Below are 144,179 nucleotides of genomic sequence, written 5' to 3'. Positions count from 1 at the left end.
CTGTTTTTTTTATTTTTATTTTTCTTTAATGTTCACTTATTTAGAGGCAGAGTGTGAGCGGGGAAGGGGCAGAGAGAGAGAGGAAGACACAGAATCTGAAGCAGGCTTCAGGTTCTGAACTGTCAGCACAGAGCCTGACACGGGGCTTGAACTCACGAACCGCAAGATCATGACCTGAGCCGAAGCCGGATGCTTAATCAGCTGAGCCACCCAGGTGCCCCTCTGCCCCTCTTTTTTAACCAGGATAACAAAGGGTTTTTGTAGAGATATTACCCTAAGCATATATGCACTCAAAATAGGATTATAGGTGGCAAAAACCAAAGTAATAGCTCTTGGCTAGAATAACCTCCATGTTCAAAACACAAATTTTTTAAAAGCAATTTTTTTAATGTTTTTTTATTTTTGAGAGAGACAGACAGAATGTGAGTGGGGGAGGGGTAGAGAGAGGGGGAGACAGAATCTGAAGCAGGCTCCAGCCTCTGAGCTGTCAGCACAGAGGCCAACTCGGGTCTCAAGCTCATAAGCAGTGAGATCGTGACCTGAGTAGAAGTCGATCGCTTAACCGACTGAGCCACCTAGGCGCCAAACACAAATCTTAAAATTAAAAGCTTTCTTTTTGATTGCTTCTATATACTAAAATCAAGCTATTTGTTTTATAAATTTTCTACAAAATGGTTGCATGGAATTATGTTGGTTGGCATATTGTTCTTTCCTCATAAGTCAGGATAAAACTTGAAAAATGAGATGAGAACTTCTGCCTGATGTTATGTGACAATTTTATTCGATAAGAACTGCTTCATAATATATATAGCTCGAAATGAGTGGGTTAACTGCAAATAGTCTTTGATTCTCAAAACCTGTTAGTCTTATCAGCAATAATTTACTCTTGCTTTCTTTTGTTTCCCACACATAATTCTGGGCTCAGGTGCATTAGGTTCACCTTCCCACATCTTCTGGGACCCCCCAAAATGGATCATACAGAGGCCAGGAAAACCAACCCCGACTTAGTGTGCCCACCATCTTTCTGCTGACATGGTCCCTTGCTCTTTGCTCAGGCTGCAGATTTCTTCCATTCTCTTAGTTTCTTCGTTCATTCAATAAATATTTAAGGACTGTGTGTCAGGCTGTGCTCAATGCTGAAAAAACAATGAACAACGTAGGCTGGGTCACTGCTCCCTGGAGGCTATGGTCTTCAGTCTTGGCAGAGGCAGTGATGCAAGCATTTATGGTGCAATTTAGGAGATGCTGGGACAGGGCGAGCCCAACCCAAAGGCCTGGAGAGACTTCCTGGAGGGATGACACTTAAGCAGACACCTAAAGGACAAAAGGGAATTGGCCAGTGAAGGGGTGGAACATGTTCCTGGCAGTATAGCCAATTGCCCATACGTTAAGAGAATGTGAAGGAAATTCAAGATGGCTGGAATATCGCCCACTTGGGAGGGGATGGTGGAGATGGGAGTGAAGCTTCACACCTGGGCAGGGGCTAGGTTATGTGAGGCCTTATAAACCAGGCCAAGTTAAGACTTCAGCCTTAGAAGATGGAGAGGGGCATTGCAGGAACTTCTACTCGAGGCACCTATATGTTGTGTGCACCCCCCTTGTTATCAAGGGCAACAAAGGAGAAGGGACATAATTGCTTTCCTTGAAAAATACCATATTGTCCTTTTGATCTTACGCTCTTCCCTCTCCTCTCTGTCTCCTTCTCTCTCCTCTATCTCCCCCCCCCTTTTCTCTCTCCCCCTCTCTCTCTCTTCACTCCCCCTCCTTTCTCTCTCTCTCTCTCCCTCTCTTCTCTGTGTATGCACTGGAAGAAAAGAATTTTCCATCTTTTGGGGGATTCTCTCTCCTTGAAATGGACTTCCAAAGGTCTCTTTGTCTTCTGAGGTCCTCCAACTGTCATTTCTGAAGTGTGTCTTCACTGATTAAAAAAATAATTTAAAGCACCTACTGTTGTCACTCATTGTGCTAACTAGGGAGGACATAATGATGAGCAAAAATAGACACACTGCCGGCTCCATTAGAATTTACATCTTTGTTACCATTTCTTAAAGAAAATTCTAAACAGGTAAAAAAAAAATAGATATTTTCCCAGTGATAACAGAATAAAAAGTTCAGAAGCACTGAGCAACTTTTTCCCTCAAGAACACTTCAGAGAATACAGATCTGGATTGAAATGAATTATTGGCTCATGCTTAAGTGCTGTTGACATGATGACAAATATTTAGGCAAGTTATAAACTGATGTGTGAAGGCCACAGCAGTATCTTCACTTCCGCATCTCCTCTCCCCGCTTCACTCAGAAATGTTTTGTGAAAATGTTTCAAACTGCTGTAGTATACTGTCACACCAAAGGCAGGTTTCCAGAAAAAAAAAAAAAAAAAAAGAAAGAGAGAGAAAGTGGCAGCAGCTTCTCTGCCACCACAGAGATGAATGTTGGTCTGTTATTTATACCCTAGAGCACGTGACTCCATGGCATGCCTAGAGGCGTGAGAGAGCAGGAAGGAAGAGGAGGGCCTGTGAGAGGGAATGAATACACATGGCTGGAGAAAGCAGACCTGCAGGTGGGAGAAATAAAATGTATGCAGTTTGTCATAGGACTTGGGGGGAAGGCATATTCATTGAATCAACTTTGTTGGCTAGATTCGCATCCCATAGGCGTTATGTATTAAGGGCTGCTATGATGGGAGGCTGGCTCGAAGATGACAATAATTAATTCACGAGTATTTACTGACTGCCTTTGTAATAGCACAGAAAGATGTAGAAGAGCAGAAATCCAATCAGGATGTAGGGTTTTTCTTTCACCTGTGCACCATGTGTTCCATCTCCGGGTGGGAGGAGCTGCTGTTCCCTGTGTTGGGGGCACTGACATCTTGGAAAATGCTCAGGGTCAGTCCTGTTCCCTATGGTTTCTCTCATGCCATTCTGAGACTTCTTCTCACTGGCCAAACCTTTAGAGAGTTAAAACAGTCATTTTGGGAATCAGGCTGCAGATCCTGCAACGTCGACACTTTTTTTTTTTAATGTTTATTTTTTTTTTGAGAGAGAGAGAGAGACAGAGAAAGAGAGAGAGAGAGAGCATGAGCAAGGGTGGGGGGGCAGGGGGGCCACAGAGGATATGAAGCAGGCTCCAGGCTCTGAGCCATCAGCACAGAGCCCGATGTGGGGCTTGAACTCAGGAACCGTGAGATCATGACCTGAGTCAAAGTCAGATGCTTAACTGACTGAGCCACCCAGACACCCCAATATGGACATTCTTTAACCAGGAAACACTTAGGATCCAGTTCCCTTCTACTGGGGGCTCATCCTGCCAATGGAAGTACTGGGGAAATTTTGTATTGAATTCAAAGTGCATTTGAGGCAATGTTCTCCAACTTGGCTAGCCATCAGAATCCCTGCAAGAGCTTTTAAAAATATGTATTTGTGTTGGGGTGCCTGGGAGACTCACTCAGTTGAGCGGCTGACTTCAGCTCAGGTCATGATCTCACACTCCATGAGTTCGAGCCCCGTGTCGGGCTCTGTGCCGACAGCTCGGAGCCTGGAGCCTGTTTTGGATTCTGTGTCTCCCTCTCTCTCTCTGCCCCATCCCTGCTCATGCTCTGTCTCTTTCTGTCTCAAAAGTAAGTAAAAACATTAAAAAAAAAATGCATTTGTTGCCTTATACCACACCTTCTGATGAAGTCAGAATTTTCAGAGTACCAGAATCCTAAATTTTCAAAAACTTTCAGGGTGAGTCCTATACAACCTGCCCTTGAATGCGTTGGGGGAAAGCTAAATAGTGGCTCATACTAAGACTCTGTTGTTTGACTCCACGGTTGCCTCCTGAATTTTTATTCAATTCAACAACAATCATTTAAACATCTACCAAGTGTTGTATGGGAGTCACTAATAGACATGACTGGAAATTGTTTTTCTAGATGTAGATGAACTCTGTTCAGCCCTTCACAACTACAGTAGTACCATCTTATCCATGGTTTTAGTTACTTGAGATCAACAGCAGTCCAGAAGCAGATGTTCCTTTTGAGGTATTGGCAGAAGTTCAAGAGTAGCCTAACCCTAAGTCACAGTGTCTATGTCTTCTATAGATAGAAGATGCTATCTCGTCATGGAGGCAGTGTATTGTCTCACATCATCACAAGAAGAAGGGGAGTATAGTACAATAAGATATTTTGAGAGAGAGAGAGACCACATACACATAACTCTTATTACAATATATTGCTGCAATTGTTCTATTCTTACTATTAGCTATTGTTGTCAATCTCATGCTGTGCCTGATTTATGAATTAAACTTTATCATAGATATGTATGTATAGCAAAAAGCAAACTATAGATAGGGTTCCACACTGCCTGAAGTTTAGGGCATCCACTGGGGGTCTTGGAATGTGTCCCTATGGATAAAGGGGGGACTGCTGTGTTATCTTCTTTAATGATTACAACAGCCCTGAGAGGTAAATATTATCATCCCATTTTACAGATGGAAACACTAAGGGTTGTGGAGCTTAAGTATCTTGACTAAGTCACCTCAGGATTTGAATCCAGGTCAGTATAACCCAAGAGCCTGAGCTCCTAACTTCTAGGTTCCTGAATCTCTGTGCGTTTAGCAAAGATGAGATTAGAGGGAAATACTGTGCACCTCTGTACAGCACACCATTTAAACAACTGGAAAAAAATTATTAGCTTTCTGTGTAAAATGCTTTAAGTGAATAATGAACTACTTTCTTCAAGTTTTTGTTTAAAATTTTTTTTAATGTTTATTTATTTTTGAGAGAGAGAGAGAGACAGAGCATGAGTAGGGGAGGGGCAGAAAGAGAGGGAGACATACGCGGGGCTCAAACTCACCAACTATAAGATCATGACCTGAGCTGGTCAGACGCTCAACAAACTGAGCCACTCAGGTGTCTCAAATTTTTATTTTTTAAGTTAAATTGGTCAGTGAGCAATGTGTAAGTTCCATTCAAAGGTAAGAATGTGAAGATAAAATATTGCTGAATTCCTTATTTATGAATATGAATAGAAAGTCACATATTTACATAGGTAGATGTAAATATAGATGTCTGTGATTTTTTCCTCAATCAAACATTCCTAGAATTCCTACTTTGATATATTTTAAGTGATTTATATTTACACCAATGCCAGGGTGATTATGTACTTCAAGGTTTGCAGATTTTAAGGTATCTTCTAAATTTGCATGTGTCCAATAAAAGCAAATAACAAAATGACCTTGATGCAGATGACATATTTTATTGAGTTATGAGAAATAATATATATGACTACAGAGGAAGTTCCCTCGACTATTTGTGCTTTTAAAAATTACATGTTTTTAGTACATAGCTATAGAAAATCAACGTTTTCATATAAGATGGGGCTGTTTGCTACAGATTCTGTTTTTTGGCCAGAAAAGAGGGTGCCAAAGATAAAGAAGCATTTACAACAAACCTGTTGGCAATCAATAATATATGTCATGATCGGGGATGCTCCTTAAACTGTTTTTACTACTTGCATCACAGTGCAACTATGAGCAAGTTACTTAACCTCTTTGCACTTCAGCACCCTTATCAGTAAAATATGGTTGATGGTGGTACCCTGTTCTTGGGGGGGGTGGTGAGAGATGGAAAGATATAGTCAATGTAAAGCATTTCAACAGTACTTGGCATAGCGAGCACCCAATACCATTGGCTCTTGTTAATTCAAGTCAGCAAATACTGAACGCCACTCAGAAAAGACAAAAGCTGTCCATTTTGTGGATAATAATTGTGTCACGTACTAAGTCACACACTTTATATGTATTGTCTCATTTAATCTTTACAATATGTTTTTTACCCCATTTTATAGATGAGGAGACTGAGGTGTAGAGAGGCGGCACAGGTAGAAGATGCTAACACTGGTGTTCTAACCAGGGCTGGCTCTCCTGACCCACCAGGCTGCAACCTCATGCCGAGCACTGAGCTGAGCTAAAGTCCCACACTGAGCTAAAGTCCCAGGGTCCCTTGCCCTTGGGAAGGCTGCAGTCTAGAAGAGAAGACAACCATTAATCAAGGCATTGCAAAGATAATCACGGTCTGACGCTTCTCTGAGGAGCTGATGTGATCGGAGAGTCCAGAGGAGGTAGCCTGATGAAGGAAGGGTGGTGGTCACTGGGAGAGCATTCCAGGCCAGAAGTTGTGCCAGGTTTTCTCCATGAGGGCTCTTGCCCTTAGGGAGGCCCTGCAGGGATGTCATACCTCTCTCTATGGCACAGTGCCCCGACTCACTCAGCTCAGTCCTTTCTAACTAATCCACATTCACCTCTAACAATAGGCCCCACTACCTCTTGCTTCTGGTATCCTCTCACTCTGGACTTCAGCTTAGCCACCTTCTGTTATATTTGTTTGATCCATGGGGAAGTCGGCCATTTTTGCCACACCACATGGGGAAAGTCCAGTCACACGTCTTTGGTGTTCTCTCCTCACCATGCCCCCTCACTTGATACACCGGAGTATGACATTGCATAGTACATATTCAACCAGAGAGTGAGCAGCAGCCTCTTCTTACAAACTTTATCTCTACAAGTAATTCTCTGAAAGCCTTCCTCCTAATTTGGCCCAGGGGTTGAAGACTGGTAGGGAGGATGAAAGCTAAAGAAAACCACATGCAGCACTCCCCACTGAGTTGATGACTTCTGACTCCAGTGTCCCCTTTGAATTCCCATCCCTGTAGAACCAATTGGGCCAAATCTTCATAAGCTCTGAAGATAGTGTTTGTTTCTAATTGTTTTCTGCTTTCCTTACAAAATATGGAATCAATGAGTCATCTTTATGTCCGTCTTGGGTCCTAGATGCCAATCCAGCAGAATAAAAAAAAATTGGAATCAGTGTCTTGCTATAGCCTACACATTTCTTGCTCTTTGCAGGTTTATGCTACAACCTGATAATAAGGGAAGGGTGTATTTCCTCAAATCCTTGCTTCTGGAATACAGGTCTCCCTTGCAGTTCTGTAAGTCATCCATCATATACGTCTATATGTTCATTCTGTTGATATTTTTATGTGCTTACTAGTGTCATATGCTCTTTGGGGAGCAATTAACAAAACGGACAAATTGGCTGCCTCCTTGGAGCTTGCACTCTAATGATGGGGCAAATATTCTACATACAGGTAAGTTATCACAGACAAGAACCTGAAAGGAGTTAGGGCTCACCAAGTGGTTTGGACTATTCCAGATTCTAATTCTTTTACAATGAGACTTCTGCCATTCTCTCTCTCTCTCTCTCTCTCTCTCTCTCTGTGTGTGTGTGTGTATGTCTGTCTGTCTTTCTCTCTCTCTCATTGACTAATCCTTATTTGTTGAAGCTATATGTTTTTGGCCACCTATAAGACATCTTTCTTTCTAAAACTATTCATTGCCTTTTGACCCACTTCATGGAGTTTAATTTCTATCTCTTGTACCCTGATTCTAGAACCATTGGGCTTCTACTGGGTGATTCATACCTGTTCCTTATTTTTTAGAATATGTGTCTCCTGTCGCTTTGCTCCCACAGCCCTTAGCTCTGCGTCCATTAGAGCATTTCCACACATGAGGGCAGTGACGAGGTCATTCCTCTTTGTAACTCTCTTCCCCTCACAGACACACACACCACCAACTCCACCACCACCGCCCATGCCACGGCTTCCAACACTACCATCTTGGTGCCTTGTACAAAGTAGGGATTCAACAGAAGTGGCTTGAGTTGCATTGTTTATCCATTAGCAATTAACCTTTTACAATGCCAGTGCAGTCTTTTAACAACTCTGGTCGGCAACATAAGGGTTCCTCCACTCCCAAGCTGGCAACAGGGACAATTCATCACAGATGATTCTACAGGAAGTGACTGACCCTTGCTGCCCAGCTGTCCATTAGCTGTGGCTATTGTAAGAATAACCAGAGGTCTTCGAATTCCATGTCCTCTCATGATCCATGAACTCCCAGAAAGATAGATACATAAAGGAGAGGTCTGTTTCCCAAAGCTCTGCAGTGTTAGCCAGCCTTTAAAACCTTATTTATTGTGTTCATAATACGTCAATTTAGGACCCATGTTTGGTCAACTCTGCTGAAAAATGTTAGAACTGCGATCTGAGCTTTCTTTGTTGGTTTGAATTTTCCATAAAAGAATTTCTCCTATAATGAAAATAACCAAAAGGGCTTTCATTCATGAAAATATTTGAGGCATCCGAAAGCCTAGTACATGTAGGAGTACTTTTGTACTGGTCTTTTTGAAGAAAATTGCTTTTAACTCTTTTTAAACTGAATCAAAAATGTGATGACAAATCTCTCAGCAATTGCCTCTTCACAGACGACTGTAAAATAGACACTAATTTTTACAAAAGATATTTCACTGGGAGTGGACAAAAGTGGAGGGTACATCAAGGTTAGTCTCAGTAAAAGAAAATAAAGATCAAAAAGCCTCCTGGGGTAATGGGCTGAAAAAAAAATAAACAATGAATTTTCCAAGGTCAACTTAAGGCAAATTTTCTATGGCGATTTCTGATTAAACCAAAGAATAAATAGGGAAATTTACATGTCATTTTTTCTCCATGTGACTTAGAGAAATTGTGAATCGTGCTTTCCCTAATTTTATCCCATGTTATTTTGAAATTCAGCGGAAGGCGTGGTCATGGAGTTAGAGCATTAGAAGCACATTTCCTTGACTGTTTAGCCACTCAGTAGTTTCTAGAAAGATGGTCTTTCAGGAGATCGTGGCAAGAAAAGAAGTAGAATTTATCATAACAGAGAAGAATGTAAAGGAGGATTGCATTGGGGATAGAAATAGGTTGATTATAATCACTAATTTAAAATGGTTTTGAATAGATATGATTTGTTTCGGTTTAAAATGAGAACACAGTAGATGATTCCTCCATTATTCCATTCAATCATCTAGCAGATATTTATTTTGCATCTGCTATGTGCCATAATGAAGATTATGAATGGATAATTAAGGCGTATAGAAAAAAATATCCAGGTAGTAAAATTAAAATGACCTATTTTGAAAATTCTATTGCCATATTACCAGCATATCATTTATGTTGAAGCATCCCATAATCTTCTGTATTAAGGATTCCTAGAAGTTTTTCTAAGGCTAATTCAGACTTAAATTCCAGCTTCCTTAAAACCTATAAAAATTCCATGTTTCTGGGGTCTTCTAAGAATCATGAAAAATAAAGCAGTGAAATTGTGTTAGAAGCTGCAGGATTGGTGAATACATCAAGTGTTCTCTGCACGTGGTAAAGTGTATGTCATAAAACAAATGTCATATTGAAAAATTAAGATTTTAGTAATGAAGTGTTAATAATTATATGTTAAGAAGGATATTCTTTCTTTTCTATCCTTAAAGAATAAATCCAAACATAAACAGAATTCATTAATTTAGGAATTAAGAATACAAATTAAAATAGCAATGAGATACCTCTTTGCCTTCAGATCAACAAATACCATTTTATTTTTTAAAATATTTTTTATAGTTTATTTTTTTTTTCTGAGAGAGAGAGAGAGAGAGAGAGAGAGAGAGAGAGAGTGGGGAGGGGCATAGAGAGAGGCAGAGAGAGAATTCCAAGCAGGTTCCACGCTGTCAGGATGGAGCCTGATGTGGGGCTCGAACTCATGAACCATGAGATCACGACCTGAGCCGAAGTCAGACACTTAAGTGACTGAGCCACCCAGGGGCCCCAACAAGTACCATTTTACAATGATAGTGCCTACTGTTGGTGGGAGTTCTTGATAATAGGCAACCTCAGATAACTGTCAGTAGAAGTATAAATTAATACAGTCTTTCTGGAGGACATTTTAATGCATACATCAAAAACTTTTAAAATATTCATTCTTTTTGATCCAGCAGTTCTACTTTGAGGAATGAGAGCTATGTAAAAAGATAAATATCCAAGGGTATTCATTACAACATTATTTATAATAACCAAAAATTGAAGATCGTCAAAATGTCCAATAGGGATTATTAAAAATTTAGGTTGCACCCACGTTTTATCATATTTTAAAGCCATTAAAAATCACACTGTAGAATAGTAACGCACAGAGAAATGTTCATCATCTACTGCCAAATGAAAAACACAAATGATATAGCAGTGTATAATACACATGTTTTAGTCTGCTCAGGCTATTGTAACACAACACCATAGATGGGGGGTTCAACAGAAACTTATTTCCCACAGTAATGGAGGCTGGAAGGCCAATTTGGTACCTGGTGAAAACCATTGCTTTCTTACTCTGTCCTCACAAGGTTGATGGGGGAGGGAGGAGAGAGATTCTCTGGTGCGTCTTTTTATAAGGATACTCATCCTGTTGGATTGGGGACCCACCTTTATGACACCATTTAAGTTTTATTACTTCCTAGAGGCCCTATTGCCAAATACAGTCGCATTGGGAGTCAGGCTTCAACATAAGAGTGTAGAGAGGGGGAAAGTAACAAATATCTTCTCCATAACAGCACATATATTTCCAAATATACAACATGTATTATGTATACGTGGAAAGAGGCCTGATGGCTGTATATGATATGTATCAAAATATTAACAGTGCTTATATTTAGATAGTAAGATTGAAAGTAATTTATATTTTTTCTGTCAATTCAAAATGTTCTATTAAGAATGTGTAAATATCAGAATGCCTGAGTAACTCAGTTTGTTAAGCGTTTGACTGGATTTGGGGTCAGGTCCTGCTCTCACTTCCCTGGGATCAAGCCCTACGTCAGGGTGGAGCCTGCTTGGGATTCACTCTTTCCATCTCTCCCTCCCTGCCTCTTCCCTATGCAAGCTCTTTCCCAAAATAAATGAATAAATAAACTTAAAAAACAAAAAAGGGTATGTAAAAATCTTCTATTCAGGAGCTTGTCTTTTTGTTTTGTTGATGGTTTCTTTTGCTGCGCAAGAGCTTTTTATTTGGGGGCACCTGAGTGGCTCAGTTAACCATCTGACTTCAGTTCAGGTCATGATCTCCTGGTTCTTGGGTTTGAGCCCTGCATCTGGCTCTGTGCTGACAGCTTAGAGCCTGGAGCCTGCTTTGGATTCTGTGTCTCCCTTTCTCTCTGCCCCTCCCCCACTTTTGCTCTATCTGTCTTTCTCTCAAATAATAAACATTAAAGAAAAATTTTTAAAGCTTTTTATTTTGATGTAGTCCCAATAGTTTATTTTTGCTTTTGTGTCCCTTGCCTTAGGAGACTTATCTAGAAAAACACTGCTACAGGTGCTGTCAGAGAAATTACTGCCTATATTCTCTCGTAGGATTTTTATGGCTTTAGGCCTCACATTTAGGTCTTTAATCCATTTCGAGGGTTTTTTTCTGTGTGTATGGTATTAGAAGGTGGTTCAGTTTCATTCTTTTGCATGTCGCTGTCCAGTTTTCAGAACACCATTTGTTGAAGAGACTGTCTTTTCCCCATTGCATATTCTTGCCTTGTAGATTAATTGGCCATATAAGTGTGTGCTTATTTCTGGGCTCTCTATTCTCTTCTACTTATCTATGTGTCTATTTTTGTGCCGGTACCATACTGTTTTGATCACTACAACTTTGTGGTATATTTTGAAATCTGGGATGGTGCCATCTCCAGTTTTGGTCTTCTTTCTCAGGACTGGTGCTACTTGTCCAAGCACATTTCTTGCAGAACCCCTGGGATATGTTAAAGTTGCAGAAAAATAAATCAGTTGTAAAACTCCCAGTGCTATCTCAAAAGTAAATTGACCTTATATTCTTGATCCTGTTGCGGGACTGAGGACCGAACCCCCTCTGAGCCTTCGAAGACGGGACTAACTGGAGAGAGAGAACTGTTGGTAATAACCCTTGTTGGCCCTCCAGAGACTTCAATCAATTAGGACCTGAACTCTGCCAACTTAGGATGACTTTTGCCCCAATCCTATACTGAACGGTCCTTTGCCAAGCCCTGTCATGAATGTGTGCATCCTTCGCTTAAGGCTTCCCCAATTTTGTTGTTCGAGGGGACATTGCCTTAGGCAAGTATCCCTAAATATCTGGTATCAAATATTTTCCTTGCTGTTGCAAGTGAAACGCTTCCTTCCCCACCCCCCCACAATTACTTTTGTAATGAGAAAAACACAATAAATAGCGTATGTATTTTTCATGCCATCAGCACGGCGCCAATCCTCACCAGCTGACCGTGCGCATGCGCGGAGCAGGGTGCCCATTGTGGAATCGCTTTGGGCAATGTATGCACAGCACAGTAGGGAACAGCCAGACTTGCTGAACTTCCAAAGGAACCCGTAAGAGATAATACAAAGACAAAGCTTTCATGGGATTTCAAGAAACAGCTACTTCTCCAGGAGGGCCTTATTATAAATGGGGTTTCCGAAGAATATGAAAGCCAAATAAGAATAGCTAACGCTTGAGTGGCACTTTTAACTTTTGCAAAGCACTCTCCCATTTATTAATTCATTTGATCCTCATAACAACGATGCAGGCAGGGCAGCTATTAGTATTCCTATTTTAACAATGAAGACATAAAGGTAGGGAGCGATTAAGAGACAGACCCAAAGCACACAATTAGCAGAGAAGGCTTGCGCTTGGGACACAGGTCTCTGGCTTTCCCTCCAGAACCGGTGCACCCTCACTCACAGGGTTTTTCCACCACAGAGCCTGGTGGAAACCCTAGGATCTTAAAGAAGCATCCCTCTTAAAGAAGTCCCTTAGCTTTCTCCTGAAAAGAATGAAGCCAAGTAGGGCTGTAAAAAATAATATAATTCAAAAGGCAAAATACAGCCTGCTTTCACCAAGACTGAAGGCTCTGCACCTCTGGTGTAGTACACGGTTGTTCTGGGCTGAAGAAGGTGTCACCTTCCGTGGATTATACACTGTTGCTCATTTGCCCTGAGACCTAGAGGGGTAACAGCTCTTTCAAAGTTAAGTGTAGCAAATACTACCACGGTGAAGTGCTTAGGGACCATGCTTATTTAATCCTGGGTTGAGCGACTAGATGTGTAATGTAAAATTACATGGGCCTAACCTCCATCTTAATTAAGAAAGGATTTCCTAACTAAGGACATTATTTTGTATACTAGACAACTTCACAGTTCTACCCAAATGCAGTGTAAGAATATGATTTAATCATTTTGTTTTAAACACTCAAATATGGCAGTTTGAGAGATAGTTTACAACTCTATTTTTAATGAACTGATTTAACTATAGATATTATAACTGCAAATAAAACACATTTACAAAAAGCTGTTGTCTTTAGAATTGTAAATCTGGCAAGGTTTTTAGCAGTAGAGACTCAGATAAATAAAAAGTTGCATCTTTTTAAGCGGCGGGTGTTAATTGGGCTTTTCTTATCATCAAGAGGAGTAAAAGCAGATGTTGATCTGAAACAACCACTTATCATGTGTAGTGGTCCTAAGAGATGCCATTTTCTTTGATGCCCTTATTTGTTCTGATTTATTATCAGCCAGATTTACCTGCTGGTCACATACTTACTCTGACTTGGAAATACCGTCCCACGATAAGTAATTCAGGAGATAGCTATTACTAGAAAGGAAGTATCCAACAAGAATGTCACAAACGTGTTTTGTCAGTGGACTGTAGCTGTGTCAAGGTGAGATAAACTAATCGTTTCACCTTGACGTGCTAAATTAAGTAGTGTGAAGAAATCAGAAGACAATGGCGAATAAAATGAGCTGAGTGAATAACTTGCTATTTCCTTGCATAAATAAATTTTTTGTGATGATTAAAGCTTAGTGAATAAGTTCAGGGGTGGGGGTGGGAAAGGCAATTATTCCACGTAACAGGAGAAAGCATCTATAATTATTTCATGATAACTATTTAGAGTCAAATGGGAAAAGTTACTGGAACGGTTGTGGTCGTACATTTATCTAGTAAGTTAGGAAGGACAGAATCTGTCATTCCAACTCTGAAAACTTGGATTCATCCCTTTCAAAATGAATATATATATATGTATATATATATATATACACACACACACACATATATATATATATATATATATTCAACATGGTCATTTAAGAGAGGTTCAAGTCAAAAAGAGTGAATAAATGCAAACACTGGAGGCTTTTGGGTTTGAGGGAAGTAGTTGGGGAAGGAGCCAGAATCAGAAAGCTTCCTCTCTTGATTTTACTCTTTCTTTCTCTCTCACTCAGTTCATTCCACTTCAAGAACAATATTTATTGGGGACCTTGAGTTCCACGTCCTGTGCCCATGGGCACTGAGGGTGCCATGGAGAGAGTCCCTGCTCTCAGGGAGCTTCAGGGTAGGGAGCTAGTTGCAGTAGGTGAATTTCTTGATTTAGTTAAGTGCCACCCAATCAGAAGACTTTCCACATCAGATCAGATATGAAAAGCTGTCTCAAAGCAGCTAACAAATGTTGAACAGGAAAAATACACCTTATTCAGTACAGTGTTAATGAGTGACAGCGCCCTTCTGGGACTGTCCAGTTTACTTCTGCCTTAAATGCATGGGCGCGTGTATGTGTGCAGGTGTGTAGGTGGGAGCATGTGAGTGTGCATATGTGTGTATGTAGTAGACCAGCAGTCAGCACGGTGTGGCATTTTGCAAGTCTGAGGGCCTAAGTCCAGGACTTTAACAATCCCACTTTTACACCACTATTTATTCTAATTCTCAAGTTGGTAATTTTCCGTTGCATATGCGTTCTAACAACAGAACTTCCCCACATTTCTCTCTAACTTATATTGTTCCCACTTACGGGGTGACAGATGTCTTGCTTTACAAAACCCTTTGGTTGCAACTTTTCTTGCCCACCCTCTTTTTGCTTTATACTTTTTTGACCAGTCTTAAGAAAATGTTTCACCAAAGCTTGTAGAGGGCACATGTACCTGGAACTTTCTTGCTTTCCTTACAGAGATGCAAGTCAACCATGCCACTAAGATTTGTAACATAATGCACTTTTTCATTAAAATTGAGCAAGGGAAGGTCCTTGGCTGTTACTTACAAGAGTTAACTCAGGTTTACTGCTTAGGGCCAGGTGACAAGTGTTGGGATAGCTACTGAGCCCAAAGGAGGAACACTGGACCAGGGCAGCACAGTGAAGGAAGTCTTCCTGGAGGAGGTGTCACCTAAGCCAAGGACTGAAGGATGAGTAAGGGTTTGGCAGGCAGAAGATGGGGAGGAAATTCGGCTCAGGTGGAGTGCTCCATAAGGGCTATTTTAGAGATAAGAGAAAGTTATACATTCAAAGAGCTGGTGTTCATTTGTTAGAGCTGCCATACCAAAATATCAAAGACCGGGTGGCTTAAACAACAGAAGCCTATCTTCTCACAGTTCTGGAGGCTGGTAGTCCAAGATCAAGGTGCTGTCAGGGCTGGTTGCCTCTGAAGCCTCTCTGTTTGACTTGCAGATGGCTGTTGCTCCCTCTTCGAGTGGTCTTTTCTCTGTGTGAGTGCACCTCTGGTCTATTTTCATGTCCAAATTTCCTCTTCTTATAAAGACACCCGCCAGATTAGATTAGGGTCCATCCTAACCACCTCATTTTAACTTAATCACCTCTTTAAAGACCCTATGTCCAAATATGATCATATTCTGAGATACTGGGTATTAGCTTCAATGTATGCATTTTGGGGGGCACACAATTCAGCCTGTAACAGAGCTTAGAGGAAAAGTTAATATTATCAGTGCATTGATGAAGGAGAGAACACTTGCATAAATTCTACAACCAAACCACAATGTCAAGTACATCAGTAATTTGGGACAATCCAAGAGACTGCATTAATTGTTTCAAAAGGAATCATGGGGACTTCTCTTCTCCCCTCCAAACGGAGCTGAAAACAGTACTCTTCCCATGTGAGTTGAAGATCTGGGCTCAAATATCTCAAAGACGTGATAGCAGCAGCCCCTGGAATATTTTCTTAAACAAACAAGCAAACAAAAATCCCTGCCTTTAAAAAGAACAGACATAGTCCCTTACTCTAATGGCACAATACCAGACAACTTTCTTTCAGATCACTGGGGAAGAAATGACAAACATCACCACAAATGATTCTTGTCCCCGCGACTAGAGCAACATCATTACGAAAAGACACCTTGACCAAGAGTAGCACTATGTGGAATCGTTTTTATTAACATGAAAGAAACCTCATGTATGTATAAGGCATGTGACTGTGTCAGCTTGTAATGAGAGAGGTCCTCACAAGTAAGGTTTGAGCCTCAGGGGCTTATCACTGTGGCCTAACTCCGAGAATGACCTCTGCCTTCGCTGTCAAGAGACCTGGATTCAAGTACAAGTTCTGCAGTTTACTGTGATCTTGATGTCGCTCCTGGCGCTAACGTTCTGTGAGTCTATATCCCTCGTATATCAAGTCATGCCTCATATATCATGTCGTGTCACAGCTAAAGCGTTAACGCTGCACTTCTTTGTTGCCCACATCTCCAATCACAAACAATGAGTCGATGTCAGAGAGCTGTCCTCACATGCCCTCAGCCCTAAGATCATGAGGATGGCACTATTAATGGTAGGATGCCCACTTTTCTTTTCTGGGCCTCTGGGCACCAGGCAGTTGAAACCATGTAAAACTTGGAAGGCTCTTGCCTGCATGATTTATGGCTATAGCCGGTTCTTTATTCCCTCACTTTCATAAGCACCAAATTCCGTTAGAAAACTTAGGGGAAAATCTGCCAATCCTGGGCTATTTTGGGGTTTCTTCATCATCTCTTGACCTTTGATTTGACAAGCCAAATAACAAAATGAAAAATGGGCCCCGTGGTCTTGACCGTGATTACCAACTAGGGCAGGCAGCAAGAGGAATGGGAAACAAAAAAGCCACACCATTCCGCGTCGAAGGTTCTGAGCTAGCGGCAAAGGAGAAACTTGAGGATTTGGACACAAAGTCCCGATAAAGTAAAGTAAATTATTTTAAGTATGACAAATTATGTTTCTAGTTTGCATCTATCTTTGTGGGATAGAAATGGAAGCTTAAGGAATTGTATGCCATTTTAAGTGGCCGCCTATATCAAGCACATCTTCAGGGGTAATTTTGATATCTTTGACTTCTAGGAGATAGTGGCTTATAGAGTCTATAAAATCTACTTGGTATTATTAATATCCTTAAGCTATTCCTCAAAGTTAACACTTAAAAATTTTGCGTACCAATGATCACGATCTTCTTGCATCGTGTTGTAATTTTGTAGGAACATCAAGGTATTTCAGTATTGTTGACGGTTTTCCATTCTTGCTATATATAACATGTCTAAATTTGAAAGTGAAAGCAAAGTAATGAGGAAATTTGCAAAGCACAGAAATATATTCCATTCGTTCCCTCCCTGCATTTTTTCCTTGCAGGTAAGGAAGAAGGTGCAATGTGCAAGTTAATCTATTTAAATGAAACCATAGCTTTTTAAGCTTTGAGGGAAAATATTTTTCAGACATTTACATGCATAAACAATTGCACTATGAAAGCTAAACTTAGTCATACAATCTACCTAGATCTTTAGAACATGCGCATACATTAAACCAGCTCAAAATTAATAAAACTCTCTAAATTATGCATGGCGCAGAGGGTGAAAAAAGTTGATAACAGGAACTGTTGCCTGGCCTGGTGCTATGAATTTGGTAATGCAACCCTATGGCTATGCACTAGAGAAGATCGTAATAAGGTATAATTGTTGCTTGCTCATTTGTTTGAACTCCAAAACTATATCAAATAACACTTAATTATACACATAGAATACCATTACAGCGAAGAACTCGCACTTGAATAGCTTAGTATAAGTGAGGACATTTCATATTATTTGGCTCCAATAGGTGCAAAAAGATACAGAGTAGCAGCTGCTAATTAATCTGGAGTTCTAGGTTTGCAACCTCAAAAGAAAATCTAAAGAATATTTCCTGGAGTTTGAATATGTAAAGTTTTAACAGCTCCATCTGGTACATGCCCTCTGATTACCCAGAATGTTGGCTGGCAGTTTGAGGGACGCATTTGATAGCTCGCCAAGTTTAAAGGTCTATTGGAGGTAAAACAATGCCCACCCTTTAACAAGAGAGCCATTGTTCCTTAACAATGAAGCTCTCTGGCTTATTTGAATGTCAACAATTCAGAAAAGTTGATGTTTGGAGCCATCAAATAAAATGTTTTTGTGAAACAGTTTATTATTTCAGTGGTAATTATTTGAATCATTCATGGTAAAGGATGTTTGCTAATGAGAGCTTGGCTGCTGTAAATTCCAGAGAGACTGAATGCTCTTTGTGCTGACAAAAAGACCCAAATCACTGGAGAGCGACTGACTGGACAAATCATTCATCTATGCAAATGCCAGCCGAAATGGTCAGATGCATTTATTACCCTCCTCATTATAGTAAACAAGGCAGGAATCGTGACTGGCAGTTATCAACTTGCCCCGAAGTCTGATTTGGTCTCCTACCACTATTTAAATGAGAGGAAAAAAGGCATGCCGCTAGGGACTTTGTTGGTTTATAAAAGAGTAAATGTCACATAGCCCGGTGCTTAAAGACTTTTGATTGACAAATGTTTTATTTGACATATCAAACAATGATGGTTTTCATATCAAATAGTCCCTATTTGTTAGCAAAAATCTTAACCCCTTGAAGTTTGGCCAATGCTTTTAGCTCACTTCTGCCAATGCTGAGAAACTAGAACACAGATGGCAAGTTACATTAAAGGCAATACCAAATATCTCTACACATAATGTGCAAAGACCTAAAAATACTCTGCATTGGGTGACAGAAATGACACAGTGTTTTATCACAACACATATAGTGTAAAATGTTCTTCTGAACTGATAATGCAAATTAAAGTGATGTTGACCTACTTGCACTTACTAAGTATTCTTCTGCTGTTTAGTGCAAGATAAGCTAAACATTAAAGAATTTATACAGCATATGTCACAGTGAAATCTAAATTGTCTGGTGTAACTCTTCTTAAATGTCACAACAGTGTCACAACACGCTCAGGGTTTCAGGGCTCACAGTTAAAGCCACAGTACCCTCATATAACCTCTTGTTCTCATGTGCTCAAAACTTTTCCAGTCTTACTTCCTGGAGCTTAAGTTTTGTAGACTTCATTTCTGCCAGATTGCCATCTACAAGTGTACCTCCAAATACAGAAGTGTGCCAGGCAGATACGTGAGCTTGTGGAATTTGTAATCAAGGTATGACTTGCTAAATGCCACACAACAACTTGCCTTGGAGACGCTTAGGATGATGGGTTCCCACACGTGCTTTCCTTTTCCCATATTTTGGGCTGTCGGCACTGCTGCACTTTCAAGCCTCTTCTTTCTTAGGACCAAGGTGGAACTGTTTGTTGGGAAAAACTGGAAAAGTAATCGCTGGAAAAGGTTCTAAACAAACCCAAAGCTGTGGTATGTTTTCCTAGCACGGAATACAATGTGGAATTTTCATAACCCTCAACTAAGGGTTATCAGTCAATTGTGTTTCGTTCAGTTCAGCTGTCATACTTTTAGGCATGTATACTGTTACCCTCGACATAAAAATAAATGTAGTCAGGGCTGCTGGGTGGCTCAGTCGGTTAAGCATCTGACTCTTGGTCGGGGCTCAGGTCATGAGCTCACGGTTCATGAGATCGAGCCCTTCATCGGGCTCTGCACTGACAGCACGGAGCCTGCCTGGGATTCTCTCTCTCTCCTTCTCTCTGCTCCTTCCCTGCTCATGCTCTCTCAAAATAGATAAATAAACTTAAAAAAAATAAATGTAGTCTTTTTTTTAATAGAATTTGAACATCTGGAAGAGTGTGTTTATCAGAAGAAATAGTAGTATTCCTCCTTTAAGTGCATGATTGTGAAAGTGGTGGTTCTCAAGTAAAATCATATCATCTTGGATCTCAGCTTTCTCCACAGAAACATTTTCATTTTCACAAGCTGCAGTCACGGGAGAGAATGTGAGATTAGAGAACACTGATTGCCAGTACTGCTGTTTCATTCTATGTGGAGGGTCATCCGTTAGGGAGCTCTTAGCCTCTGTCACTCGGTGGCTTCTTTGGTGCGCTTGAGAAAAGGCTGAGCCCTTTCCTCTGCCTGTCACTTAGAGATGTGTCTTCCTGAGTGCCTGGAGTAAGTGTGGGCTCAGATCTGTCCCTGGAGTGGGAAGGTTAGATCTCCAGCACCCCCCCCCCGCCCCCCGCCCCGAGACTGAATGAGTAAATCTGCCTAACTCTGGGTACAGCATTGGAGAGCCTGTTGTTACACACGAATGTCATAGTATGATAGGAGAAGATAGGATTCAGTAAGCAGAGAGGGAAAGATTAGGGCCTGAGATCTCCTGGGTGGGGAAAACACCTCATTTTGCATCCACCTATTCATCCTTCAAAGCGGCAAGAACATGAATCCCGGATATTGCGGTAAAAAATCCTGCAATGATAGTCTTCATAGTTTTTTCAGAAGTTTGATCACTTTCCTCTTGACTCCTTTATTTGTCAGTTCGTTCAAAACTTGGGTGAGCAGGAGAAGTATATTAATATTAACATACAGTGAAATTTGTTTCATTGATAAGATTTTGGGAATACATTTCTTCTGAACAAAATAGCACAAACACGTGAAGAAAGCCTGGACTCTGACCTCAGCCGCAGCAATTTCTTACTTGACACATCCCCAAAGGCAAGGGAATTAAAAGCAAAAATGAACTATTGGGACCTCATGAAGATAAAAAGCTTCTGCCCGGCAAAGGAAACAATCAACAAAACTAAAAGGCAACCGACGGAATGGGAAAAGATATTTGCAAATGACATAGGGCTAGTATCCAAAATCTATAAAGAGCTCACCAAATTTCTCTAAAGACACTACTCTATAGACACTTCTCTAAAGAAGACATCCAGATGGCCAACAGGCACATGAAAAAATACTCAACGTCGCTCCTCATCAGGGAAATACAAATCAAAACCACACTCAGATATCACCTCACGCCAGTCAGAGTGGCCAAAATGAACAAATCAGGAGACTATAGATGCTGGCAAGGATGTGGAGAAACGGGAACCCTCTTGCACTGTTGGTGGGAATGCAAATTGGTGCAGCCACTCTGGAAAACAGTGTGGAGGTTCCTCAGAAAATTAAAAATAGACCTACCCTATGACCCAGCAATAGCACTGCTAAGAATTTACCCAAGGGATACAGGAGTACTGATGCATAGGGGCACTTGTACCCCAATGTTCATAGCAGCACTCTCAACAATAGCCAAATTATGGAAAGAGCCTCAATGTCCATCAACTGATGAATGGATAAAGAAATTGTGGTTTATATACACAAAGGAATACTACATGGCAATGAGAAAGAATGAAATATGGCCTTTTGTAGCCATGTGGATGGAACTGGAGAGTGTTATGCTAAGTGAAATAAGTCATAGAAAGACAGATACCATATGTTTTCACTCTTATGTGGATCCTAAGAAACTTAACGGAAGACTATGGGGGAGGGGAAGGGGAAAGAAAAAGTTACAGAGAGGGAAGGAAGCAAACCATAAGAGACTCTTAAAAACTGAGAATAAACTAAGGTTGATCGGGGGTGGCAGGGAGGGGAAAGTGGGTGATGGGCATTGAGGAGGGCACCTGTTGGGAGGAGCACTGGGTGTTGTATAGAAACCAATTTGACAATAAATTTCATATTAAAAGGAAAAAAAAAAAGAAAAAGGAAAGCCTGGACTCGGGGAAAAAAAAAGCAAAATTTAAAGAGGTGCCTGGGTCGTGCAGTTGGTCAAGTGCAGCGCCCGACTTTGGCTCAGGTCATGATCTCACTGTTAGTGGGTTCAAGCCACATGTCAAGGTCTGTGCTGACAGCTCGGAGCCTGGAGCCTGCTTCGGATTCTGTGTCTCCCTCTCTCCCCGCCCCTCCCCTGCTCACGCTGTCTCTCAAAAGTAAATAAATGTTAAAAAAATAAAAATAAAAAAAAAAGAAAGCCTGGACTGAACTGGCCCTGGTAAGTACAGAGATGCCAAGGTTTAACAAAGCAGAGACAAGACCACGGTAACATACAACAAGCTTTACTGGGGAGTGCTTGGATAGGGCTGCGGGATAGGGTAAGCCCTTCCCAGCAACAGACCTTCCAGAAACAGCAGCAGGAGGCCACCACCCAGGAAGGGAATAGGGCAGATGAAATCCTAGAGAAATAGGGGGAAATCAGAGTGAGGGCGATGTGCTTAGGTGACGTGGCTAAGCAGTAAGGTGGGGAGTTTCTGGGTCAGAGAGCTCTGAAGGGCAACAGGGGTTTGGCTTCGTTTATAGCTACAGGCTTTGTCTTATCTATGGTGAGCAGATATTGGGTGGCTTTCACGGGGTATGTAAAGTAGTTAGGCTCCAAATAGGCTAAAAATATGTTTATTTGGAGTCTATTTAAAGCAATTGGATGTGTGAAAATTTGAGTTTGGTGCTGACAGGCTTTGGGCTAAAGGTCTTAGCCTGCTGTGAAGAAGTAAATAGCACGGGGGCCATTTTAGGCTACCAGGGGCTGTCTCTGGCTCATTTACATAACTCTAGCTCTGTTGAATTTTGTTTCTTTTAGATGTAAGAAATGTCTCTTTAGGACTAATGCACCAAGGTTTGTTCTCTTCCAGCACAGAAAAGTCTCTGGGAGTAGAAGTTTTGCCTTGAGGAGTATGGCCTATAAAAGGCCTGCTGTGAAGGCACTTTTCTGATCAAATGAAGATTTCTTTCTGAAATCACTCTAAGCACATGGCTGCTCATTTCACTTCCCACAGGGGCTCTAAAGCCCCTTTTTTGATGGAAAGCTTCCTGAGGGCAGAGAAGCCTTACGGACATCTGGAACGGGTCTTTCCCCTTCAAAGCAATGACTTTTGCCTCCGCTTCAGCTTGTGGCATGGCAGTTTTTCTTTGGCGCTGAGATTTTATGTGTGAATTTGTCTAGTCAAACCTGGGGTGGACCAGCCGTGTTTCTAACGCTGTCTGTGGCCAAACCCTGCCTGTTGGTCGGCGGCCATAGCTGCTCCTTGCAAGAAATAACCGTCTTTGTCCCGGGGCTTTTGCTGAAAAAATTGTTCCTTCTTGCATAATTGCAGTCTACTACTGACAATAAATATATGTTGCTGTTGCAGGATTTTTTACCTCAATACCTGGGGTTCGTTGTCTCGCTGCTTCGAAGAATGAAGAGGTGGACACAAAATGAGCAGCAGGCAAAAGTTTATTAACGTATAAGATGGGAAAGGACGAATAGTATGAAAGCTCTCTTTACACAGAGGGGACATTAGAAAGTGAATGCCCTCACTATAGGCAAAGGGCTTTGTTTTATAAGGTTCTGGTCAGCATGCTCTTCCCTTCTCCCCCAGTTCTTTCTTGGGTCCTACCCTTAAAGGCTTGATAGCTCTAGGTGCTGGGTGGTCCATTCCTGATTGGCTTGCTTCCATTGTATGAGGGGTAGCCTATGGCCATGTCATTCCTTGTGAGTCATACCTTTTATGATCCAATACTTATCTTTAGTCAGTCTTTTGTCAAATTCCTGAGGGAAACCTGAGGGGGAGTGGGTGGTGTCTGTTACATTCTTAAGAGGAACCTTACACCTGAGGGGCTTTGCTGTGGTCAGACACTGCCAGCATTGTTCCAAAATATGTGTCCCCCCCCACCCTCCAGGTCATGAGATCAAGACCTGAGCCTAAGTCAGACACTCAATGGACTGAGCCACCCAGGCACCCTTAGGGTTACTTCTTTAGCTTGTTTATGTTATCTTTTTGCTCTCCTTGTTTATTTTAAAATTAGGAAAAGATTATAAAGTTATAATTAGGAAAATAGATTCAAACAGTATCATCAGTTGCTCTCTGGTTTCTCTCTCTTTACTGCTTTGGGGTAATAGAAATAGATATATTGGTCTCTGCTTCTGGTTCCTGACACAGAGCCCTTAAAACTCTTATAAATTCCTAAGTGATAAGAGCACTAAGAACATCTTTTCTCCTATTGAGATCACTGTGGGTGGGCTCCTGGATGAGGACAGGTTACTGGAAAGACAAAACCTTGATTAGAAGTTGGGAAAAGTAGTGATTTTCATCCTTGCTCCTCATTCCCTAGAGAGAAGAGAGAGTCAACGATTGATCATACCTACATGAGAAGATTCCACAAATCCCAGTGGTAGTGGGTTCGAGAACTTCCAGGCTGGCAAACACACTCGTATCCGAGAAGGTGATGCACCCCCATCTCCACAGGGATAGAAGCTCCTGTACTCAGGAGCCTCCCAGGCCTGACCTCACTCTATGTATATCTCCATCTGGCTGTTTATTTGTATCCTCTATCATTATCTTTCAATAAACTGGTAGATGTAAGTGCTTCGCTGAGATTTGTGAACTGCTCTAGCAAATTAATTGCCCCCAAGGAGAGGGTTGTTGGAATCTGCAATCTGTTACCAGTTGGTCAGAAGCACAGGTGACATATGGACTTGCAATCAGTGTGTGAAGTTGGGGCAGGGAGGGAAGAGACTACAGTGTTGTGGGACTAAACTTTAACCTGTGGAATCTGGGATCTGATACTATCTCCAGGTAGATAGTGTTAGCACCGAGTAAAATTGTAGGATACCTGCTGGTGTCACGGAGAGTTCCTTGCTGTTGTGGGGAAAAACCTCTACACCTTTGGTGACCAGAAGTGTCAGACGTGTTCTGAGTAGAAAAGGAGACTCACTAGGGAAGAAACTAGTAGTAGGGAGGAAGTAGATTTTTCCCCTACTTAAGGAGATGGAAACTGAGTTTTTTCTGTGCACTGCTGGACTGTGCTTTTTAACTCTGTTGATCTTATTCTTAGACTTGAACTCTTCTTGTGGTTGCAAGATGGCTGCCATTTGTCCTTGGGAAATAGCCTTCGTGGCTTATGCCCACCAGGGAAGCATGAGAATATTTTTTTCCAGTATTCTCATGAAAAGTCCTGACATTTAGTCTGATTGGACCAGGTGAAGTCATGAGCCCATCTTGGAACCAATCACTACAGTCATGAAATTTAACATATTGATTAGTGTAGGTCTGGGTTTACCCCCTTGGGCTAGCAGAGGTCTCATCTGACCTCTGATAATGAGAACTACTAGTGGAGGAGAGATGCATCACTAATCAAAAATTATCCAAGCAGTGTACAAATGTCTACTCTTTCTGGCTGTCTTCATTTGAAATGACCAAGAGAATATACACCAAAGCCACAATGTTGATAGTCTTATGACTCTTGCAACATATGCCTGAATTACCTTTCCTGTGTTGGCCATGATTTTTGCCATGGAGAGTTTAAAATGTGATTTTATTTTCTAGAAATTTCATATTGCTTAGTGTGCAGCATCTCGAGTCCCAGTTGTAGTGTTTTTTTCTTAATTTTTTCCCCTAAAAGCCTGTGAAGAGTATGAATATGTGTATGGTCAATCTAACTTTTTTTTGGAGGGCTAGTTAACAATGGTAATCAATGATGATAATAAACTCTTTACAATACAACTCATTACTTTTCTATCCTACATATATCTTCTAATAAATCATGATGGAAATTTGGTCACATCTAGAATATTTAGATAAAAATTTTGACAAAAGAAGAAAAGGACCAAATTATTAATATATCAAATTTAATGAGGTTAATGCTTAGGAAAGTTAGCACATGTCCTCTAGATGCTTCTAGAACTGCGTTTTAAAAAACAGCCACTCAGGGTACCTAGGTGACTCAGTCAGTTAAGCATCTGACTCTTGGTTTCAATTCAGGTCATGATCTCATGGTTCATGAGATGGAGGTCTGCGTCAGGCTCTGCACTGACAGCACAGAGCCTGCTTGGGATTCTCTCTCTCCTTCTCTCTCTGTTCCTCCACTGCTCTCATGCATGCTCTCTCTCTCTCTAAATACACATTAAAAAATATAAACAATAAAAAACAGCAATTCATTAAAGTACGCATAGAGTCCTGTAAAACATACAGGTCTGCTAACTCAACTTTCGATAGATCTACAGTGAGGGACTGAATGTGCAAACAGACAATGGCCAAGCCACAGATAAAAATAGAACTCTGATATGAATGCTAGAACGCTAGAAAATAGAACGCTAGAACTGGATATGCTCATAACTTTATATCTCCACTCAGGTATAAGCTTTATGAGTGAAACATCTTAGTTTTATTCACTGATGTATCCCAAATACCTGCGTATGTAGCGATCAGCCCAGGAAACAATACATTACCTACAGTAACTAGCCTAGGAAACCAAACTGCTATAAGTCAGACTTGTGGAAAGTCCAATCACTGTCTCTAGCAACTAATCCCGGAAGCCAAACAATAATATCTGTAACAAAATGGTCAGGACTTGATTGATAACTGACAGCTTCCCTAATTCTTGTCTCTGCTCCCAACTAAGGACCAACCAGAGAAAACCAAATATACACCCTTAACCCCTCAGGATGCCCCACTTCTCGCTAGTCTGTTGACAGCTTCCCCGTGCCAACAGCCTCCAATCAGAGCACCCGTAAAAGTCTCCTTTTTCTACTATAAAATGTTCCCACTCCTCTGCTTGCCTTTGGTCTCTGCTACAATGCAGGTGATGGTGGCTGACTCCCTTGCTACAGCAAGTTCTGAATAAATAGCCTCTGTTTGTTCTCATTTAGACTGTCTGCATTTTTTCCCACAACAGTTACTTGAGAAGTCACCTAATTGTCTAGTGCATGTATTCTCTGATGTTTTCTATGCATGCGATGAAAACTGCAATTTTGTTCACTTAGCTGGTATTTTCAGTTGTGTAATACCAGATGTTCTTAAAATATTAATTAACTCTGCCAGGGTCCTCATGTTGGTATCTCCATTTTATAAATGGAGCGACCTGAAACCGCTAAATTGAATAACCTGTAATAAATGAAAGGCAGAGTTAGAATTCAAACTTGACATTTTCGTTTCACAACTGATCTTTAAACAAACATATAATAGGAATTGTAAGAGAAAAATATAGCTAGAACTGGATTTCATGTTTTCTTTAAATCAAAGTCTGAGGAGAGACAAGATTGAAGTTTATAAAATAAAGAAAAGTATGTTTACCATGGGCATCCTCTGATATTTGAAAGGCAACATAAGGGCAAATGAAAGAAATCGCTATTTTATTTGACTGATTTAAAACATATTTCTTAGTTGCTGTGTTCTTTGGACTGGTAAACGATAATAGGCAAGTAGAAAAATTGTGTAGTTAAATGAAAATCAAAGGCCTAAATCCTGCCCCAGGACTGATCATACCTACCTGAGTAACCATGGTCAAGAAGCTCCACCTCTCTGGAGCTCAGTTTCCTCATCTTCTAAAGTGAAGTTTATAACCTCTATCTGCCGGACTCTTGTAGGAATTAAGCGAGATAACGTGTAGCATCTAACACATATTGGTTCTTCTTTTCTTTCTGTTTAGAGTGCTGTCATTCTCAGAATCCTAGCCGTGTATCCATCCTGGAGTATCACTGTTATTGATTTGCCAGTCATTTTCTCTCCAGGTTGAACTCCTCCAGGATAGGGAGAGAGTCTTATTTATCTCTGTATAACCAGTTATATTTAACTGTGAAGGCTAGTTAAATATAGATGAAGCAATTTCGGACTTTAGGAAGCATAAACTCTATAAGAAAAGAATTACATGTGTGATGTAATAAAGGAATGATACAAGACAGCAAATATTTGAGGGATAAAATGTGTGGCACTGAGTGAACGAAAAAAAAAAAATGGGTCAATACATGTAAGGAAAACATCACCAAGGATGGATGAACCATGAGGTAGACCTTAGCAAAGGAGAAGATTTTGCTACCCAGATAAAGGTACAAAATATGGTGCCATGAGGAATGTACAAAGGCATAGAGGTAGAAGTAGACGTGGATGGCTTGGAAGGGTGGTGAATACATGAGCTTAACAAGCAGAAAATTTGGGGAATGGAAGAATGAAGAAAAGGTTGCATAGTTATGGACAGATAAAAAGCCAGTTATGGCCTTGAGGTTGTCAACAGGCATGTCAGAGCACCTGTCCATGCTTATGCTTATGTCTATGCCATGCCTATGTCCTCTGCGGCCCCCCCTCCACCCCCCACCAAACCTCCCTACTTGCTGCTTCTGGAACATTCTATCTTTCTACTTCTATCTCACCTCCTCCACAAGGTCTACCTTGATCTCTATATTTAATATAGCAGTTTCTCCACCCCACCTCCTCTCCTAATTCCTCCCTAGCCTACTCTACAGTTTTCCTGTTCTCAGAGAACTAATCACCTCCTCATATACCACAGATAAACTTATTTATTATGCTCATAACTCTATATCTCCACTCAGGTATAAGCTTTATGAGTGAAACATCTTAGTTTTATTCACTGATGTATCCCAAATACCTGGTACACAGTATGCCTAAAAAGGAGTTATTGAATGAATAAATGGAAAAGAGGAAAATATTTGAAAACGAGACTGAGGTCTCAAATTTAAGTAAACCCTCTGCCAGCCGGTATTAGGATTATTGACATTTAAGACTCTGACCATTTTGGCAATACCTGCTAAAACCTAAACACAATCTGGACTTGTATTTATTCACCTGAAAGTCAGTTGAACTTTATAGAGGTCAGAGGAAAAAAGAGAAAGTAATGGATAAAGAGCGACAGATTTCACACTGACATTGGGTGAGGCTGAGGAGACAAATGGAGAACAGAAAGCTCTCAATCAATGAGTTTAGTTTCAAATGTGTATTAAGAAAGCCTGAAGTCTTAATTCCTTTTCTCAGAAATGTAGAAAGGTCAGGAACCTTTGTGACAGAACTGTGTTTGATCTCCCAGCTGAAGTTTCCAAATGTTTTGCAGATATTTAAATGTGGATAAAAGGTCAAACATCTCCAACCAGAAGTTACAATCAGGCTTTAAAATTTGGTGCATTAAATGGTTACACAAACTAAATCTCCATTCATCAGGGAGCAAGAGTAACTTAGAAACAAAAGCAAATGGCACTTAAACATCAGCACAAACAGGAATTTGGCAATCAGCTTAATTCTGGGCAAGAAAACTTCTTTCCCAATGGGGATAATGGTTGTAAATATAATGAGACTTTTGTGCCAAATGGAGAGAAATAATTTAGCCATACAGTCAAATTCAGATTGAAGTTTCTTATTAGAATGAATAATATTTATCCATGGGACTCCAGTCATGTGACTTTGGTACTTAGCCAGGAATTAAAAGTTTGAAATTTGACTCATTTTTCCCCTTTCATACATTGTATTCTATTAATCAATCATCAGAATCTATGGACTTTCCTTTTGAAAGTTCACGAGTGCTTAGGCCTTTCCTATTCTGTCACATCCTACTTAGAGTACGTTGGGTTTTGGTTTCCTCTCTATCCAGGGCCTGTGACTTATTGCTTCCAGAATAATTTTCCTAAAATTCCTCCTCCAACATTCAACTTAATAAAGATTTATTAACCCCTCCTATGTGTAGTCTACCATGCACGTGTTAGGTCTTCCTATGCATTCCCTACTGGAAACCCGGGGCTGATGCATTCTCTGCCTTTCTCTCATCTAACCCAGAATGTGGCCATCATGCCAGATCCTTTCCAGCATGTCAGTTTTACTCTCTGAATATCTCTTATCCAAATTCCTCTCCACTCCTACGGTTACTGTCTTTGTTCAGTAGTTAGTTTTTGCCTTAATTAATGCAGCAACCTCCCAAATTGGCATCCATTCTTGTTTCCCTCAGTCCTCATTGTGTTCAGAGCAATATTTTAAAAATATAAACCTTAGTCTGCAGTGGCCCATGTAAATTCCTTCAATAACTTCTCATTAACTCCAGGATAAATCCAACTTCTTTAAAATGTCATGCACTATTTTTCTTGGTCTGGCCTTGTCTAACCTGAAATGTTGAGAGTGGGCCTTTTGGTGTCATTAAGATTGGCATCATTTTCATCTCCACCCTTCGTGTCCCCAGACCAAAAATTCTGGTTATGAGGGAGATAGGGCATTGTCAATCCAGAGTACATGCTTTGCTTTGTAGGGTCAAAGCCCAGGCTTGCAAAAGATTATGTCTAAAGTAGTCTAGTTAAAGGGGCACCTGGGTGGCTCAGTCTGTCCAGTGTCTGTTGTTGTTTTTTTTATTATTTTTTTAATGTTTATTTATTTTTGAGACAGGGAGAGACAGCATGAATGGGGAGGGTCAGAGAGAGAGGGAGACACAGAATCCGAAACAGGCTCCAGGCTCTGAGCCGTCAGCACAGAGCCTGACGCGGGTCTCGAACTCACAGAGCGCGAGATCATGACATGAGCCGAAGTCGGATGCTTAACCGACTGAGCCACCCAGGCGCCCCCCAGTGTCTGAGTCTTGATCTCAGCTCAGGACATGATCTCAAGGGTCGTGGGATGAAGCCCTGTGTTGGGCTCTGTGCTGCCAGCTCAACGGGATTCTCTCTCTCCCTCTCTGCTCCTTCCCTTTGCACTCTTTCTCTCCCTCTCTTTCACTCTATCTCTCAAAATAAATTAATAAACTAAAAAATACTACCGTAGTCTAGTTAAAGATTAATTTCTGCTTAGTGCCAAAGAAGAAATTGAAAGCAGTTTCTTTTTTTCTAACCAAATGGATCTTTTCACGAGAAATCCAACTCACCAATTCCAAACCAAACCCAGGCAAGCTTCTTTCTAGCTTCCCCAGACCCTGTGAATGAGGAGGAGGGGCTGCGTTTCTAGCCCGGAGTACAGTAGAGGGCTTCACTTCTTATCTTTTTAGGCAGGCTACATTGCGAGCTAGAAGTAATGGTGACAAGAGGGAGTCAGAGTGGCGTCACCCCAGGAATGAAAATACCTAATCTGAGCAGAGAAGGGTCAGCCTTTCAGCCACTGGGTGTTTCCTGTTACTTCAGACTTCCTGGGAGAAAGTCGTGCTCTTCCTCTTCTCATACTAATTGGGTGTAGACCAGGTACTTACTGATTGCAGCTGGGTTCTCAAGACTTGGGCTATAGGGGCAGAAAAGGGTTAACTCAGCAGACCACCCTAGCTCCAACTCAGTACATTCCGAAGACTTGTCTTCAGCCTGGCCCTTAGCTAACTGCTAGCAGAGAACTTCTGAAGCCTTGGAATATTCTGCCTAATCAGTGTTTTTGTGTGCCTCAGGCCTCGGGCCATGTCACACCTGTTTGACCAAGTAAGCTTGCACTAAAGGTGTGATTTATAGGTGGAGGTACAGGAACTCTCATTCATTGCTGGTGGGAATACAAAATAAAACAGCCATTTTGGAAGACAGGCAGTTTCTTATAAAACTAAACATATTCTTACTGTGTTCTTACCAGCAACTGGGCTCCTTGGTATTTACGCAAAGGAGTGAAACACATTTCCACAGAAAAACCTATATGTGGCTGTTCATAATTGCTTTATTCATTATTGGCAAAACTTTGATAGTTTTTTAATGTTTATTTATTTGGGGGTGGGGAGGGGCAGAGAGAGGGAGAGAGAGAATCCGAAGCAGGCTCTGTGCTGTCAGCACAGAGCCCAATGTGGGGCTTGAACTCATAAACCATGAGATCATGACCTAAGCTGAAACCAAGAGTCAGATGCTTAACTGACTGAGCCACCCTGGCGCCCCTATTGACAAAACTTTAAATTCACCAAGGTGTCCTTCCGTAAGTGAATGGATAAAATACTGTGGTAATCCAGACAATGGAATACTATTCAGTGCTAAAAGAGAAATAAACAAGCCATGAAAAGGTATAAAGGAAAGTTAAATGCCTGTTACCAAGTGAAAGAAACCTATCAGGAAAGGATACATCCAAATGATTCCAACTATATGACATTCTGAAAAAGGCAGAACTATGGAGATGGTATAAAGATCAATGATTTCCAGGGGTTAGAGAGACAAAGGGATGAATAGGCTGGGCACAGAAAGTATTTAAGGCAATGAAATTATTCTGTATGATGCTATAATGGTGAACACTTGTTATTACAAATTTGTTCAAACCCATAGGATGTACAACACCAAGAATGCACCCTGATGTAAACTATGGACTTCTGGTGATAATGATGTGTCGACGTAGATTCATCAGTTGTAACAAATGTACCACTCTGGTAGGGGATACTGTGAATGTGTGGGGCAGGAAGTAGATGGGAAATATTTGTACCTTCTATTCAGTATTTCTGTGATTCTAAAATAGCTCAAAAAAAAAAAAGCCTGTTTAAAAAAAATGTGATTTGGAATACCTGGTTTTAGTCTGGGCAGGTAGTGGATACTGAGTAGCTGTGATCGTGCAGCCATGCATGTCTACATGACTGACCTCCAGTAAAAATCCCTGGACACCAAAACTCGGTTGAGCTGTTTATTTGGGAACACTTTATATGTGCTGTCAAACATTGGTGCTGGGAGGAGCGCCTGGGTGGCTCAGTTCGTTAAGCATCTGACTTCGGCTTAGGTTGTGAGCTCACAGTTTGTGGGTTTGAGCCCTGCGTTGGGCTCTGTGCTGACAGCTCAGAGCCTGGAGCCTGCTTCAGGTTCTGTGTCTCCCTCTGTCTCTCTGCTCCTCCCCTGATTGTGCTGTCTCTCTCTCAAAAATAAATAATAAACACTTAAAAAGTTAAAGAAAACAAAACAAAACATTGTTGCTGAGAGTATGAAGTACGTCCCTGTGCAGTCCCACTGGAAGGGGAGACTGGAAGCTTGTGCCTGGTATTTCTTGAACTTCACCCTGCATACCTTTACCCTTTGCTAATCTTCATCTGTATCTTCTCACTACAATAAATCACTACAATAAGTCCTGTGGGTCCTTTCAACAAATCATTCAGCTTGACAGTGGTCTTGGGACTCTTGAAACAGCTGTCTGTACATGTAAACCACCTAAGTATATTTTTATGCTTAGATTTCAAACGTCATGTTTTCACTTAAATTTAAATTTTTTTATTTCTTTTGTGGGGGGAGGGGAAGAGAGAGGCAAGAGAATCCCAAGCAGGCTCCGCACTGCCAGCGCAGAGCCTGATTCAGGGCTCGAACCTACGAATTGTGAGATCATGGCCTGAGCCCAAATCCAGAGTCAGACTCTTAACTGACGGAGCCACCTAGGCGCCCCTGAAATGTAAATTTATCGCATCATAAACAATTGTCATCATCTACTATTAGTTTAATGCCTACAGGCTCCACTATAAGGCTGCCGTCGCTTCACATACCAATCTCTTCCCCAGTCAGGAGTGGCTAGAGCGGCCCGTGGTTTTCACCTGAAGCTGGGGACACGTCTCATCCCAGCTTTTGAAGAAAGAAAAAACAAAACCAAAGAAAGCAGTTCAGGAGACTCCCCTTAGAAAGTGGCGGGCCCTTAGGTCTTCATGTTGTGCCACATGATCAGTACCTCCCTCTCTCTCTACCTTACATCTTGTATGATGAACTTAATTATAAATGAATATCAAAAACTATAGCACATACCCAGGATGGTTCCAGGTGTAGCTAAGGTAATGGTTTTTGTCCTGCCCTTGTTTGGATGCTTTTCTTGTATTGAGCTGGATCACTGGGTTTTTTTCCGTTGCCCACTGTTTGGGTCCTCTATCACCTAGGTTAAAGCATCACCAGAGCTGTAGGGTCAGTTCCAGACAACGGACAGCGTTTGCAATGGCATTCGTTCCGTTAGTGGTATTTCTCCCTGACAACATGCTCATTACAATGCTTGCCATGGCTTTCTGCTTTCCTAGGTGTGGGGTTTTTATCCGTGGGCCGCATTCTCTGCTCCCTGCATTGTCTCCCTGACTCTATGCCCACTCTGCCCCAGGGCAGTGATATGGGTGGTGCTTTGCATTTCAGTCTCCATTTCTGGGAGGAGGGAGAGATAGAATTGGGCTGAAGCAGGCTGGTCCACTTTCAGAGTATCTGGAGTTTATGATACCTTGTGACATCTTGGGGTGTACTGTCTAACTATTTCATACCCATTTTAAGAGCAAGTTATAGTTATGCCAACCATGGAGTGTCTGTGCATCTTCCTAGTTCAAGTTTATAAAAATAAAGGCCTTTGGGGGCGCCTGGGTGGCTCAGTCAGTTAAGCATCCAACTTTGGCTCAGGTCATGATCTCAGGGTTCATGGGTTTGAGGCCCATGTCTGTCCTGACAGCCCAGAGTCTGGAGCCTGCTTCTGATTCTATGTCTTTCTCTCTCTCTCCCCCTCTCCTGCTTGCACTTGGTTTCTCTCTCTCTCTCTCAAAAATAAATAAACATTAAAAAAAAAAAATGAAGGCCCTTTTTTTTCTTTGCAGGACAGGATAATAATACAATTTCCCTTTTTATCTCTTAATACGTTTTACACTATTGAACTATCCTTGCATTTTTGAAATTACCTTTGCTGGGTCATTCTTTAACATTTAAAAGTATTCAAAGTAAATGGGTTGATCTTTTCCTTGGGAGTTTTGTGTCAGTTCTTTCAAGGGTGATTGGTCTGAAGTTTGCACTCTTCTTGTTAAATGGATGCTAACTTCGTATAAGGAAGAGAAACAGTTTCTTTCTTTATCTGTGTTCTGGACCAGTTTATATAACATAGAAACAATTTGTTCCTGGAAAGTTTGAAATAATTCATCTGTAAAACCATCTGGGTCCTGCACATTTTTAAGTAGTAGTTCTGTGACAACTTTATTTTTTCCATGAAAATTGATTTATTTAGATTTACTACCTCTTCAAGGGCCAATTTTGGAAATTTATATTTTCTTAGACTACTGTTCATTTCTTTAGATTTTATTATTATAGAGCTGTGCAAAGTATTTTCTTGGTGTTCTTTTAATATCCTCTTTGTTCTCTTTTTCATTTCTAACTTTGTGTATAGGGCACTTCTGACAGCATAATTGGTTCTTCAAGGATTGTTAGAAGTCGAGTCATTCTTAGACAAATTCTTTTCATCTTACAGATACAGTGTTATAAATCAGAGTTCTGGTCCTATTCATACTATAAAAATAGTAATGTTAATCATTGAAGTAAATGCCAGGAAAATACAAAATATTATTGTTAACTAGAAGCAAATATTTATAAATTTATGAAACAAATATTTAGAATAAAATATAGATTGCAAACACCTTTTTTGAGGATCCCCCCACCCCCCTGGGAATTATACTAGATAAGCTTTCTTAAAAAGAATTCAGAAAGTTTTGATTGGGATAGTCTTTTTCTATTCCTTGAAGCCGATAGAAATGGTCTTCGTTGATCACTTAAAATCTTCTGCCTTAAAAATTCCATTGTGCCAAGTTTTCGAATGGAAAGTTCTGCAAGGTGGGATTCTTTTTCATGATAAATCCATATGGCTGATCAGAGGGTCCAAGGGGTAGAGATGAATCTGGAGAAAGAAGTAGAGAGGAGATTACAATATGTCTCATATGCTATGTACCATCTGTAGAATTTTGGGCTAGGTCCTACAGACCATGAAGAGCCACTGAAGATACTTAACTATTCGTGCGGTAAATATAACTCTGGTAGCAATGGGTCAGAAGGGAGAAAGCATGAAGGCAGAGATACCAGTTATAAAGGCAGGGAAATGAGTTAGGAGGCAGGAGGACTGATTAAAATAATATTTACAGGGTAAAAATTCCTAGAAACCAATTAAATGTAAGGGGTAAGGTAAGGGGAGACATTTAGATTGCTTTCCAGATTACCCATGGCCTGAATGATTGGGTACATGATGATATCATTAGTTAAGGCAATTTAGAAAAGGAACAGGTGACAGTGGGAAGATGACAAATTGCTTGGCACACATTGAGTGTTCAATGAACGTTCTGTGGAACACTCAAGCTGTATCTGGGATCCAGCTGTGTGTCCTGAAGTTCAGCAGAGAGGTTTGAGCTGGATTATGAATTTCGGCACGATTAGAAAATGCTAACCTAAGCCACGAGATGAGTTTACACAGAGAGAGTGTTTGGGGGAAGAAATGTAGAGGCCCCAGGACCAAGTCCTGGTAAGTACCAACATTTCAAAACAATTATATTTAAATAAAGCATTTTAATTATTCCCTTCCCAAATTGAATACTTTCTTCTGACTTTTTTTTCAAGTACTCAGGCTCAAAGTTGGGAGTTGGAGTCCTTGCTCTCCTTTTGTGTGCAATTTTCAGGTACCACGGAGTCTCCTTCTATCATGTCTCCCACTGCCCCTTACTTTCCATTCCCCCTGCCTCGCCGTAGACCCCTAGCATCATCCACCTGGCAAGAGCCCTCCAGACAGTGAAGAAGCTCTTGTCTCTGATCATTGGGACCAATGGCTTGTCAGTGTTGTTTACAAGTATGTTTCAGCAAGGGATTATAAAAACAATACCTTGTGAACATATGAATGTTTCTTCACGCCCTTACGTTTTAGTGTAGCCATAGCTTCTTCCCTTTATTGGTGTTCTGCATTGTCCTTCTTTTAAAAGCCATATCTACAGTGCATAATGATTAATAATAATAATAGTAATAATAGCCTTCTTTGATACTGTCTAGCAGGTACTCTTTTATGCACTTTATTAATTTTAACTCTCTTAATCCTCACACAAACTGTGAGGTAGGCACTATTAGTAACTTTTTTATAAATAAGGAAACTGAGGCACATAAAGGTTAAGTAAATTAGCCCAAGTCACATAGATAGCAAATGGTAGAATTGGAACTAGCTTCATTAAATTTAGCTCTATGGGCTCTTAACCACTGTGCAACACCATCATGTCTATTCTGAAAGTGCAAAACAAAAATCTTTCCAGATTTTCATTCCCCCGCCCCACTCCAATCTTTTACTTTTGCTCCACTCACCCTTAATCCTCCAGCAATTATTAAACCCCTTTTCAGTCTTTCCCAAGACAGGTAGTTTGATTTTCACAGAAACAACAACCCTCTTTCCTTTTACATCATCATTACTTTTGTCTTGAAATATTTAATTAAATTATGTAGTTGCCACTATAGCTCATAAACAGATTTGGGAACAAACATCCTGACTCTCTGTGAGCAAGCAACTCGTCTGGAAGGAATAAGAATACAAGGGAGTATTAGGGTGCACCTCACTGGTCTCAACATCCAGGGTGTTCTGTACATCAGTCCATGAATTTTGGAGACAACATTGAGAGCTGGGATTAATGAGGCATTTCTGTTCAAAGAATTTCTAGTGTAGTCCCCACAGTTTAATTTTGCTTTTGTTTCCCTTGCCAGAGGACATATATCCAGAAAAGCGTTTCTATGGCCAATGTCAAACAAATAATTGCTTATGGTTTCTTCTAGGAATTTCATGGTTTCAGGCCTCACATTTAGGTCTTTAGTCCATTTTGAGGTGTGAGAAAGTGGTCCAATTTCATTCTTCTGCATGTAGCTGTCCAATTTTTCTAATGAAGACATACAGATATCCAAAGACACGTGAAAAGATGCTCAATATCACTCATCATCAGGGAAATGCAAATCAAAACTGCAATGAAATATCACTTCACATCTCTCAGAATGGCTAAAATCAAATGCACAAGAAACAACAGGTGTTGGCAAGGAGAAAAAGGAACCCTCACACACTGTTGATAGGAATGCAAACTGGCGCAGCCACTGTGGAACAGTATGGACTTTCCTCAAAAAATTAAAAATAGGATTACCATATGTTCTAGTAATTCTACTGCTGGGTATTTGTCCAAAGGAAATGAAACACTAATTTGAAAAGATCTATGCACCCCACCCACCCTGTGTTTACCACATTATTTACAATAGTCAAGATATGGAAGCAAACCAGTGTCCATCCATAGATGAAGGGATAAAAAAGATTTGGTGTGTGTAAAATGGAATATTGTCCAGCCATGAAAAAGAATGAAATCTTATCATTTGCAACAACGTGGATGGATCTAGAGAGCATAATACTAAGGGAAATAAGACAGAGAAAGACAACACTGAAAGATTTCATTCATATGTGGAATTTAAGAAATAAAATAAACAAAGAAAAAAAGAGACAAACAAAACACCAGACTCTTAAGTATAAAGAACAAACTACTGTTTGTCAGAGGGGAGGTGGGTGGAGGGATGAGTGAAATTGGTGAAGGGGATTAAGAGTACACTCATCATGATGAACACTGAGTAATGTATAGAATTGTTGAATCACTACCTTGTACACCTGAAATGAATATAGCATTAATTATATTAACACATTAGTACATTAATTATACTTGAATTAAAAAGGAGGGAACTTCTGTTTTCTCTCAGTTACCAATTTCTTGCCATCTGGCCCAGGGCTTTAGGAACGTGTCATTTTCTGGGGTGCCTCCACGGCTCAGTTGGTTGAACATCCAACTCTGGTTCAGGCCATGATCTCACCATTCATGAGTTCGAGTCCTGCATCAGGCTCACTGCTGTCAGCATCGAGCTCCACTTCAGATCCTCTGTCTTCCTCTCTCTCTGCTCCTCCCCTGCTTCTGCTCTCTCTCTCTCTCAATAATAAATAAAACATTAAAAAAAAAAGAATGTGTCACTTTCCAAAATGATTATGTCAGTCACCTGATTAAAACTGTGCAGCCATTTGTCCATTGCCACAAAACAAAGTCCCAAGTCCAGCATAAAACCTAAATTCTCAGCATGGCATTTAAAGTCCTCAATGATTTATCCCATGCTACCTCTTCAAATACTTTTATCCTTCCCACGCTCTAGGAATATGAATCTATATTGAGTTTGAATTTTGAAAACCCATAATAAGCTTTATTAATAATTCCCCTAAGCAGAGTCCAGGCTTCTTGTTAATCCTCTGTCTCTCTCTTCATTTAAGAAACCACAACAGGGGCGCCTGGGTGGCACAGTCGGTTAAGCGTCCGACTTCAGCCAGGTCACGATCTCACGGTCTGTGAGTTCGAGCCCCGAGTCGGGCTCTGGGTGGATGGCTCAGAGCCTGGAGCCTGTTTCCGATTCTGTGTCTCCCTCTCTCTCTGCCCCTCCCCCGTTCATGCTCTGTCTCTCTCTGTCCCAAAAATAAATAAACGTTGAAAAAAAAAAATTAAAAAAAAAAAAAAAGAAACCACAACAGTTACAAAAGGTACAGGAGAGGGAGGGAGAGGGGCAGTAAGAGTTTGTTCTACGAACTCTTTCGGGCCCTCTGGCAGACTTTATTTTCCAAATATGGTGATAGCAGTAATTCTGGTTCAGCCTGCCCTTCAGAACCTTGCCAATCCTCCTCCCAAGTGGTGGTGTCTCTGTTTTCTCACCTTCAGTTTGGGCAGGAGCTTTAACCCCTTCCACAGGCAATATATGACAGAAGTGATGCCGCCTGACTTCCAAAGCTAGGGCACAGAAAGGACATGTGGCCACATGCGGCTCTATCCCTTTGCACTCCACCGCCATATTGTGATGAGGTCAGACAAGCTTTTTTTGCAGAGACACCACATGGAGAGGCCCGGGTGGAGAGGAACTCTGCAGCCAACAGCCAGGGTTAACTACAAGATACGTGAGAGAATGAACCTTCAGATGATCCAGTCCCCACTTTCAAGTCTTCAGGTGAGGCCCAGGCAGCCTAGAACAGACACCAGCTGATGCCACTGTGACGTCAAAAACTTGGCCCACAGAATCTATGAGTGTGATAGTTATTTTTCTCGATGAGGTTGGAGAGTAATTTGTTAGGCAGTCACAGAAAATGGAACAGTCCCTTTGGGCAAATGAGTAAATAAATGGTATATCTGGGGGGGGTTCCCTTCCCAGAATTTTGAGTTAGAAATGGTGGAAGAAACCTGTCCATTTCAGGATTACTCGCTCAATGCCATCCCAAACTCCCAGTGTCCTTCACCATGGGGTTGTAACTGTAATACGAAATGATACTTGGTGCCCGGACTCACAGCCTCAGCTGACAGACTCTCACCCCTGGGCCTCTTAGGCTTTGCCGGCCATCTTCTCTGTGCACTGGGCCTAATCAGATGATTTTTTTTTCCCCCTTTGGGTACTCCCTAGCCCTCCGTGAGTGTTCACGGTGTTAGTTAATACCATCCTCAGTTGTCTTTGGCAGTTCACAGCAGTGAAATTATGGTGTAGGCTCTCCTTAGGAAATCACTCTCTGCTTTAGAATTTCTTCACTTATCAATCTGTATTCAAAAACAATTTTTCACAGCACTGATGAGAAGGAGGTAAGATTATCACAAAGTGCTGAGGGTAGGAAAGAAGTAGGACATACTTTGCCAATCTTTGCAACTCTCTCTCATTACCGATCCCAAAACACTTTCTGCCTCTTTTTCCACCCCCCTGCAGGCTTTTTATCATGTTGTTGCCTTTGCCTGGAAATCCCTGAAATTGTTATCGTTTCAGCTCAGTTAAACATGCCAACTCCTTTAAGCGGCCATGCTTAGTGACAAGTTTGTCTAACTTTATGCTCACGCAGAATTTTGTTGAGAATGCTTTTAAACCCTCCTCTTGTGATTAAGATATTTGTACACATGGATATTTGTAGGCCTAGATGGTGAAGTCCTTGTTAGACCTTATTTCCTCTGCAACATTTAGCAGAGTGCCTTTCACATAATAGATCCTCAATATAAGATTGTGGAGTTAAATTTCTAAATGAAAGGGATGGTGAAATATTAGAATAAAGTTATATTATAATAAGGCATATATGTAGTGAAATGCTTTAGAAACTTAAAATTGATTAAAGGCCTCAACTTGAGTCCAGGGTGTGTGTGTGTGTGTGTGTGTGTACATTTATACATAAGTCTATATATATACGATGGAAATTGTGATATAAACTGGTATCTCATTTCCTTCAGCATTTCTATAAATTATTGTTGCCACTATGGGCTTACCTTTGTATATAAACCCAGAAAAGACTCTGAGAGACTTACCTGAAGGAAGTCGGTTATGGCAAGTTATCACACATACCTAGTATTTTATCTGTATAGTTAGTGAAAATCCAGTTCTGATTAAGAGTTAATAAACCCTCCAGTGACTATGAACATTTAGAGATTGAAATTAACAGAAAATATAAGAAAGGAGCAAGGAAGAAATTTCAATGTTTCAACATAGCTTTTACTTTAATTTAAAAATGTGTTAGCGTATTTCCATTTCAAAATATTTCCTAAATACATTGAATAGCTTGTACTTTAGAAGTAAGATAAACCACATAAAATAATTGTTTAGAACAAGTACACATGAATGGATTATTTCTTACTAACAATATGATATACATCTTCCATTCAAAGGTATTAATATCAATCCGTTCATTATGCAAGACTTTTTTCCAGCTGCAGCATTCCAATTAACATACCCATCTATTTCCATATGAACAGGGATCTGCGCTAATTTTACACTAATTCCTAAGATGAATAATTGAGATATTGGACGCAACACCTCAAAAAACAAAGTCTTGTTTGGTATTTGAAGTGACAAGTCTTGAGCCATGAGTTAATCAAGAAAACTATACATAGGTCTTCATTAACATACTAAGAATCAGCCTACCAATAAAGAAATCACTGAACATGCACATTTAATGGTGTAAAATTCAATCGCACTTAACTCAGCCTGAAAATATCAGTATCTTAATAATTCTTTGTATTTATGTAGACCAGAACCTTTCCTGTGGAGAGAGCAAAGTTCTTTTGCATATCTTCTTTGATTAAGCACATTTAAGAGGAGATGCCATTATCCACACTTGACAAACTATCAAAAAGGTGAAGTAGCTCAGCCAAGGTCACACTGCCAGAGAGAAATCTAACTCAGCTCTAGACGTCTTGGTTGCAATTAGCACTCTCCTGAATCCAGAAATAAACAGGACAAGATCTATTTCTATACTTGGACACTTCCAAGATATTATAAGATCTCAAATACTCTCACCAACCTCTGCCTGCCTCCCAGTGCTGGATGCAATGCATGAGGAAGTGTGAAGAGAGATAAAGGAAGCACCTGACAGCAGTTACTGATTCTGGAAAAGGAATTAAATGGAAACCAGAGATATATTGATGTGTCCAACTGTTGTGAGCTGTGGCTTGGTTATAAACATTTTATAGTGTGGTTCAAGGGTTACTGTAATATGACCATACAGGCACAAAGCACTCACAGTAATATGGACCCCTGTGGAAATGCTAGAGCACAAAGGCCATCATGGAAGTGGTTCTGGGGAGCCCCAGGTGCCGGTCAGTGATGGAATAAGTAGGAGAAGTTTGAAGGGGAGGTTAAATGGATAGGGTTGTCCTACGCTCTTGGTATGACCCTAATCCTTCCTGAGATGTAATTTTGAGGTCAGGTTGGTACTTGTATTTAGCTAGGGAGTTGTATTTTAGGTGGAGAGAAGAAAGAAAGATAGAAAAGAAAAAGGAAACAAAGAATAAGAGAAGGAAAGCATGGACTAGAAGTTAGGTTTGATACTAGACCTGGATTAGAAAATGAAAGGTACATCTGCCCTCATCCCTCCATCCTGCGGCACTAGAAATGAAATTCATTTGTCATCCTGGACAAGATGCTCTTTAGAAATGCTTCTAGTTATATCATTATCTTACCCTGCTTAAGTAAAGAGCTTTTACAAATTATAGACCAATACAATTTATTCCCCATATGCCCTCCCTGCATGCACAGAAGTGTGTTTTTTTTTTCCTTAAGAGATAGCTTAAGGCACGTAAAGTACTACAAAGTCATCTCAACAGCAACAGGTAAAAGGGCAAGATGTCCTCTATTTAGATATGTCAACAGCAAAGCTCACAGAGAACGTGAACTGACTGATTCAACACGTTTCCAGAAGATGAAGGTATATTAGAATCCCGAAGAAAACAAGGCTAAGAAAACTTTGCCCATAAATCAGCAATTACTGGTAGTTAGTCAATATCACAGGTTTGATAAAGTGCCAGAGCCCACTAATGGTATGAGAACATTAAGTCTTTGGTCACAAAGTCACAGCAAGACCTTGCTCAGATTTACTTTGGAGCTGTCTGGGCCTGGAGCTGTTGCTGTGAATAACAAACCTGATGTTTTTCTTATGCCCTCGTTTCCTTGCTGCACTTGTGCTGGGTGAAAACAAAGGCGGGACACAGCGGGACGCAGCAGAACGGCGGCTGGAGATGTGACATTACTGGTGGAGAACTTTGACATACAGAAAGTTAAATTGGTCAAGCCCATGCGGTGTTGGCATAGGCCAGAATTTTATCCCCAGGCTGTTCTAATATTGGCTGCTGGCTTTCTCGATTACCTTGCAAGATGGGCCTGCCACAGTCTTCTGAGACTAAAGCGATGACCATTTGTGCCATCACTTTACAGATTTTTCTCTTGTGCCTGCTTTTTCAGTAAAACAGAAAGAGACTATGGATTACCCGTCCCTATTCCCAAGGAAATCTAACACTATTGAAAGGAGTCAATACAAATGTTTGACGAGACTCTATGCATTTACTTTATTCGAGTCTCCACTTGAAGTTGAGGTGTTGCTTTGTAATATTAGTACCTGTTCACTGTAAGTCTTCACAATTCAGACATAATACTCTGCTGGTGAAATGGCCTAAAGTTTTCCACTGAAAGTGTAGTTCAGAGGTCAGTAGCACCTGGATCATCTGGGAGCTTGTTATAAGTTCGGAACTCAGGCTTTACCCACAATCAGAATCATATTTTAACATGATTCCCAGGAGGTTCATATACACATTAAAGGTTGTTTTTTTTTTTTTATTGGATAAATTGGATAGGTGACATTGTGTGAGTTTAAAGTGCACAACGTATTGCCTTGACACATTCATATATTGTTTTTTAAAAAATGCTTATTTATTTATTTTGAGAGAAAGAGAGAGAAAGTGTGAGTGGGGAAGGAGCAGAGAGAGAGAGAGAGAGATAGAGAGAGAGAGAATCCTATGCAGGCTCCATGCTGTTGGTGTAGAGTATGATGCAGGCTTGATCTCGTGAACTGTGAGATTATGACCTGAGACAAAATCAAGTCGGACACTTGGCTGATTGAGCACCCAGGTGTCCCCTTTTTGGGGACACATATATATATATTACATATAACATATAATATTACATATGGTAATATGATTGCCAATGTAGCAATATTTATCACATTACATAATTATGCTACAACATTATCAATCTATATTCATGATACTGTGCATTAGATCTCTATGGTTTATTTACTACTTGTTATAAGTTTGTACCCTTAAACACCATCATTTTAATCCTTCCCTCCCAAACCCCTAGTAACCATCATTTTATTCTTTTTTTTTTATAGTTTTAACTTTTCAAAATTCCACATAAGTGAGGTCTGCCTTATCTCACTTAGCATAATGTGCCCAGGGTCCTTTCATGTTGTCACAAATGAAAGAATATCTTCCTTTCTCATGGCTGAATAATATTCCACTGCACATTGAAGTTTTAGAAGTATTGGCCTATAGGACTTTTACTATTTTTACCTAAATTGTATCCATCAATCATTCCATGTAAAAGAATGCCTGCTTAGATTCTTGTCTGTAGTTGGAAGCACAGACAAAATTGGAATAGAAAAGACATCAAACACAATTTGTATGTGAGCTCTTTTAGTCTAAATGAACATGAATTATTATTAGTGGAAGAATAAAATACTACTATTGTCCCTTAGAAATAGTATGGTGGCTCCTCCTATCCTCAATATGACCTTCAAAGAAAGTAGCTCAAAGACCCACTCTTCTGAATTTCAAATACTTGCGTTGCTTCTCTAAAGAGGTACTTTTGACTGATTGCATTAAGCTTGTTTTCCAGCTGCACTAAAGGCTATGGAAAAATATTCATTATTAGGGAAATAGGACATACAAATTTGAAATTAGCCCAAGACATCTTATCCTATAAAATAGTCCAACACTATATGAATAGCAATCTACTTAGTAAATAGTAAAGAAAGTGCCCGGTTCCATAACAGATCGATCCCAAGTGCCCATCGTTAAATCTTGTCTGGCCCGTCTCCAAGTTGTTTGTGCCGTCCTGGCAGCCACAGGCGTTCTCAGAGGGCAGGGGGCCAGGAGGCGGGCGGAAGGGGGAACGCAGCCAGCAGGCCATCCTGGCTTCTCACCCTCTTCTCTTACTGACTTGCTTTATGAGTCATTTGATTTGGAGGAAAAGACCCCTACTCGAAAGCACTCAAATCTCTCACCATTAAAGGCTGAAATGATACACAAAACAAAAGAATAGCTATAGAACAGTATATAATAGGGAGCTTTGTCTTCAATAATGTTCTGAGGAACCTATTAAAGAAAAGCCAATTTCTCCTCAAAATTCTGGAACTTCTACCAATTTAAAACCAGGAGGGAAGAAAAGCAAGCCTATTTGTAAATTTGTTTTCTGTCTTTTCTTTTTAAATGACTTTGAAATAGAGGAATTTTTCCCAATAAGGCATTGAGGAATCTAACCAAGAAACTCCAAACAGTTGGAGCATCTCAAAGATTGATATTTAAAAATGCACTTTTAGGGAGCTTTTGGTCAGATTACCACTGTCCTTTCACACACTATCGACGAGAGAGGCAGGGCTGCTGGATGAAAGAAACGCACTGGCAAAGAGTACTGGTTTTGAGGGAAGATTTATAATAAGGGTTCAACAATTGTGGTAAAGATTTCATTTTAAATTATGCTTAATAAATTATTCTTGAGTCATTTGTATTTACTATATACATTTTATTACTCATATTAACCAGATGGGGAAAATACTTATGGCTCAATAACACAAATAGGATACACTCCTTTATTTTCCAAAGGATTTAGGTTACCCAGAAAATCATATTTTCAATTTTTTTTAATAAGAGGTTTTCTCTTTTAATTTTTTTAAACGTTTTTTATTTATTTTTGAGACAGAGAGAGACAGAGCATGAACGGGGGAGGGGCAGAGAGAGAGGGAGACACAGAAGCAGAAGCAGGCTCCAGGCTCTGAGCCATCAGCCCAGAGCCCGACACGGGGCTCGAACCCACGGACCGCGATATCGTGACCTGAGCTGAAGTCGGACGCTTCACTGACTGAGCCACCCAGGTGCCCCTCAATTGTTTTGTTTTAAATACACAGATTATATTACAGTGGGGAAGGGACAGTCACAGTTGTGCAAGGACACAAATAAATAGGTGAATGATGAGTGTTTATCTGGGAAATCCAGTCCTCTCGAATCTTCCATTGAGGACAAAATAATACTGAGGGATTGCAGATTGAATTATGTGGAACATTAATATTGAGACTCTCACGTATTTATTTTACCTGTATGGACAGAAAAACTTTGCTTTTTTCTATTGATTACCATATCACTCTATGAATAGACCACAGGGATCTTCCTCATGCAAACACACAGGAACTCTTTCAAAAACATATTCACTTAAAAAAAGAAAAAGGAGGAAGAAGAAGGATTGTAGCCTCACTTGGCCTTAGCTGATGCCCTGGCCATGAACATCAGTTTCATGGCTGTGTTTTCCGTCCTCACAGAACCCTCGGCAGGAAGTTACCTCAGGAAGAGATCCACTTCCAGTGTTTTGTCCACTGTTTCCAGGTGGTATTTCTCCTACGTTATTCTCAACCATTGACACTGTTTTATTAATGTTAAGTTTTTAAGTAAGTGATCCAAGCTATAGGAAAAGGAATAATACGAGTCAAAACAGCACAAATAGTATGAGTTAGATACGTTTTTATTTTTTAAACATATTTTTTAAATACTTGTAAAAGCATTTCAAGATATCCCTTCTAAACTTGTATAAATTTAGTTTAAAGTTTAATCAGATTTGGGGCACCTGGATGGCTCATTCAGTTGAGTGTCTGACTTTGGCTCAGGTCATGATCTCGCAGTTTGTGAGTTTGAGCCTTGCATCCGGCTTGCTGCTGTCCGCACAGAGCCTGCTTCAGATCCTCTGTCCTCCTCTCTCTTTGTCCTTCCCCTGCTTGCACACACACACACACACACACACACACACACACAGTCTCTCTCTCTCTCTCTCTCAAAAATAAACACTTAAAGTTTTATCAGATCATTTTAAACCATCTTACTGGTTTGTAGTTAGTGTTCACTTATCAAACATATTAGAAGTTCATTGAAATTGCAAGTTAGGAGACTTAATTCAAGTCCTGGCTTGCCAGCAACTTGCTATAAGTCTTTCGATAATTTATCCTGTCTTTTGAGGCTTTTCTCTCCTCTGGTGACAATTCAAAGGATTAGAGGAGAATGAACATGAAGGTTCTATTCTGACATTTTTTGCTGGAAAGATTCAGCTTCTTATCTTCAACATGTTTTAATAAATATTAATAATATTCATACATTTGCATACTACTTCATAGCTTGCAAAGTGCTTTCACATATATGATCTCTTTAAATCTTTCCAGTGTGTGTGAGTTAGGCACATTTCATAGAAGTGAGAGCAAGCTCAGAGAAGTTGTAACTTATCCAAGATCACAGAGTTCTTATACAGCAGAGCTGGATAGACAGGTCTTCCTACTCCCAAGTTCAATTTTCTTCTACTGTATTCAGGGTACTTGAAGGTGATGGTAATATGGATAGTTAAGTTTCTGTTAAATCATAAAGTAATGTGGTATTATTTTACAGAGGGTATTCTACCCTCTGGATGTAGAGTCAGAGAACTAGGTTTCTTTGACAGACAGTATGATTTGGGGAAGTCAACCTCTCTGAGCTTCAGTTTCCTCATTTGTAATAAAGGGATTTGGACTACGTGACTTTTGGGCTTACTTCTTGCTTAAAATTCTTTTTTCTTAAGGCTGTCACTATGCCTAGATTAAAATTGTGGTAGACTAACATTAAAATAAAACTTTTTATAGACTATAAGAGGTTGAAAAAAGTTCACCACAAGATCATTCCTACTGGCTATTATTCATGCTCTCTGGCCATTGGCCTATTAAAAACCTTGGACTGACTGATATTACTGACCAAATAATAGTTTTCAGTAGACTAGTTAACTGAAGATTTCATAAAGAGGTAAATTTTTCTGCCTGAGTTACATACTCCAATGCATGGAGTTGCATTTTCAGAGAGATCTTGACTCGACAGAAGACCTTACTTGGTAACCAGTGACAGAAAACCTCAGGGAGCACACTGTGAAGACATTTTTGGCCCTCCCTGCAGTGTGCTGAATATATGCTATCTCTGCCTCTCTGATATAGTGTCTTGTTGTCATGCATATGCCTCACCCTGAAAGGTTATAGTTGGTAGGCATTTTGTTTTAAGATACAGACGAATCACTTGAAAACAGTCGAGGGTATGATGGTGAGTGTTTTAAGAGTTAGAGACAAAGAAGAGTTTTGAACCTGATGCTTCTTTGCCCGCCTCCCCATCTGAGTCGAACATTGTAACTTTTGAAGCGAACATAGAATGGATCATAACTAGCTTGCTGAGCTGGTTCTTTATGCACAATTAAGCTTTGTTGGGACTTTCTTTATTTGTAATAGTGCTGTTACGGCGTGGGATGCTATTCAGCTCCAAACAACATTCCATTTAATAACTAGGCATTAGTTCACCCATTAAATCAGCGCCATCACTAACTGATAAGTATCGCCCTTTTCCTTGGCCCCACTTGGCTCTTCCGCTTAGAGAATGAAGCATGGCAATGTTATGGCACTTGAGAGGAGAAGGTTGGAGGGAGGACAGACTGAGCCATGATGACCCAAATTCCTCTAGTCACAGAAATGGAACTTTGCCCCAGTCTTTCCCTTTCCTTAAACATAAACTTATATACTTCCCAAGCAGCACTCTAAGTGCCTTTAAAAACAAAACTAAACCAAAGCACTAAGCAAAACAAATAATAGCACCAACTACTATACCTCTTATACACCAAAGAGACAAAACTGTATTGCGGGGTGTGCAAAAGATTTGCAACAAAGGATGTGAATAAAAATGTTCATAACAGCATCGTTTGAACATTGTTTGTCAAACCCAAAAAATAGCTCAGTGTCCGTTAAGGTATATTTATACAGTGGAAACTCAAGAAACTACCACTATACTCAACATATTAAAAAACATGAATAGCTCTCACAAACCTAATGTTGAGAGAAAGAAGCCACACTGAAAAGAGCGTATAATGTATGAATCCAACTACATAAAGGCAAGAACCACTCTGGTATTAGAAGGCAGGAAAATGGCTACCTTTGAGGGGGAGTGAAGGATAGAGATTTAAGAAAACAAGGGGGTCTTCTGAATGCTAGTAATGATCTATTTTTTTTTTTTATGTGAGTGAATACATGAGTGTGTTCATTTTTCATGAAACTTTCCATTGGTATTTTGTGTCCTTTTCTGAATATATATTTTATACCTCGATGAAAAATTGATTTCAAAATAATGTTAGAAATGAGAAACTGTTTTAGTTAGACTGGGGCTGAGTGCCCTAAAGGTATCAACTCAATGAAGTCTCACGGGCAATCATAAAAGGGCAGGTTTTATTTACTCATTAGTGAATTTATTTGCACTCCACTTTTGATTTTAGAATGGACTTGAGATTTGCAGAAAAGTTGCAAAGTTGCAATGGTGGTACAGAAGATTCTGCATACCATTCATATATTTCCCCCTTATTTGTTAACATGTATTATAATAGTACATTTGTTACGACTAAGAAACCAACATTGGTACATAACTGTTAACTAAATTCCATCACTATTTTGCTAGTTTTCCCACTAACATCCTTTGCACGTTCTAGGATCCCATTCAAAATACCATGTTATGTGTAGTCAACCAAGTGTCCATCTGGTCTGTGACAACTTCTCAGTTTTTCCTTGTTATGTTTTTTTCCCATTAACTTGACAGCTTGTTCAGGTGTTTTGTAGGTTTTCCTGGTTTTTCTGATGTTTCAAGGTCAGACTGGGTTTATGACTTTTGAGGAAGAATATCATGGAGATGAAGTACCCCTTTCTCATCACAGCATATCAGGGTGCATGCTACAACTTGATTTATCACTGATGCTAATTTTCATCTGGCCAAGATAGTGTTTACCAGGTTTCTCCACAATAAAGCTTTTTTCTCCCTTCCATATTCTTTGGAAGCAAGTCACTAAGCTGCCCACACTCAAAAGAGACTGAAAATTAAACTTCAATTCTTTTTTTAAATGTCCAGTTTTGCATACAATTTTTACCACATATATCAGCTCAGTTCATATACTTTATAAATAAATATCTTTATTTTTCCTCTTTAGGAGCAATTAAATAGTAACGAGTAAGCATCTCTTCATTATTCAAGGTTTTTCCATCTTAATAAAACCTTGTAACGAGATCAATATAATGCAAACTTTAAAATAGTGGTATTGTATCTACTGAAAATAAAAGTAACCGAGTAAGGGAGATGTGAGAGCATCTCGTTCATGAGAGGTAATGGTTACAGTTTCCAAATGTTGTGAGGGAAATGAGTTTGCAGGACGGATTTGTATCTGGGGCAGAAGAGGTTTGCAGATTTGGTGAATTATGCCTCTAGAGCGCCTGTAATTTATTTTCCGCTTTTGCTCTGAGGACCTTACCACCCCTAGGCATCACCTGACCCACCAACTCTGGACTGCAAAAGCCCTAGCAGGAGTACACTACAGATGGCAGGCTGGCGCGAGGAAGGGATTACTCCTGCAGCGAATTTAAACCACTGCCTGCTGGGGAGTAACTGGGCGATTTATAGGGCAAGACTGAGTCTGGGAAGTCTGTAGGAAGCTCCTCCCCTCAGCCTAGGACAGGGCGGTCCAGACTCAGCGCAGCGCCTCAGGCCAGAGCGGCGCCCCACCTCTCCTCTAGCTCCGCCCCTTCCCCGTCTCGGCCCCGCCCCTCCTCGTGGCCTTCGCGTCTTCCTTCCGGGTCGCGCTGGGCCGCGCTCGCCGCCGCCGCGCCGCAGCGCGGGACTCTGGGAGCCGCCCCCGCGCCGGTGTCTCCCGGTGCCGCCTGGGTCGCTGGTGAAGCCCACGGCGCGCACCTCTCCCGGACCCTACAGGGTACGGCCCTTCCTTTACTTCTTCCTCCTGCGGGTCTCCGTCTTCCTCCTTCGGCGCTGGGGCGGGGCCGGGCCAGGGCGGAGCGCCGCGCTTCGGGGAGCCTGGGCGCAGGGCAGAGGTCCCCACAGATCGCCCCTCCCCCGAAGCCCGCGTCGCGCTGCGGAGCTTGCTGGGCACCTGTGAATGGCTTACGTGCCTTGGGTGCTGCTTCTCTGTCCCGCTCTGTCTGCAAGGCGTGAGGCGTGCCGGCGTTCACCCTGCCTAGGGTTGTTTACACCGCGGTGTCCCTGGGCCGTGCTGACCCAGCAGCCACCCCGTCGGCCACCTGCCCGGCTGTGTACTTGTTGCTCTTGTGCGTGTTGCCTTGATTTCCCTCTGGCATCGATGGTTTTGACTAATCAGGCCCATGTCTTCAGGGCTGCCGCAAGATACCGGCAGTTTCTATGTTTAGGGGTGTCCTTAGAGTGTCGTGTTGACTTTAACCACCCACTGGGCTTCCTTGTCAACCTGTTTACAATGGGAGTGATTTTGGATTGCCTTGATGGTTCCCAAATGCTTATTGTCACATAGCCTCTAGAGGCCATCACTGATTGAAATATATACGGATAAATAGAAAGTTAAGGTGATATAAACCTGTGGTCAGGTAGTGGCGTTGACAGGATACCGTGTTTGGCGTTATGCCGTGGAGGACTGACTCTACGCCAGGGGCTGTGATCTTGCTTGTTCCAATTTGGTTGAGGACACAAGCTGCCTTTAGTGCTGCCTGGCCTGTACTCCTCGGTATCAGGCACATTTTATCCTTAAAAAGCTCACCTAATGGGTCTGTAGATCTATACTGCATATTGTAGCTGTTGGTTAAGTAAAGGGACATTTTCCTAATACATCATCAACTATCCTATAGTCCTTTATTAGATACTAAGTTATAGGAAGACCAGTACAGAGACGGTGTACTGGTCTTCCTAGTGGCAGTGTGCATCACCCTATGGTAGGAACTCTCTAATTTCTCATTGAATTGGATTCTTCTTTTCATGCTTCTTTTCTGAGTACCAACTTCTTACACTGTCTCAAATTTTGGCTTTTCTGAACCTTCAATTTCCTGCGCTTCTCTTCTGTTACTGACTTGAAAAGCAGAGAGGTCAACTCAATGTAAAATGGTTAATTTCTTCTCTATAATGCTGTGATCTAGTGATGCAATTATAGTACTCTGTACGTGGCATCTTAAAATATTGCTAACTGCTTATCTTTTACTTTGAACATGGTCAGTTAGCAAAAACTGCCCCTTTGTTCTTTGCTCTCTTAGTCTCTGCCTTAATTTTCCTAGGATCAACATTCTGTCTTAACTTAAGGAGCTAACTTTGCTGTCCTCTTAGACCTTTTGCCACATGAGGTGTGTGTGTGTGTGTGTGTGTGTGTGTGTGTGTGTATGTATGTATTCACCTCTGTTTTTTTCTAGTACTTTTTTAATGTTTGTTTATTTTTGAGAGAGCACCTACAGGTTCTTGTGTAGGAGGGATAGAGAGAGGGAGAGAGAGAATCCCAAGCAGGCTCCTGTGTTATCAGCGCAGAGCCAAAGGCCAGGCTTTATCTTACAAATTGTGAGATCACAACCTGAGCTGAAATGAAGAGCAGGCGCTTGACTGAGCCAAGCAGGTGCCCCTCTTTAAGTACCTTTAATGATCTTATTCTTCCCATCTATAAATCTTTAACCTACCTCAAGAATATTTTCACGTGAGAAAGGAAGTAGGGCGCTTCCCCCCACCCAAAATTGTTAGGCAGTGATCCCATCTTTATTTGTTGGATTCTGTTTTTTCCTACTGATAACAAATACTCCATTTATCCAAGGCCTTAATTCTTGTGTATTCTTAGGATGTTTTCTGAACTGTTGTTCAGTGATCTCTGGCTTCTTGTGCTGATACCGTGCTGCTTTTCTTATTCTAGCTTTATAATGTGTTTAATATCTAGTGATTAAAATAGTGTCTGGTATGTTGTAGGCCACTAAATATTTTTGGAATGATGACACTTGGTAGGGGTAACTTGATTTCCTTGTTACTCCTCCCCGCCCCCTCCCCCCCTTAAAGTCTCTTGTCTATTCTTGAAATTATTTTTTAGCTAGACTTTTTCATGGTGAGTTGAATCATTAACCATTGTTAGATAATAAATCCCTTTTCTTGGTACCTCAGAACTCGCCATGTAGAGTTGCTCCTCAGAGTTGTAGGTAGAAAAGCAGCTGTTCAAAATCCTCCTGTCTCTAGACTTTGCATTATGTTATTTACCAGTAAGTGTAGTGTGTCTCGTCAGCTATGACTCAGGACTTTCTCTACCTGGTTTCAGCAGCTCTGAGGGATAAGTGCCGATAAAAGTGATACCCAGGACAGCCCCATGTCCATTTGTATTTTACCATCCCAACTGGACATCTTAAATGTAATGAATTTTCAAGTGCTGCTGTAATAGATCCTTAGAAACTTTATTAGATTATAAAATAAATATATACATTCTTCAAAAAAAGTCAAGTAATACAGAAGTAGCCAGAGGAGAAAGTGAAAGTGTTGTGTGCCCACCTACCCCATAACTCCATTTCCCAGAGATCATCATTACTTAATCATTTGTTCTCTCTCCTTCCAGACATTAAAAATACATATGTATAAGTCTACATTTATTTCATAAATGGCACTGTACTATATATATATATATATATAAAATTTTCTATAATTTCCAGCTAGTAATAATTGATGAGCATCTTTCTATGTCACTGCATTGAACATTATCTTTTTAAAGTCTTTTTGGTATTTCAGTGTAGGAATAACCTAAAATTTATTTAAGTGATCCCCCTGTTGATATTTAAGCTATTGCAAATTTATTTCTATCAGAGACAAACTGCAGGGATCATTTTTGTATGTATATATTTATTTGCACTTTTGTTTATTTCCTTCGTGTAAATGCTTAGATAAGCAACTGCTGGGTCAAAGGCTGTATACATTTTAAATTATGATAGATTGTCATATTGCTCTTCAAAAGGTATTGGAAGAGTAAATTTATATACTTTACAAGAATGCTGCTGCTACCATATCATTGCCAAGATTTGTCACAGATCTGAGATTTTACCCTACTTGCAAGCCAACAGTTTCATGGATACTGGCAGAAGACATGAGACTCCTGGGCCAGAGACAAAGCACAGCAACAGCAGTAACCAGAGTATCATCATTTTCTTGTGCTTCTTCCTTGAACCCCAGTTTCTGTGGGGTGATGTGATAAGGACTAGGTGACTGTAGCACACACAGTAGATTGCATTATAGGACAGGAAGCCTGAGTGTAAGAAACCTGAATCTTTCATTATGGGCTGCAAGTAAACTTGCTTAACCTTTGCCCTACAGAGAGGCATTATATTTATTTTGCTGGTTAATAAACAAACCTGCCCTCTGCTCCAAAGGGAAACCTCTCTTTACCATGGACGTTTGCTATGTAGACATCCTTGAAAAAATAATCTGGAACAGAGGCCATCAGTGCCTCTGCTTATAAGGCCTACAGAAACATGAGAGACCTGTGAAGAATTGTCTCAAAACATAGCTGCTAAGATGATACCATCATTTTTACTTTTTTTTTACATTTTAGTAATTTTATGGATGAAAAATGCTATTTTTTTACTCTTAATTTTTATATTTCTTTGCTTATTGGTGGAGTTAAATATCTATAAATGTTTACTGGTCATTTGTATTCTTTTGTAACTTACATGTTCTTCCTCTTTGCTTAGTTTTCTGTTGAAGTATTTCTGTTTTTCTTAGTGGTAATAGTTCTTTACACGTTGTGGCTCTTAGTGACTTGGTATACCATTTGATAATATATTTTTTTTCATAGTCTATATTCTTTTAATGTTCCTGGGAACTTTTGCTATATATACATTTTTATAGTATTTATGTTGTCAGTTCTATTATTCTCTTCATGACCTCTGAATTTCTACCCCAAGATTATTAAGATACTTTGTACATATTCTCTTAATTGGATATTTTGTATCATAAATTTAGATTAAGAAATAGTTGCTATGTTAATATCCTAAATTTACTTTTCTAAATATCTGGATATTTTTCTAAAACATTTATTTTGATAAGCCATCCTTTCCCTGTTGTTTTCATTTGACACATTTATTATGCTATATTATTTTTTCTTCAAAATTGACAAATTAGTAAGTAAAATATGTTGGTTTCCTACTGTGACTACGAATGTGGTTGAATTCATCCTATGTGTAATCGCTTGGATTTTAATCTTACAAAATACAAAATATCCTTTTTTCCTTGTTTAATGATTTTTTTTGCCTTGAAGTCTATACTGTCTGATACTACTGTTGGCATCTGTGTCAGTTTTGTGTGTGCCAAATCTATATTGCCCATGTTTAATTTTAATCAGCCTACATCATTTTGCTTTACTTGCCTCTCTTGTAAACCTCAGACATCATATAGCTGGACGTTTCTTTCTCCAGTCTTGCCCCTGTCTTAAACTGAAAGTCTGTAAGAGAATAATTATAGATTCACATGCAATGATAAGAAACAATATAGAGAAATGCCTATGTACACTTCACCTAGTTTCCTCCTGTGGTGCATCTTGCATAACTAAAGTATAATATTACACCTAGGGAATTGACATTGGTACAATCTACAGACCTCATCTAGATTTCATAACTTTCACGTGCTCTCTTAGGTGTGTTTGCATTTAATTCTCTGTAGTTTCTTTTTTAAAAAAAAATTTTTTTTTTCAACGTTTATTTATTTTTGGGACAGAGAGAGACAGAGCATGAACGGGGGAGGGGCAGAGAGAGAGGGAGACACAGAATCGGAAACAGGCTCCAGGCTCCGAGCCATCAGCCCAGAGCCCGACGCGGGGCTCGAACTCACAGACCGTGAGATCGTGACCTGGCTGAAGTCATGACTGCGCCACCCAGGCGCCCCAATTCTCTGTAGTTTCATATAGATCTTGTGACCACCACCATAGTCAAAATACAGAACAGTTCCATTACAGAGATTCCTTGTGCAAAAGGCTTTATCTTTTCATAGGAAAATTTAACCTATTCATATTTATCTTTTTTCTTCTCCCTTGCAAGTTTGGAAATTATAAAACCATCTATATAATTGTTTCCCTTATACTTCCTCTTAATAATATGAGACTGTGACTCCTTGCCTTCCCTACATTCTTAGTTTTATTGACTTGATTTCTTTTTTATATTACTTGTTTTTCCCCAACCATCCTTTTCACCTTCACCAGTACTGTGTCTGTAATGATTCAAATTTGACTATAAAGTCACTAGTGACTTGAATATTATGTCTTTCCCTTTTAAAAATATTTATTTTGGGGCGCCTGGGTGGCTCAGTCGGTTAAGCGTCTGACTTCGGCTCAGGTCACGATCTCACAGTTTGTGAGTTCGAGCCCTGCGTCGGGCTCTGTGCTGACAGTTCAGAGCCTGGAGCCTGCTTCACATTCTGTGTCTCCCTCTCTCTCTGCCCCTTCCCTGCTCATGCTGTGTCTCTCTCTGTCTCAAAAATAAATAAACATTAAAAAAAATAAAAATATTTATTTTAACTCTTTTGTTTTTTGATTGGAATACTTTTAAAGACTGTTTTTAAGGAGAGTTATAGGAAGTATGTTTGCATGTCAAGAAATATTTTTCATTTTGTTGTTTGTTTTTCTGTGAATAAGAGTTTAAGTACATTTTTTCTTCTGTAGAATTTCTGAAATATTACATTATATTCTAGCATGTACTTGAATTTTCATCAGCTTCAGTCTCTTGAATCCATTTTATATAGGCATTAGGTTTCTTGCATTTGTATTCCAAGTCACTTATCATTTTTTCATTTAAATTTTTAACTTTAGCCACCATGTTTTTAATTTCAAAGACCTTAACATTTAAAAAAAATTAGTTCTACTTGTTTTATGAATCCCATACTCTATTAATCCACACGAAAGGTAACAACTGTTATTTGACAGTGCTCTTCTATCTTTTATTAACTTTTTTTTTTAATTTTTTTTTTCAACGTTTATTTATTTTTGGGACAGAGAGAGACAAAGCATGAACGGGGGAAGGGCAGAGAGAGAGGGAGACACAGAATCAGAAACAGGCTCCAGGCTCTGAGCCATCAGCGCAGAGCCCGACGCGGGGCTCGAACTCACAGACCGCGAGATCGTGACCTGGCTGAAGTCGGACGCTTAACCGACTGCGCCACCCAGGCGCCCCTATCATTTATTAACTTTTTATTGGAGACCATTTGTTCTAATTGCCCAACTTGTTTCCTGGTCTTTAAGATGGCTAATTCTACTCATATCTATAAATGCATATCTATGTTGACTGATTTGTACCTGGTTGGGAATCTCTGTGGTCATGAAGGTCACTGTTCACTCTTCTGGACAGGTAGTTTCCTAAAGCCAGGTGAGTGGTAGGGGCTCTGTGATGCCGCTTTGTGCTAGACATAATGAATGGGCAGGACATGCCAACTAATAGGTATCTTTCAGGGTATGCTGGTCAAGAAGAGGCCAATAAAGTAGGGCTCCCGTAAACAAGCCGGTATGGGGATATTAAATCTCCAGTTTGACTTTGTTTTGGTCCAAAACAAAGACAAATCGAAAGCACACAGAACAGTTCCATTATCCTACGAATTCCTTTGTGAGGGCCGTTTGTAATCATTGGAGTCAACCTCTGTCTTTTCCCCTAACTCTCTGGCAATCACTGACCTATTTGTCTTCCCTATGGTTTTGCTTTTTCCTAGAGTCTTATAAATGAGGTTATACGATATGTAGCCTTTCAGTGTGGCTTCTTTCACTTACAAAATCATTTTAAGATTCATCTGTGCTATTGGCTGAATCAATGGTTCATTCCTTTTTATTACTAAGTAATATTTCATTGTATGGATAGTTGTTTAATCTTTCATCTGTTGAGGGATATCTTGGAGTGATTATGAATAAATATATAAACATTTGTATACACATTTTTGTCTGAAAATAGGTTTTATACACTTGAATAAATAAAGTAGGAGTGAGATTGTTAGATGTTTTGGTGAGGGTATGTTGAACTGTATTATAAACTGCCAAAGTGTTCCAAAGTGGCTATACCACTTTGCATTCCCACCGGCAATGTTTGCAGCATCCAATTTGGTATCATCTTAAAATTTCATTAATCTATAATTAACTGTTCCCAGGTTTAAGTTATTAAATACTATCTGTCCCAGGGTTTACCTTTTTGAAATTATGCTTGACATTGCTCTTAAGTAAAATGTTTGCTAGGATACACAAAAATATGCAATAAAAGAAGAAAATGATAAATTGGACTTAATAAAAAATGGAAAACTTTTCTCTTTAAAAGATATTATCAAATAGATGAAAAGCCAGGCACAGACTGGGAGAAAGTGTTTGCAAAACATATCTGATAAAAAAACTTGTATCTAGAATGTATAAAGAACTCTTACAACTCAATAATGTGAAACCAAGAAAACCTGATTTTAAAAATGGACAAATTAGACATCTCACTAAAGAAGATACAAATGGCAAATAAAGATATAAAAAAATGTTCCACGTCATTAAAACAAGATATTTCCACCCACCCACTGGAATGGCTACAGACTGACAGCATTAACTACTGATGAAGGTGTGGAACAACTAGAATTGTCACACACTGCTGGTGGAAATGTAAACTGCTGCAGCCATTTTAGAAACATTTTGGCACAACAAAACGAAATGTTTATCAGCAGGTGACAGGATATGTCCACATAATGGGTATGATTCAGCAATAAAAGGGAACAAACTGCTGATACACATAATAACAGGGATAAATCTTAAAGATAGGCTGTGCAAGATAAACTAAACAGAATACAGATATATTATTTCACTTATGTAATTCTAGAATAAAGGACAATCTGACTTACAGTGATAGGAAGCAGATTATTTTTTATCTGGTGCAGGAAGTGGATGGGATGGGACACCTGAGTGGTTCACTCAGTTAAGCATCCGACTCTTGATTTTGGCTCAGCTCATGATCTCGCAGTTTGTTAGTTCAAGCCCTGCATCGGGCTCTGTGCTGACAGTGCACAACCTGCTTGGGATTCTCTCTCCCTCTCTCTCTGCCCCTCTCCTACTTGTGTGCGTGTACATGTACTTGCACCCTCTCGCACTCTCTCTCAAAATAAATAAGTAAACTTAAAAAAAAAAAAAGGAAGTGGATGGATGATTGGAAGGGGGCACCAAGGAAACTTTTGTGCTGAATGGAAACATTCTATATTTCAGTTCTGGAAATGATTACATTGGTATGTGTCTTTGTCAAAACTCATTAAACTATACTCTGAGCCTGGGTGGCTCAGTTGGTTAAGCGTCCGACTTCGGCTCAGGTCATTTTCTCAAAGTTCGTGAGTTCGAGCCCTGCATTGGCCTCTGTGCTGACAGCTCAGAACCTGGAGCCTGCTTGGGATTCTGGGTCTCCGTCTGTCTCTGCCCCTTCCCCATTCGTGCTCTGTCTCTGTGTCTCTCTCTCTCCCTCTCTCAAAAATAAATAAACATTAAAAAAATTAAAAACAAAAACTATACACTTAAAGTGGAGTACTTTTTTTGGAATGTAAATTGCACACCAAAGTTAATTTAACAGTACTATACCATTTTAGTTAGTTGCTCTTTTTGCAAGAATGGCTAGAAGTGACATATCCATGATCCTGTAGTTGGATTTTGTTAGGGAGGCTAAGTATAAATGTAATATATTTCTGTTAGGTAAAATGCTCTTTGTTTTACTGTACAAAAATGTACAGTTAGTATTTGGCTAAAGTAAATTCAATATAATGTATGGTTTTAAGAGCTAGAAAGATTTTTTCTGGCTTCAGTGAGTCTATTAAAATTGCCCTTAACCAGATATTCCTAATATTTTAGACTTTAGTTAAATGTACATAGTGTATCTGCCAAAGGTTTAGGGTTATTTTCCCACTCAGATGGCTTATTCTTACCCATTATTAATAATGAAGAAAACGGTAAAATATGGATAGTATAGCATGGTGGTATCTGTACCTAAGGTACTTTATATATCGTATCTGTGTTTTTAGGAACATGTCCTTCCTTGTCACTTTTTTTTTTTAACTTTAACTCAGTTTATTGACACAGTAACACAGCACACTTGCCTCCCTGACACCCCCACTCCCCTCACCCAATCTAGAGCTTTCCCCCTTCCTCCCCTGTTAGAATGAGCTGTTCAGTGAAGACAGAGAAGGGCAGGCCACTTCTACACCCCCAGTCCCACCTTTAAGCCCTATGGGGCAGGGTCTCAGGCACTACTTAGAATCTGTTGAGAGAGAGGAGGGGCAGTCAGCACTATGCAGGGCCAGGCAGAGGCATCCAGCCCCTAAGAGCAGATTCCCACACAACCCCCAGGTTCCTCTTCCTCTCTGCTCTTTGTGACCCTAGGAAGGGGACATGTTGGGGCCTGGGCCTGCAGCTGGGAGCAAGAACTCCTGACTGATTTGCAAATTGGGAGTTTGGCTAATGTTTTAAGGCCTAGGGCCCTGGCACCCTAAGGAAAGCCCTGGTGGTGGGAGTGAACTTCAGTGCCCCTGTTTAAAATGTATTGATAACATTAAACAGATTAAGCTGGCTGCCAGAATAACCCTAAACTGTAAAGAAGGAGGGGATCAGACCTGGTTTCTCCAGGCCAGACACAAAACTTTTGTTTTGTTTCCTTTTTTTTTTTTTTTAAACAAAACAAAACAAAACATTGACTCCTTAATTCCTTTCTCTTGCTACTAAAGAATGGTCATGAAGTATTTCATAAATTGAGATTTGGTTGTTAAAGTATAGGAAAGAAAGAGAGAGAAAACATTCTGCAAAACTAACCATGATCAGTTTCTAGTTTAAATTGATTCTAAATCTTATCCCTTGTTTTCTGACAAGTTTATTTATAATTTGACTTCCTCTGTACTTCTTGCTTAGTCCTCACCGATCATTCATCACCTCAGCAGAAGTTTTGAAATGTTACTTTTTGTAGTTTTGAGTGCTACTTTGATTCCCAGAAGAGAAAGAAGTACTGTTTGTCTTTGGTTTTCAGGATTTTTCCTGCACCTTTAGATTTTTCTTTCTCAGTGGTTCCCCTGCCTTCTTTTGCTCTAGATTTTCAAGAATCTTTGAAGCTGGATAGGAGGCTCTATTTTCCCAGTCCCTACGCTTGGTTCAGTTAAGAACTCTACACATTTATTCTATATTGGGACCTTGTTGGATAAAAACTAATCAGAGTAAAAGTGTTTTAACTGGAGGAAGATTTACTTAGAGGAAGAGAGAGGCACATCAAGTAGTAATATTCCGTCTCCGGTAGTCTCCTTACTGACAGTGTTACATTATTTTAATATAGTACATTGTAATGTAAATAATTATGGTGAAGACAGAGGGCTGCTTTGCCTCGGTCTGTGCTCCTTCGTAGCTCATCTAATACCAGAACTGTATCAACTTGTCTTTTTACCCTTGCTCTTTTTTATTATTGCCTTTCTCAGCTTGTCTGTGTCCTCTTGCTCCTAGGTTATCACTTTTTCTAAGAATTTACTTTTCATTCATAGTTTTTCCAGTGCTTAATCATCCTCCAGTCTTTAACATAGATTTGGAGTGCTAAAAAAAAAAAAAAAAAAAAAAAATTCATTGTATTTGAGAAAATAGTTTCCTTTTACCTTTCCAATCATCTCTTTCATGAATCTTTCTTTAATTTCAATCAGTTTCTTTGTAGCCAAGGTCAAGTCTCTTTTATGGGTTCTGGGGCTGCTTTTGTACTAACAGAGGTTACTACTTTTTTACATTCTCTTTGAAAAGTAAAATTTCAATATGTATACTATTCCTTATTGGATGGCTTCAAAGAAGGTCCTACATTTGATTCTTACCTATTGTGTTTCGGTTTTTATTATCCATTTTTTCCCCTCTTTTGCTCTGTATCAAGGTATGGAGCTCCTTTTGCTTCATTTTTCCATCTACGTGTTCTTACCTTGAAGAGTCTCTGGCTTCATTTCTGTGTTTATTTTAATTCTGTCCAGCCATCTCCTCTGCCGGTCTTCAAAAAACAGAACAAGTGCTTCTTGAGCATATATTGGCATGTGCTAGGCCCTAACAGTGTAGTTACCATTCAGTGACATCTCAGAACTTGAGGAATTCATTGTCTGGGAGGGCAGAAAAAATGTCTCACCGTGTAAGAAATGACCCAGAAAATGTAAGAGCAGAGAAACAGTGAGTGAGCTGATGGACCCTAACAGATGAATAAGAGGGTGCCAAGTGGGGGAAGAACAGGGGCATTCCAGAGCAGCCCAGCCTCAGTGGAAGACTTGAAGACGCTGAGGTGTGCAAGCCCAGGTGTGGTGAGGGCCAGGCGGATGTTCTACGGCAAGAGTGGTGAGTGTGTAGAAGTGGAAGGGAGGGGGAGAAGACTGGTGCCCAGGTAGGGGGAGCATTCTGGAGTATTTTATCAGAAAGTCAGCCTTCGTTCAGTGGTACCTCTGTATATTTGAGGATGAAGAGGAAGAAGCCCCGGGGAGAAGTGCTCCAACAAGAGGAGGAGATATAAGAGCATGTGATGGCAGAGAAGCCTGGAGGGGGCAGGCCAGGAAAGAGGGCTGCTTCGGAGGGGCAGCTGCTGCCCTGAATTCAAATCTGATTCCATCCACTCTTCTTGACCCATATGTTCCTGCATGCGCCGGTGTCTTGATTGCAAGACACCTCTCCTCAAAAGCGTGTCTCTTGGTCCATTTCAGCAGGATTCAGAAATGATACCATTTCACGTTTGGCCTTTCTTCTTGATACCTTACCACATTATGCACTCTTACATTTTGGTATGATGCTGCGGAGCGGCCCCGACCCTCGTTTTCCCCCAGCTCTTCTCGGGCACGTCTCCGCGGGCAGCTCTGCGGAGGTACCGTGATGGGGATTGCCTTCAGTGTCTGGCCGTGCCTTGTTGCCCGTCCTCTTTCCTTTTCCCGGATCTTTTCACTTGACGCGGAGAATCCTCCTTGAGTTTTCAACTTGTCTCTAGCTTCTTGCCTCCCACTGTGAACCTAGCCTTGGCGTGGTCCTGGCTGCGGTTCCTTCTGATTGCCTCCTTTTGTTTATTGTATGAAAAGCCCTTTCCATCCCTCCTCTTCCCCGTGCCGGAGCTCTAGCCGCCTTCTCTGCAGCGCCTGCCATCCTGCTTCTCTCCGCCTCATCGACTCCCCATCTCACTTCAAATCTCAGTAGAAAACATATGTTCTCCCTTGTCTACACCTCTTAATTTCTCTTCTCCACTGTTACTGCTTTCTCTGCAATTGTATTGTTTAACTTTGTTAAGCATTTTAGAATATGAAAGATGTAGTTGAAAATAAAGTTGTAGTATAATAAAATCATGTCGTGTAAAGCACGTTGTTTCCCAAGGAGTATGAGAGTCTCAGGATAGACGTTCAAATGGCTGTCGTTCTGTATTCCTTGATTGTGCTAGTAGAAAAGTTCCATGTGTTGTGGAGAATTTCTCACCTCCTAGCCATTGTTGGCGAGTAATTGGATTAAATGACTAACAAGATAACAATCACCCTATTTCTAATTCTGACTTGTTAAGTGGAAAATAATATTTGTATATGTTGTAAGAGTTTTCACAATTAAAGGTGCATTTTGAATGAACCAGAAAAGAAAATGCCTCTCAAAAGGTATATTTTGTAATCATCCTTTTGGACCAGTTTAGTGTAACAGACTAATATTTATTTATTTGAACCAGGTGGGAAAAGTCATTTTGCCTTTGAATCCCATTCTCCCCATAAAATAGAATTATTGTATCTTTTACATTTGGTTCATTGCCCATTGGGATATTCATTGGTTATCACAAATTGCCTCCATGCCTTGGCTAAAGTCCAGACAGTACGTAGACGATTTGGACTTAAGCATTGGCCATTGCCGCCCACATGAGTCCTGAGACTATGGCTCCAATCCCCTTTTCAGCTTCATTTGCCAGGGAAAAGTAGAGTGAGCTAGCCTTTCTTCTCCATATGTTCTTCCCCAGCCGCCCCAAACATTTTGATGTGTTATCTGAGTGATTGGAAAGGAGTTTAGAATCAATGAAGGGTGTTAACAATGGGTTTGCACATTTCCTTTTTTATTTCTATGCCTTGTTTATTTTCAAAAAGCAGGTTTTAACTTTATTACATTTTTCTGAATAGTACTGCTGGAAAAGAATAAATATATTTGCTTTTTCTGTGTACTATACACTGCTTTTCCTTCTTTCAAAAATTTCTTTTGTCATTTTTAGCTTTATCTTAAAAAATAACAATTATTGTTATTCGTGGTTGGAAAAAATAAAGCATCCATTTACATTTCTCTTGTACTCTGCAGAAGTTTGAATACATAATACATATATTTACAGTTTATAACTCACTTTTACATATGTTGCTTCAATGTAAAATTTTACTGCAACACAGCTTTAAAATGATATTGCTCATATGGCACTCTTGCTGCTTTTGATATTATCCCATATTCTGTAGTAGTAAAAGCTAGCTGGGAAACAGAAAGTTTGTGGCTTAGTATGTCAAATAGAATTTGGCTATCCCAATTTGTCTCCATCTTTTTGCCCAGAATGATTGTGAAAGTTCACATGAATGATGATATCTTATTTTGCAGATGTATCTTTGGTTTTATGAAATTTTTACTTTCCGATAAATGCAGTCTTATAAAGAAAGTGAAAGAAGCTTATTCGAAGCAGTTTACAGACTGTGGAGTGAGAAGTGATGTCCAAAGATTATAAAGCCAGACCCATCCATCCACCTTGCAGGTGGCCTACCTGTCACGCTCATGAAGATTTCCAGGAATAAAACTTGCAGTCTTCCAGTAGTCTGTCACTTGAGTTGGATACTTATAAATTGTTCTTTATTTCCTAAATTTCATTTTGCAGTTTATTTTATTCTTTTTCTTTTAAGAGACAGAAGGACCAAATAAATTCTTTGGGAAATTACCCCTGTTGATTTACCTGGGAGCCTATTTTGGAATGAAGTGTATATGATCAAAGAGCTGTATCATTTTAAATTTTGGCATTAAATATTTGAGATTTGTGCATTTGTAAATTTTTTCTTTGCAACAGATTTATACTTGTAGGTGAAATATTTGAATAAAGAAGTGCGTACTAGATAATTATTTTTTCCCACACTGATAACATGACCTATACTTTAGCACTTGGTGTTACATTTTCTGAGGTGAATCCAAATTGTCGATTCCTGGTACATCAACTCTAGGAACATGTGCTGCAGACCCACCTTATTTATTTTAATACGTGTTTTGTTACTCTTCAGAAATTGTCTTGTTCAGATTGTTCTATTATTTCTTGTTCTTGGAGTGCAAGTTCCTTCACTTAGTGAGTCTGCCTACTGACTGTCCTTCATCGTGGTTCATTTTCTCTTGTAGTCTGTGAGTTTTTACTGTGCCATATCTTTTGTAAGGGTTTAGTCTGTCCTGTGTCGTGGAATCATCCCCGCAGAGAGGTTTCCCATCTACCCCTATCAGCTTCTAAAGTTTTACCAGCTCAGGACTACTTTTTTGGGGGGTTTTTTGGGGGCTTAGGGATGGGGTAGCGTGAATTTAGGCCCATGCTTTTTGGCTTAGGGATGAAGGTAGTGTGAATTTAGGCCCATGCTCTTTATGAGGCATGATATATGCCTAATAGGGTCTGATTTCCCTCTAGCAACTTTTCTCCATTGCCTAAATTGGTGTCCTATCTTCTTAGGCTTCTTGGCCATTGAGCTAAGTTTTTATATACCTGGTTTCACAGATAGGATGATCTTTCCTAATGTTTGGCTTTATGAAGGAAGATCTTCCAGAGGTCACCTCTGGCTTGAAATAACCTTTCTGCATGGGTGTTAGAAGGTCCCCTAATAACCATTAAGGCCTGTAACTGGTTCCGAGAGTTGTATTAGCTTCAGCTCCTGCTCTGTGCTGTTTGTTTCTCACAGCTGTGGATTTTCCTCACTTGTTTCAAGCTCAGTTCTTTCATTACTGTTTTACTGGTTATATTTCAGTGTGTTTGCATCTGGCTGGGATTAAGAGGCACAAGAATGCTGTTATATAATTTTAAAGTATTTTAGACTTTTATAGTGTTTTTTTTGTTTGCCCATCACCTTTCTGTAAACATGACAATATTTTGTACCTACCATGTTCTTCGTACTTTGAGAAATGAAGATCTTTGGCTGGATTCCCTCCTTCAAGAAACTTAGTTTTAGTGTAAACCCTTGTGGAGCTAAGGTATATATCTGATACCAAGGTGGTGTCAGAGACTAAACATAGTGAGTAAAGTGGCTGGAAAAGGAATGATAGAGGCAGACAGACCTAGAGTAATACAGTGTTTAGAGGTTGACTGAATTTACTGGGTTAGACAAATAGATGTGGGTCTAGCTTGAGGAGAACCTTGGAAGGTCAAACTAAAGAACTTAGACTATGTCTTATAGGTAAGAAAAAAATTATTGAAGGCTTTTGAGTGGCAGGGACATTTAAGGTATTAGTCTTAGTGTTAAAGTTTTGAAAGGCTCACCCATCACTCTACTGAAGAAAAGTTATATTTTCTTAGGAGAAGTTAAACTTCTGTTAAACTTCTAAACCTTAGGCACAGGCATGAGTATATCTGAATTCCTTGTTTGTGTACACCAGAGGTACCTACTCAACATGGACAGAGGTTAAGCCTGTGTTACAAACTAATGAAGTTGGCTGGGAATAATGGCAGCTGCCTGGAGAGTATAGAGCTCTTCTAACAGGGGGCCCTCTTGATTTTTTAAGGGTTGCAACCTAGTCAGACTTTTAAAAAGTACTATTTGAGTATGGTATTGGCACAAATATAGACATATAGATCAATGGAAACAGAAAAGAGATCCCAGAATAGACAGCCCATGCTTATATGATCAATTAATCTGTGACAAAAGAGACAAGACTCTACAATGGGGAGTAAACAGTCTCTTCAATAAATGCTGCTGGGAAAACTGGACATCTACATGTAAAGGAATGAAACTGGACCACTTTCTAACAGCATACACAAAATGGATTGAAGACCTAAATGTGAGACCTGAAACCATAAAAATCCTAGAAGTGAACCTAGATAGTAGTTTCTTTGACATTGGTTAGAGCAACATTTTTCTACATGTGTCTCCAAAAGCAAAAATAAACCATTGGAGCTACATCAAAATAAAAAGCTTTTGCACAGCAAAGGAAATAGTCGACAAGACAAAAAGGCATCCTACTGAATGGAAGAAAATATTTCAAATCATATATCCAGTAAGGGGTTAATATCCGAAATATATAAAGAACTCATGCAACTCAATACCAAAACAAACAAACAAACAAACAAACAAAAAAACAAACCAAAAAAACAGTCTGATTAAAAAATGGGCAGAGGACCTGAATAGTCATTTTTTCAAAGAAGACATACAGATGGCCAACAGACACATGAAAAGATGCTCAGCATCACTAATCATGAGGGAAATGCAAATCAAAACCACAATGAGATACCGCCTTACACCTGTCAGAATGGCTAAAATCAAAAAGACAAGAAATAACAAGTGTTGGTGAGGATAGGAGAAAAAGGAACCCTCATGCACTGTTGGTGGGAATCTAATTGGTATAGCCGCTGTGGAAAACAGTATGGAGTTTCCTCATAAAATAAAAAATAGAAATACTGTATGATCCAATAATTCTACTACTGGCTATTTACCTAATGAAAATAGAAACACTAACACAAAAAGATACATTCACCTCTATGTTCTTTGCAGCATTATTTATAATAGCCAATATATGGAAGCAACTTAAGTGTCCATTGATAGATGAATAGATAAAGAAGATGTGGTGTGTGTGTGTGTGTGTGTGTGTATGCACACACACACAGGAATATTATATGGCCATAAAAAAGGATGAGATCTTGTCATATGTGACAACACGGATGGACCTAGATGGTATTACACTAATTGAAATAAGTGAGACAGAGAAAGACAAATACCATGTGACTTCACTTATATGTGGAACCTAAAAACACAAATGAATAAACAGAATCAGACCTATAAATACAGAGAACACTATAAGTTGTCAGAGGGAAGGGTGTTGATGGATGGGCTAAATAGGTGAAGGGGAGTGGGAGATACAGGCTTGCAGTTATGGTATGAATAAGTGATGGGAATAAAAGGCACAGCATAGGGAATATAGTCAGTGATATTGTTATAGCATTATATGGTGACAGATGGTAGCTACACTTGGGGTGAGCACAGTATAAGTGTATATAGTATAGTGTAGAGATGCTGAATCACTATGTTTTACATATGAGCCTAATGTAACATTGTGTATCAATTATAATCAGAATTTTTAAAAAACAAAAATAAACAATGAGATAAAAAGTACTGTTTGGTCCCCATAACACATGTCTGCCCACATACTTTGACCCGTAAGCTATAGGTTTGTAGCGTTTATATAGAAAGGGGTCATTATATTTTTACTACATTCTGTCATGAAATTTTGTTTTTTCATTAAAATTTTTTTTAATGTTGATTTATTTTTGAGAGGCAGAGCATGAGCAGGGAAGACTAGAGAGAGGGAAACCAAGAATTCGAAGCAGGCTCCAGGCTCTGAACTGTCAGCACAGAGCCTGTCTTGGGGCTCAAACCCATGAACCACAAGATCATGACCTGAACCGAAGTCGGACACCTAACCGACTGAGCCACCCAGGTGCTCTTGTCATGAAATTTTAAATAAATTATTCAGAATTGTCCACAAGATTCAGAAACATGTAACCTGTTCAGTTAGAAAGTTCTATATCAAATAAATAGCTGTTTATGTTTATCTGTCTAAAAGATGATCTATAATCTTTTTGGGTTATTTGACTTCCTAAATTGGAAATAAAAGTATCTTCTAAAACTCTTATCTTATAGGTAAAAGAATGTGACGTTTCAACATTTGAACCTGAAATCAGCATGCAATTTTCAAGGCACATGGATGAATGCCAACTTTTACATTTCCTGTGTGTATCCTGTGACCATTCTCTCTGGGGTGAGTGATTTCTAAGAGTATCTGGCAGCTAACCAGATGCCAGCCAGCCATGGACTGCCCTAACAAATACTGCTAAGAGTTATAAATTAAACACTGTCTGGTGATCTGTGATGTGTAAGGCAGTTAATTTAGTTGGTCTGGATTAACTGTCAGCTCCAGAAAACTATATTCCCATAATGTGAAATCTGTACTTAGCATGTTTGGAGGTTAAGTAATAATTAACAATAGGGAATCATTTGTTAAAATGTAAAATTAAAAAATGCCTTAAGGTTCTTTCAGATTCACAGCAGTGTTTTAGTGGTTCACCATATATTTTAAATAATTTTAATTTTAAAAGTTCAAGGATTTTAGTATTTTTTGAAAGATAGAACTTTGTATGAAATGGAGTTTTTTGGATCATATATACCTTCCATTGCCTTATAATATCAGTTTTGCTTCCCACATAGCATAGAATTATATACATTTTCAATATTTAGGTTTCTTAAAAATATATTTGATAAGTTATGCCAGAGATTTCACATTTACAGTGAGTTTGCTTTTTCAGTTTCATTCTGGGAAATTATATTGGGGGGAAAACCTAATTATTAACCTTATCCATGCATTTTTCTGCTTATTTAAATTATTTTACTTTACCAAGCCATTCATTTTTTTTTAGAACATCCTTCAAAGAGTTCATGCGTCTTACTGAGGACACCTGACCTTTTGAAGCTTCATAATTCACACCTAGATGTCACCAGTCTTTCCCATGTTAACCGTTCTGACTATGTTTTATTATATATGCCTTCGGCGCCGAGCCAGGACAGCTACAAGAGGAGAAATGATGAACAGCCATAGAGCTATAGAATCAAACAGCCGGACTTCCCCTCTCCACGCAGAGGTGGTCCAGTATGCCAAAGAAGTAGTGGATTTCAGTTCCCATTATGGAAGTGAGAACAGTATGTCCTATACCATGTGGAATTTGGCAGGTGTACCAAATGTATTTCCAAGTTCTGGTGACTTCACTCAGACAGCCGTATTTCGAACTTACGGAACATGGTGGGATCAGTGTCCTAGTGCTTCCTTGCCATTCAAGAGGACGCCACCTAATTTTCAAAGCCAAGACTATGTGGAACTTACTTTTGAACAACAGGTGTATCCTACAGCCGTTCATGTTCTGGAAACCTATCATCCTGGAGCAGTCATTAGAATTCTGGCTTGTTCTGCAAATCCCTATTCCCCAATTCCACCGGCTGAAGTAAGGTAAGACTCAGTTTTTAATGACCAGATTTTATGGCTGGAAGGTTTAGGATGTTTTAATATTGGAGGTCGTTTTTTATTCTCAACTAATTTAGACAAATTGGCTTAAAAAAATTTTTTTAATGTTTATTTATTTTTGAGAGAGAGAGAGAGAGAGAGAGAGAGAGCTTGAGAGGGGAAGGGCCAGAGAGAGAGGGAGACACAGAATCTGAAGCAGGTTCCAGGCTCCGAGCTGTCAGCACAAAGCCCGATGCGGGGCTCGAACTCACGAACCACGAGATCATGACCTGAGCCGAAATCTGACGCTTAACAGACTGAGCCACCCAGGAGCCCCTAAACAAATTGGATTTTTAAAATTTTCCTTAGTTTTCTAATAGGGAAAGAAAGATCACACATTTTAAGATATGATGAATTCTTTATACCTATAACACCTTACACTATAGCATTCGTATGTCATGAGATTTATGTGTCAATTTACTATAAACAAAAAAAGCATGATTTGAACTAATTGGGATGTGGGCCAATCTGAGAAGTTAGTAGGATATATGACCTGTAACATATTTAAGAAAAGTATCATATGATTGCTTTTACATACAGTGAGTAACTCAAAGTAGGCCTATAGAGTAATACTTAAGGTGGGGTATTTGGGGGATTAGCTTTAATATTAGGGGGATGTTTTTGTAACAAGCATATTCATTAAAAACATGTTGCTTTAAGAAATTCATGCATTCTTTCTAAAAGCCTATTTATATCAATTTGCATACCAGTGCCTCTCTTTTGTAGTTCAGCCTCCTGTGTTCTAAAAATATAATTATTTGGGGCGCCTGGGTGGCTCAGTCTGTTAAGCATCTGACTTCAGCTCAGGTCATGATCTCATGGATCATGAGTTCCAGCCCTGCATCAGGCTCTGCGCTGATAGCAGGGAGCCTGGAGCCTGGTTCGGATTCGGTGTCTTCCTCTGTCTCTCTTCTCTTCCTCAGCTCGCACTCTCTCTCTCTCTCTCCCCTCTCTCTTACTCTCTCAAAAATAAACATTAAAAAATTTTTTAAATAAAAAAATAAAATAAAAATATAATTATTTGACTAGGTAATATATTCGTATGGTTCAAGAATCTAAAAAGTACATAATGCAGTCTTGCATATATCCTGTTCTCCACGTGCCTAAGACCCATCCCTCCTCAAAGAAACCACTTTTATCCACTTACTTTTTTCCAGAGTTTATGTGGATATAAGCAAAAACAAATATTTTACTTTCTTTACACACAAAATAAACATACTATTCACATTGTCCTACACCATGTTTCATTTAATACTACATATTGTGTCTTTTCATGTAAGTACGAAGAGAGAGAGGTTCCTTATTCTTTTCTATAGTTGCAATGCACAGTGTATATGTATCCCAACTTATTAACCAAACGCCTATTGATGGGAACTTAATTTTTCCATGCTTTTGCTATTTTGAGAATTAATGCAATGAATAACCTTGTCATGAATCACCTCACGTGTGCAAGTATGTCTGTGGGTTAAGTTCCCAAAAGAATTGCTGAGCCAAAGGTCTGTGTATTTGTAATTTTGATATATAGTGGCAAAATCTCTTCAAAGAGTCTGTTTATTTATATTCGTATTAGCAGTGTAGGTGCATACATGTTTGGCCAAAGCCTCACCTACAGAGTATGTTAATTTTAATATTTTTGCTAGTTTGGTAGGTGAAAATGTTATATAAACCTTAAGTTGGAATACTTTTATTATCTTCAAGCTTGAATATGTTTTCATGTTTAAAAGCCATTTAAGTTTCCTTCTCCTTGAACCGTCTGATCATCTTATTTGCTCATTTTTCTATTACTTGTTATCAGTTTTAAGATCTTTATATCACTATTAATTTGTTCATTAAACATTTGTGTGTGTCTACCATATGCTAAGCATTGTTTTGGGCATCGGGGATACATCAGTGAACAATGAACAAAATAGACAAAAAGCCCTGCCCTTTTGAGTGTATTCTAACTCCAGAGCAGTTTGTGGGCACCTGTTAAACAGTAAGACTCTAGCTGCCAGTGGAGGAGGAGTGGGGACAAGGATCAGTTACCACCTGCCACATTGCTTCCTTGAAGACCCTTGTCCCCTCAACTCTAAGGGAGTACCTCCCCAGTGTCAGGAAATAAATACAGCTCGAGCTGGAAACTGCTAGAATAATCTCTATTTGTTCTTTTCAGAATGACCTCGAAAATTCATTGTGAATAATACTGATGAATCTATTGTTTTTTTTAAACACAAAACCAGCATCGTTTAATATACAGGTTTGATTTTTTTTCCCCCTGAGGGAGAAGTCCTTTGGGAAGGATCCTTTCTTACATGAGAATTGTTTAATTGGACTCTATCATTCTTTGTCTTTTTCCTACAAAGTTATCCCCTTTTTTCCTAAAAAGCTAAACAAATTTGGGAATGAGATCTATGAAACATGCAGTATCTTTAATCTAAAACATAATGTCTGCATAACTGATTTTGAGTGTAAATCATGCTCTTGGATTCCTAGCTGAGAGTTGGAGTGTGTGGTTGAGATTAAAGTGACGACTTTATTTATAGATATATCTCTAATTTGTTTAACTGAATTTTATCTTTATTCCACAGACAATACCCTTACATTTTAAGAGAAAAATAATTTAGCCAATATATATTATTGCAGAATAAGAAAGGACCTTTAAAATTTTACTGATTATGAAATCAATAGGTGTTTCATTGTTTAAAAAAACTTGTTATAAAATATCAAGAAAGAAAACATACAGGAAACAAGACGTCCACAATTCTCCCCAGACTCAGTAACTGTTAACATTTTGGTGAATTTCTTTAAACAGTCAGAAACATTGAACACCTTCTCTGCCAGTTCGCTGCTGGGAACAAAACAAAGAACCAGACAAACATGGCTCTTGTTCTTTGAGTTGTTGTAGGTCAGTCTGCAAGAAGGCCATAAGATCACAGGGAGCGTGTGTTGGTGGTGGGAAGACCTAATCTGTGGGGCTCAGAGAAGTCTTCCCTGAGGAAGTAACTTAACTGAGAGCCGAAGGTTGAGTGAGGCTTTAGTTTGGATGGGAGAGGTACAGAGAGAACCACACATGCAAAGGCGAAATCATGACATGAGATCTGGGTGTTTGAAGAACTTTCTGAAAAAGGTTCGAGTGCGGAGAATAAGCTAGTGAGAGGCCACAAGCGTGTAAGTGCCATTCTTAAGATCTAGCCTAGTGGTTTCCACACTTTGGGAATCGCAGGGCTCTTGGATCCAGTTTTCCAGAAGCAGACCTTGAAGACTGCTGTTATGCAAATGATTTGCTCTGGAAGTGCTCCTGGAGAAGCCAGGAGAGCTAGGGAGAGGAAGAAGTCAGGCAAGGAGGTGCTTTCACGTGAAGTCCCAGTCTGCCTGGAGGAAAAGTTATTAGGGAGGTGGGCTCTTATACTCCCCGCACCTGTCTTGGGCTGTGGCCAGGGGAGTGGGAAGGGGAATGGAAGTCTCTTAGGCACATGCTACCCTCTGGATGGAGAGACCGTACTTTGAAGAAGGCTGCAGGTGGAGGCCCTTAGGAGCAAAGCAAGGAGATGTGGAAGGTGGGCACACAGAACTGACCAGGAGGTCTAAGTGGAATACAGGGAGAGAAAGCTGGCGGTCTTAAACTAGTAAACATAATAAAAATGATAATAAAAACTGATACAGGTTGTCACATTATTTACTTTGCTAAGTAAGTACGCGTTAAAAACACAAACAAATGGAATACATCATTTGTCATCACCATCATGTCATAAAAGAAACCTCAGTTTATACTGAGAAGTTAGCATGATCAGAATCTTAAAGAATGGTTGGCATTTTACATGTATATTTGTGCATATTTTTTAAATATGAAATTTATTGTCAAATTGGTTTCCATACAACACCCAGTGCTCATCCCAACAGGTACCCTTAATGACCACCACCCACTTTCCCCTCCCTCCCACCCCCCATGAACCCTCAGTTTATTCTCTGTTTTTAAGAGTCGCTTATGGTTTGCCTCTTTCCCTGTCTAACTTTTTACCAATACATTCCTTATTTTTCACATTTATTCATGGAAATCTCCATCACGCACTGTAATTTGGGAACCGCTGGACTCTACTACCTAATATTTTATTTGAGTACGTGGTTTTATGCCTATCTTAAGAGTTAGCAAACAAGGGAGTGTGTTGGAGTCGTTCAGGAATTTGTTTGCAGGAAATGGACTTGTAGTCCCGGAACATTCAAAATTCAAAAGCAGTCTTTCCCCATTTCGTCTGGTTGATTTCTTTGTTCAGTGAATGAAGTAGATAAGTTACAGGTAGTTCTGTAAGATCTCAGAGTCTTCTGACTTCTTGCCTACTGCCCTATTAAGAAAAAAGAAAATAGGTACTACATGGTGTCCTGGTCCTGGGGATAAGATCTTACTGGATGCTTGTGTAAGAGTCAGAAAAAGGTTAGTACAGGGTTACACATTGGAAGAGAGAGACAGAAAAAGAGGAGAAAGAAAATGACAAATTGAGGTCCTGTTAAAGAAACTGACTGGAATAAAGTTATTTGGGGATAAAATTTAGTGGTGTGGATTTTTTTTTTTTGAGCGTTAAAAGAAAGCATTTAATTACATAATACTGACGTTAAGAAAGGAGAGGAAAAGAAAGTGGCTGTCACATAGAGAATTTGCTGCCAAAGGAAGTTGCTTAAGTAATGGTTTCCCAAATTGGTCATAGTCTAGTCCTGATTTTGTAGGCCAAGAGCATGATTTTGTCATGGAAGTCGCCAGGCCCTAAAGTGGTTGGTTCTTCAACGTTTATTTATTTTTGGGACAGAGAGAGACCGAGCGTGAACGGGGGAGGGGCAGAGAGAGAGGGAGACACAGAATCGGAAACAGGCTCCAGGCTCTGAGCCATCAGCCCAGAGCCTGACGCGGGGCTTGAACTCAGGGACCGCGAGATCGTGACCTGGCTGAAGTCGGACGCTTAACCGACTGCGCCACCCAGGCGCCCCTAAAGTGGTTGGTTCTTAAAGCAGATGCTAGTTAGTTCCAATTAGAGATAGGCTGGGAGGCAGGGAATGAGTAGGTATACTATCGGAATCCTTTTCTTTCATTCTTGTTGGTTTTCCTCTTCTATCCATTTACTTTCAGCTGGTGAAATGGAGCAGTGTTGCCAAGAGAACTGTCTTTGTGCTGACTACTACATATGCTTACTAACCAGGAGAAATTTGGGTTATAGGAAAGCTTTTTGCATCTGTGTGCTTGACTTCCAACCTAAATATGTTGGAAAACTTGCTTTCTCTGGTTTCCATTGGTGAACATCTCACTCTCTCTTTTGGTTTACCTGTTGCTTCCTGGGAGCCTTGGAGGGCCTTTCTCAATGGGGAAACGAGATCAACAGCATAGAAGGAGTGGTTTGTTTCTTTGTTTCTAAGAACTGGACACATAGTAGGCGTTCAGTACCATCAACAGAAAGGGAAATGAGTGGGCTGGTGAAGTGAATGTTATTGGTTACCATCCCAGAATTAAGTGTTCTAAAGTGCAGCCAGAATGGGATTCAGAGCTGAATCCTGCATACGCGATAGTGTAGATTTAAAATACTTACTTAGGGCATTTAGAGTTGGTCAGACTTGTCTGGTAGATATATACAGTGTGTGAGCACGTATAGTAAACACTTAAATGTGTGGACTATGGAGCACAATTTAAAGCGGTTTAATCTTGTTAATGCTGTCCTAAGTCTAGAGGATTAAAGGAGTTGGGGCTATCACAGAATAGTGTGTGTGTGTGTGTGTGTGTGTGTGTACGTACACCCACACGTGTGCACATGTACATTTGTTTGTATTTGCTTGTTTTCATGGACTAGGTTTTAAGATTCTGGTTTTAGTTTTCCAGAATAAAATAATACTGGCATATTTTCTTGTTGGATAAAATAGATACCTTTCTCTTGCTAACTTTGAAATAATACATTCTAGTTCTATTAAGAAATTTTCAATAAAAATTCACTTTAATACACACACCTCAGGATCAATTTGATTGATCTCATAGTTAATGTTAACTTAATTCAGATGGCCACAGACCTATAAAATAATTTTTCTTTTCATAATTTTTTGTTACTTTTTAGGTTATCAAGACAAAAGTGAAATATAAATAACTAATTTAGATACTTGGAAGTTTTTATATTTAGACATATTTTTAAATATTTCTAAACACTGATAAGGTGATGATGATGTTCTCCTTTAAGTATACTGTCACATTTACAACTTAAGTTATATGTATAGGTAAATATATAATATTCATGCTATATAGAAAAGCGAAAGTGATGCTAAAATAGCATTAATCCTGATATACCACAAAAGTTAAGGAAGTCAATTTGAAGCATCATCTAGCCTTGTCCATTCTGCAGAGTAGGTAAGGAAGACTTTAGCAGATTAATACCTTATTAACATAGAATATTGCTGCTCTAGTCAATGCTTTTCTTTAAGCTTATATTTGTACATTTATAATGTAATTTACGTCATAGCGCAGTTCAAACTGCACATGAAGAGCATGTATTAGCTGTATTTATTGCAAAGGATCTGGCACAGATGATTTCTATGTCACATTTTCAGTGTTTCCTGTTAAGCTTCATAAAAACTCCTCATTGAAGCTAAATAATAAAACAGACTGGGTTTAAGATCACATGTGTTGTGAACCAGTACAGGCAGTTATTTCAAAGGGTCCTGACTGGTCCTTCTTTCCTAGACATGAGACATTTCTCTAACATCATCTGATGTCATTTTGCCATAGCAACAAAAGAATGAATAAAACCGTTTACCTCCTGATTCGTGGAAATATACTGTTCAAAATTAGGAATGCATTTTCCTACCAGCATGGTTTTAAATGATTCATACGTCAGTTCCTTTACATGCATTTATGTAAATACATAAGTTTATGTGAGATTGTTCAAATCAGAACTGTTAGGAACCCTCAAGAGTTTTGCGATTAATCTGTAGGGGTGCCCAGGTCTAGGCTGGCATTCCAAGTGTGCTTGACTGCCATGTCACAGGAAGAAGAAGATGCCCAGCCTGCCTGCTTTCCTTTCCTTCTTATATCCGCCACAACCTGCTCTACTCCTTAGAATAGAACTCTTCCCCAGTTTGTCAAGGTGGGTCATAGAGTCAGACCTGTCTCTCCACTCTTAACTCTCATGTTGTCTCCAGATACGGGACTCACAGGCTCTTTGTGTTTGATGAGTTTTATTTCTAATTTTCAGGAAAGAACCAGCAAAAGTAGCAACTATGAGGTGATTATAAAGCTTCTAGTAAGTGCGAAAGTTCCTACTCTAGTGGGTAGTGATCCGTTTACTATGATCCCTGTGAGCTTCTGCTGTGTGCTTTTATTCCCACAGGTAGAAATGATCATGCTTCCTTTCTCCATTCCCCGTATGCCCTTCTTGCTGCCATCTTGGCTTAAAGACCATGAGGGTACCTACATGTTGATGACTCACGCTTTTTTGTCTATTTCAGTTTCCTAAATGTCTTACCGTAATCAGTTTTTACTTAAATCTTAATAGGTCACTGGGCCAAGGAAATGAACTGGCAATATATTAGAGGAAAAAACCCCTCATATGATTAATAAATTTATGAAAATATTTTAAATATTGTTAGTAATCAGGGAATTATAAATTGTCATGTGGAGATATGGCTTATCATTAAATTAGAGATTGTTTTTAAAAATAAATAATACTTTCAGTAGCCATTCTTGTATACTATTAGCATAAGCTTCTTTGAAAGCAGTTTGTAGTATGTATTCAGATTTAAAAATATTCTTAGTCTTGACATAAAATCTGTATTTAAAAAATTCTGTAGCTAAAGTCAATAATTAGAAATGGAAAGATGTTTATTGAAGTATTTTTTTAATCTGTGTTTCTAATTGTTTTCTGATGTATTTGGAAAGAGTATTAGAGAAATGGTTACTTGTGACACATGTGGAAGAATATTACATATCTGATGATCCTAGGTTATGAAGAATCTGCATAATTTGGGAGATTAGTTTTATTAGGAGACTTCTATGAAGAGATGGAATCTGAGTTGGGCCTTGAAGAAGAGATGGGCAGATAATTGCAAACTGGGCATTTCTTTGTGGGGAGACAACATGAGCAAAGAGACAAAAGCAGAAATAAGTTTATTGTCTGGAAGGTAATGATTAATCTGGCTGGAAAGTAGAGTTCGTTTTGGAGGAGTAGAGAAGATATTATTTATCTGTTAGGTGTTAGGTACTTGCCAGATAGAGACCACACTCAGATGACTAAAAGAGGAGAACAATGAGAATTTAGAAGAAGAGCATAGAAAAAGGATGCTTTCATGAAAAATTTGACAAAACTTAATGACTCGATAAGAGAAAATCAAAGATAATGGAAGTGTTGAGTTTGTGTGACGCCAGTAACAGAAATGGAGAAGCTGGAAAAGGAGAGCTTGGGGTGACAAGATGATCATTTTGGTTTCCACTGTTGGTTTTAGGACATGTACACAACAGAGCTTAATTCCTCCTGTGTGCCTCATTCTGACTTCAGGTATCCTTTTCCTTTAAAACTGAGTGGTGTTCTTCATGTAACGCTAGCTCTTCCAGTTTCTGACTGACTGATATGGAATTTGCAAAAAAGTACTTTCTAGGACGTTAGGAAAATAATTCAAGTAGTACAAATATTTCAAGATCTGTGACATTTAGTTTATAAATTTGTTTACATCCGGGAAACAACACTTGTGTTTGATTCTGTTCACCTTATTTAATACCTTTGTGTGTCACACTATAACGTTTTGGGCGTGGGGCCATAACCTTAAGGTAACAGTAAATCTCATTCTAAAGTGTATTATAGGTAAGTTTCTTTCTTTGGCAGATGGGAGATTCTTTGGTCAGAGAGACCGACGAAGGTGAATGCTTCCCAGGCTCGCCAATTTAAACCTTGTATTAAGCAGATAAATTTTCCCACAAACCTTATACGGCTGGAAGTAAATAGTTCTCTTCTGGATTATTACACCGAATTAGATGCAGTCGTGTTACATGGTACGAAGGACAAGCCAGTGCTTTCTCTCAAGACTTCACTTATTGACATGAATGATCTAGAAGATGATGACTATGAAGAAAAGGACGGTTGTGGAATGGACAGTCTTAACAAAAAGTTTAGCAGTACTGCCCTCAGGGAAGGGCCAAATAATGGATATTTTGATAAACTGCCTTATGAGGTAAGCCAAAGATAATCAGTAGCAATATTGGACATAACACTATAATTTTTAAATGTTTAGGTATTAATACTTATTTTGCTAGATATTGGAGAAATAGAAACATTGGTATGGTGTACATAATCTCATGTATCATATACAGTCAACCTGTGAACAACACAGGTTTGGACTATGTGGGTACACTTAGATATAGGTTTTTTTTATAGTATAGTATGATACATGTGTTTTTCTCAGGATTTTCTTAATTTCTTTAGCTTACGTCACTTTAAGAATAGAGTACATACTATGTTTAACATACAGAATGTGTTGCTTGACTGTTTATGTTATCTGTAAGGCTTCAAGTCAACAGTAGGCTATTAGTAGTTGACTTTTGGGGAAGTCAGAAGTATATATGGATTTTCGACTGGTGGAGGGGAGGTTGACACTCTTAACCCTTGCTGTAGTTCAAGGGTCACCTGTATTTTGACTTTGAAAAAGCTGGACAAAATTGTGTTAAGTAATTTTACCGCTTTGTTTTGCATTAGAGTATTAATAATACCATGAGAAGGGTGCCTGTTCTCTTTGATAGTCCCCAGTTTCTCCAAGTCTCCTTTATGCTTCTATACCAATTCTCTTTTATATCCTTCTGGCTAGCTGAAATTTTTGGTCTAGGCAGGTGCAGAGTGCCTTTACTTAAAGTCTTGTTTTCAGTGTGTCTTTGCAGGCACCTTTCTGCAGTATGTTTAGCGTCCCTGGCCCCGAGGCATCATATGCCAGAAGCACACCCCCTGGTGGTGGGGGATCCTGCCAGGCATTTCTGTCCCCTGCTGACAAACTGCTGTGTGTGGCTAAAAATAATGTAACCAAAACTTTTTAAGAAAAATGGTGTTTTTTGTGTTTATTGTGTTTATAACGCAAATTTTAGCCAATTTAAACTGGCCGCCTTCCAAATTGGTGGGTATTTCAGCTTTCACTGTAGTAACACAAGTAGCTTAACTTGCATAGAACAGCAAGATAGTCTCTTGAAAGCCTAATGGTTACTACAACGCCTGTGCACCATTCTGCGGTTAAAATGCTGTCGTGTCCTGCGAAGTAGCTAGAGTTGCCATGTAAAGATGAAGCGAAAGATCCAAGGTAATTGAGTCAGTAAGCCACGAACAGGACCCCACCCAGGCTGTCTAGGTCAAGTCTTGTGTTACAGAAAGAAAGCTTCACGGATCGGACAAGACCTTCTGGCCCTTAATGGGAGGACTGGGGAAAGGTGAAGGAAGAGTTGAGCTGGGGAAAGAGAGGAGGTGTAGGGTGCTGACAGTGTTGTTTCCCAGGGCTTCAAGGAGCAGCTGTCCTCACAGCAGTGGGAACAGTTCATCAGGAAGAAACAAAAGCACTTATTTGATTCTCACCCATTTCCTGAAACGACAAAATAGAAACTTAAATTTGGCCAATACATTTGAACAGTGTTTGTTTGAATTTTATCCAGACCTGATAAAATGCTGACACGTAGCATTCAAATGAACACCTGAGGGGAACTTCCAGCAGAGGGAAGAGAATGTACAGAGGGGAGAGGAAGTATAACTTTGTAACCCGTTTGGGAACAAGATGGCTGCAGAGGATGAAATTGGATGGAGGCTTAGGACTGCCTCGGTGCCTGACTCCCCAGGACACCATTCGTGTAGATGACAGTGATTGGGACAGCCTAGCATTGGCAGTATGCGACCTGCATCACTGCTGCATCAGTTTACTTTTGATGAAAAATTAGAGCAGATCCAAGATTATACCTGTAATAATTTCACACTCACTTTCTTGTGTTGTCTTGTATTCATAATGCTTTTCTGAATGGGAGAGAATGGTGTGGAATAGCTAACATTCCAGGAATCATCCACAATATGGAGGCATTTTTGCACACTTCTTGGCCCACAATTAGAATAATTGCCCAGGTGTTTGGCCTTCGTGTAAATTTCGTCTTTCATATGTGTCATGGTATAAACAAGAGAGTGAACCTTTTCTGTGGTCATTAGGGAAGCATTGAAGGTTTTATATATTTTAAAAATGAGAATAACAAAATGAGATTTCTGTCTTAGATAACTGTGCTGGTAAATGAAGAATAGGGCAAGAGGAGGTCAGGGTGGGGAAGCAGGGACACCAGTTAGGAAACTACTGCTGTAATTTTGGCAAAAAATGATGAAGCCTGGATATTGGAAGATTTGGAAGGGAGATGAGTAGGAGAAATATTCCGGAGATCAGGAGGTAGGAATTGAAAGTAGTAAACGTTTATCTACAGATGAAGCAGAACATCAGAGACCCTTTTAGGTTTCTGGTTGAAATGACTAAGTGGATGGACATGCCATTAATCATAAAACAGTGGGTGAAGGTGGGAAGGATATACTGACTTTGAGGTGCCTGTGATTCATCAAAGCATCTCCGCTGTCTGGTTGAGGACAGTAGGCAGTTAGTGTTTCAGTTTGAAATGCAGGAGGGAGGTCTGAGTTTACATTTGAGTGAGTCCACTTGAAAGAGGAGAGGGGCATCATGGTAGATGAAATTAACTGGTGACACTCTGTAGAGTGGGAATAAAGGGCCAAGGGCAGAATTCTGGGAATACTAACATCTAAGAGTCTCATAGAGAAGACCTGTCAGAAAAGGCGCTTGGGATAACAATGAGAGAGTCTTAAAAGCAAAGCAAGAGGAGGCCTAGAAAACACAAAAAGGACCTAGTCAGCCACATGGCTGCAGAGAGCTAAGTTACAAGTGCCCACAGGTTTTGGTTACTGGGACATCTTTGATAATCCTTTACTGTTATCGGTTCAGTGGAGCCATGAACATAAGGTGAGGGATGAGAAAACCTTGCCATATTTGGTTAAGGCATAAAGGAGGGAGAAAGAAGCAGAGACAAAAACTGTTTACTCTGAGTATAAGCAGAAAAATACTTCTGTTAATATACTCTGGGGGCTGTAACATGGATAAGACTGTCCGCCAATAATGAATAATATTGTCATCTTGACTAACACTCCACCCCTTTGTATGGCACTCAAAAAAGGCATATCAAAATGAAGGAGAGTATGAATTAGAGGTATTATCTGTTCTAACTTGCCTTCTAAAAGGAAAAAGGACAAATGGTGGAGGAAGCAGCAGATTAGGAAGTTTTCTGTTTGTGATGCAGTTTGGGAGAGGTTTCAGCATGTTTCTAGGCTGAAGGGAAGGAGGCAGTAGAGAGGGAAAGCTTCCAATACAGGCAAGGGGTTTGGTCAATACAAGGGCACGTGGGAGAAGGTGAGGGACAGAATCTGTAGTCCTGAGAACATTAACCAGCCATGATGAAAGCAGAGTACATTGCATAGAGAGTTAATGCTGCAGAACACTGAACGATCTCACGGTGACTAAAAGGAGAAATTAAAAAAAAAAATTACCCAAATTATTATTATTATTTTATTTATTTAATTATTTATTTTTTAATTTTTTTTTTCAACGTTTATTTATTTTTGGGACAGAGAGAGACAGAGCATGAACGGGGGAGGGGCAGAGAGAGAGGGAGACACAGAATCAGAAACAGGCTCCAGGCTCTGAGCCATCAGCCCAGAGCCCGACGCGGGGCTCGAACACACGGACTGTGAGATCGTGACCTGACTGAAGTCGGATGCTTAACCGACTGCGCCACCCAGGCGCCCCCACCCAAATTATTTTTAAGATAATATAAATTATTTAAAGTGAAAAAAACCCAACATTTAAATATATTAAGTGAGTGTTTCCACAGTTGAAAATAAGGGCACAATTGAGCCCTTGCCAACATCACATCCTGCACTCACTGTGGTAGCAAATGGTACTTCATGCTGGGATACCCCTGTATGAAAACATGTTTTTATAGACACTAGACAAATAATGATTAATGGGTATTCTCCTGTAGGCCTGAAACCAGTTATCTCTCATTTAATCAAAATCCCAAAGTGCATTTTCACATGTCAGTGTCATGGTCTCAGTGACTTTTCATTATTCTTTTTCTATTTGGATATTTGCTTAAAATGTAATATTAAGTTACCATAGAATGTTTTCACACAAAATATACATCTTTTCATATTGGTGACTTTTGTTTGGAACAATGCCAGAAATTGCTGGGTATTATTTAAATTACAAATCATCTGGAAAAAGTAAATTATTGATCCTCTGATACAGAGATATACTTAATTTTTAATGCCTTTTTGCGCTAACTGCCTTTACAAATTCTCTTGAAATAACTTTTTTTTTTAAATTTTTTTTTTCAACGTTTTTATTTATTTTGGGGACAGAGAGAGACAGAGCATGAACGGGGGAAGGGCAGAGAGAGAGGGAGACACAGAATCGGAAACAGGCTCCAGGCTCTGAGCCATCAGCCCAGAGCCTGACGCGGGGCTCGAACACACGGACCGCGAGGTCGTGACCTGGCTGAAGTCGGACACTTAACCAACTGCGCCGCCCAGGCGCCCCTCTCTTGAAATAACTTTTAATATTATAGTTAAACCAATGGATTTTTAATTCATTCTACAAATATTTAAGGTCCTACTATTGCCAAGTCCAGGTGGCTCATAGGTTCTTTCAAACATTTAAGAAACAGATAAATCCTACATTATTTAAATTATTTCATGGCATAAAGAAAAAGAAAAGTTTTCAACTTTTTAATGAAGCCAGTATAACATAGTACCTAAAAATACCACAGACCAATTGTACTTCAGCAAACAAATAAAATAAATAGACTTATTTTTGAAAGATAATACAATAAAATCATTCAGCATGTATTCCTGGAATTCAAGAGTGTTTTGGTATCAGAGAATTATATAATAATACCATAGTACTAGGTCAAAGGAGAAAAATCCTATGTCATCTTAATGGATATACAAAATTGGTTGACAAATGACAGCTGGACAGATATCCAAATTTGTAATCCATCTCTGTTAAAAAAATAAATACCTGGTTAAGCTATATGATAGTAATTGTCTACTACCAAATATCATTAACCAAAAGCTAACATATTTAATTATCAAACACTAGAAATGCATTATCCAATATGGTAGCCACTAGCCACATGTACTGTTGAGCACTTGAAATATGGCTGGTCTGAATTGAGATGTGCCGAAAATGTAAAATACAAGATTTCAAAGACTTCATACAAAAAAAAAAAATAAATAAAAGATCTCAGTAATTTTATATTGATTTACATGTTGAAATGATCATTTTTAATATGTTATTAAATATATTTAATATTACCTGTTCCTTTGCCTTTATTCTTAACTTCACTAAGGAATAATTGGCAAATATAATTGTATATATGTAAAGTGTACAACATGATGATTTCATATACATATACATTGTAGAACGATTACCAAGATCGAGATAAGTAACACATATATCACCTCACATCGTTATTTCTCGTTTTTTGTTTGTGTTGAAAATGCTTAAGATCTACTCTCAGCAACCTTCAAGTATACAATAGAGTATTATTAACTATAGTCTTTTGACTTAAAAAAATATTTACTAAAAATTTGAAATTATATATGTGTATCACATTTGTGGCTCACATTTAAATTAAAGCCAGGAACAAGACAACAATGTTACTTAACATTGTTCTGGAAGTACTAGCCAATGCTGGAAGATGTGAGAAAGAAAAGGCATAATTTTTGGAAAGGAGGCTGTAAAATCATCATCATTTTTTAGATGATAGGATTCTGTACTAGAATACTTCAGAGACTAGACTAAAAACTATTAAGAACAATAAGTAAAGTTGGCAGGTTACAAAGTTAATAGACAAAAGTCAATAGCTTTAGAAACTCAAGGAACATAAAAGATCATTAAATGATAAATCATCCATGCCCTTGAATAAGAAGATACAATGAAGTAAAGATGTCAGTTTTCCTTCATGTATTCAATGAAGTCCCAATTAAAATACAAACAGAATTTTTGTCCTTTAATTGAAAAGTTCACCTGAAAAAACATGAAAATACTCAGGAAAATTCTGGAAGAGAAGAGTGCTAGAGGGGGGCACTAGTCCCACCAGATAACAGAGCATATTATGAAGCTATAGGACTGATATTTGTGGGTCAACAAAGAAGATAGAATCTCATTTGCAACCAAACAATCCAATGCACTCCCACAGATAAACTTTTAAAAAATTAGAACAAAACTCATTTGACTCACAGGGCTATTGATAAGAGAGAAATAATGAATAAATAAATGGAACAATAGAATCCAGAAACAGATCAGAAGAAAAGAAAGAAACTTTGACAACTCCCTTGGCAAAGGGTTACATTGCTATAGTAAAAACAAAAAAAGAACAGCAATAAAAAACAACAGTGTCACACTGTTTTGTTCTCATTTCTTCCTTTTTTGCTTTCAGAATGGCAAAATTTAAAGCATTGACACCAGTACTGTCTAGGACATCTGTGAATGGGTACTTTTTTACACCGTTTGTAGTAAATTGATGCTCTGAAGGGCAATTACCCTGAGGTATATTTGCAAATTTTGCCAAATATGCACACACACAATGATATTGCAGTATCATTTGCGATGGGGAAAAACCCAGGAACTCTGTAAGTGAGAAATTAGTTGAATAGTATGCCACATCTTTAAAAAGGAATGGGGTGGATTTCTATGTGCAGATAAAAAGATGCCTACAAGATAAATTATTAAATGAAAAAAGCAAGGTATAGCTTTTAGTGCAAATCCAAAATAGGATTTCATACATATTTTATACATATTCATACATAGGATTTTATACATATTCATGCATATTTGTCTGGAAGAGATCAGAAAAATGAACAGTGCTTACCAATGGGGAGAGGGTTTGTTAGATTTGAGGATAGATAGGGAGAAACTTCTCATATACTACCCTTCTTCAGTGTTTGGTTTTTCTAATGTTTTACCTGAATTTTCTTTTTGTTTGTATAATATTTTACATGTCAGCAGTTTACCTGTTATCGGGGTGATGAGATTTTAGACGAATTTTTAATTTCCTTATGTTTCCCTGTTTTTTTTTTATAACACACTCTTAATATTTTTAAAGCCTAGTTCAGTCTTAAAAATAAATAGTAAAAACCCTCCAAGCCTCACGGAGCACAATATTTATGTTAGTTAGCAGTGCTCATACTTTATGCACTCTTTATGCTTATTTTAAATATCATGTTGTCACTATTTTGTAATCTTTCGGCCTAAAACAGTGAAACTATGACCTGAAACTAGTATTGGGTTTACGTAGTCAAATAAATAGAAGAACATCATTTGGGTTAAGGGGCATATTGGCAAAACAAAAATGTAGCTAGATAAACATACTGCGTTAAGCAAGAAACTCAATATTCTCTCTCATCTAAAGATTTTTACCATTTAGCAAATATTTGGTCTTTTTTTTCTTTGTGTTTCTTGGTTCAGAATAGGCTATTCAACAGTATTAGTTTAGAAACCCCAAATTGTGCACCGTCAAGAAAAAACAAATCTTGAACTAGTTCGAGGAAAACGATTTTAATTAGAGGTAAAAATCCCTTGGATTTCTCCCCTTTAATACTTTTTGTATCCGTGTGCTACTCCATCATCACTGCTAGCAGGCCCATGGTTTCTCTTTCCTCTGGGAATTCTGTAATCGCTCCTTGACCGGTTTCTCTGCCTCCCTGCCTCCGTGCCTCCAGTAGTACCCTCTGCAATGGGCTTTCCAAACACAAATCTGACCCTGTCACTCTGCAGTTTATATCCCTTCAAGAATCCTTCTTGCTTTCAGAATAAATTCAAGTTCTTAGTTACCCAGACCCTACCACTAACTAGTCTTTCACCTTGTTTGCCTCTCGCCCTTTAAAGCTGAGCCTTCCTCGTGCAAATACACTCTTCCTTCGAGGTTAGGCCTTCTCTTCCATAGCAGCCTATGCTCCTCTTTTTCGAAGCTATTAAAACATCTTATTGCACTAACCAGTTCCCACTGGGCCCTGCAAAACTCTGGAAGTTGGAGCTCTCTTCCGTAACCATGCTTGCTGGGCTGTAGATGTTCACTAAATGTTGAGTCCATGAAAAATTGATTACCAAATTGTTTATACTGGAAAAAAATGAGTAGTCAATCTGAACTTGAAGTACCTTGTAAACAATTTTGAAATGTAATATAGTCTTATGCATGAATGCTTTCTTCTAATTTGGATAATTCGGATGAATCTTGGTTTATCTAGTATGTGAAGACACTGTCATCAAATTTGATACGATTGTTCTTTATTAGACCATGTGATGTACTTACGTGATACTGTTTCTCCGTCCTGATGGTCTTGGTTTCTCTGTTTGATGTAGCTCATTCAACTGATTCTGAACCATCTTACACTGCCAGACCTGTGTAGACTAGCACAGACTTGCAAACTACTGAACCAGCACTGCTGTGATCCTCTGCAGTACATCCACCTCAATCTGCAGCCGTACTGGGCAAAACTAAATGACACCTCTCTGGAATTTCTGCAGGCTCGCTGCACCCTTGTTCAGTGGCTCAACTTGTCTTGGACTGGGAACAGGGGCTTCATCTCTGTTGCAGGATTCAGCAGGTTAGTGCCAAGCCTTGTTGCGGTCGTTACTACGTGGTCTTTTCCGTAACCAAAGTCCGAAAGTATCTACCATATACCATACGGAAATAAAAAGGAGATCCATTCTGTGTATCGTCGTGTTCTGCTTATAAACGTGAGTAAGTTTCTTCATCCCCTTCAGCGAAACTTTATAATGAGATAAAAGGAAAGTCTTCCCTTTACCTCATATGTTTTAAATCCCAAGTAACTTTGAACAGAGCCCCCCCTTTTTTTCTTTCTCATATTTTCAGCATAGATGATTAACACATTTTAAAAACTATTTCCAAATCAAAATCCACCTCTCTAATGTGATTTGTCAGAAATGGAAAACAATTTATTATAGAACATTTTTAATTAAATCTTAATTACATGTGCAATACATCACCCAAATTTAGAAGCTCATTTAAACTAATTATGTTGAAAATGCAATTGCATGCTAAGTAGGCGACCACACTTGCAGACCTGCCCAGGTGTTTCTGCTCCTTTCTATTGAAGCATTTCGTTTCCTTACTATTAAATGTCACCTGTTAAACATTTGAAAGCTTGCACAAGTGCATATTCATTTAGTAATGCCATATTAATTTTTCTTATGATACAAACAGGTGTTTTTCTCTTAACCTTGCTGAGAGTTATTCTCATTGTATGTTACACTCTAATCCCATCATTTCATTAAGTTAAATAATGAAGGAATAGAAACTTTGGGGAAATTACCTGTGATTTTTGATTAATGAATAATTTTCTGTCCCGTTTTTAGAATTTAAAAATGAACAACAGCTCTCCCTTCACGCATCCTCAGTGGATACATTCTTAAACAGAGGTTTATGAATTAGAAATTTGTATATTGAGCCTTGTTTTCCCTTGACTATAAAAATAAAGATGCAGTTCCAAAAATAAATATTTGATAGCATAAGATTCAGATGAGATAACTAATGTCACAATGTGTTCAAAGTGCTAATATTGATAGTTTATGCATCAAAGTAAAAAATAAACACAAGCAGTGATGGCTTATGGCACATGTTGAAACCACGGATGCACCGAGTTCCTTTCTTTTCCTCCAAAAATAGAGCCAGGGAAAGGAGTTCTTCGATAAAACATTATGGTGTGGTGGGTCAGAGGATATAACGATTTTATAACATGCTATGTATACAAAATGGTTTCCATTATGTGAATTTTCTTAAGAGGAGATGTCTATGGTAGAAAAATGGGCATTTCTTTTTTGGCAGTGTGATTCTGGTGAATTTTTGTAGAATCCACATTTTAAAAATTGCTAGGCATTTGACAGCAATCCAGTGGAACACAGCTTAATCCTTTCTACTTCCCGTTGGCCCAGATACATACGCTTCATTTGAAAATTGTGCTCTCTGCTAATAGGACCAAGAAGAACTGAGCTTAATGATAACTGTGGGTATTTAGAACAGGCCCTAAGGTCAGAAATCAAGGCTAACTGACTCTTAGAATAACTGTGTCAGTAAGCATTATTTTACATTCTTAGGACCTTTCAGGTATTTTCATTCCTCTTGTAGCTCTTTCCTTAATGTTTCCCACTACTGGGAATTTATTGTTTGTTTTCACCCTTTGTGTATAAGGAATTATAGTGAGTGTTGTTGGCCACATCAAGAGATGTTGAACACAGTCCTACCTCAGGCTACAGAAATGATAAAGATATAAACATGTAAACATCCTATATTTTTATTAATAAAATTAATAAAATAACAGCATGACAACTAATGAGTGTAGACATTAAAGAAAACATTGATGGCAAACAGCTGAAGCCCAGCTTCTTTGGCAAAATGTTGCATATGACTGTGATATACTGAGTAAAATGTAGCAGTAATATTAAATCATTGTTTTAAAACTCCCTTTATGTAGCTCATTCTGATGCATGAGCAGAGACATAAGTTGTAAGAAGAAAGTTTAGTAATGCTACTTTTTAATTTTAGACTCATAAGGGATAAAGATCTGCAAGACTAAATCTCCAATCTACTCTCTCTCTAGCAATTTCTCTTCCATTTTCAGTTCAGCCATGTTAGTTGCTGTGGGGCTGTTTAAATAATCACGAAGGTACATACATACATTTAAGTTTTCCATATTTTACTGTAGTATTTCAGGTAGTAAAACTATAAATCTTGATAGCATTCCTTTAAGCATAGTACTTGTTCCCATTAAGAAAGTAAAAAGTTTAAATACCAGGGAGAGAAGAGAGAATTCTTTTTCTGGGTGGGAGATATTGGAGTTTTGCCTACTGATTGCTGTTGGCCCCCTTGACTTGACTGCCGAATTGATAGTCATTATGCCTTGTAGGCAGCATTCCCAGAATAAACAATAAATATTCATGGCTTGATTATTAATGAATAATCTATGAATAAGTACGGTCTATTTATGCTCATTACTGTGAAGAAGACTTATTTATAATACTTTAAAGAAAAAAAGTACATTTTTAAACCAGAGACCAGTGATGATGAGTAAGTCTTTGGGAAAAGTTTGATACCATTTATTTTTGTTGCCAAAAAACCTTATCCTCACAAGTTGGAACTGTTTAACTGGATTTCAAAGAACTTTTTAGGAATTTATATTATTCAGAAGAGCAGGAAAATAGGTTGAATCGGAATAACAAGAACTTAAAAGTTTTAATCAGTTATTAAAATCCTATTCTATCCCCAGATTTGTGATTTGCAACTTCAAGTACTGCTCATGCATATCATTACTCATTAAAATCACATCTTTTATAATTCCACTTTTCTTTTATAATACAGTTCCCTAAAGTCTTGGATATTTCTTTGCCCCCCTGCCTGTTTGTGCTCTGAGGCTTAATCATATCACTCTGATGCTCAAAAAGCCTTAGGTTTATTTTTCCACTACTATTTTTCTTCGGATAGTTGCCCAAATTAATGACCTTGATCTCCACCTCAGCTATGCAGAGATTTTTACCCCTGACTCCTCTCATTGTTTCCTTTAGAAAACATTCTTGGATACTTTTTAGTTTCTAGAACTTTATTAGATGTTTTGACACAGAGCTACAATTTTATGGGATAAAGAGCTCATTGCCTGTTTATTTGTTTACTCAGTTGCTTACCTATGCTTTATACAGTTGTCTTTTAGAATGTCCAATTCCCAGAGATTGGAGACAACGTTAAGACTTTTTTCCCCTGCCAACAAGTTTTGTTTTTAACGGCTTTATTTTGGATCAGATGTATTAAATAATGTTCCAAATTACATGGGATTAAAGATTATGTTAAATATGCTATTTTATAAAACTCAGAGTCAGCTAACAAAATGTACAATTAGGAATCAGAAGCCATAGATATTTGTGTTTAATTCTCCCCTTACCTTTATACATCAGGCAAGTGTGAGGATTAGTGTCTTTTATTTTGATGAGTAAACTCAAATCATTCATTCATATGATTTTATTATTTTAGGCTGCAAGTTACCATTTAGTAAGTTACTTCTTATGTACTTACATTACTCTGGACAAATTAATTCACCACATAAGGATAAGCCATTTATTTCTTTTCTTATAGCAGGAGACCTAGTTTGGGATTGTTCGTGTGAAATTAAGTCTTCTCATAATACCTCCAATATCAAGAAATACTTTATGAGAATTCACACCGTGGAATGAATAGGCTGTAGGAAATAAAGAAGCTTAGTTCTCATTTTGAGTGACCAGTGTCACGATTGAGATGAATGAATACATGACCAAGACAAAAACATACATGTAATTATGCATTAAAATAAAATTTAAATGAGGAGCATTAAGGAAAGAAACGAGAGTTGTGTTCAGCTAATTAATTGACTCTGCTGCTACTTCTCCCTTCTTGAACTGGAGAGATCATGAAAAATTAGGTAGTGTAGATCCTGTAAGTTCAGGAAAACAGAGTATAGGGATATTGGCTAATCTGCTCACCCTGAAAATATGCAATATAAAAGAGAGAGGGAAAGTCAGAAAGGTAGTACAGGCATGATCATTATCTTCATTGTGCTTTCAAATTCTACCATTCATTAAATCAATTTGGGAAGTTTTCTAGTCTGTTAACCGGTTGGTTTTCTGCTGATTGGCCTGTAAATTCTTTAGAGGAGAAAAGTTCAATAATGGGGGTAAGGAGAAAAGGGATGTCCAAGTATTCCAAGTCCAATTTGGGAAAGAATTATAGAACAAAGTACTTTGCCAAATAATGAAGACCTTCAAGAGATAAGATGCTAAAAGATTTTAAGAGTTAATATGCTCATTTAACTTTTATAATCTTCAAATATTTGTAGAAGTATCAAATCAAAATAGGTTCTCTGAAACCCTACATCCATTTCTAGGTTGCTAGTTTATAAAAATACGAAGAACCACCTATAACTGTTATTTATACCCAAAGCTAGGTAAAACTGTTAATTTTGTCCCATTTCTTAGGAATAGTTTAACCTACAGGAAAAATACCCTGAGTCCATAGAATTTAGTCTGTTTAAGAATAGAGGAAACGTAAATTCTTCAAGTAAATTTTCATTAAGTGGAATTTGAGGCAGCTTATAAAGCTCAATATAAATAAGTTAGTAAGGGAGGAAATTGTGGTTAAGAGAAAAAAAAAGGGGGCGCCTGGGTGGCTCAGTCAGTTGAGCATCCGACTTCGGCTCAGGTCATGATCTCACAGTTTGAGGGTTCGAGCCCCACATCGGGCTCTGTGCTGACAGCTCGGAGCCTGGAGCCTGCTTCGGATTTTGTGTCTCCCTCTCTCTCTGCTCCTTCCCTGCTCACATTCTGTCTCTCTCTCAAAAATAAACAAAGATTAAAAAAAAAAAAAAAAGCAAGAGAGAAAAAAAAAAAGTAGTAGTTGAGGAATAGATGAGCCTGAGTTCAATTCAGTGTATAGAGGTATGTCATTATTTATTTATTTCAAAAAAATGTTTTAATGTTTATTCGTTTTTGAGGGAGAGATAGAGACAGTGAGAGAGAGGGGTAGGGGAGGGAGGGGCAGAGAGCGAGGGAGACACAGAATCCGAAGCAGGCTCCAGGCTCCGAGCTGTCAGCGCAGAGCCCGACGCGGGGCTCGGACTCACAAGCCGTGAGATCATGACCTGAGCCGAAGTCAGATACTTAACCTCCTGAGCCACCCAGGCTCGCTCCCCTGTCATAATTAGTATACATTGCCTACCTTTGAGGTAGATCCAGAACCTGAATATTGAGCACCACATTCACTGCTACCACCTGGATCTCGTGCACCATCTTCTCTTTCCTGAATATTGTGACCTGACTGCCCCCGTTTTCACTCCTCTTCCCCTTGAGTCTCTCCTCTACCTAGAAGCGAGAGTGATCCTGCTAAAACACAAGGAGTTTGTGTCACTCCTCTGCTCAAGACCCTCTGATGATTGAGAAGCCCATCCCCCTCAAAGTAAAACGTAGACACTATATGAACTGCCTCTTATCTCTCTGACCTGCGCCTCATCTCCCCCTCACTTTGTACCTCCCGCATTAGTCTCTTCACATTTCCTCAGTCTGTGTGGTATCCTGCCCCCAAGCCATTGTGCTTGCCTTTCCCTCGGCCTGGAAATTTCTTTCCCAGATACCTGCTTTGCTTATACTGCTACGGTCTTGATTCATCTCAGCGAGGTGTCTCCGACCACCCTATCTACCCTTGATACTTCCTGTTGCCCTTCCTTCCTTTTATTTCCTCCTTGACACTTTTTATTTTTTTTTTAAAGTTTATTTATTTTGAGAGAGAGAGAGGGAGAGAGAGAATCCCAAGCACTGTCAGTGCAGAGCCCAGTGTGGGGCTCGAACTTACGAACCGTGAGATCATGACCTGAGCTGAAGTTGGATGCTTAACCTACTGAGCCACCTAGGCGCCCCGACACTTTTCACTTATTATTTGTTTTACTCATTTACTTGTTTATAGCCTGCCTCCTACCAAAATGTAGTAAGCCGCCCGAGAGCAGGGACTTTGTTTTGTCCACTGCTAACTCCCCAGTGCCCAGAGAAATGCCTAGATCATACTAGGAGCTCAATAAATATTTGTTTAATGAATTAATGAACATGATTGATGCAAATTGCAGTTTACCTAATTCAACTTAGCAAAGGTAACAGTAGTGGGATGGGTTTGAAGAAATCTGGGAGAGGGAGTAGCTTGAGGAATGTCAGGGAATCTTAAGGAAGGGATGGGCAGTTGTGCAAAATGCCACAATAAGTCAAGTAATTCAAGCACTGAAAAGAAAGGGCACTGAATTTGGCATTTAAAAGGAAAGGGCGAATTTAGGGAGAACAGAACATATATTGCATTGGATTGAGAATAAATGGCGTTCAGGTGTAAATAAGATACGTGGGCAATAGTTATTTTCAACATTTAAAATAAATTGGTAGCAACTGAATTTTTTTATTGTTGTTTGAATGTGAGCTGGCCACGATTTAACTTTTATTTTAATGTTTGTGGGGTGCTTTGACCTTTACCAACTGCTTTCACATATTGTTTGATGTTCAAAACCATGAGGCAGTGTGGTGAGTGCTGTTATGTAATTCTCGTCTGCCTTTTACAGCTGAGAAAATGCTAAGACTTGGGTAAATGCCTTTTCCAAGGTCACATGCTTGGAAGTAGTGGAACAGGGCCAAAAATTAATTCTTTAGTGTTATTTCTTTTATTTTCGTGATTGATTTAGTCAGTTTTATTTTATATGTGTATTTGAAAGCTAATGAGGAAAAAAGATGTGACATAAATAAACTAACAGTATGTCACTGATGTGACATTGTCATAGGCAAGAAAATGTCGAGAGACCTGGACAGGGATGATTTGGTACACTTAAGGGTTCAATTTGCTTAGGTGATAAAGTTTCATGGATTCAGATACTCTTAGACTCACATCTCCTTTTATATTATTTTCAGATGATGATTATGGACAGGACTGTTCCCCCCCCCCATCTGTAATGCAACTAAGATAAATATTGTTATTACCAATCTGATACGGAATTTTATGTCCACCGTGTTGAATAATTTCTGTGTACTTTACGCGAAGCTGCAATTGAATATCTTGTAATAATTTCAGCATCAGTATGGTAAATAGTAACAAACATAAAGAACATTACAATAGTATGGTTAAACCAATTCCACATTTCCTTAGTTAAGAGGAGGTTAGTCTGATGTATTTTGAAGTCATTTAATTAAAGCTTTCACTTTGTGTGTCATATTCAAAGTAAATTATCCAGCACTGAATGGATATTGTTTAGGGGGAAATATCTTCTAAGAGTTTTGTTATGTTTTTGGATTTTGGCTCTGTAAACTCAGGTGTGAATTTTAGATAGATAGGAGAAATGCATTCTTTGCTTTCTTAATTTTTCACTTAGCATTGGATGACTTTTTCTATGATGTGAATACATCTTATCATATCAGGTTGATTTATTTTAGCCTAATCATGCCTATTTCGGTAAGCAGTAAATGAGAATTTAAGTGAAACGAGCTTTACATTTTCCCTAGTAGAAATCCATTCTTCTGAAGGTGCCTATTAAGAGTTGAGGTAATTCCAGTGTACTTGTAAAAGTATCATTTAGTTTTACAAAATTCACATGGAACATTGTTTTTACAGGTTTCTAAAGGTTTGTGGATCTGAATTAGTGCGCCTGGAATTATCCTGTAGCCACTTTCTTAATGAAACTTGCTTGGAGATTATTTCCGAGATGTGTCCAAATTTACAGGACTTAAATCTCTCATCCTGTGATAAATTACCACCTCAAGCTTTCAACCACATTGCCAAATTATGCGGTCTTAGACGACTTGTTCTCTATAGAACAAAAATAGAGGTAAGAATAACCATCCTTTATGTCTTTGCTACAGTGATAGCCAACCGAATACTTAGTTGCCTATAATTGCTCATGATAATGTGCTTTCTGATTTTTAAATAGATTATGATGCCACCTGACTATTCTAAAATCAATAGAACTGATTCAGTCATTTCAAAATTATTTCAAGTGTATTGTGTTGTTTTTATAATTATAGGAAGAGGTTCTTCTCTGTGTTCTTAAAATTTTTGTAATACTGTTCATGTAATAAGCAATGGGCTGAGATGAGCTGAAATGCTGGCAGGGAATGAATTAGAAAAAGAGGCAGAATGATAGTATGCAGGAGGGCTAAGAAGCAAAGTGGAATTTAGCCAGGGCCAGACTTAGGAGTTAAAATTCTTGATACCATATTTTAGGAGGCTCATTAAAGAAAAATGGAATCTTGTCATGTATATTGACCTACTTTCTTTTTTCATGTAACATCTCTAGGACTTTTTTCCAGATCTCTACATATACCACCTGACACTTTCCACTAACTGTGTAGTGTAGGTTATACCATAATCTATCTATTCAGCCATTTCCCAAGTGATCAACATTCAGGTTTTTCCAGTTGTTTTTCTTTTATAAACTATCTAGCAATAACATTGTTTTGTGCAGAAATTTGCATTTACATGCTGTTATTGCTGTAGGATAGAATCCTGTAAGTGGTATTACTGGACCAAAGAGTATGTGGCCGGGACCTACTAGGGGCCACTTACTGTCATATACTTGTTTACTTTTCTTCAGTCGTGTTGGCCTTCTTTCTGTTACTTGAACATTCTGATCTGGTCCCAGCCCTTCTGCCTGTCTAGAATGTTTTCTAGCTTATTACATGGCTGCCCTTTTCTTAGCTCAGTGTTCAACTCAAGTATTTTTTTTTTTTTTTTTTTCAGAGATCACTTCTTGGACATTGATAAAAAGGTAGCCCCTTTCTGGCTCATTCCTTTCATTATATCCAGTATTATTTCCTTTCTGGCATCTGTATCACTCTGAAATGATTTTGTTTTCTTGCTATTATCTGTCTCCTTACACTGGGATATAAATTTTACGAAAGTAGGAGCCTTGTCTGTCTTTTTCATTGCTGTGTTTCCAACATCTAGAATAGTACTTGGTGAAGATTGGCTCTTTGATAAATATTTATTAAATGAATGAATACAATAACCAAATTACTTTTCCAAAATGGGATACCGGTAGTTTTCCCACGATAGCGAACTCTTGCCTGTCTTGAGTGTTACCTTGGTCAGCCTCTGGTATTTAACCTCTGGTATTTCCATTTCCTTTTCTCTAAAATGGAGAGACTAAAAATACAGATATTAGGGTCATTGTGAGAATTAAATTACGTGTAAAGCGCTTAAAGGGTGCCTAGAACATAGTAAACTCTCAATAAACATTAGCTGCACGTAACAGTAGTAGTGATAATAGTACCACCATGGTAGTTTTGTAGCGTGTTTTACTCTATGGTGGGGGAAGTCTCATTTCTAAGCTTTTAAACCTTTTTTTTTAAATCCTTGTATATTCTTCTGCCACTTACAGCTTTTGGCAAGGGATTTTATCAGAAGTGTATTCGTTTTATTTCATTTTGCTTTTTAATAAGGCTTCCTGTCTGTCACATAAGCCTTGCTTTATGTCCAAGAAAGAGCGTATTGTTGTTTTCTTCACTTAGGTTTTGTATCTTTCTAGTTAAAAGGTTTATCTTTTGCATTTTGTAGTCTCAGGTACTGTTTTCTATTTAATTTTAATAGGTTATTGTTAAAGTTCATTGTTTTTGTATCATTATCTTGTATCTGCTCACTTTCCTGAATGCTTATAATTGTTCTAATTTGTATTTATGTCTTTTGGATTTTCTAATGATACAATTACATAATCTCAAAATTACTATACCTTGTCTTTTTTAGTATTTAAAGTGTTGCTTTATTAGATAGAAATTAATAAATAATGTGCAGCAATAGTCATAACAGGTGTACCGGTGTTATTTTTAATGTGGTGAGAATGTCATTAATGTTTCATTTTAAAAACATCTATACAACAAACGTTTGACTATTATGTGCTAGGTACTGTTTTAGGCACTGGAACTTTAGTATCGAACTAAATAGACAACTCCTCATGCAGCTTACTGAGTTTATATGTTGTTTGATATTGCTTTCTGATAAATAGTCTTTATAATTTTTGTTTGCTTAAGAATATTTTAGCAAAAATGTATATTAAGCCTCCATTGATACATTCATCTTTTTTCTTTCATCTCAATATAATGACTTATGTCGAATAGTCCTTGCCTCCCTACATGTTTTTAATTTAATACAAAGCTGGGTTAATTTCCTAATATTTTGGAGCCAAATTAACCTGAATTTGAATTCTAGCTTTATCACTTATGGATTGTTACCTTGAGGAAGTTTCTTGACCTCCTGTACTTCAGCTTTTCCTTCTGTAAAATGGAGATAATAATAGTATGCACCACAGAGAGTTTTTGTGAGGATTAAATGATTTACTATACATGAAGTTCTATAGCAGTGCCTGGTTCATAGTTAGTATCTTTTAAGGATTTATACTTATAAATAATTTTTACATCTGCTTTATTAAGTGAGATTGAGCCTTAGTTCTCCTTTTCCTGCTTTTTTATCAGGTTTGAGGCTAGAATTACGACAACGCAGCAAAATGATATGGGAAACTCCCATTTTTTTCTTTGATCTGGAATAGCTTTGATAGATGGGAATTATCTGTTCTAGAATTGACCTATACGACCATCTGGGTATATAGCCTTTTTTATTGGTATACCCTTGTATAGACATGGCGTTTTTTCTAATCTATGGAAGCCTGAAGTATGTGAGTATAAGAGCGTCTGTTTAATACAGTATTTTCAGTTTGGGGCACAATGTTTAGCCAGAGTTTAACCGATAACCTGGTATAGTGGAAAGAAGACTTATTCTGGTTCTGGCCCAGTGACAAGCTTCATGATCTAGGTTGAGTCACACAGTCTCTCATATTCCCAGATTCTTCTTTTGTGAAATAAAAAGGCCGTTATCCCTGAATGCATGTTTAAGTATAGTGTTAGCCCATGTTTTAATTGGTCTGTCGTGAAATGACTTACCACTTGTGAGTGTAAAATTGTCAGCTATCTTTTCTTGGGTAGGTCTGTCCATTCTTAAATTATGCCATACCTTATTTTTACTGATATATTAACTCTTTTTTTTTTTTCAACGTTTATTTATTTTTGGGACAGAGAGAGACAGAGCATGAACGGGGGAGGGGCAGAGAGAGAGGGAGACACAGAATTGGAAACAGTCTCCAGGCTCCGAGCCATTAGCCCAGAGCCCGACGCGGGGCTCGAACTCACGGAGCGCGAGATCGTGACCTGGCTGAAGTCGGATGCTTAACCGACTGCGCCACCCAGGCGCCCCTATATTAACTCTTTTATTGGCCTATGTACTATAAAATCTGAGGTCCTCTGAGCAAGATAATGCCTCATTTAAAAATTTTCCGGTGAAATTTAACTTTAAGAAGAAATATAGCACAGTTAATTATTCAGTGAATCTTCAGGAAGAAAAATAGGATAAAAACAAGAAATTATACTAACTTGCTAGGCACCTTACATCTATGGTGATTTTTAAGAATCACTGGGTTCTACTCCTGAAGCCAAGACTACACTGTGTGTTAAGTAACTTGAGAATAAAAATTAATTAATCGATTAATTTAAAAAATAAATTAGATACCTTAAAAAATGTATAGCCTGTGGGATGCTTTTGAAATGTTCTATATCAACAACATCTAAGTGTCAGGAAATCATGAAGTAATCCAGTTTTCTTTAATTTACCTCAAGAAACTGATAGAATATGACTATATATTGTTAAAATCATTTTCTTTTTTTAGTTTCAGGGATACAATATAATGATTCAACAATTCTATACATTAGTGCTCATTGTGTTAAGTGTACTTTTGATCCCTTTTTTCTGTTTTACCCATCCTCCCGTCTACCATTCCTCTGGCAACCACCAGTTTGTTCTTTGTATTTAAGAGTGTGGTTTTTTTGTTTGTCTCTTTTTTCTTTTGTTCCTTTGTTTCATTTCTTAAATTCCACATACGAGTATATTTTTCAAGAAGTGTGATTTGTAAAAGCCTGAGAAGATTTCCTATCTCCAGAGTGGAGATCTATACGTATCTAACTCTAGATGGCAAGCATCATCTCCACCTTCCCTCGGTTACTTAAACACAGATTTAAAATCATTGTAGGAATGCATTAAATAAAATTTGTGTTGTAGTTCCATCTGCTAAAATATTATAAAAATAATTTATACATTTATTTTATACAATTTTCTGACATTGAGTGTATAAAAAATTTATAAAGTTACATTTTAATGATCTACAATTAACTTCCAGTAAAATAAAAATAGTGCCATTTGAGTGCTGTAAATGGGAAAATTCAAAATTGGGAAAAATTTACCTAGGCAGTGTTTACTTTTATTGCTTCTCGAGTCTATATTCAGTGCTCTCGAGTCTATATTCAGTGCTCTCAACCTATACTTAGTATTCACTTCTAGTGTCTTCTCATCCTTGGGATCTGTATCAGATGCTGACGTGGGCACTCAGTAGCTCACAGGAATAAAGGAAGAAGGCAGCACAGTCCTCTGGTCTCTTAAAACAAGCAGAAGCTACAACACTGGCATTCATATCAATCTGCAAACACCTCCCTTGTCACTTAGGCACGGCGTTATGTCACCCCCTTCTTTCTTCCATGAATGTACACTTCTGTCCTACACTCAGTGATGTTGGTGGATGGAGAACAAACAGGGAATAAGACAAGATTCAGGGGCTTGGCTTCTCTCTGAACCTCCCGTGTAATCATTGGCAGTACATTCAGATGTTATGAACTGTTTTGAAAAAAAGGAACAGCAATTAATTTTAAATGCCTCTGTCTGCTCCGAGGAAATATATGAGAAGAAAAAAAATAAAACAAAACAAATTTGAACTTCCTGGGAGAGTTTTGTTTTTTTTTTTTCTTAACAAGCAATACAAATTATCCAGTGCCACTTTTGCCTGTTTTTCTAAATTCTACAAATTTTTTAAATAAGCAAAAATTAGTATTATTAAATGTTGAGTCTGTTATAGCATTTAACTTCAGAGAGATCAGATTGATGGTGTCGTAGAGTTATACTTTACAGGCCTATATATAATTTACACTAATAAACATAATACATCTGTGCCATTTTATAAGACTTAAGTCTGTGTGCCTAGTGAGCAAAGCTTTAGAGGATGTTGGAGACCTGGGTTTTAGCCCCAGTGTTTGGGAAAGCTTACTGAATGTACTCTGTTTGCTGTCCTAGACATTTTGCGTATTATTTAATTCTTTGCACTAGTCCAGTGAAAGTAGGTGTCATTCTCATCTTACAGATGATCAAATGAAGGTTCCAAAAGATTAGTAACCTTCCCAGTGACACAGAGCAATATGTTAGAGTCAGGATTTGAACCCAAGTTTGGTGGTCTCAGTGTCATAGTTAAAATTGTATGCTATGTAAAAGCACAGAATGGTGGTTATTCTAAGAACTTGACTGCCTCTATTTAAACTAGAGATTTTTTCCTTACTACCTATTAGAAAAGATTTGCAATTGGTAAGGAAATATAACGTTGTAACTAACATACACAACATCGTGATCCAGTGTAAAATGCAAACTAGTAAATTATATTCTATATATATTTTGTAGTTGAAACTTCTACAAGGAAGTGGAATTCTTGTCTTTCATTTTTATTATAAACAAACTTACTTTGAAGTCTTAATTGCTCTGCATTTATAAATAACAATTATTTAAATTACATTTAGAAAATTTAAGTAATAGTTTGTGGAATCAATACATAATAATGCTTTAAGCAAATGGGTTACATAGGCCACTTGTCAATGTTATACCCTAGTGGACAGTAGCATTGGGACACATAATCCCCCACATAATTTTAGCAGGTAAAACTATGTGTTGTTGATGTCTAGGTGGTATGTTCCTAAGTTGTTAGGCATAGCCAGGCATGTTGCAGTTCTGATTACTCAATAAGACTGAGAACCCAGGAGAATGAAAGTATAATCGGGTCAGAATTGCCTGATATGCCGGTGGATAGATCCTGACATGCTGACGTGGCCCCTTGTGAGCCAGTGGTGAAACAGGTCGTGAGCCCAGGGTAGTGGGCTTCTCTCTCCCCGACATATTTCACCATCAAGGCTGCTTGAGCCTCATGAACCTCATGGGTAACTTTGTCAGGAGCTGGGGTTGTATTGTGGTTCATATCCTTCATATTGCTTGATTGCTGCTTTGGTAGTAAACTGAGAGCAACCTTAAAATAAGCCCCAGTGCCATTGTCACCAATTTTTGAGCCCAACCTTTACCTGGCCTAGTTCATTAAAAAAGTCAAACCCATAAATAGATGAAACAGAATAAAATGGTAGTTACCAGGGGATAGAGGGTGGGGGGAGGGTAAGATTGACGGTGTTTAAGAGATCTAATGCACAGATCTAATGCACAGCATGTATAATGAGTATAGACAATAATACTGTAATGATACAATACAAATATTGTTTCAATTGTAATTGTATTTCAATATATAAAAGTATTAAAGTAACTCACTGAACACCTTAGATTTACAAATTACAATGAATCAAGTTTATCAAATTAAAAAAAAAAAAAAAGATTTTCTGCCCAGTTCCACTGCTTTGGCTGACTATGGTCAGTACCCTGCAGTGAGAGAAGGCAGCGGTAGGATCTTGTTGAGACTTTAGCTATGATTAAAACTTTTGCTTAGCAGTAGGATTCAAGTATCTGATTCACACACTATTTGATAATTTAAAAACTGAAAAGATATTTGTTATTTAGTCTGTATCATAGACCCAAGTCATACAACTCAGTCCTTATCTTGGCTTTTCCACTTAAAAGATTTATGTGTTTGGGTAAGCCACTTGTACTAAGCTAAAAGTTTATTTATCTATTAAAAAAAAAGCCAAACTTACCCTATCACATAAACTATTGAAAAGACCAAATTAGGTCATACGTATTAAAAAAAAAAACAAACAAACCCACACTTTATAAATTAGATGGACCTGTATAGTGGTGGAAATGATAGTATAGATTTACCCAGCATAGTCCTACACAAATATTCCCACCTTCGTCAAGTATTCTTGTATATCTTCCTAAATAGAAGTATCTTTTCCATCATGTGTGAAGAGAGATTGAGGCTGAATTATCTCTTTTACCCTTTTGATTTATTTCTGGTGAAAGGAATGTTCATTCCTAAATTAAAAACTCCTTGACGGGGAGGACCATGTTTTTGACTGTTTACTTTTTTTCACGACTAGTGCATAGAACAGCATTCATTATAGTGAATGTACATAGTAGGTATTTAGTAAACTTCTGTTGAATGAATGAGTGATAGCTATTCCTATCAATTCATTTTTTCATTAGTAGATAAGCATATCTATTGAACAGATGGACAGTTAGATCTGCAACTTGAAAAACGTAGAAGAAAATATTTGAACAGATCTGTATTTGTTCAGAAGTTTTAGCCCTAAAAGATAATGCAGTATAGTTCAACCTGTTTTGTTCATTTGTTTCATGAGATCTTTTTCATTTTTTAGATGTGTTTAGGGTTGAGATGGGAACTGGTTTCGTCAGAGAAATAACAAATGTCTCCTTAAAACATCAACCAAAAAACATCACTAAATAAGCTATTTGCAGAGTCAGTGGTATACACTTGTTGGAATTCAGTAGATGCAAAGAGCAGTAAACATATGCCTAGTAAAGAACAAGCTAATACTACGATAAAGAGAGACAAAGCAGGCTGGTGTGCAGTAAGCCCACATGCATCCAAGAACATCACAGGTGTGTGCTTGGTTGGAGAATGGTCTGTTGTGCAACCTTATTGGGAGAAATGACCCTCCAGCCAAGACTTAGGCCTTGTTTACTGTATGATCCCAGAATGACTAGTGAAGTGGGTTGATAAATAGGGTAATTTTCTTTGTAATGAATTTGGTGGATCTTTTAGGTGGATCTTTTAGACAAAAGGTGGGAACTTAGACAGGAAGGAAGCTTTGTTGTACTTAGGATCTTCTGCTATCCATGACGAAAGGGTAGCTATAATGTATAATGATGTATATACTATAGCTATATTATAGTATATATTTAGTATATTATATATACTAAAGCTATAGATGTATAAAGATGGGACGTACTTTGTTTCAGTCCCTTTGGTCCTTTTCTTCTCTGTTCACTAGATTCTTTTCATGTTTGATAAACACTGATTGCAAGCATTTCTCCTGCCATATACGATGATGTCTTTTCGTGAGAGGAGGGCTGTAAAAATTTAGCTCATTAAATAGGCCTTGGAATACTTAAAAGGAAACCTTTAATTTCAAACTAATTTTAGACTTAAAGAAATGTAGCATAAAAAGTAGATTCCCTTACCATATGCATAATTTTTTTCCTGAACCATTTGAAAATAAATTAGAAGATACAATTCTTTACTTCTAAAGGGACATGTATGTGTAACCTACTGTTAAATACTTGTGTTATGAGCTGAATTGTATCTCCCTAAAATTCATATGTTGCAGTCCTACTCCCAGTACCTCATAATGTGAGTGTGTTTGGAGCAAGGGTTTTTCAAGAGGTAATTAAGGTTATATGAGGTCATCAGGGTGGGGCCTAATCCAATATGACAGGTGTCCTTATAAGAAGAGGAGATTAGGATACAAAGAAGCACAGAGGGAAGAGCATGTGAAAACAAGGGAAGAATATGGCCAGTTTCAAGCCAAGAAGAGAGGCTTGAGAAGAAGCTAACCCTTCTGATATCTCAATGTCAGACTTCTAGCCTTCGGAATTGTGCAAAAATAAATTTCTGTTGTTAAAACTACCTAGTGCATGGTACGTTGTTGTAGCAGCCTTAATAAACTAATGCAGTTTGTAAAGGATGGCATAACAACAACTTTTTCACATATTGCATAAAAAGTGTCTTGGAGAGAGGTCATGTGCATTTACTAAAACAATGTGGATTAGTGGTGGAAGTTTGGACCTGTTTACCTTTTCTTTGTTTGTAGAGAAAAAAAATATCTGGGATGGGTGTGAGATGGGGCATGATAGTAGCTCAGTAAGAATGTCATTCTGTTGCTTAGCAGCAGACAAGAAAACCAAGTGTGTTTTTTAAAAGTTGGAGTTATAAATGGAACACCTGCATCCAGTTTTGATTGCCTCACTTCAAGAATGATAGAGCATAAATTGAAAGAATCTGAAGAAGTGAAAAAACTGATTATAGGTATTGTGGGGGACTAGTGTATGACAGTAATCCGAAAGTATGGTTCAGCAACTGTTTACTTGGCCTACTAGTCAGGGACGACAGTTTCAAGGACCCCACTGGCTTCATCTTCATCAAGTAGAAGACGACAAAAGTAGTTGATCTTTACTTCTCTTGGATATCAGCACTCTCCTTGTATTTTCTGCTTTCTGTACCAGTTCATTTGGCAGAGTAGATATGTAGGTAAAAATGCATCCGACCCCGTCTATTGATGAAAGCTCCTGGGCTTTCCCACTAAAGATACATAAACTGTCTTTTGAAAACCGTTTGGCTTGATTTAATGACATGAATTTGCTTCTTGACACAGAGATAATGGTGGCCTCCTTACTGCATTCTTACTTGACTTAAAGAGCACATTTTTTATACTGGTAAGTAGAAGCAGGGATGGCCTTTCCTTTAATGGAACCAGTGCAGCTAATAAACTCAAATGAAAGGGATGGCCTCTCACTTAACAGAGTCAGTGTAGACAACCAAGACCAAGAGGAGAAACTGAAATAGAAAAAACCTATGCTGGTCATGTAAATTGACTAATGCAGGGCACCATTAGCTAACTGCCACCTAAAATGCAGTCCACTTCAGACAGATTAATTTGACTAGATAACACATAAAACAAAAAGGTTAATAATTACTTTGTTCTTAAATAGCTTAAAAGTTAAGATTTTTAATAACTTCTATATAACTTAACTATCATATACTAAAGTTAACAATTTTTAAAGCCTTTAATATATGTCTCCAGGCAAGAATATATCTATACTTTTCTTTATCCTGATAGGCTTTATAGAAGTTCCAGTGGGAATATGAGGCTTTTGGTGGGGTTGAGTATATGTGGCCTGAGAGAATAGGCTGCGGTTCATTCAGGGTCAAGAAGCCTAACTTGTCAGTGCAGTGAGGTGGGATATAGAGAGAGTGTCATCTCTTGGGGGTCAGACTTGTTATCATCCACCAGTAAATCAGGTAGAAGAAATCTACCTGGAAAGGACATCATTCATTAGAGGTAGCTGATCAGCATATTCTCTCACTGTTGGCATGCCACTAGGGAAACTATAGTTACAAGACTTACTTGGTGAGTTTAGAATGAGAACACTGAGAATTAGTTATGTGACTTAAATGATTAAAGGCATCAGCACAGAACAGGTTGACACTTTCATCTCAACAGGAAAGAAAGAAGATAAATAAAGTCTTTGCACTAGTACACTCTCTTTAGACGAACAGTGTCAACCAGCATATGCCTCAGACTCCTCTTACATGCTTCTTTGACAGTCCAGCCCTTCTACCCCTCTGATTGAAACATTCTTTTTTTATATACTCAGTAAGGTTACTGTCAAGTCCAGCTGGTGTGGAAACTGCCCTGACTTTGTGACTGTAGATATCTGCCATCACCCATTATGGATTGATATGGAAATTGATCAGCCTAGTCATCTGTGAGCAAAGATGCATTCAACTGTATGATTATAGGAGAGATCCACTACAATAGTAAAATGGTTCTGAAATGAGACTACAGAGCAAGGCAAACGTGTGTGGTTTAGTCTTAGATTTTGTTCTGTCACACAGATGGGCTTTTGGAATTTAAATTATTTGAACCTTATTTTGAAACTTGTACCATATAGCCAAATTTCTGAGTCTTTGGTCTAGGGTAGCTTTAACTCTAGTTAGTTTTAGAAAGCTTTCCTTTTTTTCCTCGGAGGTAGGTGTAAGAGCTTTATTAATTTATGTCATTTATGGTCTTTAACTTTTCTTTTTAGAAACCAATGAGAAGTCTAACTTTCCACCACAATGTTGATCTTAAAGTTTAAGGTATAAAAGACAAAATTATTTTCAAGTTGTGATTATGTATCATTGTATAACCTATACTGTATTGTATATTTGGACTGTATAAAGAGAACAATTTGCAGTAGATGGTTTATAGCAAATCTCTATAAAGTAATTGAACTGAAATATTCTGGAATGATGATTGTTTCTACATATAGTTAGTTTCAAGTGCTTTAAATAGTTCTCAAAATGCTTCAACTTTGATTCCATATTCCCCTTCCTCAAATTTATTGAGATTGGGATACTGGGGCAAAAAAGAAATTTAAATTGAAGAAAGATTCATATATCCAGTGTATACTTTTTTTTTAAGGTAACGTCCATGCCCAATATGGGGCTTGAACTCATGACCCAGAGTTCAAGGGTCACATGCTCTACTGAGTCAACCAGTCAGTCACCCATACATACATGTGTATTTTAAATTCTACTAATTGATTGTGTTCTTTGGATTTCTTTGGTGATATTTGTTATGCAAATTTATGGATACTCATGCAGGGAATATACTTGTATAAAATCCCATCTCGTTACTCTGTTGTGTTTGAAATATATCACGGTCAGTGAATGTACATTTGTTTGTGATCAGGTGATGTCACTAGTCTCTATATTTTAGCTAATATATATCTGTAATACATAAGCTTATTTTAATGTTGCTTCAATTTTTTTTTAATGTTCATTCACTTTTGAGATAGAGCACGAGTAGGGGAGAGGCAGAGAGGGAGACGGAGACACAGAATCCGAAGCAGGCTCCAGGCTCTGAGCTGTCAGCACAGAGCCCGATGCAGGGCTTGATCCCACAGACCACAAGATCATGTCCTCAGAGGAAGTCAGATGCTTAATCGACTGAGCCACCCAAGTGCCCCTATAATGTTCCTTTAGAATGCTTTCTAGGAGTCATTTTCTTAGAGTTAGAGAATACTGATTTGGAATCCTATCTTCCTATAGTAAGAGTGTTATAATTAAGGGTTAAATTCTTTACTGAAGATAAGCAACAGTTAATTTTAACTGAGCAACAAAGGTCATAAACTAGTTATAACAACTATAAACCTGTATTAATGTAAAATGGTAAACACAGTACTGCAAACATTGATTAACCAATGTCTCACTGTATTATGAAATGTACACGGTATGCATAAGTAGAACTCTACTAAGCCATAAACCTGGACTGTCTAAAACTTATATGTGAGTATAATAAACATCAGTTACCATCTTACTAAGTATTTTTGCTTAGTACTTTCAAAGTCTGGAGGATAGAAGGTTATGTAGTGTATGGGTAGCATTTCTTAAAAAAAATGTGAATGAAAATTTGAATTTCCTTCTTTTACCTCTTACTAAATTTCCTTATAGCAAGGAGAGGCATTAATAATAATTCTCTGTGACTAATAGTTATCTGTTGGGTTTTGGAGCTTTTGAACAGGGTTAGTAGGTAGATTATAGGTGGAATGCAAAGGGATTCTTTTTTTAGGAACATATATTCTACTACTAGATGCCAGCATTCACTTAGGGTATGTTTTGATAATTCTGTAGGAGAAATTAACATGGATCCAGTCACTCCTTAGTGGATTCCTTTCCATGGCAATTTAAATAAGGTTGGCCTTTGTTTAAAAATGACAAACTCATTTGAAAACGCATCTCCTGCCTTGCATTATTAAAGCTGATAACTATTTAAATAAATTGTATTTTGATTTTATAGAGCTACTCTTGTGTTCCTATTGAATTTTATTGAACTAACCAGCAGAATTTGTGGACTTTAGGACCTAATAGATATCTTAAGTCTTAAATCAGAGGTTCATACGATTTTTTCACTCTTTTATTTCTGAATGCTTTTTTCACGGCATACTTGCTAATGTAGCCTTAATCCATCCACTTGTGTGTTCTAGAAGCGCAAGTACTCAGTATGATAGAATTGTTCTCTTAAGTAGGGGTGGGCAAACTTTTTCTGTGAAGGCCCAGATAGTAAATGTGTTAGGCCTTGCAGGTCATATGTGTAAGTGTTGATGCATTCAACCTGCTGTTGTAGTGTAAAAATAGCCATAGACAATACATAAATGATAGGGTGTGTCATTGTTCCAGTAAAACTTTATTTACAGAAGCAGGCAGTGGGCTGGATTTGGCGTTGGGGCAGTAGTTTGTCAACTCCTGCTCTAAGTCATTGAGTTTGTGGTCTCCCCCAAATCAGGCCCTTTTATATTTGGAAACAAAGAATTTCTTCTCTTTGCTTCATCATCAATAGCAGAACTTTAATTCTGAATACTAACAGCATAGAGAGAGAAGATCCTAAACATTTTCTAGGAGGAAATTGGTTAAATGGATTTAGAGAGACTGCAAACTATTGTCATGTTTTCTAAACCTGGGTACTCCCACAGTCTCGGGCTTCTCATGAGCTCTGCTGGAGAAAGTCATGGAACTGTAAACTTGTGCTTGTTCACCTCAGTGCTTCCTGTCGGCCCTTTTATTGATCTCTGTTGACTCCTTGTTATATTCCTCACAGCATCTCTTCCTAGGCCATCCTTGTTCCCCCTAGCCATCACCTCCATCCCCTCGTGTGGTGGTCTCAGCATGTCTCACAACTCTTACTTAGCAAAGATGTGTGATGTCATTCAACATGAATCTTTTATCCTATATTAGTTCCTTCTTTAAGGTGGGAATGAAAATAATAGTTCTGCCTACCATTAAATGAATTTTTAATTCCCAATTTAATGTGCAGACTGTAAGTTATTGTACAATATTTGCATGAGTAAGTATAGTATGCCATGAATTCCTCTTCCACGGCTTGTAATTCCTCTAGAATGCATCTGCCTTTACACAAGATGTTTCGTAGTTACGTAATTATGAGAATTTGAATTCAGAAGTGTATTGTCTGTGCCTCAAAATTATAATTGGTAAGCTAGACAGTAAGGAATATGCGTGGCTCCTCAAAGGAATAGTCAAGACAGATTAATACGGCGTTCTTGGCAATACATTTTTTTGTCTTACTCTTACCTTTAATTAGAAGAACTGATTTAACAGGAGTTCATCTCTTGATAAAAGAGAATCTTACTGTCCCAACACGGGGGTAGTCAGAGTCAGGGGACTGTGTTACGTGACTGTCCAAGCCACCCCAGGGGTTGGATGGAAATCTTAGAGAAAGGAGGGATTTGGGCCTGGGCACATACAACAAAAAGTATATAGTGATCTGGCATTGGCTGTACCTCATTGTCAGAACTGAGCCAAGCCTCTCCTGGTTCTGCAGTATCTCCGGTACCACTGCAGAGCAGGACCACTGCACTTTCAGTAGAAGTCCTGGTTCTGGGGACACCTGGGTGGCTCAGTGGGATGAGTATCTGACTCTTGATTTCAGCTCAGGTCATGATCCCAGGGTCATGGGATCGAGCCCTGCGTCAGGCTCTGCTCTGAGCATGGAGCAGCCCCTCTCTCCTGCTCATGCTCACTCACTGTCTCTCTCTCCCTCCAAAAAAAGAAAAAAAAAAAGGAAAAGTCCTGGTTCCAGACGGAGGCAGTCTGCAAGACCATTAGACAGGGAAGAATACAAAGAGTGAAGTCAGGGGATGGGAGTTCAAAGAAGTAAATGAAAGCATCCTTTAAAATGGAACAAGAAATTATGGAACATAGAGTGAAACAGCAAGAGCAAGTAGTTGTGGTAAAGAGCTAGTTAGAAATCTAGGAAATAAATGATAGTCATTATAATAAAAAATTGATTAAGTTCTAAATTGGACACAAAGATATTGCTAGATTAGAAAGGTTTGAGGAATGCACTTAAACTTGTAAAAGCTTTGGATGTCAAGCACTATTATATGTAGTTTGTATGCATTAAATATATATATGTATATACACACACACACGCATATACACACACATACACATACATACGTACATGCACACATACACCTCACTTAATCCTCATAGTAATCCTGTTCATTGCTGTAATAAATATATACTGTGTCTACTCTATGTGCTAGTCACTGTATTATTTATTTATTGTTATCTATAGGCTACCCCAAAACTGAGTGGCTTGGAAAGGCTGACATTCATCATCTAACATAACTTCTCAGGAATCTGGGAGCTGTTTGGCTGGATAGTTTGGGCTCAGGGTGTCCAACAAGGTTGCACTCATCTCAGAGCTTAACTGCAGCTGGAAGACCAGCTTCCAAACTCACACCCATGGCTATTAGCAGACTTCGTCTTTAGCTGTTGGCCAGAGACCTCTGTTTCTCTCTACACGAGCCTCTCCACAGGCCTCCTGAGTGTCCTTCTGACATGGCAGCTGGCTTTTCCTGACTGAGAGATGGGAACCAAGAGGAGCAATAGCCTTTTATAACAGTATTAGTCAGGGTTCTCCAAAGACATAGAAATAAGAGGGTGTGTGTGTGTGTGTGTGTGTGTATGTGTGTGTGTGTGTGTACAGCTTTATTCTAAGGAACTGGCCTACATGATTATGGAGGCTGGCAAGTCAGAAAGCCCACAGGATAAGTCAGCAAGCTGGAGACTCAGAGAGCCACTGGTGTAGTTCAGTCCAAGTTCAATGGCCTGAAAACCAGGAGAGCCAGTGTTTCTGGTCTGAAGGCTGGCAAACTTGAGACCCAGGAAGAGTCGATGTTTCAGTTTCAGTCTGAAGTCAGGAATAAGCTGATGTCCCAGGTTGAAGGATACCAGGCAGGAAGAATTCTCTCAACTTGGAGGAGAGTCAGCTTTTTGTTCTATTCTGATCTTTGATGGTGAGATGAGGCCCATCCACATTAGGGAGTAATCTGCTTTCAGTCTGCTGATTTATCTGTAGGTGAATGTTCATATAATTCAAAAACTCCCTCTTAGAAACACCCAGAAAAATGTTTGACCAAATATCTGGGCACCCTGTGGCCCAGGCACATTGACACATAAATTAATCATCACAATAACCTAACATACCATCACTCTGCTATGTCCTTTTTGTTAGAAACAAATCACTAGATCCAGCCCCCACTCAAAGGGAGAGGAACTAAGTAAGCTCCATCTCTGAAAGGAAGGAGTATAGAATGAACTGTGAACATACTTTTTAAGCTACTCTGGGCACTGGTTCTTGGGAGACTCCAATGTTTATGTAATAGGAGTTCCAGAAGAAAAGAAACCAGACCAAATGATAGAGAAGCAATATTTGAAAAAAAGGATTGTTAAGAATCTTCATCTTTCTTTCTTTCTTTCTAATATTTATTTATTTTTGAGAGACAGAGCATGAGTGGGGAAGGGGCAGAGAGAGAGAAGGAGACACAGAATCTGAAGCAGGCTGCACTGCAGTCTCTGAGCAAGCTGTCAGCACAGAGCCTGATGCGGGGCTCGAACCCACAAACTGTGAGATCATCACCTGAGCCAAAGTCGGATGCTCAACCGACTGAGCTACCCAAGCGCCCCAAGAATCTTCATCTTTCATGATGACAGTTGGAGGTCTTCCAGTCAAATGTTCACTCAGGATGCCAAACAGAATAAGTGAAAATAAATCTTTGGACACATTGTGATGAAATTGCAGAATATGAGATAAATGGATAAGAGCCCCCAGAGAGAAAAAATATATTACTTACAGAGGAAGACAATTAGACTGCCTAAAATTTTAAGCCTGGCTAAATTTTCACTCAGGACGGAGCGAAAATTAAAGACTAACTATGGTATTTAACTTTCTGTGACTCAGATTCCTAATTTATAAATGAGAATAACAGTATCTACCTTATAGGTTAGTATCTGCTGTGTTTACTGATATATCCAAGTGTAAACAGTGCCTAACACAGAGTAGACATTCAATAAATATTTATTAAACAAGTGTGTAGGGTTGTTGTGAGGACTAAACAATGTATATAATTTACAGCAGTACCTGACATGTTGGTAACTACTCTATAAATATGTGTTGTTAAGGTTTTACCACTCACAGACACTCGCTAAAAGAACTCTTAAAAATATTCTTCAACAAGAAGAAAAATTCAGTGAGAAGGTATCAGATATAATAGACAGTTAATGACACAGAAATTGATAAAATGCCAGTAAAGTAAATACAGTTGACCCTTGAAGAACTTGGGTTTAAACTGCATGGGTCTACTTATGTGCAGATTTTTTTTTTCCAATAAATGTAGTTCAGTACTGTACGTGTATTTTCTTGTCCTTATGATTTTCTTAAATTTTTTTTAATGTTCATTTTTGAGAGAGACTGAGACAGAGCTTGAGTGGGGGAGGGGCAGAGAGAGAGGGAGACACAGAATCTGAAGCAGGCTCCAGGCTGAGCTGTCAGCACAGATCCCAACACGGGGCTCGTGAGATCATGATCTGAGCCGAAGTCGGACGGCCAACTGACTGAGCCACCCAGGCGCCCCGACATCCTTATCATTTTCTTAATGACAATTTACTATCTCTAGCTTTACTGTAAAAATACAGTATATAATACACACAGCATACAAAATATGTGTTAATTAACTATGTTACTGGTAAGGCTTCCCGTCAACAGTAGGCTAGTAGTAGTTAGGATATAGGGGGTCAAAAATTATACCTGCAGAGTTTTCACTGTGCAGAGGTCAGCATCCCTAACCCTGATGTTGTTCAGGGACCAACTGTATTGACCATGGGGTAAGAAAGAAAGAAAAACTAATCTTTTTGTATTACTTTTAAAAAGGTAAACTAAAATCCTCAAGGTGTTTCTAAAATTCATATCAAAGAGCAAAGGATCAAGAACAGCTAAGAGTTTTGAAGAATGAGGAAAAGGTGTTTGCCTTACCACATATATAGACTCATTCCAGATTATAATAGGGAAGACTGAAGTGTTGGTACAGGGGAAGGGCAAATAGACAAGTGAAACAAAATACCCAGAAACAGACTCATACACATATGGAAACTTGAAATATAACAGAAGATACTGCAAATAAGTGGATAAGGTAGAATCTTCAATAAATTGAACCAGGACAACTGGTTATTCTTAAGGAAAAAATGAAATTTGATATGCTCCCATGTATAAAAATCAGTTACCACTGGGTTAAAAACCAGTGTAAAAAAGAAAAACTTTAATGGTGTCATTTAAAAAAAAAAAGAAGTAAAAAAGAATATTCTCCCTTGGGTAAAGAGGGACCTTTTGGGGAAGACAACAGAATACAAACATAAAGGAAAGATTGATGTGACTATATTAAAATTTGAAGTTTCATGTCACAGAAGATTCTATAAATAAAGCAAAAGACAAGTGTTAGATTTAGAGAAGATATTTGTAATGGATAAAACTGACAATGATTGGTATCCAGCATGGAAAAGAATTCCTACAAGTCAGGAAGGAAGAAACAATCTAATGGAAATAATCAGTAAAGGATATGATTAAGCAGTGTATGGCGCAGGAGATATGAGTGGCCCATAAACATATGAGAAGATCTTCAATCTCACTAGTAATCATACTAATAAATATTCTAACATTCCATGCTCATCAGATAGGCAGACATTAAAAAGGATGAAAAGATTATATGTTGGCAAAGATGTGGGGACCCAGCACTCTTGCATTGCTAGTGGGCACGTCAATTGACGCAGGCACTCAGGAGAGCTGTTTTGCAAAATCTGATAAAGTTTAAGCATACCTAAACACCTAGAAATTCTTCCTCTGGCATGTGCTCTAGAGCAATACTCTTCTATAAAATGCACAAGGAAGCACATATAAGAATGGTTATTTTAACATTCTTTGTTATGGTAAAAGTTATAAACAAACTAAATATTCACCAAATGGGAATATATGTTGCATAATGTAATAGTATATACCACAGTTAACAGGTCAGTGAGCTAAAGCTGTGAGTGTCAACATGGACAAATTTCTCACAAACATTGTCGAGGAAGATGCAAAAGTATGTGCACATTTATATAAAACCCCTGTTTTTATATAAAACCTCCCTGCAGAGGGAAAGAGAGAGAGAGAGAGACAGACAGACAGACAGACAGACAGACAGACTGAGAATCTTAAGCAAGCTCAGTGCCCAGAGCAGAGCCTGACATGGGGCTCAGTCTCATGACCATGAGATCATGACCTGAGCCCAAAGCAAGAGTCAAACCCTCAACCAACTGAGCCACCCAAGTGCCCCAAATTATATAATTTTCAAGCATGTTTTTAAGCACTGAGTGATGATAAAGGTTACCTCTAAGGAAATATATAAATGGATGGAGGGATTCACAAATAAATAAGGATAAGCAAAGCAGTATGCTAAGATTTGATAAATCTGAGTTGCAGCTACCTGGGTATTCTTTTCATTGGATTCTGTACTTGTTCGTATACCTGAGGTTTGCCTTTGTAAATAGTTTAAAAATAAATTATCAGCAAGTTCTTGAATGGAGTGTGCGTATAGGGGTGGGAGAAGGGGAGCCATTTATAATTTTGAATTGACAAGAATATATGGAATTCTCTATAAAAGTTCTCTAATATGTCCTGGATCTTGCTCATGGGAAAGTCTTATCAAGCAACCTTGTCATAAGGATCTGGTATTTTAATAAAAACAAACCTGATGTCATTTTCCTATCTGTTAGTAAGTTAAAATAGCTAAGTATTATGGAGAAGCAGAAAATTAATTTATCTTGATAGATCTCTTCTAATGTCAACATTCTGAGAGCTAGATGGGATTGTCTTATAAATGTGATAAGTGGTGTTGAAACTTAGGTATAAAGTCATAAAATGAATATAAACTTTTTTTTTTAATTTTGCTTAAAGAAATGCCCTACAGTGAAACAATTAGTCTTAAGTCTAGTTTTGTTCTAGGATCTCTTGTAACTATTATTTTATTTTTGCCTTAACTAAGTTTATTTTATCTGATATAGTGCATTATTTTCTCTGGGAAAATCTTACCTGGGTTCGAACTGATGTTTTGTATCGTCATCAACACATTCTTTGTCCTTTCTCCAGCTAATACTGTTCAGGTTTTGAACACTTGGAGCAGATTAAAGAGAAGTTGTACAGTGTCATCGTCATTTTTTTTAGATACGATTTAGTTGAAATGTTTAGAAAGAAATTTTGCCATATTAGTTTGAGTAGTTTTTTGTCCTAATAGAAAAAAGAAAACTAGAAATGTGAATGTTTTGCTGCTTTTTTTTTTGGTAATTTTTCATGGCAGGCATTTCACCAAATGAAGTTATGACTAGAGATATTTTAGGTACCATGATTATGTAGCAGTCTAGCATATCTTTGGGTTTCTTCAGTGGTGAGACCGTTTTCATTGCACAGAGTAGATGGGCTTAAATGGCAGGAACATGACTAGAAAGTGCACGGTATATATGTTTCAGTCAGCATGTTGCTAGTGACAGGTGCTCAATGGTTGTTGGTATCCTTGTCAGCAAAGAGAATCCTTTGACATTAACGTCACCAGCTCAATCCTGATTTGGGGTGACTCTATTGGCAGCTCCATCAGGCGGCAGCTGATCAGTGAATGTCAGAGCTGCCGCTGTTCTTCAAAGTGTCACCAGGCCTCTCTGGGTTTTTGTTTTCTTACTTTTTTTTTTTTTCTTTTTTTTGAGGGAGGGGTTGTTAAGCTTGTCTTGCTGTTCAGTCTTAACCAGACTTTCAAATTGCTTACCTTTGGGAGATGAGCTGAGAGGTCACAGGGAATATAGGTGTCTGTGGGGCCCACGAAACCATCTACGAAGTGGCGACTTACATGGAAACTAGTAATGATTACCTTGACTTCAAGCCAATCAATGGTGGGAGCACCTGGGGACTCATTAAATGGCATTTGTGGTGTCTGTAACCTCGGGTTTGAGCTCTATTTCAAGAAAAGCGGTGACAGCCTTTAATGTCTAATTGACCTCTCCTCTTTGTTTCACTTTCTTTCGCTTTCCGTATTTGCCGCCAATGTGGTCCCCGATGGCAGCAAACAGCACTGCTCAGCATTTTGAACTTCTGTTCAGAGCTTCAGCACCTTAGTTTGGGCAGTTGTGTAATGGTAAGTATTTGAAAATTCTTTACCTATACTCCATCGCTTGTTCTCTTTTTCTTCCCATGGGTGAATTTTATCCTGACCCAGCCACTCCACACTCACCCACGGCTTTTCAGATTTACGGCGAACTACCGTGTACCCTACTTTCAAACATTTTTCTTAAATTCGAGAGGATGTCTTTGAAACATCAACATGATTTATCCAGGAGAGCAAGGAAAGTAATGTGTTGTGGTAAAAAGAGTTTGGTTCTGCCTCGAGCCAGACAAGTTTCAGACAAGCTATGTACCTCTCTGGATTTTTTTTTTTTTTTTACAAAATAAGATATCAGTCATACCCAAATGCTGGTAGTTCAGTACGTTTGTCACAAAGCTAATTTTAGTTTTTAAGTTCTGAAATTATTTCCTGGAAATGTTGCTGATAGTAGGTAGGTTTATCTTTGTTTGTTTGTTTTGCTGTTGTTGTTTTTGGTGTGTGTTTGTTTTACTGTCCTTACTGGTTAAGGTAAATGGACACCCTATGTTAGAACTCAAATTTTTTTGGAATGTTACTGGTCCATTAAATCCAAATGCCTAGGGACTGTTGAACTAGATAATCTTTAAAGTCCTTCCAGATTTAAAATTTTAGCTTTATGGTGCCATTGAAAGAGTTCATGGGATGAGTTAAATTCTTTTCATCTAAATTATGTGGCTTATAAGTAATACTGAGACTCCAGGGACAGGAGAACTCTTGGTATTTGTATGTGCATGTGTGTGTGCATACATGTACACACACTCAGAGGAAATGCATCTCCCAATATAACTGACTGTAGGGCAATCCATCCCTCTTTTCTTTCTTACCTTCCCCTCGCAAAACAGATTCAGGAGATCCCAAACCATTCCGATTTTGTTTTGTTTTGTTTTTAATTTTTTTTAATGTTTATTTATTTTTGAGGGAGAGACAGAGCATGAGTGGGGGAGGATCAGAGAGAGGGAGACACAGAATCCAAAACAGGTTCCAGGCTCTGAGCTGTCAGCACAGAGCCTGACGTGGGGCTTGAACTCACAAACCATGAGATCATGACCTGAGCCGAAGCTGGACGCTTAACCAACTGAGCCACCCGGGTGCCCCCCCCAAACCATTCCAATTTTGTATCCACTTACTAGGAAGACCTGAATAAGCAGGATGGTTGCAAGATCAGAGAAGTTCTCCTGGCGTCCTAAGCTTGGATTCAACCTAAAAGAAATTCCATGTGAACACCTTTTAGAGTTCAATGATGGCTTCTGAGATGCTCCAAGATTTGGCAATGTAGGCTAGAGAGACCTGTTACGGCCACTTGTTTATCTCCATATCCCCATATAAAAACCATGCTGGTGGTTAGGCCTGATTAAACCACCAGGTGTGGGCTCAGACCAACCCCGGTCTTTAGAAACAATCTTGGGAGCCCATTAACTCAGCATTAGACTTTCCTTACTTTTGATCAAATTCTTATCTTCGTAAGCCATTTCATGGGCTTCTGTTGGGTCCCTCTGATGACTTTTCTGGATGGGCCCAGTTACATTTGATGGGACTTTCTGTGATGACAGACCAGCCAGTTACTGCCGCTTGGATTGCTAGCTCGCCCTCTTTAGATTGGTAAGGCCGCTGTTTAACCTTGGCCAGAGGTACCTTTTTCTGCCTGTTACTTACCTCCCTTTAAACTGGAACAACATCTTCTAGAAAAGCAGGACTCTGGTCACACATACTTGAGATTTGGAATCACATATATGTTTGTAGTTGGAATTAGTATGTTTTAAGTCAACATTTTCAAGTTGACTCATGCAACATTAGTCCTAAAATATATTCAATTAAGAAAAGATGTGTATTGGGGGGCAGTGAGGTAGGGATTCCTGATTAAGATTAGGAAATAATGCACCTTGCCTTCCTCCTAGAGTTTTCAACGGTATATCCTACAACAAAGAAACTGTGTACCTTTGTGTATGCCAGTGTTTTGCAGCTTTACCTGACTCCTGAACCCATTTTCTCCTTGTACTTCTGTTAATATATGATATACTGTAAGAAATGCTACTTAAGATGAGTAGGCTATTTTTAAATTAAAGTATGTAGTTGCCAGTAAATATTGTTGCTTTTGATATTTGTCAGGAAATTAAGTTTTAAGGACTTGACATTGAAGTTCAGAAATATTCGTGATATTGCTGGCACTATTATTTACGTGGTGGAAACGTTCCACGGTTGTCATAGAAATACTGTTCCCATTTCACAGCAGGTCCAGGATTCACCAGAACAGTAACACAGACAGATCTTTGTTGATATTTTATTTTATTTTATTTTTTTAATTTTTTTTAATGTTTATTTATTTTTGAGACAGAGAGAGACAGAGCATGAATGGAGGAGGGTCAGAGAGAGGGAGACACAGAATCTGAAACAGGCTCCAGGCTCTGAGCTGTCAGCACAGACGGAGTGCGAGATCATGACCTGAGCCGAAGTCAGCCACTCAACCGACTGAGCCACCCAGGCGCCCCTGTTGATATTTTAATACCATGTTTATTTCAGCTTCTTTTCTATCAGTTGACCAAAAGGCAGGATGATTCATTTGATTTTATTTTTGACTATCAAAACAAGAGCAAATAAGCATCATGAGTGTTGGAAAGCTTGACAATTCTTTGTAAAGGAGTTGATTGGCTGCACTAATTTTCAGAGTTAAAGTGTATTTGGGTACACTCACTTAAGTAGTTGTATTCCCCTCAAATCATTTCTCATGGTCTTCTGCTTGATTCTACCATAACAGTTCCTGAAGACCATAGAAATCCCCATGACTTCATCTAAGCCATCAGCCCTTAGTTCTGACTCAAAATATAGCTCTATAGCTCCAAATGTGTCCATTTCTCGTTTCACTGCTTGCAAACTCATTGCAAGCCCCTGCCTCTCTCCACTAACCTAATGCAGGCCTCTTTGCTGGGCTTCCTCCCTCCGGTCTTACTGACCATAGACCAACCTCCACACAGAAACCAGAGGGGGGTTTTGTTTTTGTTTTAGTGTAAGTTGTATTTGTTTCAAACCCTCCATTGATTTCCTTGGTACTTAAAATAAAAATCCAAACTCTTTCATGGCATAACAGCCTGGCCCCTGCATATCTCTCTGCCCTCATGGCCTCTCTCCTCACTCCCCTTGGGCCATACCTGATCCTACTTCTGTTCCCTGAATACACCAGGTTCATTCCTGGAAATCCCAACAATCACCCCTCTCTCCCCTGCTCCCTTCCTCCACTGCATGTGACCCTCTGCGCATCTGGCAGTCTGATCACCCTATTTCATTATTCTAACACCACTTACCACTCACTGGATTTATTTTGCTCGTTTGTTTGTCTTTCCCAAAAATGTGAACAAAGTCTTTGTTTTGGGGTTCACTGTTGTTCCTGGCCTCTGGAGCGGTCCTGGCACATGGTAGTTGAAGATATGAATAAAGAAATGAACACAAGGAAATGATACCTGGAAATGTTAGCTATTTTATTTCCTTTTGACTTCTGGTGATAATTTTGATACCTGATTAAAAAATAATCAAATCAAACTGTAAATAAACCTGTTCAGAAAAACATTATTAAAGCATAGAAAGCCCATGAACTGAAATGTTTAATCCCTGTTTAGTAGAGAATTATCTTGTGATCACGAAGTAAATCGTCGGACACTTCCAGTAACTGAGACAACATATCACAATCTAAATTATTTTTGTGTTGTATGTTCAGTCCCTAAAGGCCTCATTTAACCCCAAACTAGTATCATTATTAGGACTCTCAACATATTCACATACCATTTTAGAGTGTGGTGAAGTGCCCACCTCTATCAGGGGGCTCTTACATACCTACCACAGTTGATGAATTATATATAAGACAGAAGAAACGAGGCCCCGTGAACCGAACGAGTAGCAGCAGCAAGGTCAAAATGGAAGGCGTGCAAGAACAACACAAAATCCTCAAATTCTTTGTGAGGGACTGAAGATTTCATACTGCTCTGGGATTTAATTCATGAAGCCCTCTGTCTAGAGTTCTGTTAGGTGGATTTTTAAGTAAGCGATTATTCTTGCTGTTTTAGGAAACAGTGGCAGATCTGTGAGATGAGTGGGTAGATCTATATTAACAAGAATGTGGGTCTGTTTACATGGAAGCAAACAATAGGAGATGATTATGAATGTTTTAACTTGCTCTATGCAGTCTGTATTTCTGAGCATAATATGTAAGAGACTGGAATGATTTGATTTCCAGATTGAAGACTATGATGTGATAGCCAGCATGATAGGAGCCAAGTGTAAAAAACTCCGAACTCTGGATCTGTGGAGGTGTAAGAATATTACTGAGAACGGGATAGCAGAACTGGCTTCTGGGTGTCCGCTTCTGGAGGAACTCGACCTTGGCTGGTGCCCTACACTGCAGAGCAGCACCGGGTGTTTCGCCAGACTGGCACGCCAGCTCCCAAACTTGCAAAAACTCTTTCTTACAGCTAACAGATCTGTGTGTGACACAGACATTGAAGAACTGGCATGTAATTGCACCCGATTACGGCAACTGGACATACTAGGTAAGGATACAGTATGTATTTGTTTTATTTTTTATTTTTGCTTTTTTTTTTTAAGATTTTTTTTTTTTAATTTCTGGGAGAGCGCAAGTGGGGGAGGGGCAAAGAGAGGGAGACAGAGGATCCAAACCAGGTTCTGTGCTGACAGGCTGACCGCAGTAAGCCCGATGCAGGGCTCAAACTCATGAACCGCAATATCATGACTTGAGCCGAAGTTGGATGCTCAACTGCCAGAGCCACCAAGGTGCCCCATGTATAAATTCATTTTAAAGCCTTGATGTGAAAGCCAATCTCAGACTTTTTGCAAGGGGGGAAAAAAACTTAGGTACAATAAAATTTTGTCCTGATAAGCCTGCTTGGTTTGAAGAAGTGCAAGATAGGCCAGTTGATACAGAGAGTAATTATATCTGTACTTAAGTAAAAGAGTGAGGACAATAACAGAATTTTATAGTTGAGCCTATCAGAAAGCTCTAAATAAACATTAATTCTTGGTCTAGTAAGAAGAGTGAGAATTTATATAAGCTGTGTTCTCCATTTTAAAGACAGAGAAGAAATTAATCCATTTGTATAATGAGTTATACGTGTGTGTGTGTGTGTGTGTGTGTGTGTGTGTGTGTGTATACGAATGCTTCTTGATGTTAAACTCGTGATTAAGGAATATTGTCAAATCTTCATTTCCAATAATTCTAGATTTTAGGAGTAGTTCTACCCCAGGGCAGATGTATTGAAAATCCTTTCCAGTTCTGGGATTCCTTGTGTCCTTCTTGCAGTTTATCAGCTGGGAGCCCTGTGAGGCTTCGTTACTTCTTACTTTAGCCGGAAGTGCTGGCAGCACCATAGTTAAAATCGCCCACACAGTTGGTACTTTGTGAATTCATATAGCACTTGTACTGTGTTCTCTGGTAATCTGTTCGTGTTGGTAGGTTAGTCCATGGAGTGGACTCTATCCTTTCCTGTCTATTAAACATTCAACCACAGGGAAATGTGAAGATTTTCAGCATCTGAATTTGTGGTTTCCTTGAAAATCTCTGCACAGTCCAGGTTTATGATACATTTGTGGATGTTGCTCATATGGTTGCGTATTACTTATTCAAGCTACTTTTATCAGAAACTCTTGCCTAAACATTTAGGGAGAAATTCTTGCCTGTTCCAGGTACACTTTTGGCTAGATACCTCATCTGTGTTATATTTTCTTTATTCTTCATAGCTCAGGGAATTGGATATCATTGTGTTTTCATAGCAGAGGGACTAGAGCCCAGCAATTAATATATGGCAGAGCCAAGGGTTCAAATGCAAGGTTTTGGGCCCCAACATAGTCAGTACTGATTTTTTATAACACCACGACTGCTTTCCTTGCTTATTTCTTTTCCTTTCTGCCTACCTACCACTTTGACTTACTGTAGACCTTTTACAGGAGAAATATTTTGGAAAGTTTAAGAAAATGAGAGAGAATGAGGAAAGGTAGCTGAGGCCTTTAAAATTGGATCACTGATTACATTAGGCTTCACTTCAGAGGATAGGGGCTGGCGTTGGTTAATATCTGTTTTACAGTCACCGCCCCCCCCCCCCCGCCCGAACCTCATACAGTAGAGATGAGGAGTAGCCAGTGTCTGAAACAGATGCTACAGAACTACAAAGAAGTTGGTAACGCTGATTCTCAGACAAAAGCACACTTGTGAGCACTGGGGTTGGTTTTCAGGTGGCCTAATGGCCTACAAACATATGAATTACTTGACAGAGACATGAAAGATAAATAGGTAAGAAGTATAATGGCTTCTTTTTGAAAACATTTGTAACTTTCCCAAGCAAGAGCAAGGAAATATGGAGAGTTCCAGTCTGACATGGCAACATAGGAAGACTCTGAACTCAGCTCCATGGAACACAGCAGTTCCTGCTTATAGAGCAGTTCCTCCTGAAAGAACTGAGGGCTGACTAAACAGCTTCTGCAAAACCGTAGAATGGCAAGAGAACAGCAAGAAAAACTGAGACACAGTAACAAAGGGAACCTCCACCTCTGACAAGGCCAACAGCAGTTGGGGGGGGGGGCGAGGGGGGAATAGTACTGAGGGACCAGGAACAGATCTCTGTCCTTGGGCACAGGATAAAAGCCTCAGTGGAGAAGAGCAACTAACACATAAAAGAGACAACAGTAGAACTCTACCAAGTTGCAGAGGGACTGTGGGTTCACTCTCCAGGTCAGAGGGACTGGAGGACAACACAGTTTGTGTTCCCACCCCACCTTAAAAGCCTAGACCCCACCAGGATCTAGACACCAGCAGGTCTGGTCATCAGAGTGTACCTATAACCTCAGCAAGACCAGAGTCCACAGCCCATGCCAGCCTTGGGGGCAGTGGCACTGGGGCATAGAAAATAAACTGGATTTTTTTGTGCGTGTGGTTTTGGTTTTGTCTTGTTTCGTTTTTGTTTTCCTTTTTTTCCCTTTTTATCCCTTTTTTTCTTTTATTTTTCTATTATCATCATCATCATCATCATCATCACCTTTCTCTAAAAGCCATGGTTTAAAAGAGCAACTAGCGTATAAAAGAGTCAACTCTAGAACTCCACCAAACAGTGGGGAGAGCTGCTAGAATGCTCTCTGGGTGGGAGGAGCTTATGTACATGGTCTGCACTCTCCCTCCACCTTGAAAGCACAGACCAGTGCACATCTGGCACCCTAACTGGCCTCCTGCCTCAGTGAACCCTGAGCCCTTAGCCCACACCAGCCTCAGCTGTCCTACCTAGGCAGCCACAAAGTCATACACACCAGGACACCCCTGGTTAGTGCTCACTCCAGCCCCAGTCTTCACATCAAAGTGACACAGGTGCAGACATCCTAGGACACTCCAGGAGCACACCACTTGTGCTTCCAGTGACTTGCTAGGGCACCCACAGTGCAGAGTGCTTCACCATCTTTGGCTGACATCTGCTTCAGCTCCTGCCAGGGCACACCTGTGTGGAGCACCCCAGAACACTTCCACCCATGCCAACCTCAGCTCCAGCCACCCAGCCGGGGCGTCTCCATTGGACAACCTGACTTGCTCCCAATTCAGTTTCAGCGGTCCTACCAGGGCATGTTGTGTGTGGAGAGCCCAGGGACCACATCTTTGCTTTAGTTGTCCTCCCAAGACGACCCCTGCATGGAACACCCCAGGACCTCCCAACCTATACCCCACACCAACTACAGCCATTATTCAGGGCACCCTCTATGTGGAAATTCCAGAAACACCCAAGTTTATATCCATTTCTGCTTCAGCTGTCTTTCCAAGGTGCCTCTGTGTGGAGAGCCCCTTGTCCCCCCAGCTTGGACCCACTTTAGTTTCAACTCTCCTGCTAGGGTACCTTCTGCCTAGAGAGCTCAGGGATCTCCTGGCCTGTACACTGCATCAGCTCCAGCCATTCCGCCAAGGTACCCCCTGCACAGAGCACCCTGGGACACTCTGACTTGCACCCATTTCAGCTTCAGCTGTCCTGCTAGTGTGCTCTCCACACACAGAACCCTGGGACATCCTGACCTGAATCTGCTTCAGTTTTAGCTGTCCTGACAAGGGACTCACTATGTGGAAAGTACCAAGTTCCCCTAACCCATGCCAGCCACAGGTCCAGCTTGCCAGCCAGCAAAAGTCACCAAGCATATAGTCTACATAGGGGATGACCAAACACATATAGTCTACATAGGGGATGACCAAACACAAGATCATTCCTTCAAATTCAGGAGAATTAGCTGCACCTCCTAATCCATAGAAATAAATGCAGAAAGTCAAGCAAAATGAGGAGACAGAGGAATATGCTTCAAAAGGAAGAACAAGAGAAGGACCAAGTGAAATAAAAATAAACAGCATGCCTGAGAAGGAATCTAAAGTAGTGATCATTAAAATACCAGGCTGGAGAGAACAGTGGAAGAACCCAGTGACACCTTCAGTAAAGAGATAGAAAATATAAGCAAGAACCGATCAGAGTTGAAGAATACAATAACTGAAGTAAAAAAACGCACTAGAGGGAATCAACAGATTAGCAGATGCAGAAGAGATCTGGAAGACAGGGTAATGGAAAGCACCCAAGATGAACATCAAAAAGAGAAAAGACTTTTTAAAAATGAAGATAGATTAAGAGAACCCTTGGACAACATCAAGCAAACAAACATTCACATTCGGGAGCCCCATAAGAAGAGAAAGGGGTGGAAAACTTATTAAAGAAACAGTAGCTGAAAACTTCCCTAATGTAGGGAAAGAATCAGACATCCACATCAGAGAAGAGAATTCCAAACAAGATGAACCCGAGGAGGTCCACACTACAACATGTAATAAGTAAAGTTTTAAAGGTTAAAGATAGAATCTTAAAAACAAGGGGCGCCTGGGTGGTGCAGTCGGTTAAGCGTCCGACTTCAGCCAGGTCACGATCTCGCGGTCCGTGAGTTCGAGCCCCGCGTCAGGCTCTGGGCTGATGGCTCGGAGCCTGGAGCCTGTTTCTGATTCTGTGTCTCCCTCTCTCTGCCCCTCCCCCGTTCATGCTCTGTCTCTCTCTGTCCCAAAAATAAATAAAACGTTGAAAAAAAAATTTAATAAAAAAAAAAACAAGAGAGAAACAAAAAGTTACCTACAAGGAAAAACCTGTAAGATTATCAGCTGATTCTTCAGCAGAAACTTTGCAGGCCAGAAGCGAATGACACGATACATTCAAAATGCTGCAAGGAAAACACCTACAACCAAGAATAATCTACTCATCAAGGGTGTCATTCAGACTTGAAGGAGAGTTTCCCAAACAAAAACTAAAGGAGTTTATCACCACTAAGCCAGACTTAGAAGAAATGTTAAAGAGACTTCCGTAAGTCCTAAAGGAAATGGCCATAATTAGACATAAAAAAATTATAAGTAAAAAGATGTAAAATAGGACCACATATTCATAAAACATGAAGGGGAAAAAGAAAAAGGTTTTATTTTTTCTTTTTTGTTTTTAGAATGCCTTTGAAGTTCATCAAATTAATATAGACTGCTGTATACTTAGGATGCTATATTTGAACCTCATGAGGTACACAAAAAATAAGGAGAAAGAAAGCCAAACATAACACTATAGAAACTCATCACTCATAAGGAAAGAGAGCAAGAGAAGGAAGGAAGGAACAGGAGAGAACTACAAAAACAACTAGAAAACAAATAATAAAATGGCAATAAGTACATACCTATCAACAATTACTTAAATGTAAATGGCCAAAATGCTCCAATCAAAAGACATAGGGTGGCAGAATGGATTAAAAAAAAAAAAACAAACCAAAAAGCAAGACTCATCTTTATACTGACTATAGGAGACTCACCTCAGACCTAAAGATATATACACTGAAAGTGAATGGATGGAGAAATACCATGCAAATGGAAGTGGAAAAACAAAAAAACAAAAACAAAGTAGCAATACTTATATCAGACAAAATAGATTTTAAAACAAAGACTATAACAAGAGACAAAGCGTTGCATAATGATAAAGGGATCAATCCAATAAGAGGGTGTAACAGTTGTAAGTATCTGTGCACCCAGCACTGGAGCATATACCTACAAAGAGCAAATATTAATGGACATAAAGAGAGAAATTGATGATAATACAGTAATAGTAGTGGACTTTAACATTTTACTTAACATCAGTGGATAGATCATCCAGGTAGAAAATCAACAAGGAAATAATGTCTTTGAATGACATATTGGACTAGAGGGAAATAACATATAGAGAACATTCCATCTGAAAACAACAGAATACACATTCTTTTTTATTGTGCATGGAACATTCTCCTGAATAGATCATGTATTAGGCCACAAAAGAAGCCTCAATAAATTTGAGGAGATTGAAGTCATACCATGTGTCTTTTCTGATTATAACAGTATGAAACTAGAAATAAATCACAAGAAAAAAATAGAAAAGACACAAAAACCTGGAGACTAAACAACATGATCCTGAACAAGCAATGAAGGAGTCAGTGAAGAAATCAAACAAATGAACAAAATTAATGGAGACAAATGGAAATGAAAACATAATGGTCCAAAATCTTTGGGACACGGCAAAAGCAGTTCTAAGGGAAATATGCAGTGATATAGGTCTACATCAAGAAACAATAAAAAGCTCAAATAAACAGTCTACACCTAAAGGAACTAGAAAAAGAACAAACAAAATCCAAGGTGAATAGAAGAAAGGAAATAATAAAGATCAGAGCAGAAATAAATGATATAGAGACTAAAGCAAAAAGCAATAGAAAAAAAAAATCAATGAAACTGAAAGCTGATTCTTTGAAAAGATAAATAAATCAATAAACCCACAGCTGGAGTCATCAAAAATAAAAGAGAAAGGACTCAAACCAGAAATAAGAGAGAAGTAACAAACTGACACAACAGAATACAAAGAATTATAAGAGAATAATGTGAAAATTTACATGCCAACAAGCTGGACAACCTAGGAGAAATGGATAAATTACTAGAAACATTCAATCTTCCAAAACTGACCTAGGAAAAAATAGAAAATCTGAATATGCTGATTACAAATAATGAATTGGTAATCAAAAAAGTACCAAAAATGAAAGTTCAGAACCAGATGATTTACAGATGAATACTACAAACATTTAAAGAAGAGAGCACTGGTTTCCCTGGATGGCTCAGTTGGTTAAGCATCCAACTTTAGCTCAGGTCATGATCTTGCGGTTTGTGAGTTCGAGCCCCACATCAGGCTCTGCGCTGACAGCTCAGAGCCTGGAGCCTGCTTCAGATTCTGTGTCTCCCTCTCTCTCTGCCCCTCCCCTGCTCATGTGCTCTCTCGCTCTCTCTCTCTCTCTTTCTCAAAAATAAGTGTTAAATAAATAAATAAATAAATAAATAAATAAATAAATAAATAGAGTTAGTACCTATTCACCTTTATCTATTCCAAAAATAGAGGAGGTAGGAAGGTTTCCAAATATATTCTATGAGGCCAGCATTACCCTGATACCAAAACCAGACAGACAGACCACAAAAAATGAAAACTGTGGGCCAAAATATTACAAAACCTCATACAACAATACATTAAAAAGATCATTCACCATGACCAAGTGGAATTTATTCCAGGGGTGCAAGGATGGTTCAGTATTTGCAAATCAATCAGTGTGATACACCATATCAACAAAATGAAGGATAAAAAGCATATGATCATCTCAGTAGATGCAGAAAAAGCATTTGATAAAATTCAGCATCCATTCATGATAAAAAAGAAAACTCAACAAAGTAGAATGAACTTACCTCAACATAATAGTAATAATAAAGTGGACAACATACCTCAATGTAATAAAGGCCATATATGAACAACCCACAGTTAACATCACACTCAGCGGTGAAAAACTGAGAGCTTTTCCTCTAAGATGTCCACTCTCACTGTGTTTATTCAAGATAGTACTGGAAGTCCTAGGCATAGCAGTCAGACAAGAAAAAGAAATAACAGTCATCCATATTGATAAAGAAGTCAAACTCTCACTATTTGCAGATGACTGGTTACGATACATAGAAAGTCCTAAAGATTCCACAAAAAAAACTGCTAGAAGACATGAATTCAGTAAAGCTCCAGGATATAAGATTAGTATCCAGAAATCAGTAGCATTTCTATACACCAATAATGAAGTAGCAAAAAAAAAAAAAAAAAAAAAGAGAAAACAACACCATTTACAGTTGCACAAAAAAGAATAAAACACCTATGAATAAACTTAACCAAAATGGGGAAAGAACTGTTCTTGAAAACTATAAAGCACTGATGAAAGAAATTGAAGATGATTCAAACAAATGGAAAGATATTCCATGCTCATGAATTGGAAGAATTAGGATTGTTAAAATGTCCCAAATATTTCCCCAATCAATCTTCAGATTCAGTGCAATCCCTATCAAAATACAAACAGCATTTTTCACAAAACTAGAACCAATAGTACTAAAATTTTTATGGAATCACAAAAAACCTCAAATAGCTAAAGCAGTCTTGAGAAAGAACAAAGTCTTAAGGTATCACAATCCCAGATTTCAAGATATACTACAAAGCTGTAGTAATCAAAATAATATGGTACTGGTATAAAAATAGACACATAGATCGATGGATCAGAATAGAGAGCCCAGAAATAAAGGAGGCAAGATTATATAATGGGGAAAAGACAATCTCTTCAGTAGATGGTGCTAGGAAAACTGGAAAGCTATGTGTAGAAGAATAAAACTGGACTACCTTTTAATACCCTACCACAAAATAAACTTAAATGGATTAAACACCTACATGTGAAACCTGAAATCACAAAAATTTTAGAAGAGACCACAGGCAGTAATTACTCTAACATCAGCTGTAGCAACATTTTTCTAGATATGTTTCCTAAGGCAAGGGAAACAAAAGCAAAAAGAAACTACTGGGAGTACATCAAAATAAAAAAAAAATGCACCATGAACAAAGCAAAAACACAACCTACTGAAGGGGAGAAGATATTTGCAAATGATGATCTGATAAGCGGTTAATATCCTAAATATATAAAGAACTTGAAAACTCAATATGAAAAAACAATGCGATAAAAGAATGGGTAGAGGATCTGAATAGATATTTCTCCAGAGATGACACACAGATGGTGAACAGACACATGAAAAGATGTTCAACATCACCATTCATCAGGGAACTGCAAATCAAAACCACAGTGAGATATCACCCTTACGCTTATTAGAATGGCTAAAATCAAAAACACAGGAAATAAGTGTTGGTGAGGATGTGGAGATAAAGGAACCCTTGTGCACTGTAGATGGGCATGTAAACCAGTACAGCCACTATGGAGAACAGAATGGAAGTACCTAAAAAATTAAAAATAGAATTACCGTATGTTCTAGTAATTCCACTATCGGGTATTTACTCAAAACAACACAAATTCAAAAAGGTATATGCACCCTTATTTTTGTTGGAGTATTATTTACAGTAGCCAAGATATGAAGTCAGCCTAAGTGTCTATCAATAAAAAACGGATAAGGAAAATGTGCTATATAGGTATGTAGTGAAATATTACATGGCCATAAAAAAGGATAAGATTGTGATAACATGGAGGGTATTTTGTTAAGTGAAATAAGTCACACTGAGAAAGATAAATAATACATGATTTCACTTATAAGTGGAATCTTTAGGGAAAAAAGCAACAAATGAATAAACAAAAAGAATCAAATCTATAAATATAGAGAACAAACTGATGGTTGCCAGAGGAAAGGGGGGTGGAGGGATGGGCAAGATGTGTGAGGAGGAGTGGGAGATACAGGCTTCCAGTTATGGAATGAATAAGTCCTGGGAAAAGAAGACACAGCATATGGAATATAGCCAGTGATATTGTAGTAGCATTGCATGGTAACAGATGGTAGCTACACTTGTGAACATAGCATAATGTATAAACCTGTTGAATCACTACCTTGTATATCTAAAACTAATATAACATTGTGTGTCAACTATACTAAAAAAAAAACTAGAAGAGAGAGCAAGGAAGTATTATTATGGCAAAATAAATTATAGGAAGAGGACCATCATGCAAATATATTAGAACATCTTATTTCAAATATAAAGAACAAAGTAAAATAATGTTAACAGCAATGGGACTGTATGCTTTATATTGTTCCGAGCATACACTAACCGATTTAACCCTCACAGTGTTTGAGATAGCTGTTATTATAGCCACAGAAGTGGAAACAGGCTGAAAGAAGTTACGTGATTTGCCAGAGTCTCATGTCTAATGAGGAATCTGAATTTTTTTTTTACAATTTTTTAAAATTTTATTTGTTTATTTGAAAGAGAGTCAGCGTGAATGGGGGAGGGGCAGAGAGAGAAGGAGAAAGAGAGAATCCCAAGCAAGCTCGTGCTGGCAGCACAGAGCCCAATGTGGGGCTCAAACTCATGAAACCACAAGACCATGACCTGAGCCGAAACCAAGAGGTGGATGCTTAACCAACCATGCCACCCAGGTGCCACAGGAATCTGAATTTGAATCAGAATCTATGCTCCTAAACCACTATGCTAAATTTTCATTTTTATTGTTGTTTATGGTTTCCGTAAGTGTTTGAATCCATTTTGAAAAAAAGATTCTTAGTTAAACCAAGCTTATAGTCATTATTTTGTCATTTTGTGATTGGTGCATATTAATGTTAAGTGGCATTCCTTCTTCATACTGAAAATGCTTACTGACCAGTACAAAGCTGAGTAAGATACAGTCCCTACCTTCAGAGAGTTTATGACCTGGCCAAAAAAACCCCCCAAAAAACGCAGTAAAACAATTATAAGTAACTTTAATGCAAGCCAGAAGCAAGTTCATTTGGGGGCTCAAAGAAAAGAGAGTATATATGATTAAAGAAATATGAAAAAGTTTACTTGAAAAGGTTAATAGGGGGCACCTGGGTGGCTCAGTCAGTTGAGCGTCCGGCTCTTGATTTCAGTTCAGGTCATGATCCCAGGGTGGTGGGATTGAGCCCTGTGTTTGTGTCTGTGCTGAGCCTGAAGCCTGCTTAGGATTCTCTCTCTCTGTGTCTCTCCCTCTGCCCCTCTCCCCTGCTCGTGCATGCTCTCTCTCTAAAATTAAAAAAAAATTTTTTTTAAGGTTAATAGGTATTTGAAAGGTATCCCTTGAAAAGGGAATAGAAAATAGGAGGAGGAGAGCATTTTAAGCAGAATGAAGAGCATGAAACATGGCATAGGAGTTAAAAATACAGAATACCTTCAGAGAATTGGCAATCTAATTTGACTTAGAACGTTAGTATAATGCAGGCTTTCGTGGAGAGTTTTGAACACAAGGATGAGGAATCTGCACAAAATTAAACAAGGAAGAGCTATTATTGGGTTTTAATTTGGAGCATGAGTGATATATTTAGAGCTGTGTTAGGGATATTAATCTAGAAGCAAGTGGTAGGTGAATTGGGAGAGCGAGGAAATAAAAATCGGGGAGATTAGCCATGGTAATCCATCTAATATGGGTCCAAACCAGGGTAATAGTATTGTGAAATTAAACACCATCCCTTCATTCTTTCATTTATTACACACTTACTGAGCATAAACTGTGTCAGGCATTGTTTCCAACACTGGAGATAGGTCAGATAGACAGACGTGGCCCCTGCCCTGAGGGAGCAAACTGAGAACATAGTTGTGTCCTAGGTGGATAAGAAAACAAAAGCACACAGTCCTCTGGAAGCATAAGACAGGGCGCCTTAGCCTTGTTAAATTTTCAGTCTTCCACCTTCCTTCCCTGACATTCTATTCTCTTAGGCTTTTAGGAATTTCTAACTTACTAGGAAACTCAGATGCTAATGACCAAGTCTGGCAAATAGAAAACAGTCACAACCCTAGGTGAAGAACACCGACCGCATAGCCAAGTGTCCCAGCTGAGGTTCTCTGATCTTGTACAACAGAAGCCCACTCACACTAACTTCCACATAAGAGAAGGAACATTATTGTGAAGGAACAGGTGTCTCTCTGGGATCCATAGGTAGGAGTTATGGTCAGACCTCAGCAGAGACTGGAAAACTATCAAAAGGCAAGAATGTTGTTTTCTCTTTTTTCTGCCTTTTCCTGTCCTTCATGCTCAGGCGCCTGCCCCACCTCCACTGCCCTTGTACACTCACCAGTAACTTTTACATCTGCTTTTCCCTTTGTTTTTGCCTTACTCTTTTCTTGTCATGCTGGCCATCTCTGTCTTCCTATGTACATGTGGCTATATGATACAACAGTCCCAACCCAGTTTTTTGTGTCTTTAGTTCAAGGGATCTATGGACACTGAAGGCTTTAGTGAGTTCCAGTTCTCCTGATTCCCAGGAGAATCTGTATGGGTTTGGCACGGGGCTAGCCGCAGTCAAGGTAGCAGTATACTGCTTCTGGAGCCCATGGCAAGGAGGAGAGCAGAAAGGATTTCTCAGGGGAAAAGGCATAGGTTAACGTCTCAGAAACTCCAGTTCCATCACATTAGATGTGTTTATGTGATATGATAGTGATTTTTTTTCCTCCCTAGAAAACCCACAGTTAAAGCATGCATGCGTGTTTTACAATAGATGATATCTTCAAGCCTAATGATATTTGTTATTTATTGAGTGCTGACTTTAAGCAGGTGCTTTTCATAACGTATATAATGTGGCTTCTATCTGAATAGCCAGTAGTCTCTTCAGATTTAACGTGGGCTAAATGGAGTACTGCTCAGCCATTATCTATCTGACTTCTGATAATGCCATTTTATACCCACCACTTACCGAGTTGTATTGTAACTATTTGTTTTCAACTCTGGTCAAGGAGTTCCTTAGGGCAGACACATGTCTTATTCATCTTTGTATCTCCAATGCCTGAAACAGAAGTTTCTGCAGTGGTAGTTGCTCAGTAATTGCACTGCATGGAATATGAGGTTGAATCACTGTAAGCATTGCTGTATGATTTGACCCATGGGTTGAGGAAAACAAGATGTGTAGACAGTTTTGAACTTGGGTGACAGAAATAGGAAAAGTCTGAAGGAGCTGATTGGAATGGCCAGGAGGCAGGAATGAAGATAGTGAGTAGACTATTGACAAAATCCAGGTCCTAGATGCCAAATTGGATGGAACAATTCAGTTTGTATTTTTTTTACAAGACTATTTCAATATGTCTTTTGTTTAAAGAAATGCTTTTAATTTTTAAAAGGCAGTTTATCTTAAATGCATTTTAAATAATAAATAATAAAGGGGTTCTTTATCCGGACATTATGTAAATATGATACTTAAGGTGTTTTGTTTTATTTTAACAGGAACAAGAATGGTAAGTCCAGCATCTTTAAGAAAACTTCTGGAATCTTGTAAAGATCTTTGCTTGCTTGATGTGTCCTTCTGTTCACAGATTGATAACAGAGCTGTGCTGGAACTCAATGTGAGCTTTCCAAATGTATTCATAAAAAAGAGCTTTACGCAGTGACTTCGTATATGTTCTATAATAAAATCCATGTGCTTTCGTAGGGTTTTATTTTGGCGTTGGTTTTGTTTAGTTTTATAATGGTGGGAATGTCTTACTGCTCCATTAAGGCATTTGTAGATTGTAAAGAAAGATATGAAATTGTCCATTAAATCAAGTAAAAATGTAAAGAAGTGTTTTCCTAAAATATTGTAAGCGCTTTTCTTCAAGAATATGTGAGTGGGTCACATTATTTTTACCTTATGTTCATCAGTAATATTATTCTTTAGTCAATAATTACATGTGTAATAGAAGAGTAATATGGAAACCTTTTAACTTATTTTTAAAGGAACACGTTGAGCCAGAAAGTATCATGATGTTTAAAAATAAAATTAATTTTTCACACCCTCATGTAAAGATGTCTTATTATAATAAGCCTTATGACCTGGCCAGTGTTTTGTTTGATGTATACAGAATTTTCAGAGTTATTTGGAGGAAGAGTCTTATTTTTTCATGTTGCAATTATTTTTTAAGCTGATACATTAACTCTTCAATTTGACGGTTTTAGTTTTTCCATTTTTCTTCTGACTTATTTATTTTACTACTAGATAATACCAGTGTAGAAATGTGGGTGTAATCAAGAACAAGAGGTAAACTACTAAACAAAATAACTTTCCAACAATTAGCAGATGCCTTAAAAATTTGCCTGGAGGGAGAGGCTTAAGACTTCTGAAATATACGTGGATTATATCTATTTTTTTCTGTGTCCCAGCACCTTAAATCATTAGAAATCAGTTACAGTGGAGGAAAAACAAACACTGTTTTGTTAAAATAGTGAATTGATTTAGTTCTGTTGCTAAGAAAGTAAACAAAATATTTTGTGGCATGAAAAGACAGGGCTGTTTTGAGTAGCAAACTAATATTAAGTGTATAGTATAACCAAATTTACTTTCCCACATAGGACAAACTGCTAAATTCCAACATCTGCACATCCAGAATAATCCTGTAGAACTCTACTGCCCTATCTGGCAGCCACTAGCCATATATGGCTGTTTTATTTAATTGTAGTTAAGTGTAATTAAAAATTCCATACCTCAGTTGTGCTAGCCACATTTCAGGTGTTCAGTAGTCACCTGAAGCTAGTGGTTATCATATTGGACATCATTACTCTAGAATTTCTTGTAGCCATTTAAGAAGAAGCACACTTAGTTAAAAAATTAGCATGCTTAATATATATCTCTGGGCAGTTTTTGAGGGCATTCTCAAAAGTACATATATGAAAGCATTTTTCCCCCAAAGTGCATAAGCTAGTGAATTTATGTATATGACAAATATTAGGCAGTCAATAAATATTTATTGAATGAGTAAGCATATATTATTGAGCTAAGCCATATAATATGTCAAACCTTAAAAACGTAAAGGCTATAGGGGCTCCTGGGTGGCTCAGTCAGTTGAGCATCAGACTTTGGCTCAGGTCATGATCTCGTGGTTTGTGAGTTCGAACCCCACATCAAGCTCGCTGCTGTCAGCATGGAGTCTGCTTTGGACCCTCTGTTCCCTCTCTCTTTGTCCCATCCCGCACTTAGGCTCCCAAGAAATAAATAAAACATTAAGAACAATTTTTAATGTAAATGTTATAAACTAGTACTATGCTTACTCTTTTCTAGAATATAAAGAATGCAATACTGTGACATTTGAAATATTAAAATAGCAGTACAGTCTCTTCCATATAAGAAACCCTCTATATGAAGATTGCTGTCATGGGGCAGGACCCACCCTATCTTCTGTTTTCATGGCAGAAGCAAGGGCCAGTTGGGAGAGGGCTGGGTTATCCTACACGTTACCTTCATGCACTTGTATCTTCTTTCCACTCACAAATGTATATAAACATTTTAGATGTTTTATCTGGTGGAACTTTTAGGAGGATGAGATTTATAATTTGACTACCAACTGGGTGAAGTGGTACTTTTATCGTAAATTAGCAACCGACATTGAGTTGATGCTTACTTTGGCCAGACCCTCTTTGGTAGGCTTTGTATTCCCTGAGTCACTTAATCTTCACAACAACCCTGTAAGGTAGATACTGTTGCTTGCTTCCGGTTACAGTTGAGGAAACTGAGGCAAAGAAAGGTTGAAGAACTTCCTCCTGTCCACATACCTGCTGGTGGCAGAGCCATTTTACACACCTTGGACACCTGGCTTTTACACACCTAGGCAGTGCGTTTAACCTATGTTTTAAGTGTGCAGGGTGACTTCTGATTCCGGAGCAGAGGTCAGCAAACATTTTCTGTAATGGACTAAGAGGCAAAATTGAGATTATTATGTAGGTATTATATAATGAGAGAGGGAATGAATTTCCACAAAACTTTTATTGACAGAATTCAAAACATAGTAATGGAAAACAATTTTTTTGTGATACGGTTCTACTAAAGAAGAATGGAATACTCATGGGGAGGATAATATTTCACTCGATTGGGATTCAAAGTTACTATTTCCTATCATCAGAATTGATTGTAAGTATTCATCTGTTAATGTTGATCTCTAGTAAGATTTTACATATTTTGTCTTTGAAAATATCTTTTCAGACAGATAAGAATTGCCAAGTACATATGTTAATCCATGAGAGTATTTTCCGGAGCATATTTATCACTTGGAAGGCATTGGTAGAATTCTATTAGATTCTTTCTTCCCTTGGTCTTTTCCTTTTAGCCTGCTAGAGCCTTGCAGATTAATCCCTTCCAATTAAGGGTTACGTGGAAGCTCCTGAATTGGCACAATTGAATGGATTTTGAAAAATGGAAATTTCCTTTACATTTGCATCAGGGTCCGAAAAACACTGCTGGACCTGTGGTTTGAGCAGAAAATGTATCTGCTGCAGATTTGTGCGACAATGGAAATACTGCTTCTTGTCTTCCCTCTTGAGAGCACAGGAATATATAAAGCTCCTGGGTGTTACTTTGTGATTCAAATCATGTTAGTTGTCATCAAAATTACTCTAGTGTATGTTTTTTGCGTGAACATTGTTTTGCTGTCTCCACCTCCAGAGCTTCTGATTCAGTAGAATTTGCATTTTAATGAGTAATCAGTGGATGCTGATGCTGCTGGTCTGAGGGCACTCTTTGAAAAGCACTACTCTAGAGCACTCTGAATCTGGAGGAGCCTTTTCCTGAATCCTACAGACAGTGGGGATAACTGTTCCCATTGTTTTGCACTGTCTCAGTTTTTGGTTGAATTCATTACAAAACATCATCAAGTCTGCAACCAAAGCTAGATTCCAAAGCCATTCGGTGTTCTGTAACAGTAGTTGAGGGTATTTTCTTCTGGTCCAGAAAAATTGCAGTGTCAGTTCTGAACTCAAAAACTCACAATAAAACTGCTGCTAAGCCAACTGGTAGGACAAATCGGGATGTCACCTTCCATAGCTGACAAAAGATAACAACTGATGCCGATTACATGAAGTTCAATGTCGAGAGCACGAGTTCATTAACACAAGATGAAAGTCAACCATATTCCACAAAAACCTGCTGTAAATAGTACAGTGAATAACCATAGGGTTTTAATACTTTGCATCTTCACAAGTTTTGTAAATTTGACCACCTAAGCCTTTTTTTGCTCCACACGTTCTTACCACCAGATGTAACACATCTTAGCAGATTCTACTTCAGCTTGTACCAAAGTCACGTTTTCTTAACTTCTTAGAAAATACTCTTACCTATAGTTGTTACACACAGACTATTCATAGAAACTAACTCTTCAATCACTTCAGCCTCAGCATTGACTTATCAAATAAACCACAATAACCAGGAAATAGCAGTAACATCTGTTGACTCATCAAGAGCCAAGGAAAACTACTCAGAATCATTTGCCTTGTTTTTTTTTTGTTTTGTTTTTGTTTTTTATTGACTGTTGATGTTGTTCCCAATGTTCTCCACTCTTTGAGCGACTATTGTTGCCAAAAGGCTAATTAAATAGTCTAAGCAAGTTTACTTTGGACACTTTACTTTAGTTGATGAATCAAAAACATTTTAATTAACTCACCATTGGTAAATGGCTCTCCTTGCTTGGCTAACAAATGAACCGCTCAGAAGCTTATTTTGGCTGCGGCTTTATTTTCATGTTTTTATTTTTACAAAGAAATTCTGTAATGAAATGAGATACCTTGCTTTAAGTTTTCTAGTTTTTCTGGCCACTGTGATGAGTACTTCACTTGATAATTCCAATGTATGTATAGTATTCTTCCAGAACAGCCGCAGTGTCACTGCATGTTGAACACAGTGCTTTGCCATCTAATTTGATAACAGAATTATCCAGACTGCACCGTGCCTTCAGCACATGAAACTTGGAGTCCACGTTTCTTTTTTTTCCTTTCCCTTTCTTTGTTCTGGCATTATGAGTATCCACTGGTAATAAATAACTATTGTGGAAGGACCAGATGTGTGGTATTCAGAAGGCGAAGATTATAACTGCATCACTGCGATTTGTAATGAGCCAAGCAGAAGAGCAGAGCAAGGAGAGCACCGTAGGTCTCTGTTGTAGCCACTTAACCTCTTCCCCAGTGGTGTGGTAGCCACTATAGACGATGTATAAATGAATGTGGCCACATTGCTTATGGACACTGAAGGTTTAATTTCATGTAATTTTCATGTGTCACAAAATACTGTTCTTCCTTTTATATTCTTTTCTTTTTTGCCAATAGAAAATGGAAAAACCGTTTTAAGTGGCAGGCTGGTGGAGCAAATTTGTAACCCGGGTTCTAGGATATTCTCAAATCAGTGACTAAGCTCAGGTTTGCACACTCCTAATTTTATACACCACTCTCAAACCTCTTCTCAGCCTTTATCTTTCTCACTTTACCATTTAGATTTTAATATGAAGAACCATATTTTATTGACTTGGAAAAAAACAAAAATTTTTACCATAACGAGAATTTTGAACTTTTCTTTTTTATTGAGGTATATTTGGCAACTAAGAATTGTATATGTTGAAAGTATACAATTTGATGATTTGATACACATTATATATACATTGTGAAGTCATTGCCGCATTCAAGCTAAATAATGTATCTTTTTAGATAGTTACAACTTTTGTTTATTTTGGTAGTGACAAGCACATTTCAACCATACAGTAAGTACTATTTACTGTAGTCACATTGTACATTAGATATCCAGAAGCTATTCATCATGCATAACTGAAACTTTCTTTTAACCAACATCTCCCCATTTCTTCCTCCCCTAGTCCCTGGTAACCCTTACACTCTTGTGAATTTGACTGTTAGATTCCACATAAAAATGAGATCATGCAGCATTTGTCTTTCTGTGTCTGGTTTGTTTCAGCAAAGTGTTCTCCAGGTTCATCCATGTTATTGAAAATGGCAGTATTTCCTTCTTTTCAAGGCTGAATACCATTCATTCCATTATTATATGTGTACACAGTATAAACGATATGTGTGTGTTGTGTGAGAGTGTGTGTGTGTGTGTGTGTGTGTGTGTGTATAAACACACATCACCTATTTTTGTTATCCATTCATCTGTTGACAGATGCTGAAAATAATGTGGGAATGCAGATATCTCTTTGAGATCCTGATTTTATTTTCTTTGGATATATACCCAGAAGTGGGATTGCTGGATCATATGGTAGTTCTATTTTTAATTTTTTGAGAAACCTCCGTACTGTTTTTCATAATGGCTGTACCAATTTACATTCCCACCAACAGTGCACAAGGATTCCGTTAACAAGAGAAAATATGTAGACTATCCATTAAAATTTGAAGACAACTGACCCATTGTTATTAGTATTGTCAGCTAACTTAATTGTTTTAATATTCGTTAGCATTTTAGTAAGATAAAATATCTTTCCAGTGACTAGTAATAGATAAAGCTATGTCCCTGACTCTGTGAGCATAATTAAAGGAGCCTCTCAATTTAAACTGCCCTAAAATAAGACCCTAAAAATATACAATATATAGAAAAAACATTTACATAGTTAATATTCTTCTTTCTTGTTGGGGTGATTCATTTTGAGCCAATATGTAGCAAAGAAAAAGTGATTTTTTTTTTGCAGAAGTGTTTTTATTTTTGGTGTTTCCCAGGAATTAACTAAAGACAGGAAACTCATATTTACAAGTATAGTAATGCTAACCAAAGAGCTATAAAACCAAATGAAAATTTCATTTGGCTACCACGTAAATTAAAAATGATTGTTTGATTTTTCATTTTTTTACTTTACAGTATTAAAGGATACCTATTCTTGACACAGTAATTTTCATTTTCAAAGCCATTTATCACACATTTTTTTCAGTGCTGCATCTAGTTTCCTCCTGTTTAGCACATTTAATACTAAATTAATACTTCAGAAGAACTTTTCATGTTTAGCCATTCCGAAAATGTCAGTGACCCTTACCGGAATGTTAGCTATTGCTAAAACACTATTCTAGCAGCTGTGATTTTTTTCCTTGTAACCTGGTTCTCTAGCAGTTACGTTAATGTCAATAAGCAAATGAGGTGATGATTGACAGCAATAGCCACAAGTCAAAAGGGAAAAGATAAATTACTTTAATCAGATATCATGATTTATTATATATATTTTATAACCGTGGACAGAGGCCAAGATTTTTTCCTTTGACACAGCAGAAAGTATATAAAGATTTTTGCCTATAAGTCTAAATTTTGTGCTTAAATTTGTGTACATACGAATACCATTAATGGTTTGTTTGATTACATTTTGAAAGGAAAAATGTAATTATGTTGAAATTAACATTTTCAGAGGAAAGAAGATTTTTTATCGGTGTATTTGGCAAGTAAATTAGTGCAGTCTTAGCTATAAAATTTCAATGAAAAATGTAAAAGCAAAGCAGTCATGTGATCAGATATATTGAGTAGATTACACAAGATAAAACAGCTCTTTCTGTTACAAATGAGAATCTGTACAGACAACTGAGATGTTTTAAATTTTATTTGTATAAAAATGCTGTTCAATATCTAATGATTTTTATTGTTTGTATTATTCTGTACTTCAGAATAATAAGATAAGCTTGAGTATCTCATTAGCTCACTTTCAAAATTGATCATTTCAAGACACTGCTGAATATAATGGAAGGTTTGGGTAAATAGGTTTGTGTCACAGCCTCTATGAAATTAGACGAGGCTAAGCCTAGTAGATGAGCGATCATCTGTGTGCTAAACACTCACAATCCGTTCTCATGTTACAAAATGACATCCGCTCATTTTAAACTCAAAAATTACACGAGTCTGCAACTAAACTGCAGACTGCATGCACACTATTATTTACTTCTCTTTCCTTTCTCAGTAATTCCCCCATATAAGAGTTATTTACTTAAAGTTTGGCTGGCTTGTTACTTAAACCAGAGTTTGATACAGTGTTTAACTGATTTTACTTACAGAGTATTGTGTACTGTGGCATTTGCTTTTTGTGGAAGCCAGTCCCTTTCTTACGAATTAGCTCCTAGGTACTGCAGTTCTTGTCGCGCCCAAATTACTTTGGTGAGCTAGAACGGAATGAAGTACACAAGATAAGACACATTCATCTATCCACTCAGTCAACAGTATATATATGGACAACAAAGACATGTTGAGATCTCTTGTGCTAGCACACAATTAGGTGGGCAGATCAGGTTTACAGAATGCATATAAATCACCAAAGAGCACATTTCAAAAGGGGTATATGTGCCAAGAAAAAATTCTATGGTGAAATAAGCACGGGATACCAAGAATTCAGCACAGTTAGGCAGGTTTCCTTACTGCTGAACTTCAGAACCTTGATATTTAATGGACGCTGTGAAGGTGAGATGAGGTAAGGTTTGTGGCGTTTCCCAATTTTCTGTGGAATACTTGTCAACATTTCTTGGAAACTAGTCTCTCAGAGCACTTTGGCAAGTGTTACTAAGCAGTACACGGTGTCTTATAAAAAGTATTGCCTACAGGGGCACCTGGGTGGCTCAGTCGATTAAGTGTCCAACTTTGGCTCAGGTCACGATCTCACAGTTTGTGGGTTTGAGCCCCGCATCGGGCGCTGTTCTCAGCACAGATCCCTTGTCTCCCTGTCTCTCTCTGCCCCTCTCCAGCCTGAGCTTGCTCGCGTGCTGTCTCTCTCCACAAATAAACATTAAAAAAAAAGTATTCACTACAGTTACTTTTAAATGCTTCCTCAAGATCCTGCATTGTAATTTCTTAACAATAAAAATATTTAAAATGTATTTATTTAAGAGGAAGATTAGGAAGTTGACTAGTGCTCTGGCGATACAATGAAAAAAATATTTCTGGGCATGATTTCTTTTTATTTGGGCCCATAATTTCTCAGTCCATTTTTCTTCCTGTATTAGATTTCTAGAATATGTATTTACTTTAGGCATCCTAAAATTTGGGGAACATGAATGACAGTCTAGTCATTGGGAATGGCTAAAGGAATTGCCATCATATGATGATTTTTCATATTTGTATGTAGGGTTTCACGGTCAAGTTGCTGTATTTACTCTTTATATCTTGTGCTAGTCCATAAACTATTCTAATCATCAATTGTGTAGCCATAGAAAGAGTAGAAATTTTAGATTAACTTCTGAGCAGTGACTACTTAAAAATGTGTAATATGTAGTATGTGTTTTTTAAAGTTACAGTAACAACAGTTCGGAGCTAGCACCTGTTTTGCTGAAGTCTATGAATCAAAGAAGTTGGTAATTTATTACAAGACCATTTCTTCCCAATTAGATACTTTTACATTACGTGAACCCTGTTATATGTGTAGTCATACACACATTCATATATTCTTTTCAGTCTTTTAGGTAAATATGTGTTTAATTTTGTTAATTTTTTTAGTGGAAAGTTATATTTCTGCAGTGCTTTCCGTAGAATATTTGTAAGTTGCTGCTAAGATTACAACCATAAAAGCTAGAGAATTATTAATACTAATACAGATTCTGTCACACCATTATTTCATTTGAGATGTTTTTGCTCACAGATACCCCAAATAAGGAATTGATCCTGTTGATTCCTTTGTTGAAAAGCCCTAAAAATAATTCCACCCAGTAAAACCTAAAATAAATATCCATAAGTATTTATAACCAGAAATATTTGTAAAATCGAAAGACCTTCACATGTGTGTTCCTAGCATATGTTACCTTAACGTTTGTCAGCGCTGTGTCTGACCATGCGTAGCTACACAGAAAAGAGAGAAAATATTAGACTATTGAACGACTATTCTGCTTCTTTCAAAGCATCTTCTGATCGCCCATGTATATATGCTCCTTGCCAAAGCCAGGGGTCTCATTTCCTACTCTCGGCTCTGTCTTGTTTACCGGAGCCTGGAGTCTGAGCAGAGTGGTGTCCTGGGGCCTCCACCTTACCCCTCAGCACCTTCGGTCCTTAACCTCTGTAACAAGCCACTCGCTTCGGTTTTAACTCGGTAGCCTTCAGTCCACCCTCATAAATCAAATTAGGCCATCTATTTTTTGTAATGTTTTGAACATTAAAGTACCAAATGTTAAAGAAGGTGACTTTTTTAAGCCTTTTGACAAATGTTCAACCACCAACTCTCTGGTGGGGGAAAAGCCCTGATTTGGAGTGCCTCCCAATTTTTGTCATGCAAATATTCCCTGATTTGGAGCTTTCAGTGTGAAGTGACTCAATGCTGATTTGGGATGAGATGCACACACTTTGTTCTTTTGAGCTGATGCGATCTAGCTCCCGCTCACCAACGCCAGATGAAAATAGGCAAAAGAAGCTATAGCTAGTTTTCCCGCCAAGGTGGTATTATCTGTACTCAAGTGATCCTTCAAAATCTATGAAATTCTTCCTTGCCACCAAATACATTGAAAAGAATAAAATTAAAAAAGTTTCCTACACTATTATCAAATCATCACCAGTAGGAGGATTAAGAATACTAAGAAGAAAAATACTTTGAAAAAACTTACAAGGAAAAGCAAAATATTTTTGCTGATGTAAATCTGACATCGGTCATGTAAATTGAAAGAGCATTGTGTGTTTGTGGGATTATAATTAAAAAAAAACATTTCCCTATATTTCCACGGACTTCGAAAATTATATCCCCAGATAAATTGTGACATTTCCTTTCTGCATGTTGGTGCCATTTTACATTATGAAATTGTCATGGAGATTCATTACATCTATTTTCCAAACACAAATGACCATAATTCAAACATGTACCTATCATATACCAAACTCCAAACTGTGTAAAAACATTCTATCACTAACGTATATGTAGGCACATTGATAAGATGTGTACACAATTTTGTAACAAAGATTCTGAGCTTGGGAACCTCAGAATTTTTACTTTTGATATCCTTCTGCCTCAGGTACCAGAT

At 38.6% G+C, this 144,179-nt stretch overlaps 1 protein-coding gene across 2 annotated transcripts; it reads left to right on the top strand.

The window, feature by feature from the left end:
* The first annotated feature begins 50,456 nt into the window (after positions 1-50,456).
* Positions 50,457-134,257, top strand: FBXL4 (F-box and leucine rich repeat protein 4). 2 transcript variants are annotated; one of them, XM_043591983.1, is made up of 9 exons: positions 50,457-50,635; positions 68,524-68,641; positions 69,297-69,880; positions 78,754-79,099; positions 87,359-87,603; positions 95,169-95,382; positions 116,352-116,423; positions 120,652-120,964; positions 133,707-134,257. In XM_043591983.1, the coding sequence occupies exons 3-9, from the start codon at positions 69,369-69,371 to the stop codon at positions 133,868-133,870; spliced, it is 1,866 nt and encodes a 621-aa protein (XP_043447918.1). In that variant the 5' UTR covers positions 50,457-50,635; positions 68,524-68,641; positions 69,297-69,368; the 3' UTR covers positions 133,871-134,257. The 2 variants fall into 2 exon arrangements, with proteins under 2 accessions (XP_043447918.1, XP_043447919.1); XM_043591984.1 differs by lacking the exon at positions 50,457-50,635 and adding an exon at positions 56,941-57,044.
* Positions 134,258-144,179: the final 9,922 nt, after the last annotated feature.

Source organism: Prionailurus bengalensis, chromosome B2, assembly GCF_016509475.1.
Source record: "Prionailurus bengalensis isolate Pbe53 chromosome B2, Fcat_Pben_1.1_paternal_pri, whole genome shotgun sequence".
NCBI classification, from domain to species: Eukaryota; Metazoa; Chordata; class Mammalia; order Carnivora; family Felidae; genus Prionailurus; species Prionailurus bengalensis.
The sequence above is the reverse complement of the archived record's forward strand: the minus strand, read 5'-3'. Positions and strand labels throughout refer to the sequence as shown.

Excerpts from the sequence above, each read along its gene's own strand:
- FBXL4 (XM_043591983.1), top strand. The coding sequence starts at position 69,369 with ATGTCACCAGTCTTTCCCATGTTAACCGTTCTGACTATGTTTTATTAT. Across the intron at positions 69,881-78,753 it reads ATTCCACCGGCTGAAGTAAG|ATGGGAGATTCTTTGGTCAG; the intron begins GTAAGACTCAGT and ends TTTCTTTGGCAG. Across the intron at positions 79,100-87,358 it reads TTGATAAACTGCCTTATGAG|CTCATTCAACTGATTCTGAA; the intron begins GTAAGCCAAAGA and ends TGTTTGATGTAG.